The sequence below is a fragment of the Hippoglossus stenolepis genome, chromosome 11 (assembly GCF_022539355.2).
Source record: "Hippoglossus stenolepis isolate QCI-W04-F060 chromosome 11, HSTE1.2, whole genome shotgun sequence".
NCBI classification, from domain to species: domain Eukaryota; kingdom Metazoa; phylum Chordata; class Actinopteri; order Pleuronectiformes; family Pleuronectidae; genus Hippoglossus; species Hippoglossus stenolepis.
This window is the reverse complement of record NC_061493.1, coordinates 15960180-16099036: the sequence shown is the minus strand read 5'-3', so window position 1 is coordinate 16099036 and position 138857 is coordinate 15960180. Positions and strand designations below refer to the sequence as shown.

The 138857-nt window shown below is 41.1% G+C and overlaps 6 protein-coding genes and 1 long non-coding RNA gene across 23 annotated transcripts; 1 reads left to right on the top strand and 6 right to left on the bottom strand.

The window, feature by feature from the left end:
• Nucleotides 1-17785: 17785 nt before the first annotated feature.
• Nucleotides 17786-21402, bottom strand: LOC118118074. Its single transcript, XR_004697864.1, has 3 exons — nt 21293-21402; nt 19078-19259; nt 17786-18518 (listed from the first exon to the last, which is right to left on the bottom strand). It is a non-coding gene; the product is annotated as an uncharacterized LOC118118074 (long non-coding RNA).
• Nucleotides 21403-51880: 30478 nt separating this feature from the next.
• Nucleotides 51881-58339, bottom strand: ube2v2 (ubiquitin-conjugating enzyme E2 variant 2). The gene is made up of 4 exons (XM_035170791.2): nt 58183-58339; nt 53177-53325; nt 52950-53075; nt 51881-52768 (listed from the first exon to the last, which is right to left on the bottom strand). Exons 1-4 carry the CDS (start codon nt 58196-58198, stop codon nt 52622-52624), a joined length of 438 nt encoding a protein of 145 aa, XP_035026682.1. The 5' UTR covers nt 58199-58339; the 3' UTR covers nt 51881-52621.
• Nucleotides 58340-59301: 962 nt separating this feature from the next.
• Nucleotides 59302-66804, bottom strand: mcm4 (minichromosome maintenance complex component 4). Its single transcript, XM_035171554.2, has 17 exons — nt 66716-66804; nt 65740-65817; nt 65458-65616; nt 65199-65362; nt 65003-65104; nt 64805-64900; nt 64464-64559; nt 63943-64081; nt 63563-63783; nt 63302-63422; nt 62660-62919; nt 61984-62349; nt 61770-61897; nt 61295-61502; nt 60960-61188; nt 60245-60378; nt 59302-59888 (listed from the first exon to the last, which is right to left on the bottom strand). Exons 2-17 carry the CDS (start codon nt 65801-65803, stop codon nt 59793-59795), a joined length of 2583 nt encoding a protein of 860 aa, XP_035027445.1. The 5' UTR covers nt 65804-65817; nt 66716-66804; the 3' UTR covers nt 59302-59792.
• A 3333-nt stretch (nt 66805-70137) lies between these two features.
• Nucleotides 70138-71601, top strand: cebpd (CCAAT enhancer binding protein delta). Its single transcript, XM_035170132.2, has one exon. It carries the CDS (start codon nt 70389-70391, stop codon nt 71283-71285), a length of 897 nt encoding a protein of 298 aa, XP_035026023.1. The 5' UTR covers nt 70138-70388; the 3' UTR covers nt 71286-71601.
• Nucleotides 71602-71663: 62 nt separating this feature from the next.
• On the bottom strand, nt 71664-103500 carry spidr (scaffold protein involved in DNA repair). Of its 3 annotated transcripts, none has more exons than XM_035170127.2 (20): nt 103293-103500; nt 102804-102968; nt 102059-102125; nt 101544-101720; nt 100695-100837; nt 98012-98247; nt 96796-96899; nt 94757-94976; nt 90095-90302; nt 88958-89202; nt 83385-83543; nt 79849-79936; nt 78465-78605; nt 78281-78340; nt 77562-77760; nt 75859-76053; nt 74618-74711; nt 74413-74527; nt 73038-73094; nt 71664-72146 (listed from the first exon to the last, which is right to left on the bottom strand). In XM_035170127.2, the coding sequence occupies exons 1-20, from the start codon at nt 103305-103307 to the stop codon at nt 72027-72029; spliced, it is 2808 nt and encodes a 935-aa protein (XP_035026018.1). In that variant the 5' UTR covers nt 103308-103500; the 3' UTR covers nt 71664-72026. The 3 variants fall into 3 exon arrangements, with proteins under 3 accessions (XP_035026018.1, XP_035026020.1, XP_035026022.1); XM_035170129.2 differs by having other exon boundaries at nt 74419-74527; XM_035170131.2 differs by lacking the exon at nt 103293-103500 and having other exon boundaries at nt 101544-101715; nt 102804-102862.
• A 644-nt stretch (nt 103501-104144) lies between these two features.
• mapre2 (microtubule-associated protein, RP/EB family, member 2) lies at nt 104145-117599 on the bottom strand. 4 transcript variants are annotated; one of them, XM_035171213.2, is made up of 9 exons: nt 117467-117559; nt 116143-116189; nt 112482-112644; nt 109685-109812; nt 108811-108956; nt 108452-108668; nt 107981-108126; nt 105737-105895; nt 104145-105498 (listed from the first exon to the last, which is right to left on the bottom strand). In XM_035171213.2, the coding sequence occupies exons 3-9, from the start codon at nt 112601-112603 to the stop codon at nt 105400-105402; spliced, it is 1017 nt and encodes a 338-aa protein (XP_035027104.1). In that variant the 5' UTR covers nt 112604-112644; nt 116143-116189; nt 117467-117559; the 3' UTR covers nt 104145-105399. The 4 variants fall into 4 exon arrangements, with proteins under 4 accessions (XP_035027104.1, XP_035027107.1, XP_035027105.1 ...); XM_035171216.2 differs by lacking the exon at nt 112482-112644 and having other exon boundaries at nt 117467-117568; XM_035171214.2 differs by lacking the exon at nt 116143-116189 and having other exon boundaries at nt 117467-117484.
• A 1633-nt stretch (nt 117600-119232) lies between these two features.
• On the bottom strand, nt 119233-137294 carry dtna (dystrobrevin, alpha). Of its 12 annotated transcripts, XM_035171204.2 has the most exons (25): nt 135490-136072; nt 134958-135027; nt 133786-133853; nt 132317-132397; nt 132008-132221; nt 131596-131681; nt 130961-131115; nt 130766-130871; nt 130092-130258; nt 129763-129887; nt 128700-128708; nt 128241-128324; nt 127941-128009; nt 126013-126108; nt 124792-124873; nt 124340-124434; nt 123600-123713; nt 123287-123383; nt 122273-122296; nt 121547-121706; nt 121364-121453; nt 121179-121278; nt 120918-121035; nt 120760-120798; nt 119233-120525 (listed from the first exon to the last, which is right to left on the bottom strand). In XM_035171204.2, exons 3-24 carry the CDS (start codon nt 133850-133852, stop codon nt 120781-120783), a joined length of 2157 nt encoding a protein of 718 aa, XP_035027095.1. In that variant the 5' UTR covers nt 133853; nt 134958-135027; nt 135490-136072; the 3' UTR covers nt 119233-120525; nt 120760-120780. The 12 variants fall into 12 exon arrangements, with proteins under 12 accessions (XP_035027095.1, XP_035027094.1, XP_035027091.1 ...); XM_035171203.2 differs by lacking the exons at nt 134958-135027; nt 135490-136072 and adding an exon at nt 137005-137294; XM_035171200.2 differs by lacking the exon at nt 134958-135027 and having other exon boundaries at nt 135490-136071.
• Between the last annotated feature and the right edge of the window lie 1563 nt (nt 137295-138857).

Here is a 138857-nt window from a genome sequence, read left to right as displayed (position 1 = left end):
CAGCCGTTTCTAAGTGGTTTTACACTACACAGCAACAGCAGGAACAGCCCCAACATAACAGCAAAACACAACAGAGATGCTCGCAGCAGCACGGAGGGGTTTTAGGTAAGCCAATTAGCACTTATTCTTCGTCTTACAAACTCGTAATGGAACAAGAGAGTCGGTCGAAGCCTTTTAAAAATGCAACGCATAACATATGATGTCTTTCTTGTGGTTAAAGTAATAGTTTTATTCAGTATTTATTTGCCCTCCTGCCAAGAGTTAAATGATAAGATCAATACCACTCCTACATCTGGGAAATATATGGTTGGCAGCCAGTTAGGTTGGCTTAGCATGCGAACAAAATATATGACATGTTAAATAGTAAGGTTTAGAGAAGCTGGTGGAGTTTGTTCACTTTAGCCCGGAGCCGGGGGAACTGTTTCCCCTGTTTCCAGCTGTTATCATTGACTGTATAAAAAGATGTGACAACATGACAGCTTCTCAAAAGTGAAGCCAAACTATCCTAATCGCCCCCTGGTGGCTGGCGGCAGTATATGTCATAAACCCCTCCTACATTGTGATTGACAGCTGACACTGACTCACGATTGGTTGAGAATGTTAATGGACATGACCTGCGCTAATCTCAATAAACAGATTCAAAATGGGAATATGCAAAATCTGTGCGCATTTTGCGGTTTTGGGGCCCGTAGCTTCTGGTTTCTGTTCCTGGTTTGACCAATCACGTTTCAGCAGGCTTTGTTTGCCTGCAGGTAAACTATGTGGAGAGCACAAGAGGCAGAACACATTGACCGAAATGCATCAGCTATGAGCTTTTTGATATATCTGCAGGTAGCTGTTAATAGAGATAAGCCAAAATGCCACCTGGACCGATAAAACCTACAAAAAGTATTGTTGTTTGTGATTTGTGTTTAGAAAATGTTGCACCCCTGTGATAACAGAAACAAGTCACACTGTAAACATTATGTGCAGCGAGCAGGAGACTGAGTCTTAGCCTGGATATCGACTGTCTACGCTGGAAGCTGGGAAATATTGTCCGTTGCCCCCAGAGGCTTATTCAACGACAGCCAATGAGCTGAAATATTGCAACTGTACGGAATCTGGCTCCAAATAACAACAAAAGCGTAAGATGGCAGCAGCATCATTAAACACGGTCTATGCTAAGCTAATCATACGGTGGAAGTAGCTTTATCAGATCAAGAGTGGTATCGATCTTCTCATCCAAATACCAGCAACGATGTATTTCTTAAAATTTTAATGAGAAACTTTCAGGCAAAAGAACAACTTGATCCAATTTGTGTGAGCTTATATGTATTCCTGTGGAGTCCCAGGTAGTCACATCAAAGAGCAGCTGTTCAGGGACACACACATTACTGCGTGACCTCTCTTAACTTATGGGTAAATAGTGAAACTGAATACTCCGGGGGCTTGAGAAAAGGCCCGTCCTGTAGTTTGGCATGACATTGGGCCTCTGACTGGTATTAGGCTCCATCCACATCACATTTTAAGACTCGATTATGTTGCTTTGAGGGATTTTGGGGGGGATTTCTAAGATGGTGGCATGAGCCTCAGTCCATGACAAATCTACAATATCCCCTGTGACACATTCCACAGAGTCGGTGGCAGCGAGGGCATCTGTGGAGATGGCCTGGAATTTTGTCCCTCTCTCTGTCTTGTGGTTATCTGATCATCAGTGGAGGAAAGGGTGAGTGTGGAGCGCAAACAAAAGGTGCTTGAATAAACTAGCTCCCGGCCACATTATTCAGACTCAGGTATTGTACTCCACTGACAAGCCTCAACAGGACGGGAGCCTTCAGAGAAGCGTCTCCGGGGATGGGTAGGACTTGCTTGCTCAACAAGGATCTCAGCTGTTATTTATATATATATATATATATATATATATATATATATATATATATATATAAAAAGTTATGTAGATATTGTGTATATTTACCTGCTGCATTATTCATACCCGAGTCACAAATCGCAACAGCTGTACTACATGAAATACCACAACTAGAAAAAAAGAAACATCTTTAGGATGTTGTGTAATGTGATACAGCAGCGCTGCAGTGATATTAATGGATGTAAGATGCTCACTTTTGGTTGCTTGTTGAGTTTGATGGTACATTTCGGGTTGCACTTTCTGTTATCGTGGATAAGAGTCAATCAAACATTCGAAAAAGTCGACAATACAATTCAATTTCAGGTCTAGTCAATGTATTTGTAAAGCATGTTTAAACACAACAGTCGTTGACCAAAGCACACTGCTCCAAAAAATTGGGAGATACACAAAATAAATTAAATAAACAGCAAAGAACACAACAATGGGACATAATTGAACAAAATTATTAGTAACAAAACATAGTAAAATAAGATAAAACCACATAAATAAGAGTAAGAATGGATTTTGAGGTGAGTTTTAAAAGTTTCAAAGGAGGGACAGACTGCTCTACAGTTCAGGGGCAGCTACTGCATCGGCCTGCTCTCCTTTCTGCTTCAATACAATGTTATAAATACAACAACACCTCCAAATACAGCTCATAAATTCCCATAGAGTTGAATCAATACATTTGACTCAAAGTAAACAAAGATTAAAAACTCTAAGTCTCACAAGAGCAGTCATAAATAGGAGAATAAAGATGATACAGTATTTATCGATCTGTATTTAATGAGGTCGCAATTCTACTTTTTAAAGTATGTTTATGTATCAAGTGAAAAGTGCTAAACAAACTTTTTATATAACATGTATAGTATTATCTACCATACATTCTCATACATTCTCATGTATGGTAGATCACAATACGTTCTCTTTCTTTTTGGCTTGTGCACCTTTAACACAAACTTACATTTACTTACACATTTGTGTTGTATATCAAAAGGTTGTGAACAGGTCAACCGATAAGTGAGTCTTCCCTCTAGTCTTTCATCTCCTGAGCCTGAAGGAGAATAAATATATATCCCGGAATTTCTGTGAGAAATAAGAAAAAGAAAAAGAAAAATAGCTATTTTATTTTGTACACTAAGTAAAACTGTGGTAGATTCATGCTCCCAAGAGGATGAACACTAACATTTTATTAATATCCTGACCATTAATTCCTTATGGGCAAAATACCACTATATTAAAGCTGAGTGGGTTAACTTATATAATACACACATACATGCGCATATTCCTCCCTTATTTGGACACTGTGAACCTTCTATACGCCAACATGTCAACTTTGACAGCTGGATCCCCAGAGGATTTGGTGTGGTATCCATGCTCACTAAAGGATGAACCCCTGATTGTAGGAACCCCAGAGACGTTTCCTCTTGCCAACATGTACATTTACCAAAGAATCTAATGGGCATATAAGCAAGGGATTTTCTGACCTCTTTCCTTTTCAGTTTTCACTTCAGTTACTTGTTTGGTCTGATGAACCAAGAAGCTGAGAACCTGAATCAGGGCCAAAGTTTTAAGAAGTTTATCCCACAGTAAAAGAACACAGTGTTAAGTCTGTCCTTGACTTAATTGATCAAGAAAGATGATTACCTTCGTCAAGGAGGTGATGTTTTCATCAAAACTACTTGGAAAATGGGCCAAGAAAGGCATGGATCTGAAAAAGGGGCAGATCCAGACGTGTTTTCTGTTCACTGCCTTTAATACTGCAAGATAGGGTTTTTTATTTGTTTCTGTTTATTTTAACATGTATTTTGCTGCATTTTTGCCTTTATTGACAGGAGAGCGTAAGCATGAAATGGTGAGAGAGTACGGGGAAGACACGCAGCAAAGGCCGATGCACGGGCTCAAGACTCCATATATTGGCTCGTGGGAAGTGGAGGACGCCCGCTAGCTCACTTGTGTGGAGCAGGTACCCCAGATAGGGCTTTTAAAACAATTTTTCATAAATTTCCCAGAGAATAACATATTGGATTTTGAAATGAAAAATAATCAGATATTTAGGGGGCTGATATCTGTGAGTGTGAGCAATTTGGTGCAGCCTGATTGAATTAAAGGGGACTGTTGGGCCTTGAAGAAGGTATGCACTCTAATTTAAATTTTAAAGGGGAAATTTTAATAAAACAAACGATTTCATGTGTACTTGTAACACTGGAAGTAGCAGGGATGCAAAATAATGAATTCAGTGTGGGGGGACACATGTTGACAGGTTATGCTCCATGAAATACCATTAGCCTGGCAGAGTGTCATGAGTCCTTTCAAAAAACTGTTCAGTGTTTTGGCTCCAGATGTGTTCATCTCAATCACTGGAACAAAACAGATACAAGCATGTTTACAACAGTATTCCACAGAACAGTCCACAATGAAGTGAAAACACCTCTGGGACTGCCAGTTTTTTTATTTATGTCGAACACAACTCGCTCTTGATATTTCTGTGTTTTTCAAGCCGAGTTGGAAACGTCTCAGCGCTATAAGATTTCAAACATAACAAAGCAGGCAGCCAAAGACGCGTACACAGGAATATTCTGCAATTATGAGTCTTATAAACACTGCGTCAATATAACAAACCCCCTCCGAGCAGCAGATTGTTTGTGTTTCCGAGCTAGCAGTCACAGTCTTCCCTGTCATAAATATTGTCTGTCATTGGTGCATTCCTCCGCCTCCACCGCAGCCTTTGAGTATTTTCGGAGATTGCTTGGTCTGCACCGATGCTTTCATTCCAGTGGACTGATCACAGGAGACCCCAGTCCAGCTGTGTCGCGAGCCGCAGAGAGAAAAAACCCCGGCTGATAGGGAGAAGACACTGAGTGATGTGGGATAATAAGGGGACGACTTTAAAGGCAAACGAGCGGCATTCGGATTGTGTGAGGAGATAACGCTAACGACACTGGAATTAGCTGTAATTCAGGCCTCTGCGACTGGAGCTACACTGGAAAAACCACCGGCTTGAGATGACTGATGATGGCGTCTGTACGAGAAATGCCGCTGAGCGCAGCACTGGATATGAATCGAGGGCCTGTGGGGGCAGACGTGTCATCATCCCACAACAGTAGTGTTAGTTGCCACATACAGCTGGAATGTTCCACTGGGATGACAGAGGGCGTGTCCGATCCCACAACAACACCCCCCTCCCCTCCAACTCTCTCAACACAAACCCTTCCCCATCAACATGCCTCCTGGTTGACCCCCAGCCTCTATAATCCCACAGTTAACTGGTCAGTCGAGACAAATGGCGAGGAGCTGCCTGCGAGTGAAGACGCGGCAGGTGCTGTGCTGTCAAAAGCCACTTCACACCTCTCCTCTCCCGCTCTCTCTCACACCACTGCCGCCCCCCCCGCCACCCCCAGCAGCCACCCCCGAGCCCCGGCCACCCTCTCCGCGGGAGGGGAGAGGGAAAGGGGTTGGTGGGGCGCTCTCCAGGGTCTGCTTTGTTATCAGCGCGCTCCAGCTTTGAAGTGAGCTGGGCCAGAATCTGGACTGTGTTTACTTGAAGGCATCTCCCTTGTTGTGCGTGTCAGCCCGAGGTAATTACGGCTCAGCGAGTGGCCCTGACCATGATGACACGGTGGGGTAGGTGTGGAGAAGAAGGCAGGGCCCCGCAGTACATCAGCGTCTGGAGCGGCTCTTACTCACTAGGATGTGGTGTAGACAAGGGAGCTCCCAAAGGGGGGGTCTGCCTGCACTGGCATGATGTGTTAAAAGAAGCAGTGGCCATGGCCAATAATGTCCTATAATTGTATTGTTATCATGAAGCGCAGGCCTGTTGTGCTTTGTTCTCCGCGGGGTGTCACATCAAAGAGTCGTTAAGCGAAGCGGTGCAATTCTAAGTACAATTTGTTTTACATAATTCAAAGGGACAGTATGTTTAAGTTGTTATTTTGCCATAATAATGTATGGTAATGCATTTCTGGCGTTTGAAAAAGAACCACTGAGAACCACTTCGAGGTGAAGTTACGAGACGTCACAATACTTTTTAAAGCACAGTTGAGTATTTTTGGAGAAATGTGCTTTTATGCTTTCTCGCCAAGAGGTGGCTGCTACCGCTCTGTACGATCGATATGATGCTGCAGCAGGTTAGTTGGTCTTTGCTTAGCGAAAAGAAAAAAAAACAACTCAAGGTATAAGGTAATCTGCTTATAAGCATTTGAAAAGCTTATTGAAAAACGATGTTATATCTTGTTCGTTTAATCTGTGGAAAATCAAAGTGGGAGATCACGAGTTGTGGTTTTAAAGGGAGCATATGTGACGTGTGTATTTCTTGGCTGGAAGTTAGTTCTTCTCTAACTCTCAAGAGACAAAGCCAATCGAATTACTTCCCAAAACAATTTCTTTAAAGAATGAGTCTGACTATTCAATATATTCAAGAACTGTATATATTGTATTACTGTCTATAAATTACACGATAAGAACAAAGTCAACATTGCATTCATCTCTGTCTCTGAACTTTCAGATTTTCAACTTGTCCTTAAGCCTCCTGTTTTGTACTGCAGAGGTACATTTGGGTTATGAGTATATATTTATAGTTTAATTGAAAACAGTCTTAATTAATTTCCTAAACCTGCGAACCACTGAAAGGTTTTATTGACATAACTCATACTGGAGTGAAAAAGTCAATATGTAAGGGACTATTTTCAGCAATGGATGAATACACATTTGGTGCGTTATACCTCTTTTACACCTAAATCAGTGGGTATATGCAGGGTTTTTTTAAATGTGGGAAAACTTGCTAAAAAAAGGATATTGACTCTTTTCCCATTGCCCATTTTTTGAAAAGAAATCCAAAAAAGAAATTAGCGCGTTCATCAGGTGTCATATTTCCATCACTGCCGATCGGAGCCGGTAAAAATCGAAGTCTAGGAGAGTAATGCCGATTGTATCTGTTCCCATTGCAGACAAAAGCCAGATGTGAGTGGGTGTTTTAGTCTTTAATGGTGTTTGATGACAATAAAAAATAAATAGTTTTACCTGATAAAAACGTCCAACCTTTACCAAGTATAGTTTCGTAACAAGTCCTACAATTTTCAAACTAATAAATAAGAATGAATCGCTCGTTTTTCAAATTACGTTTCGGCAGCTGTGATTTTAATCGAGTGTTTCAAACCAAGCCAAACCTCTCAGTCATAAAAAAAAAAAACTGGTCACACAGCTCAAGCTCATTCCTTCCCTCCAGCCTGCTCAGTAGCCAAAACATGATTTTTGTAGCCCTAGATTAAATGCAGACGCTCTCAAACTATTTTATCTGATGTGTATCGGCGTGTCAGGTTTAAACAAGTGACTCTGCTTTAGTCACACACTGAGTCGTAACCTCATGGCTCCAAACATATCGATGATGTCAGCGTGAGCAGGTGGTCAAAGGTCAGATTCCCCCACGATGCAGCTGAAGTGCATGGACTCTGTAATCTGTAAACATGACGTTGGGAGCAGGCATGGCCTCCCCCCCACCCCCGCAGGCCCGGTGCAGCGGCTGTCAGAGAGGACGTGTAACCTCCCTGTCAGCGTCACACCACAAATAAACAAGTCTTGTGCATCATGTGCAATACCCCGTGAGGTGTGTGTTTATAATCACGTGCATCACTGGAGTGTATTAGGGAGCGACAAGTTATGAAAGTCTGGGTTCTTTGTGTTGACTGAAGACTTGTTTCATTATTTTGAAGAGTCACCTCTCCAAAATAAACAACAAGAGAGCGACATTTATCTTGTCGCTCTCTCTTTTAACCTCCTACAGTTAAACTTCAATGTTATCCAGATTTAACGGATATTCTCATTTGTGGAGGAATAATTGCTCGTCTGCTTTGAACCGAACTGGAGCACACAGCTCTTTTGAAAAAATGTAAATCAATAAAACAGATTAATTGATTAATCAACATATTTTTTCATCTGCAATAAAATGTATTCTATTTTTGTCCAAATTCTTTAAGAGATTAACATTATGAGCCTTATATAGACAACACAAGCTTGGATTTCATTCTCAGGTTTCTGTTATTTTGTCCACCACCTGTTCACGCTTCAGAGAACAGATTTTAGCTGATTTCTGATGATGAATTTAACTGGAGCACACAGCTCTTTTGAAAAAATGTAAATCAATAAAACGTTCACAAAAAAAAAACTATAAAAAACAATAGAGCGTGTATTCCCCCACAGGCCGAGGTGACGAATCACATATGGCAGAGTTAATGTGACAGTGAAAGCTTTTTCAAAGCAAGTACACACACAGATTAGGGAGGATCTACAAAGTCTATCGGGATCTGATAAGACTTGTGGTGTTTTCATTGGTGAGTGTCTCTGCTTTTATCTTCTACAACCGCTGAGCTGCTCTTATCATGTGCAGCACAGTCTGGAATTCCAGCCTCTGATAATTGACTCGTAATCTTTGGTTGCTCAAGCAAAGAGTTAAACCAACGTGGACTGTAGAATATTTCACAAACAGACGTCCCTTACCTCAAACGGTAGGTCGCTCAAAAAGCTACAACGCTTCTCAGCACTGCAATGTTTTGAATTTAAGTCTTTACTACACGGCCCAGCTAATGGAGCAATATCTTCTTTTTATGGTCAACTGGGAAATGGAAGGAAATGTGGTTTTACAGTAACAGGAGCTCTGAGAAGAGACTACACAGGAAACACATGGTTTAGTTTGTTTAGTTTATCAGTTTGTTGAACAGGGGCCGTGCACAATAAACTCCGGAGGATGTCCGCAGAATTGGGTCCGGACTTTCTCCGGAGTTTTCCTTTTCACACATGCACAACACAGAAACCTCTGGAGGATTCAGGTGAGGCAGCAGACAGAAGTTATTTATCCTGCTGCAGAGATCTTGTGTTTTTGTTTACAGCACATCGATGCTTCTTTTGTTTTTTTTGCATTTTTGCGTCTGTCGTGTGTTAGAAACGTCATCAACACGCCCACTCGCTGGCGGTGACTCCTGCTGATGACCTCCTGCTGATTTCTCACATCAGCTCGTCTGAACTCTCTGCAGTTATTTATTTACAAGGGGACTGGCTGGAGACAGACCTCTGAAATCCCGAGGGTCCCAGTCGGACATTCGCATTCTCACATGCAGCCCCTCAGGATAATGTTCGGACAGTATCCAGAGTTCAGTGCAAGTCTGAAAGCAGCTGGAGTTTGATATATAGCTATTTAAATTCCCAGTCACCCTCGGGAGAAAAATATAAAAGCCAGTAAAGTTCAATACAAAAATTAACAGCACACATAACTGAAATAATTAGCAAATGCAAGGTGCAGGTTTGAGAGGTGACTCAGACCAAAATCGAATGCGACCCAAACCGGTGGTGTCCGTCCGGATGGAGCTGAACCATGGTTCGGATCATTCACAGTGTTAAACTATTTATTTGGATAGTTTGGAATTTCAGACAACTTGCATGAAGTTGAGACAGAAGCCAGTCTTCTCCTGCGATAACATTTGAATGACAAGGCTGTTCATTTGGCTGCTAGCTAAACCATAATGATATTACACTGCCAACAAAACAAAGTGAACCAGCTCCCCAAAGTTTTCAGTCTGGCTTCTTTTTATACAGAGTGTTTTTGATCTTCTCATCTTAACGACTGCCCTTGCCTTTTTTCTTGCTGTCTTCATGTTATGTCTTCATGTTATTAAAAAAAACTGCCTTAATAAAAGCAGATTTGACTTAGTGCTGAAGTAAAAATGTGTCTTAAACGCTTCTTTTTCTCACGTCTCGCTGCAAAATAAACCCACTGACATGAAGCCGGGAGGAATACAGCTCGAAGGGTGAGGTAAAGCTCTTCTGCCTGGATGCCAGGAGAGAGCAGAGGCAATGGTCGACCTTGTCCTTCTTTGCTGTTGGTCTGTGGGTTTGGGCCAGGGACAGGAACTCCCTGTACAGACACTGTGTCTGCGATTGCTGAAACTACTCCACAGTAGAACACTTTGTTCACTGCCACCAAGGAAAGCCTAGACAACAAAAACACACACTTTCTGGAAAAATGAACACTTGAGAGGGGTCGTTTTCCTCCTCAAAACGTCTTGCTTGGGTTACGGTGGTAAATAATATTCCCCTCAGAAGGGAGAAAATCGCGCAGCTTAACAAAACTGCCTGGAGATAATACGAGACGTGTTGTTATCAGACCATTAATCTAAATTTACAAGTAGTGAAGGGCTGTGATGTCTCGTTTAAAAAAAAGAGAGCATATAACCACATGGTGACCCAAGAGTGAAGTTGTTTAACAGTGGGGGGGAGGGAGGGGGGGCTCATAACTCCCCAAAAAATTAAACAGTTTACAGGTCATGTTGTTATTTGTATCACTCAGAGAAATCTTAACATGAGGCAGCCAATGAAAATAACAATGACGCCTTGGTTATACCTGGTTGGAAATCAGAGTTATAATTAGATTTTGAGCGGTTTAATGACGGTATCTAAAGCTCAATAACTCTGTGTATTTAAGATGTTTTGCATCCACATCCTAATAAATGATTAATGCCGCGGCAACAGTTGGTCCCGAGCAGGCGGAGAGATTCTCATACTCATTTTTCATGCGCTTCCAATCCAGCTGACCAAATATCATCGGCAAATAGTGTCACTTCAATCACGGTGCCCCCAAAACTGATAGGTTATCCAATTATGTGCGTTGATGCATTTCCTGTGAAGCTGGAACATTGCTCATGACCTTTTCTTGATAGAAATGAAATTTTCTCCCCCTCAGGCTAAACAAAATCTCGCAGCACTCCACCCTGTGAGTGAGTCATGCTGGGAGAGTCAAACAAGCCTACACAATGATGAATCCATTGACATTACTCCCGGTGAGGAGCTGTTTAGAAATCATCCACCGTGCTCGACGCTGTGTCACTTCTCTCTCTCTCTGCACCGGCATGTCTCAGGGTTTAAGAGAGGTGTCGACCAGGGGTGGAGAGTCCTCCGCTGTTCCCCGCTCGCCGTCTGAGAGCAGGTTATCTCTCCCCGCAGCAAGCTGCCACGCGCCTGCTGCACCTGATTGTCTCACCGGCACATTCCAGGTACGAAGGCCCGACAAGCCAGGACAGAGCGCCCAGACAGTGATACACTTGTTCAGCAGCCACAGGTGTAGCTGCCCTCCTTTTCCACACTCTCTCGCTCTCTCTCCCTCAGAGGTAGGAGGAGAGGAGCAAGAGCAATCGTGAGGCAAGGCCGGGGGAATAAAATCAATGACAAATGACTTGGCTTTTTCCAGGAGCACAATAAGAACGGAGCAGCTATGTGCTCATCTTATTGACCTACATTCTTGTGCATCATTCAAAGTAGAGTCAGGAGTGAGAAATACAATAAAGTCCCAGAGTGAGGAGTGAAAACATGTGCTGCAAGCAATTATGTGAGGGAATTTTTCAATATATACATGACTTCAACCTCAACTCCTCAACTGGGCCAAGAAGCTCTGCTGTATTCAGCCTGGAAATTACTGCGATGACTGGATGTGGACAACATAATAGCAATAGGCTACCGTATAAGTTGGTTGGACCCAATTCAATACCAAATACTTTAATCTTTATCCTGCATATGTATATATGTATAAGCCAGATCCAAACTACTGCACATACATTTTAAACAATACTACAATCTGTCCAGGAAAACAACAACAAATTTAATTAATTTGTATTCATTTATTTTCTTATCTTTAATGTCTACAAAATAATTCATTGAAATCTAATGAAACACATATAACTATAATTTGGAGAAATCAGAACAAATACTAATAAAAAAGTAGTCTTGTGTAATTTTCCTGTTTTTGACAAGCCGTCAACATGTCACCATTAATTATTCCAGACAGACAGATGTTACTGAGGTGTTTATTGTAATTATAATAATATGACATCGTCTGAATAACAAGTCCTTACCATTGTAACTGCTGTGTACGTATGACAATATTAAATTGTAAAGCCCATTGAGGCAAATTTGTGACTTGGGGTCATCAACTATGACTGATGAGCAATCTGCCATTTATTTTCTCAATTAATCAATTAATTGTTTGGTCTCCTGCTGGAAAATGCAAATCCCCATTTCCGAAGGCCCAAGTTGATGTCATCAATTTCAGCCAGCAGCCCCATAATTAGTTTTCCAACAAACAGTCCAACACCAAATCATTTCAATGTTATCTAATGTACGTGTGAAAGCCAACAAATATTCATATTAGAGGGAGAATCCAACATTTGTTTCACTTTTCCTTCAAATATGAATTAATTGCTTATCGCTATAATTGATTAATCAACATATTTTTTCATCTGCAATAAAATGTATTCTATTTTTGTCCAAATTCGTCAAGAGATTAACATTATGAGCCTTATATAGACAACACAAGCTTGGATTTCATTCTCAGGTTTCTGTTATTTTGTCCACCACCTGTTCACGCTTCAGAGAACAGATTTTAGCTGATTTCTGATGATGAATTTAATTCCACCCCCCGGAGCAGAATAATTCAGACTTTTTCCTGATATCGTCTGTATCTCTCTGACACTAATAACTCCCCTTCATCTACTCACACAGCACACTAGTATGTGCACCTTCTAAATGTATGCCTTTGTGGGTCTGCTCGGCTGCCACTGAGGGGTGATCAGCCATTCAACGAGGGAGGAAACAGGAACTTGAGCATTACGATGATGTAATTGGCAGCAGATGCGGAGGAAGATGGAGATAAAGGAGGAGGAATTCAAAATAATATCTGTTTGGGCATGCATCATGGGGTTATCATGAGCACAGAGGGATCATGTTTTGACTTTTGTCTTACTGATGCACTGTTGCTCAAGTGCTTTCATTTTACAGTCTGAGCTGTGGAAATCTGACATTTCAGTGCAACACTGACAGTGATATTGTGGAGGGAGACTGCAGCAAGCCTGAAAAGGAGCCTTTAATAAAAACTTAGCAAACCCCCGTCTGATCACAGAGCACACAGGGCCGGTGCAGGAAACAAATTGGATATGCTAATGTACAAGACACACTGTGAGCTGCTTGCAAACAGCATTACCAGCGCTGCTCACTCTGTGAGCCATAATACCAGGAGGCTTTCAAATTCTCGGACAGACTCTAAACGTTGGACTCCATCCAGCGACTCTTCCAGGGTAAACGTGACCCTCGGATGTGAAACTCACAGCGGACAAAATGACCAAAGAAGGTCAAGTAGCCACTTTTTCTTGCCTTCCTTGTGGTCTGACAATGAGGCAGCAGAACAACAGGGCAGGGCTGAGTAAGAGGATGCAGGGGAGGTGCGGGGGGTGGATGCAGGCTGGGACCTGCTCCGGCATTAAGTTATGCCTTTGTGAGGCAGAAGCACTTGCCTGTGGCAGGTGCAGGTAGCAGACGTGAAGCTGCCGAGGTGTTTCTATTGAGAAGTGCCCAACCTGCTGAGTTGTCGGGACAAGTTGGAGGGCTCAGTCACCACCCAGCTCTGAAAGAACTAACCAGATCCCTGGGTTGGACGCAAGATGTAGGAGCTGGAAAATCCCGGCGCTCCAACATAAAATTATAGGATTGTTATGATGCATGTCGTGGAGGCATATGTGGAAGATAATACATCATAACAGCCATTACAATCCCAGGGATTGTCTCTTTTATGTTCCACCCCAAATGCATTTACAGACATTTAAATAAAGGCACACGTCTTTCAATAGAGCTCAACAGTTATATTTAAAATTCTGAATGTTGGTTTTTATGGGAGTGGACTGATCCTAAAGCTCGAGTTTAAGAGGGTACGTAATAGCCCGAGCACTTATGAGGCATTACAGCAGAGAGTTCTCATTTTTCCACTGATGAGTTATTCAGAAATGTGGCCGTATTTCTTAATATAACCAGTCATTCTCTCCATTAAGCCTCCTCTGTATTCATCACTCTGCCTCCTTGCGCAAAAAAAGAAACTGATTAAAAATCTGCTTTCCCTGTGTTTGCGCCACAGAGGCACCTGTAGCTGCCTATACACAGCAGCGAATCACAGACCAGCGTCAGCCTGCAAGTCTGGCCATGTCAGGTGGAATTCCTGTCATCACAGAGCAACAGTAATCATCCGCGCAGAAGAGTCTGAGCGGAGGGGAAAAGGCAAATGAAAAGATTTGGTGTGAAAAATGTGAATCTTCTGAAGGAGATGTGACTCACCGTGTGCTACACTTGTTGAAAACATTTTCTCTTTTTTATTAATAGGAGTGGCAATGCAAGGCCTAAGGCGAGTGGTTCAAAGATGTTCCATGCAAACTTATTTCTGACACACAGAGCGAGTTTCCTCACTTTGGCGGCGTTTAGCCAGAACTTATCAAAATTCCAGGATGTTTGCATTTTGATCTGAGCGATGAAATTTAAGATCCAGAAACCGTTTCAGCCTGTGTTGAAAAATAGAAGAAGAAGAGGCCCCTAAGTGAGATGATGTGAAAGATTTTTAACCCTCATGCTGGTTTTGGGTAATCAAAGATCACGTCAATGCCCAACAACTTGGATCCACAGGAATTTAAATATACCCCTTTAAGCCTCCGAGTCTGGAGCAGGTACTTTTCATGCTCCTGTTATTCTCAACATCCAGTGGAGCACACGTGGCGACGTGGGGATAAAGAAAACACAAAGTTTAGACGTAATTATCACCTGAAGGAGTGGAGCTTCTTAACAATGAGGGCAGAGTAAGCAAAAACGATCTTCCTTCCCTCCTTTGTTTGCTCTGCCTGGCTGAATAGCAGATCCACCAGCATGGCAGTGTCAGAATAGATTAGCGCCATGGTCCATCTCCCCAGCTTCACAAAATAAAATCCTCTTAAAAGCAGGGGATGTCACTCAATCTCCCGAGACACGTACGTGCACGGTGGACGTCTCACCGCTGGGAAATAAACCTGCACAAATAGAGGAAGAGGAAACTGACAACGAGCGGAGTTATATGAATTCTCCCTCACGATTCACCAGTTTTCACTCCTACACATTTAAGGTGCTATTGTTCAGTTTAGTTTTTGTCTGCAGAGCGATGCATTATGGAACTGCAGACAGTCATTATCCTAAACAATATAAGATCCACTTGGTTTTCCATTGAGACATGCTGGGTGTGCAGATGTGAAGAGGACAGGTTCAAGTAGCTCTTATCTCCATATTATCATCATACCGCCTTCAGCTAGCTGTTATTTTGTAATCACAGCCCAGGGCCAAGACTATAAGGAGGCTTTTCCAAACCCATTCAGAGTTTTCAATCCATGCAACTGAGAAAACAACAGGAAGTTCCTCCACGAAGAGCCCAAAGGCGAAGGTGAAGAGTTCATCGCTCGCAAAACCACTTCACAGCTTTCCTCACGAAACAAAAGCATTTAGCTGTTTATTCAAAATGAGAAATGTGATGACTTAAGAAAAAGAGGGCTGTTTGTGGACTGGAAGCTGTGTAGTACAATTTGATTTATTAAGCACATGATTAATGTATAGCACAAAAAAGACATAATTCATAATTAATTTAATTACTAAAATATACAAAAAAAGAGACAAAATAGCCTGGAAATAATTGCATCTGTTGTTTTTTTATTCACAGTAAAAAACGTTTAAGTATATAATTCATTCATGAAAAAAGTGCAGTTTGTGATTTTGAGGTCACTTTTATGGTATAGATAGTGAAAGGTATGTTTTAATTATTGTGTTTAGTGCTGTTGTTGATGTATTTTTGTTGAGTTAATTTAAATCTAGACTCATCTATGTGACAGGGATTGGGCCACACTGTACTTTTCTCTATAAACATATTTAACAAATATAAATTATAATGCCACATGATCCACAACCCACATATTCCTTCATAATTTAAAAAAAGAATGAATGAATGAAAAAAGAATGACCGATAAGTAATGACTTATCTAATGTCTACTGTTATATATGGTTAATACAAGAAAAAATATACTATTTCTATATTATAAATGTTATAATCTGACTGGGTTAGATATTTTTTTTAACATGTTATGAAAAGCAGCAAATGACACTATATTTGGAAATACGACGTAAAAGCTGGAATACGCCATCCAACACACTTTTGGATGTGCACGCTTCACCTTTTTGCATCTTCCACACTGTGCATGAATGCCAGGTTATATAATCTGCTGGTCCCCTCATATTGACAATGCACCAGGAGCTGGGGACAACACATAATGTGCCCTGAGATGTGCAGGGACGGTGACCTGTAAGGTGGATTACCTGACCAGGACGGAAGCACGGTGTTAGCCTGTCAGTTTAATGCCTCCAGCTGCAGTCAGGCTCTGTCACAATGATCACGTCAGCGTAAAACTCGCGTGCAGATCCACACAGGGGGCACACATTGGGATTATATAAGGAAAGATCACACATTTCTTTAGCCTCTTTCTGATAGGACACTATTTATAAAGGGGTTATAAACTGTAGTTAATGGCCTTATTGATGTTTGTGCTTTATAGATTAGTTATAAGCGATTATTAGGGAAAAACCTTTGGGTTGCCAGGTTGTGGAGAATCCTCTGTTAGCAAGACACCGCTTGTCCTTCCAGCCCTTCAACTCATTAGCGAAAGCTCTGCAGTGGACTGTTACTTATCCTCTGTAAAAGGGCTTCAGGACACCACTCGTTTATAACCTGCTTATTAACTTTTACAATGGCCATTTTCCAGAGGGGAGGCCATCAAACAGTCCATTGAAGAGGCCTCGTTAAAGAATAATAAAAGTTGTTCTCATTCATAGGTAGTAACTGATCTTTACAGTGTCAGTAAATGACCGAGCAGCAATTAATAAATTAATTAATTAATTACAGTTTATGCGACATTTCCGCATGGGGCCTTATCAGAGGGTGGTACGACTTGTCTTGCATCACTGTCCACACTTTTGTCGGATTTTTCACAGAGCGTTAAACTTTTCACAGGAGTTGCGGAGAAGTCGATTTTATTTCTTACCCGAGCTTCTGACAGAGATCAGATGTCATTTGAGGTGAGGATGTTCTCAACACTTTCAGTGGCTCAGCGTGCATCTCTCTTCAAATTGATTGGAATCACTTTCTGTCCCGCGAAAAAAAAGAATCCTCTCCTTTTCATCTTATAGTCTCATTGATCATCGGGAGCTTCTGAGAGTTCAGGTGTGATCATCATCCTAATGCGGCCCGGCTCCGTGGATGTGTGTAGGTGAACACGGGGCTGCTTTCTGTGCTAACGTTTCGATTGAACGCGCTCTGGTGTGGTCCAAGAGCACAATGCATCAACGCCGACACAACATTCGTACTCATCCATAATTTATATCGGCTCAAACACTCTCCAAAGCTTTTTGAATGTTGGATTTCATCATTCCATAATATCATGATGGGGTTTTTTTTCCCCCGTGCTGGGACTAAATCTTTCATGTGATACCTTGCAGTATTTGTGTGTTCTTGTGTGTGCACGCATCTTTGTGTAGCCTATGTTTGTGTCAACTCTGGTATAATGATAGACTGACGGTGGGAGCGACAGCACCACCCCAAGCGAGCAGAAAAGCCCGACATTCCTGGGCTGCGAGCTGTGACTCTGAGCACAGACAGCAAGTTAAAACATGCAGCCTGGAGCCACCACTGTTTTAGTAAATAGTTTCAGAGCTAATGTTTAGAGATCACAGCGCTGGGACAAGGGTGGGATTGATTTCCCAAACAGGGATCATGTGTTGTGATTTTCCGGTTCTCTTGAAGGTTTGAAAATGATAAATCAGCTTCACCTGCTGAAAAGGGTGCAGCTATTGTTCCAGGTTTATTGATGTTTTAAATGCACAACTCAACCTTTTAGGAAAATACATTTGCTTTTTTGGTGAAGATTGATAAAAATGACACATCTGTACAGTAAATACGAAACTAGCAGAATAACTTAGCACAAGCTTACAACAGGGAAACAGCTAACCAGGGAAAGGAAACACAATCCACCTGTCAGCACCTTTATTTCTCACCAGTTAGCACAGATTGTCATTACAAACGTAATATAAGAAAATATAACTGCAGGTAAAACCATTAAAAGTTTTTTACACTTTTGTTTTTGTAATGGATTTACTTACTTGGCCAAGGACAACGACTGGAAACAGGTGGAAACAGTAAACCCCTCATTGTTTTTACATTTCAGTTTCTGTATATAACCTGTGATTAGGTGAGCTTTAAGGGTTTTAGCGCTAGGCTAACTGTTTACCCCTGTTTACAGTCTCTCAGTATCGGCCTCATTGGCCAAGTATGTCTACACGTACAAAGAACCCACATAGCATAATTGCATTGGCCCAGATTTGGCCCACACTGTCACACTGCCACACTGACATGCAGCCCACATACTGTACAACGTGGAGTGATGGCACATGGGCGGCCCGCTCCTGTTTTACCAGATCTGGGCCACAAGAAAGCCATAGCAATACAACATGTCTACCAAAGGTGCCAAAGGTCGCCCAAATTAGTTTTGTGCTATTTGGGCCAAATTCACCATTTACCACATTGGTCACTTTAGGTTCACATCCAGATTACACCTTGCCTGGAGCACCGCATTTGTCATTTTGCCAGTGGGCAACATTAGGCTCACATCCATTTTGTTCAGTCCACATTAAGGCCAGAAGTGTCGCATCATTGCCTGAAGTGGCCCACATCCGTATGCTAGCTGGGAAATTGACCTGGTTTTGAACTGAAAGACTGAAAACAGAACAAATAAGTCAAAGAATGGTACAAAAATACTTCAATAACTTGTGAAAAGAAAGTATTGTTCTACTTTCTTATATATTTATATATGTATTGAAAACACTGATAAAAGTACACACAATTAGAATAGGTCAACTGGTTTCGTATGTTGTAAACATAGCATATGCTAAGCTAAGTTAACTGACTGCTGGTTGTAGCTTCACATTTACCATACAAATAAGAGAGTAGTAGAAATCTAATTTAATTCTTAGCAACAAAGGAAACCACTTTTCTATAATATGTGAGAAAACATTTGATCATGAGATGGTCTTGCATGTACCTCAACTTTTCGTTCTTTTATTTTAGTGTTTGAATGGATTATATATATATACGATATAGTAAGTTTACGAGGCTGATAAGAGCAGATTTTATTGTCTTTGAACACTCGGACTGTTTCCTCCTGTCTCCTGGCTCTATTTACCCACGAACACGGGAGCGGTATCAATAATCAAACTCTCCGATAAGCACATTTCACTTGTATAATACCATCAATGTGTGTATTTTGTATTCTTACTTGGTATAAAATGAAATCTCCAGTTTCTGCACTTGGCCTTTTGGATTCCCGGCTCGCTGTAATAAGAAGTTATGGATTTATCTGGCGGTTCACTCCGGCTGCATAGATCTGCATAGATCACCACCTGCCACTCAAATCTGGAACACCTGCTTCCTCCACAGCCTCCACCGCCAGCTGGCCCACTGCAGAAAGGAATAGCCATTAAAAAAAATACAAACTCAGCCCGGAACTAAAACGCTATTTAATCCGATGGATGTTCACAGGAATATTTCATAGCTCCTGTCCCACTTTTCTAATATTTATTCCCTCTCCTTTAACAATGCTTCTCCTCACTCCGTCTGTCCGGGAGTTGCTTGAGCAATGAGAGGAACTTTCCTGAACTCCCATCCAACATAATCAAATAGAAAATGTTCCCCATATTACCGGCTCCCTCCATCCACTCACTAACCTTTTCCCCTCGTCGTTCTTTAATTGAGACATTAATCAAACAAGCTCACTAGTGTGACCATGCAGTGCTGGGTACACCCGGGTGATAAAAGATGAGGACTGGTGATTACAGGCAGACGGACCGGTGTGTTTTAGATGGTGGACTGATGGTCGTGTGTCATGCTCTGAGGGAAACATACAGGGAGGATGATCCACTCCACCTACAGGATTCCACTGGATATAACAGAGTGCATCTCCACTCAGCTGTGTTAGCTCAGCATGCCCTGCTCAAATCCTTTCGACTTGACTTGATAACAAGCGCATTTGGCTGCTGTGTGTCTGCCTCACTGCTTTTCCTGTTGTAATACTCTGCCTTATTGCAGCATTTCTGACCTGCTCTGTTGCTCTGTTTCATTTGTCCACTTCTCACAGTTTCCATCACACGTGATTCTCATGCTCAAATCCCTTGTTTTTTAAAGCTTCTGTTTGATTATTTGTCTCATAGTATAGAATAGAGTGGAATCGAATAGAATGCCTTAATTATCTGTGGTGGACAAAGTATTGAAATCTTTTAGTAGTATAGTAGCAACACCCATAATACCTACAGTTTGACAACTGTGAAATCTAAATTTAAGTATAGACATTAAAAAGGAAATGTAATAATGTTTTGTAATCAAGTACAAGTTTGAGACACTTTTAGTTTTCGATGACAATACGCTTCTTTTCTTTTATTCATTATTGTAATTTTTGACTTTTAAAGTTAATAACATGTAACACAGCAAACAATTAACTCTTCAATTTGTTAATAATCGTAAGTTGTAGCCTGACAAGTTAAAATAAAATGATGCAATGCAACAGTAGTTATCTAGTAATATACTTTATGATAGGATAAGTCACATAGTTCTTATTTTTATGCTATAAGTACATTTCATGAATATTATTATAATAATATACTACTACTTATGAATTAAAGATCTTAATACCTCTACTAATCACTGATTACTGGATTACTATCAGTGAAGAATAACATGTTAGCAGCACTTCAATATTATAGCTATTAGTTTTACCTGCAATATATATTTTTGGGGAGTGTGGAGAAATTAGTGAAGTGCAACTATGAAGTAATTACAAGTTAGTAGCTAGTATATTACAATTTGTTCTGTACTGTACTTAAGTAAAGGCACCTCGGACTTTCCTCTTTGGTTCATTGAACAGTGTTTGGGTTCAAAATTACTGAATGTGATGATTTGTAATTAATATAGTTTAAGTTACATTTGAATTGAATGGATTGGAGGAAAGAACCCTCACTGTCTGAACATTCAGAATCCTGGATGCTGTGTGTCAAACAAAGCTGCGGCAGCTTGCCGATCTGAATGACGCAAACCTACGAGCTGAGGATTTCCAGGGGAATGTCAACGCTGCCTCACACTTGAACTGACTGCAGATATTTCAGCAATTATTTATGGACGTTAGTCAATTTGGTCAAACTGTCTGCTGAAACCTCTTCTGTTAAAAAAAAAAGCTGAATGTAACCGTGCAATCGTTAAATATCTTTGTTCAGACAGTACGTGCAGAATTACTGCAATGAGGCTCTTTGAACTCACACAACGACGGTTAAATACATTTAACTGATTGTGCAAACATTATTCTGAGGCTAATAAAACGCCTAATGCTCATGCACAGAGGGGTGTTTAACATCTGAATCTCTAATGGAGGACTTTTGGGGCATAGATATTCATCATGCTGCCTGTAACCAGTTCAATCGCATCATATCATGACTCAGACAGACCTGCAGTGCGTAGGAGTGTAAGGTGGTTTGTAGCATCTGATGAAATAAGGGCCCGTTTCCAGCAGCTGGAGCAGAGCGGCAGTGCATCATCACCTGCAGGGAACACCTGGACCCAACAGACAGGTATGTTTATTCATCCTAATGAGCATGGGTTGTTTAGACACACACACACACACACACACACACACACACACACACACACACACAGGTATTTGGTTACTCAGAGAGGCATGTTGTTAAGAAAAGATTAAATTAATTCACTTTTAATCTTTGTTTATACAGCACTTTTCATAACAGCATTTACAAAGTGATTCACAGTTATAATAATACAAATGCACAAACCAATTTAGGAAACAGAATTAATAGAACCAATGAAAATATGCAACAATCTTGTAAAAACTCCAGCATATAACCCAGCAGGTTTTTGAAAAGCAGTACATGGTGACGGTGAGGAGGAGGCAATTTCAATCCATGTTGAGGAAAAACACCAAAAGGATGATCTCCCTTTGTTTGGAGTCTAGACCCCACCGCAGGACGAAGAGCAATTGACCAGATGATCTGATTAATTATTAAGTTTCGAGATAAAACAGTATAAATAACAGGATGGAAGCCAATGCATTTGGGCCAGAATGGTTGTTTTATGCTTTCTCTTTGTTAAGTGTTTGTTAAATGAGTTTTAAACCAAATGTCATGATATCGGAGACTCACTTAAATTAGAACGGTTACCGTCGTACGAACTGCAGGATTTCTGTCTTGAATTTATAATTTAGCTGTTGGTGACAGTCCTCGGTAGCAGGGAAACACAATAATTCTTCAAATTAAGAGCAATCATCCCGCATTCCAAAGTCACGATGTGACTGTGTAGCTGCTTTCAGACATACGATGAACTCTGGACATTTTCCTGAAATTTTCCTGCCAGCCCCCTGGTCCAGAAAATGTCTGAGTGAGCCCATGTGAGCATATACAGCAGGAAAACGTCTGGAAAATTGTATCTTAGGATGAAAAAGAGCTGCCACACATGTAGAAGACACTGATGAACTTGGTAAGGACACCGACATTCAAGAGCTTTTGGCGCCAACGCCTGTGTCGATGTGCAATAAACAAAATCCCAGGATTTTTGCAGCAGTTCACAAGTCGGAACTCGGACTCTGAGTGGAGTTCCACTGCACTTTTTCAAATAGGAGTTTGGAAATTATCGACATCCGAGTTGTCTGGAACGCAGCATAACCCTGCTATCATAAGAGATGTGTGTGACATTTGGTTAGTAGTATTATTATTCCAAGGCCCCCCCCCCCACTTACACCAAGGCACTTTCAGTCTGAAAACACTGAGCAGCACTTCGCTTCGGTTTCCAGGTTAAATTACATGTTTCCTCAAACTGGTGTGAAATAGTGTGCGACGAGCTCTTACGTTCATCTTCTCTCATTTAGTGGGTGTGACAGAGGTGTTACCCAATCAGCAGTGACGTGTATAAAAAGCATTACTCATGTGCAACATAAGTGTTTAACGCACTTCCTGTACTGTTGAAATAAACATTTTTGAGGCTGAATGTGTCTCTTAATAGAAGTCTGATCAGCAGGAGCATCTGAAAACACCTATTTGAGTTTGTAGAGTGGTTTTTCGTAGCTATAAAACATATGTTTTCCTGGTGGAGAAGTATGAAGTATTAAGAAATGTATAAGTAAAACAGAGGTACCTCCACAACGCACTTGAGTACAGTACTGATTTAATGTCCTCAGTCACCGGAGGGCCGGGCTCTCGACTGGGGCAAATCACCAAAGATCAATGGCGAGTGAAACAATGGCGTTGGGAGTGGATGTAACAAGTGGCTCAGAATCAAATTCCAGTTTGTACAGGAAGCTGTAGAAAACCAGGAAGGACACTGCCCTCGCTCTTCCTCCGTCAAAAATACACCAGCTCCAGGCACCCGACACTGCCCGGTCCAGATCCTGTTTTCACCCTTTTGTTTTTTTTTCTCTTCCACATTTGACGTCTCCAAAAAACAAGGAGAAGGTTCAGCGATTAGTCAACACGAGTTCTTTTGTTGTACATGTGACCAAACGCTGTCCAAGAGGCAGTGATTTCCTAAGCAGTGGCATTGCGTCTAATTTTAGATGAGGCAGAAGGCCGAGCGGGAATAATTGATCGCTAATGACAATATGGGCTCTGTAGCTATTCAGGGGGCTGAAGGGTTTGAGGAAGTGGCTGTTGCAGCACTGTTGTGATTCACTGCGATACGGCCAACTGCTGAATCCATGTCACGTTACCAAGGTGACAGTGATTCACAAGTCACTTGACATTATTAACGCTTCTCGTCAAAACTCTAGCTGCTCTCTCTGACCTTTAAACTGGGATATGTCATGTGTGGTTATTGTTACAACTGCAGTGCAACAACGTTACTGCTGTATTTTGTTCATTATCATGTGCTTTCAGGTTTCAGGCCTGTACAGTGGAGGTTAGTAAGTAACATGCCAGTCGTAGTACTGTACTGCAGTACGGTACTTTTATGGTGTATTCTGTTTGGTTTCACTGCACCACAAATATATAGGGAAATATATTTTGTACTCCATTACGTTTGTTTGGCAGCAGCATTTTCTTTTCACACAAATTAATTGAATAAACTTAACACGTCACACGAACACAAGTGAAATTGAATGTGTGTGTTACCAGCTGAAGTATTTGAAATGACAAAATAAAAAAATATTGAAGTTGTTTTCCACTAATCATGAGAAAAGATTGACAACTGAAATAATAATGATGACGAGAGTTTCCTGTAGTTATGAAATCCTGATTTAGTAGTAATGAGAAAAGTTTAAGGCGATTATCCATCATCATTATTTCACATTCATTACAGTCACCTGTTTTATTTCACTTTGATTTCCCTCTTGGTTTGAGACCCATGAAATATTAATGTCCCTGAGTAATATGGCTGATATTATTATTTTAATTATTAGTTCTAGTTGAATGTCAGCGTTGGGCGTAATATCTCCACCACCTTGTAACAGCTATCAAAATAAAGTATGATGAAAACAGCTGAAATTACTTACAGGTTAAACCCTTTAAAGTAACACGCTCATAATTTAGAAAGAGTGAGTCCATATTATGAGAAATAAAGGTTTTAATTGTGAGAAAAGTAAATTTTTTAAATCTGTAGGTTTCTCTTTCTTTCTCGTCTCAAAACTGAAGCAGACTGAGTTTCCTCTGCCCCCGAGCTTTGGAACATTCTCCTGTTCCACATTAGGTTCTGTCCCACTGTGGATAATTTTAAATCTAATTCAAAGTCCAAACCTTTTTCATCTTCAGCCTGATTCTGTCTTATGATTCCGTTAATGTCTATTATTATCTTATTATTTCATCTCTGCATCTTTAACGGTGTTTTAGATTTTGATTCTATCATTTCCCTTCTGAACCTTTTTATCCATATCGTATTGTAACACTTTGGCTCAACTGCTGATGTTTTTTAATGTGCCACATAAATAAATCTGACTTGACTTGACTTCAAAACAATATAATGAGCTGGAAAGTGCAGAGCATTGTCCACTCCTGTTTGCCAACTGGCTTATGACTCCTTTGCTATATCAGATGTTGTTGTTGCTGTTGTTGTTGTTGGCAGTTTCACCAAAGAGACAAGGCTACGTAAAATTCCCCAAGTGCATTAATTCAAATAACTTGTAAAAGCCCGAACAGTCATAAAATGGAGAAAACTCAAAAAAGTTAAACAGAACTTTATAAAGCAGAACTTCTTTTTTCTTCCTTCCTTCCCCATAATCATCTTTATATTTATCCTGTTACCATTTGAGATGGAAACCACTGGACTGAAATAGGTAACTGTATGCATTATCTATCGCCTCAAACATAAAAGCTAGTTACGCCTTGAGTCTCATTCATTGGGCCTTTTTTCTGCAAAACCAGAACTTTTACTTTAAAATTCGAAATTAATTTAGCTGAAATGACTTTTTTATGACTCTGCTTACACTTGTATTTGAGTATTTTGACATAAATATGTTGGTACTTCCACATAATTTGAGAATCCGAGCACAGGAGCCGCTCGGCCAAAAACACAAGTACTGAAACAGGAATAGGAAAGTACCATGTGTAGTATCTGCATTCAATCTCCAGCTCCCTCCTTGTTAGACTCTAGCTGTTGAGCTGCTACTAAACACGCAGGCTGGACTTCCAGCTGGAAATGTTCTATTGGGCTTCGAGCCCATTTTTCTATAATCTTTGCTTATTAAAAGCAGCCCGTCCTCCTTTATTCACATCCTCTGTAGCACAGAATACCATAAATCCTGGTGAAAGATTGAAGGTGTGAGAGGGAGAGGAGAAGGGGACCGTGAGGGAGGGGAAGAGAAATTACTCTCCATCATAATTATCATCTTGATTCATCCTCCTCCTAATTATTGGATCTCCAAAAGCAAGAGAGCTAGAGTCCGTGCTCCACTTCCTCATGTGTGGGAGTTGTTTTCAAGACAAAATGTATGTTGGTAATAATTTGGGGATTTAATCACTGTCGGACAAACGCCATCAAAACAATGTGAATCATGTGACTTGATGTATAGCTTTGATATTTCCCTGTAACAAATGGGTGCTGTTGTTTTTTATATTCACATCCCTGCACTATCAGGCTTTTCTGTTGGTCTGAATACCGAGTGAGAAATGAATAAGACCTTTTCTAACGGGAAAAATATGCTCCGTTAATTAATCCATTGGGGTATTTTTTATTAATATTGACCCTGGACCACTGCGCAGACATTAGTTTACAAAATAACAAAGAGGAAATAGACTCTCAGGGTTTTGTTTGCTTATATATGCGTACATTAAATTGCAAATGCGAATAAATTGAATCCAGCTCATTAAAATTCAATCAATTGTTTGTATAAACTCAAGCGCTTGTTTGTTAATCATGAGTTACAATACTGCATGTGGAGACAAGCTTCGCTGCTGATTTAGTGACGGCTGGAGAGACGCACTCACGACAGATAATTCATCAATAACGCCATGATCTGAAGTGACCTCCGCGTCACCCCCTGCTCTTTCGCAAGGGAAACCCCTCATGAGCTGACGTGAGTTGCCTTTGATACCTGGGCTCTAAAGCATCTTGGTATTACACAGGCACAGTTCATCTGCGTGTACATAATGGACCTGAGGGTTTTAAAAGGTTATTTATAGCAGCCGAGAAAAGTTTGAACTTTATCGTAAAAAACATAAAAAAACATTATCTAAATGATTAATTTCCTTTAATTGTTTTCCTTTGTTTCTAAGCCATTTCTAAATTTAGACTTGTTGGCAGGTTTCATGAGCCTGAGCGAACATGTGGACAGAGGTGGAAGCCAGTTTCCTTACATAAAAGCGAGGTGCGAGTCATTTCTATGAACAATGCTGGAAGATCAATAAATTGTGTTTGTTTGTGCGTGTGGGTGGTTTTGTGTCTCCGTCCGTCTGTGAGAACGGAAAAAAAAACAGGTCGTAAATTCAAAAATAGAGACGCTAAGATGAAAAGCTACTTAATCCTGAAAGTGTAAGTGTGTCTGTGTGCGTGTGTGTGCGTGTGCGTGATAATGGTGTGAGGTTTTCTGTTTTTTTTTTGTAGTACTGAGTTCGCATTTTCTCTAACAAGGGTCTGGCGTCCCCGCAGCCGTCAGTGGGATCCACGCTGGGCCCTTTTGCAGTAATCAGCCAGACTGTCTTGCTCTAATTGTTTCCAGATTTGTGTGGGAGGTCAGAGCCCCGGAGTGCTGATCCTTGCCAAGTTTATAAACAGAGCAGTGTTTCCAGATGGCCACTGGCTCCAGACTGGCTAGCAGGTTGATTGGGACCAGAATAATAACAGGTGGAGAACAGACAATGAATTCCTTGACACTTTTTGCCTCACACACACACACACACACACACACAGACACACACACACACATGCACGTGCACACTCGCCAACACGCTCTCAGTAACACACTTTCAATATGGTGAACAGGAGAGACTCCTGACGCCATCTCTGCGGTCTGAGCTCAGTAACAACCAGATCTGAGGGTAATACAAGCAGGATGTTGAGCACATTTTGAGAACTGAACACACGTCTGTTTTAAGGTTTTATAGACAGAAGAATATAACATAACAATGACGTAGGAGATTTGGGATCTGTATTAGGAGATTTAATACATTTAACCTCAGGGAAGGGGGGTGAATAATTATCTGTAAAAAAAAAAAAAGAAGAAGTCAGTCGCAGACTTGACTTCTCCTTTGAGTTGAGTGATATTTTGACATTTGACTCTGTCCTGACTTGGCCTGGACCCAGCTTTATGAAACCTCTGCTCCTCGACAGGAACTACGTCGGCTGTAAATTGCAAAAGACGAGATTACAAAACATGAAGTTCCTACAGGAAGCCAACTGCGCTCTCGTGTTGTCTTTGGATGCCACATCAGTTTGTGAAATGAATCATTTAAAATCCGCAAGACATCTAATTATTCGTTTTTTTTTTCTTTCCGTACTCTTTTTAATATTTGTATTCTTACTCATGTCTACAAGCCGAATAAAATAAATGTGTCAGATACTGAATAATACATAATTCACTTTCATTTTTTTGACACGTTTGTGTTCCCATTCAGAACTTGTCAAAGCTGGTTCTCACACTCACACACACACACACACACACGTTCAAAGTGAAGGTTTCAGCAGCTCCAGTGAAGACATTCCCACCATGATCACATCATTAGCTCCAGCATGTCTCTTAATGCCTCTCTCAAGTTTTTGTTTACAGAATCCAGTCCTTCCAAGGTCTTTGTAATAGCTTGAGAGATCTGGGCTCTGGAGAGAGGGAGAGAGGGAGAGAGAGAGAGAGAGAGGGTTCTGAGGAAATGTGTGTGTGTGTAAAGAGAGAGGAGGTGGGGGGGGGGGCTGCCTTTCATCGGTTTTGCTCTGCTACACTTGTTTGGGCCAAGGTTGGCCCCTGTTTTTCAGTAAGCGTACTCCACTCCAGATGTGCGGCGGCTCCAGAGTGGCTGCCATGTACAGTAAATCGGCATCTGAGGGCTCGTCAATCTGTGGGGTAGAGCGCTGCGGTGTCGTCAGCCCCAGCCACTGGTATAAACGGAAATTTGTACTGCTGAGCTCCCATGAGGTCCTTGGGGGGGAGGTGGAGGTGGTGTGGAGGAGCAGGGGGGGTGTTGCAAGACAGAGAGACAGAGAGAGAGAAAGGGAGGGGAGGGGAGGTGGGGGATTTGGAAGTGAGAACTAAAAACTGAATCTGATGAGCAGCGAGGGACGGATACTGTTAATACACACACACAAAAGGTGCAGCTAACGTCTGAATATTACCGTCCAGGGGGATAACGAGCTCAGTTGGCTCGGCGTCGGAACGGCAAATGAGCAGAAGAGGAACGACGTCGACACGAGAATAACTGATGACTTTCGCAGAGAAATTTTATCTGCTGCCGAAAATGGAGACATGACTGTGGAAGCAGGTCACAGCCGGGGTATTTCAGCGAGCTCTAAATCAAATCATCATCCGGCTCCGAGAACGGATGAAACGATAGAAGTTCACGAAACGAGAAACAAATGATTCAAATAAAACAGGAGCCGGGACAGAGAAAAAAAAAACGATTTGACGGAGCTGCTACCGGTTAAGAGCAGTTAGAGCAGGTGATCGTGAGAAGACACACAAGTGCCAGAAGTAAAGTATAAATACAATGAGAGTTTAATCGCGATATCGCAGCATCACTCAGTTCATGTAAATAGACGAGGCCTGAGTCATATAAAGACGGAGCTCTTTTCGGAGAGAGGACACAGAGCAGACTCTGGAGTGTCATCAGGGCAGACGGCGTTTCCCCCGCACATTCCTCCCTTTACATTTTCCCATGCTCAGAGCTCAGGCCCTGACTCAGCGCCATTATCGCTCGGACCAAGTCATAGGAAAGCTGCTGATGACTTACAGACTGAAGCCCTCGTGTCCAGACTAATGTTTTAGCTCATGGCCTCAGTGTGGTTTCCTCCCATCTGACTTTATTGAAGGTCATCAATGTTTCTGTATCACAGAGGGAGCAGTCTGAGGCATGAGAACACCACAGATAACAAAGGAATTAAGGCTGCATTCATACTACTAAGGAGTTTTAGAGCTGCTAAAATGGAAAAGTTTATAAACGCTGCTGCGGCAGTTCCAGTTTGACATCTAAGGGGCGTTTTAGTCTGGACGGACCAAATCGGAGATGTTTGGAAATGATGACGTCGATCACAACCACTTGCTGATTGGGTTTTTCCGGTCACGACGTAGCCTTCGCTGATTCGTCAGGCTCCTATCACGTGACCCCTGTGCGGCATTAGCATTGGCAACCAGTGTGGAAGGCAAGATGAATAATTAATTACAAGCGTTGCTGACCCTGTTGTCTTTGCTAACAGCTGTTGTGCAGTTTAATTCTGCATTTTACAATGGTGCAATGTGGGAGGAGACGAGCTGTAATTTGAGCAACTGGCATGCGCGTGACAAAGTTTAAAGAGCGCAAGTGTAAACGGGGAATTCAATCTGATGTGGAGCCGAAACGCTCCTATGGACAGAGGTCATTTCAGTCTGAAAACAAGTATGGATGTAGCCTAAGTGAGTAATTTTGGGTTTAAACCGTCACATTGTTAAAAGATATTTTACAAACATAATGCACACACACACACACACACGGTGTCCATGGTTGGGATGTCTGAGAAGAGAAAACATCCTCAGCCAGATTTCTCCTGAAGAAATCAAGGTCTTGGCCACGTTTCTGAGTTTGTAGTTGTGCTTTAACATGTGTGCTTGTGTTGGATAAAGACTTGAGATAAGAGCAGTACTGCTGTTTGAAAAGACAGATCGTTACACACACTGATGAATCTTTGTATTCAAACTAATTCAATCACCATTCAGGCTAACACTGACACTCCTGCACTGTGTTTATGTTGTTATCCCTCTGCATGTGCGCCCATATCATGACCTTTTTTTCCTCTTTGAAACACAGACCCACCGCCCGACCCCCCACCCCCTCTCTCTCCATGGTTTCCTCTGGGATCCCCCACGCTCAACATTGGGCGGCCCCCTCCCTCTGCCCAGTAACAAGGCAAGGCGTCAGAGGCCTGATTATTTGCACTGACCCGGGTCTGTCTCCTCGGGGCGGCTGCCTCGGCCCAGTCGCACTGGATCCATTGACACGGCGTGAGGGAGAAGAAGGGGGGAAGAAAACAGGCCCTGGCTCCAGTCAGTCGGCCCTCCTCGGCAGGTTGATGAATGTCCAGGACTTCATGATCTTTGCCACCCAAGCCACTGGAGTCAGGCTACAATGAGTTACAGTCTCTAGGTTAGCAAACCCTCCTGCCCGCCGCCACCGCCACAGACCCCCACCCCACCCCCACGAGCCCCACAGTCCCCCAGAACCTGAGCTGGCCGGCCTCCCTCCCTCCACAAACACTGGAGGTCTATCCTTGACTGCTCCGCTACGCCACTCCTGCCGCCACCTTCCTCGCCCTTTCAACTCTCGGCCCTGACTGCGCCAATTCTATCCGGCGGCGCACACTCACGGGTCCAACCGCAAGCTGGCACAGGTCCCCTCAGCAGGCCGTTACAGTTGTAGCTGCTCAGGGCAGGTTGCTTCAGCCTTCATTCATGTATCTGACACCTGACTGCATTTGCAAAATACTCAGTTTGTTACATAGTTGTCACTGCAATGCAAAGTACAAATACAATATTTGGTTTTAAATATATTTTTCTTTCTTCTTTCCTCACAACACATGGTCCCTGCCAGCAATGTACCTAATAAAAGTGAAACATAGGTGAAAGCGTGCACTTAGCCTGGTTGTAAAACTGAACCACAACGGCAAAGAGGGAAACAACAGCATTGTTAAGATCGGCCCCCTGCCGCTGCAGCTAATTGTGCTCCAGTCGTGGGGCTGTTCACCGTCACAGCGAGCTGCGAGCAAATATCTGCTGACTGAGAAACTCTTGCTCAAGTGTCTCTCATCATTTCTACTTGAATAATGCAGAATGTGTGGATGCTAGCGGCTCTGCGGAGGGATGAACGTAATCACAGCCTCATGCAACTGCTGTAATGCTTCGTGTCAGTTGCTGTCTCCTGTTAAAAAAAAGGTCTCCTGACATGATGGTCTCAGTGAGAGGTTAGTGAAAGGGTGGAATCATCATCAGAAAGAAGAAAAACTGCGGGAGGTATATGCCGAGCTGAAGACAAATATGCCGTGCCATTAGAATTGCAATCATTCGCTATTACAGCAAAGCACACTCATTACGTTACCCTACAATTGAGACTGGCAACACTCTCGGTAATTTGATGACGCACAAGTCCTGGTGCTTTTGGCCGCAAAGAGCACGTCTGAGCATCTCGCGCCGTTTTTCCATCTTCAGCCAGAAATCTGACCCCTTTAATCCCCTCAGAATTCCCCTTCTTTTCACTCCTTAACATGTCTACTGTGAAAACACCAATCACTCCAGCAGGTAGTAATGAGGTGTCATCCTAATGTCTCTATGAGCACCATATTAATCTCACAATCGAAACATTATTAGACGTGAAACTTAATCTACAGTCCTCGTGGGAGCACCGAGTCACCACTTGACTGATCTAGGGTCAGGTTTAAGAGTATATTCAGTATATATAAATACATGTGGGAGTATATTATGTGTATATTTGTTACACAGTATTCACCACTTTAAATGACTGTTTAAATCTTTAATGATAAAGTCTAAAGTCTGTTTCTAGGGCGAACTTGTAACTGATTTGATTTAATGGAGAAATGACCTTGTTCTGTCAAAACCTGCAGCTTAAACACAGTCATAAAAAAGTCATCGAGCGAATGCAGGTAAAAATGGGGAAATAACGACATCAGATTTAATATATTTTATATGAAATCCCTCTTATTTCATAGAATCATGGCTCTGCTAAGTGCATGCATCATTAATTTAAACCATATTTTTATTTTTGTTTGGCCAGCGTTTAAGCTTGCAGAGCTTAGCAAGTTTGAAAAAAATATATTAGTAGGCAAGACTACAGCCTGCTGGTTTGGCATAACTTATAGTACTATCATAATATTTACAATTACTATTATTATCATTGTTATTATTATTGGCTTTCTATGACTGATACACTTGCTTTGCAGCATTTTGGTTGAGCATACTGGTCAAACTATTGCTTGCTTTATAAAATGTATTATAATTTAATCAGTAACAACTTATATTTTAGAGGCTGATTATATGTTTTGTGTCTACTTTCTAAATTTGAAAGTATTTTCTAACCACAGACGTCAAATAAATGCAGTAAAAAGTATAATTCTTCTTTCTGAAATGGAGTGGAGATATATACTAGCATGGAAGTGCCTCAAAACTACTTAAGTGTAGAACTTGACAAATATACAGTTCATATCTAGTTATGATTCATCACTGCAACAAAGCACTGACTAATGCAGACTACAGAGTAATATATATCAGAGCCAGAGGTTTTAGTGCTTCACCACATTAGAGACCAGAGAAAAGAGTCAAAAGACGTGTAATCAGCTGACATGGTGGCTGTCAAAGGATTCATTGAGTGGCCTTTCAAAGGAAACACTGTCCGCACACGGTTCATCCCTCTGTTCCCTTTAAACCACATCTAACTTCCGTTCGACCCCCCCGCTGCTGCAGGAGACATTCCTCACAAGATGGTTGAATGGCAGCCCTGTTGCGGGTCAGCCTCGGCGGCAGCAACAGGCAGTTTACAGGGTCCCTGCTGTGCTGAGCTGTGACCTGGCCTCAGAGCGGCGTTCCCAGGTGACAAATAAAACACTAGCCCTCACAGGAGCGCGACTTCAGGCTCCACAATGCTAATTCAATACAATGCGCCTATTTCAGAGAGGTTAGCGAGATCCTCTGCCAGCCATTCACAGGATTACTGCTAATTGGGAAATAAACGTGTGGTAAAAGAGTCTAGGATGAGGTAGTTAATGTGAAAACCTCTTAATGGACACTTAGAGCCCATTAGTTTCATTCTCACAAAGCATTGTTTGATCAGAAAGGCTCCTCTATGTTCTCTTCATGGTGTGCAGTTGAATTTGGTGTTTTCTTAAAAAAATAAATACACTTATTGTTTTATTTGGCGCCACCGAAAGTCAGCATCAAAGACGTTACGCAATCTTGCTGCTAAATATCGGCTCAATTATCTTGGCAATTTCATGTCATGGATTGAAGCATAATTCATACGAAAGCATATTAAAGCAATGACCATGGGCAGGGTTGTAGATATGGAGCCCTCACTACCAAACTCAACAACCAGATGGCTACGGTGCTTATCTGCGATGGCTTCGTTTGATATTTTTGTGGAGTGGCTCCACTCAGAGCAGACGTATGAACTCAGAAAGGGTTTGTTAAAGCCGGAAAACACAGATTTGACTTTATAGATTTACAGTGCTACCATCATTTATAAACCAGTATATGTCATTAATTTCAGAGATAAAGCTGTGAAAAAATAGCAATTATGCACGGCTGCTGCAGAGAGAACAGTTGGTGACTGTAAATAAGTCCGTTTATTCTCATTATTTACCTTTAAGCAAGTAGGTTTTGTCTGAAGTTCTGCTGCGTTGCCATGAAAATGACACAATGTGTTTCAAGAATCAAGAAATATGCTCACGAATTTTGTAAACACGCATTAAATAGGAAGCATTAATTGGAACATGGTTAGCTTAGCTTAGCCTTAGGACTGTAGAGACATGGGAAACAGCTTGTCTAGATTCTCCACAGTGAAAAAACTCAATGATTAAGACCTCGTACCAACTTATTCGATTCATACAATCTGTGTCTAACTGTTCTAACAACTAGCTTGTGAAATGATTGCACAGAGAAATTGAATTCTGGCTACAACACTGCTGATTTGGGAGTCTTATCAGGTTAAAGCTCAGTCTGTAACACTGAGTGCAAAGAACACCTTTGTTATTTAGAGAAAAACATCTTTCAGTAACTGAAACATTCACCATGATCTTAACGCTGCCCTGCAAAAAACATTTTCAGAACAAGAGGTTTCAAAGTCGTGTATTTTCTGAAGAAATGGTTTCCAGCCTGACCCAGAAAGGATTTTGACCTAGAAACAGCCGTCCCATATGTAACAATATATCCAATTGCTAACACTTTGCAGACGATATATCATGTTGAAATAACACCTATCTTTTGTGCCCTCGATTTGAAGTTTGTGACATCCAATTGAGAGCTGAGATATCAATGACAGATGGTGTATGAGGCAGGACTCAGTCAGAAGCACAGCTGCATAACGTCCCAGCAGTTTCATCCCAAAAGTACCACATGGGTTTCTATCTCAATTAAGGGCAAGAAAATGAACCAGAAAGAAAATTGATATTATCAGAACTGGCCTTTGACCAAAATTGTTGTTGTTGCAATAGATTCCCATTTACTTCGATTCATCCATCAAAAGAAAGTTATGCCATATTGCTGCACTCTGAGTTTATTCCGGGTTTTTGGCTGCCGAGATGACAAACGTCCTGTGTTACTAATCAGCTGTTGCGTCAGTGGCTTAAACAATTCTGGAGTCTGAAAACACAGATTACAGGTTGGTTATTATTTGTCACTGGGAAATCTTAAACCAAGATGAATGCGAGGAGCTTCTGTAAGAGCACTGGTTTCACAATCTTGTAATTTTTAAGGTCGGACTTGTATATAACATGTCTGACACACCCCACACACCGAGCTGTGTCATCCCCTCCTCTCCGCACTGCAGGAGATAGCTCATGTAACATGCAGCCCATGTAACTTCTACTGACCTTTCTACATCCTTGATAAGCTGCTTTTCAGTTTTACTCAAAAGGTCAGAGTGGTGGTTTTGCATAATTCCCCCAATTCTCAAGTCCATGTATTTTACGTCCTGCTGGCTATTTTCTGAAGCTTAACAAAGCTTAAAGATTATTGGACATATAAATGCTGTTGTTTTAAAAATAGTGAAAATCAACTTGCAGAGGTCTGAAACTTCAGGCTGCTTGTTTTTTCCTCTTGTTAGGGCTGTGTAATTGTTGCACGCTAATAAAGTTGTAGGCGTACTGATTTCTGTGCCAGTGGAGTGAGTGTGTTGTGAACCGTTGTTCGACGGCTCTGAGTCAACTGCGAAACTGCAAACTTTGTAATGAAAGTCGCTTCCACATTCATATGATCCTTTTCACAACATCCATATTTGCCTTTTGTTTTCCCAAAGAATTTAGACAAACAGAGCTTGTTTGGATTGGAGAGGTCTGCACCGCGTTACGACACAACAATAACACAACCCTGACAAGTCGATGCGACATGCTTCGCTGTGACATATTAGTTGATTTTCATTCCGAACAGAAATGAATGGGAACAAATGGCTGACTGGAGGTCAGCAGCAATGTCATGTACACACACTATATAATCAAGGAAAACACGCATAAACATTTGTATTAAACAGTCAAAGCCGTCGACTGCGTCTGAGAAAAGAAGAGTCAACTCCAGATACTTATGAAGACAATGACATGCGTTTAGGAGCCGACGGAGAAAGATTATGTACCAATAAGACACTTTTGATTTAGTATTTTAACTTGCAACGTGTAACAAATGGCTGAATTAATGGTTAATAGATACTTTTGTATATAAATCATTGAGACTTAATAAGAGCAAAGCTTGACTTGCCAGGTTGTGAAAAATCCCTTTGGTATTTACCATTTACCACTTTCTAATAAAAACCCTTTACAACATTTACAAATACAGACTGGATGAGAGTTTTTTTAAACTACTTTTTAACATTTCCATAACAGTAGACCTGAAGGTCTTATTGCAAATGAGAAACATGAGCAGTTATTAATGGATCACTTACATTTATTACTGTTTTAGTGAACAAACTGAACATCAATAGTTATTTAGCTGATGTTACAAAGTCCAAAAAGGAGTTTGTTGAAGTGGTTCAGAGGCTTTTCAAACTATTTCCAAGGTCGACATTGAATTTCGCACTCATTAATACAGTCCTTTAAAAAGCCATTTTTTTAAAGCGTGCATGAGAATTAAATAAAAATTGAGTAAAGCAACAAAATTATAGATTTTCAGAATCAACAGGATTATAAATGTATCAGGATGTTTAGTCATTACCCATATAATCACCTACATCGTGCCCACAGTGGGAGTCCTCACCGGTTTATCCATCAAGTCCCACAAAGACTCATACGAACACACCTCAGAGCAGAAACTGAGTCCAGCATTATACAAGAAACAGTCTTTGTCCCATAATTACTAGATGCTAGTATTTTATTAAACATGTTTATCTAGTTCAAGACTCTGCTTTTGCATCCCACTACATTCTTTTTTAGGCTGGATATCAACTGGCTTCTTGGAAATGAGTAAGAAATTATAAATGAACGTTTCTATGATCATCTACTGGATGACACTGGCTGTAAAACAGCTCAGAGCAAGCTGCTGTCTGCTGGATCAAATGGGCAGGTTCACAGCAGGCTATCAGCACTGTTAACTCCGGCTGTAAACCAAACCTCCCAGCGGGTCAGAGGTCAAAATGTTTGGGCTTCACAGAGACGCCATGAGCTGAGCATGGCCAGAAGTTGATATGAGGTCTGCCTGTGAATTAGTGACCTGAACATCTACCCTCATATACTAATACAGAGAGAGTTTGGATTTAGATCATCCAGAAACTCGCAGTTAATTGTGAAGGTAAAACCCACACAGTATAATTATTTAGCTTTTACTGTTTTTGTTTCTATGTTGTGCTAACGTGAACCATTGTTTTAAGCCATACTAGTGAGGCTCTATAGACTCCTATAGCGACGTCCTGTGTTCTGTTTTGTTGCTAAAAAAAATAAACTATGGCTAAAATCATGGCTGAGAAGGCGTTTACATTTTGCAGTGCGAGCTGGAGGTGAGTTGGAAACTTTTTGTTGTTTTTAGTCGCAACATCTGGTTGTTGACGCTTCCCAGTCGGCTCGCTTTCATTGACTATTGTGAGTTTCTGTCGGAGCCGATTATCGTAAATATCAACATGTTTGATCGGGGAGGCTCCAACTCAGTCTGTGGCATTAAGATTATTTTGTATTTGCATCAACAGTGTTGAAAGCTGTAGAAATATTCTGTCTGATTTGTGTCTCATTAAATCAGTTGTAAACACAGTGTTGACTTACTTCTATTTGTAGACATGTTGCTATACAATATACAATATACCACATAATGTTATAAATTGGTATCGCTAACAATGGCTAACCTAGCTATAGCAAACCCAACTTGGCCCATCCACTGAACTGAGCACATTTTTGTGAACGCAGGCGACTCAGATGTTGTGTAATTCCCAGCGTCAACTTCCGAGGTTCTTTCCATTTGGGTCTACACAAGAGGCGTGGTGTCACAGCATACTGAGATGTACACTCAATCAAAACCAGTTCCTATACAAAGGTGCGGATGGTCATTTTTCAAAACTGTCCAGACATCATTTCCTGAAGACGTTCATGGTGATGAGTTCACTTGTTTGAGCTGACACAGCAGATTGATTGGGTCATTTCTGTACCTCATAAAATTAGATGCTTCTGATGAGTAAAAAGCCAGTGAGAGGACGAATGAACTTTATATCACATTAGTAATGTGGAAATGTTTCCCAACTGTGAGATGAGTGTTAGGAGTCAACTTGTTCAGACAGGAAGCGGAAATGTTGTGTTGAAGATCTGTGCTCTGTTGTGTTGAGGTGATCTAAGGTGAAAAACTAATTTGGTTTGTAGCATGAATTGTTCTAAAAAAGAGTTTAAATGAGAATTATTAGATGTTGCTGATGTTATCTATAAAACCTTTGAAAGAACTGTTTCTTGTTACCCGAGGCAATCACCAATGTACAGTATATACAAATTAATGTTTTCTCATATTAACCCTTGACACAAGGTCACAATATTGCCTTTAACATATGCAGCACACAACAGGAGTTTGTACATTTATGACATGTTCGTACCTACAGGAAATATTCTGATTGATTTAGGTGAGAGGACAATCCTGGCATGACCATGCACAAGTCGGGACAAAACGCAAAAAGTAGCTATGTTTACATCATAAACCAGAAGGGCACTTGGAGACCGCACTCTCCGCCAAGGATTCTTCTTTGGCCCATAAACCACACTTCCCCCAAGTTTTAAGAAAAATAGTTCAGTAGCTTTTATATAATCCTGAAGACAACATGCAAACAGCAATGACATGATAACTTCCCTGGTAAAGGTAACAACAGTCTCTTCTAATCTGTCTGATGATTTTGGCGTTCGCGTTCTCAAATCTTGTCGTGTTTCTAATTCGACATTTTCAAAGGACCCTTCCTCCTGTCCCTTGGATATCTGTGTTCTTTCAGGTTTGCATCAGTTGAAGAACAGAAACATCATCAACACGCTCGCACTCGCTCGCTGGGAATTCTCCCGACATTGTTCCCGCTCTGTTCACACATGGGCCCAATCGGACGTTATACAGACTTTGTGCTGGGCTGCTGGCAGAGTAAAGCCTGTTTCATGTGTGGTCCAACTAATTCAGACAATTGCGCTCTCACATACAGCTCCTCCGGGTTTTGTCAGGATAAGTCCAGGGGTGTAGGGCATGTGTGAAAGCTACTTTAAACAATATGTCTGAGTTGTTTTATGAATACCAAAGAAAAAGCTCTTTGGGCAGCGACAACAATAGACAACAACAAGCTTATGATTCGCTTTTTCACGTTCTCTGACTTTTATGTGCTCCAAGTTAAACAGGTACTCCACCAGATACGACACAAATTGTTGAGTGAACAATGTTGAGCTAAAGCCCAATAGTTTTCTGTTTCAGATCCATACACGATAAAGCAATAATGAAAGTGCTTTAATACTGCGGTCAAAAGAGCACACTTTTATGCGCGCAGCCTAATTGAAGGTTGACTAAAATGAATGATTTCTTTAAAGAAAATTTCAATAACACCCAGATAAGAGACTTGGAGCACCCTCGCCTGCTTCCCCTTGCTCTTCATTTGGCTCGTATTTTGGCAGACACTTCAATGCTCAGCACTCCAGGGTAATACAGATAATACAGCGAGAGAGAGGCAGCGAGAGGGAGAAGGACACTCGTGGTTGGGGCGGAGGAAGAGAGTGAGAAGTGGTCCCCTTATCAGGAGCAGGGAGCAGCAGCCTTTTACCTGAGCCGTGCACCTGCTGGTTCAATGTGTTCTCGCTGAGGACAACGCCCCCCCCCCACACGGTACATCTGGATACACTTGGAACATGGAGGCTAATTATCGTAGAATTAAAGTGTTCTTGTCTGGTATTACAGTGATTTGTCCACACAGCACTCAGCGGAGGCACAAAACCAAATTTTTACACATTTGGAGGTGAATTAATCTACGACCGGATGCCTCCAACTGTTTGCATGAACGAGACGCAAACTGCAGAGAGATGGGTTCATACACGTGTGCATGAAAATAACTGATTTTAAGTTATTACAATATTTAAACATCTTGGGAAATACATGTATTCGGTATCAAAATTCTTATAAACATAAGAATTTTGATACCTCTCTCATGCCGATATGGTAAATATGTAGCTGGAGCCACAAACTGGTTAGCTTAGCTCAGCATAAAGACTGGAAACAGTGCTCGATTTCCAACAAAGACTGAACATAAACAAAAGAAAGACGCATCTCCACCTCCTCCCACGATGATATTGTCATTATTTAACAATTAAACGTAGTTCAGTGCACGTATTAACTCGAGGTTGAACTGACTTAATTTTTAGAAGTGACTAACCCTAACCCATTTTCGAAGTTGGTCCAACAATTTTCTCTTTTCAGTGTAAACCCACCAACTATTTACAAGTCAATTACATATGTCGTATTCTCTTTTTGTTTTTATTGCATTAATAAACTAATTAAAAGCAAACTTATAAGAAGAATGAACTCTTAGCTACCTAAGATGACAGAAACTATCTTTGTTGATGTTATTTGAAGTTTTCCTTGATTTTTTCGGTTAGGCACATGTCCCATCTGCTAACACGGAGGAAGCAAGCTTTAAGAATGATACTGCAGCCAGCCACCAGGGGGCAATCGGGATGTTTTCTCTTCGCTTTAGGGACATTGTCATGTCGTCAATCTTAATATACAATCTGTGGTTTCCAGTCTCTATGCCTGGACAAGTTATCAATCTGCTGACGGATTATTGTACAGACATGAAGGAGAGATCAATATTTTAATCCATCTCATGGCAACAAAAAAAAGTGAAAAAGAATCTTCCCAAAATGTCAATCAATTGCTCCATTTGATTTAATCTTAAAATCAAGTGTACTAATAGGAAGCCAAGTATGTCTACACATGTCTTGGTATCAAATAATGTTTCTGGAAGGACTGATTTCCGTCCTGTCCCTCTTGTGCGACTGAGCCCGAGATGAGAGCGATTGTACGGAGCTTTAATACAAACCAGATGTTAAACTTGTGTCCTCAAAATGAATGGGCCTATTGGGAAACCGAGGCAAGTCTCAGGGGACATTCCACTGGAGGCAAAGCTGATTGGTTCACATTGAAACAACATGGCCAAGATAAACTGGGATTTCAAGAAAGGGGGTCTCTGGACGCTGCAGTCTAAAATAAATCGTTAGGGCTAAAGGAGGAGCTTAGCTCATCCTCTAAGGAAAACAGTGAGTTTTGCAAGTGACTGACACACATGATGACTGTGGCGCCAGGCAACCTCGGTCTCCAGCCCAGTTGTGGGCTGCATGGGAAGTGGAGAGCATCAGGGGCCATGCTTCTTTTGTGCTGATGTCACAAAGCTGCGGGGTATTACTTTTTCCAAATTGTTGTATTTATTTTCCCCTCATGACTGTTTTTGGCAAGAGGGAAACTCGAGCTGAAATGGTCTTGTAAAGACAAAGATTTTCCCTTTTGATCTCGAATTCGAATGCAGCTCATTTGTTAAATCTGGCATGAAGGCATCAAAGATATTGTGTGTACATTAATAGAACTACATCTTGATCTGTTTACTTTCTAACACCGTTCAATGTTCATTTAGTTGAGAGGGAGGAGAGAAGGTCGTTTTTAGCAGCTTTCTTAACAACTGATTATTTACTTTCAATTGTTCAAGATATATTCATCACACACACATACATGGAGTGTAGTGAAAAGGTCACTATGCCCATAAACTAGACGGTCTAGTTAAATCAAGCAAAAATACATAGATGTTGAAAAAGGAAGATTTAAAAGGAGCAGATTTCGGGAGTAGAAAATGTAAAAGTGGAGGAACATAATTATGCACAATGGATTAAGTAGCAAAGTAAGAAAGTACTTATGGAGCATGCAGGGGGTATTATGAATTAAGCAATACCGGATGATGATAAACAGGTGTATGTAAAATGTGATGGGAACTTTCTGAATTTCTATTTCTTAAGCCTCTGAAAACTCACTTTTAAATGAAACAGCTTCCAACAGAAGAATTGGACTGCACATGTCTCCTCACATTCACACAGGCCACAACCAAGACTTTCAACATGTTGTCAAATATAGTTAAAGACTTTCGTACCAAGACTCTGTCGAATGGCAATACAAAGAAATCCACTCTAAAGCTCATCAATGAACATGCTGTATTTCGTTTGTTAAATCGGATAAAAGTGTAGAAACGACAGTTTGCTGTTTTGTTACCATTGAATGGAACCATTTGCTGATTCCACCTGTTTCCAGTTTTTATGCTTAACTGGAAACTTTCTTCAGCTTCATTTTGAACAAATAGATATAAGTATGGTATTAATCTTCTTATTTATCTATTTGGAAAAGCACACACAGGCTTATTTTCCAAAATATCCAACTATTCCCTGAGGGCAAAATAGGCTAGGAACAACTGAGCATTATGATTATTATATTGTGAATCCTTTTATTATAAATGGTTTATAGTTCTTTTGTTTGTATTGTTTTTTTGTTTTTTTTACAAATTATTACACTTTTATGTCCTTGCAGCTGTAACAGTGTACAAATCCCCACAGTGGGACTAACAAAGGACTATCTAATCTTATCTGTCTTATCTTATATGATAATAACAGTCATAATATACAAATACCAAATTCTTTATTTTACTAACTGAACCAAGATTAAACAACTCAAGGCCAAAAATAGGCAAAATAAAAAAATATATATTTAAACTGAAAGGGAAATATCTAAAAATGATAACAACAACCATAATAAAACAAACATGGTGTGTTGGTAATTCATTGAGGAGTGATTCAAACAGTGTCTGCTCATTCCTATGTCACATATACATGATTGAGTGTACGGGAGATGGTCTCAGCCCAGAGAGACGCTCTGTGGCCACATGTCTCTGGCTGTGGTGTCACAACAAGCTGGAGGTTCAGTTGTTTGAACCTCCTGCCTGCAGCCCACCAAGCCGGCAATAAAAAAAATAACAACAACTTAACTCTCAAGGTCACAATAGTGGCAGTTTAATTACCACCAGGCAGTCATGGAGGTAATAGCTGGAGCCGCCCGCGTCCTTCGCTACTCGGAGATGTCACACTTTTACAAAGACAGATCTAAATAGAGAAGCACGTTTCCACACAATAGCTGGAAAGCAGGAGTGCGGCGGTGCTTTCCTCTGTCAGTGGGCTGGCCGGCCTGTTTTGTAAGCACTTCCATCCTGTGAAAGCCCCTGGTAGACCTCCACCTGCTCGCTCGCTGCAGTCAGCCTGCTGCAACTTCTCAGAGTGGAGCGAGCCAGCCTCTCCCCCTCATTTCACTGGCGCCAGCGCTCAATGGGCCCTGCACTTTGATTATTTGTGTTAACAGTTAATTTAGCACCACAGACACATGTGCCAAAGCTGGCTTCACTTCCTCATGCATCACCAACAAATGTGACTTTTATGAGTTCCTTTTCACAGGGCCACCCCCCCACCCCCCTCTCTCAGCAAAGTTCTCGCCTTGCAACTCACTCTCCAAACCCTCTACGGACCGAGTCCCCCACCGCCCCACACACACACAACACACACTCACCCTCGCAGACAGCATCTCCTCACCTCCCCTTACCTCTCCACTTTCCCTCCCTCCCCCGGCTCATTTTCCAACCTCCCGCCTCCACTCACTTATTTCGTCGGTTTCAGCCTTAATCTCTTCCACATCTTGCCTGGGAGAGTTATTTCTGGCTCCTCTGTTCCCGATGTTTGCATTATCAGGAATACATTTCATGTCAATTTATTCATTGGTTAAATACCGCAAGAGAGTCGCTCTAAGGGAGATTTGAAGTGCCGTCGAAAATAATGCTTAGAGAGGGGGCCCTGTCGACGTTTTTGCGACGACTTCTTCCATTTGGATGTGAGCTTACGGAAATAACTACCGAGGAGGGAATTAAAGAAATGATTGTTTCGTGCAGTGAGCTCACTTATAAAGACGTTACACACCACAAAGAATGCCACCATTACTGCTGATGATAAACTGTTCCATCATCCAGTCTCCTGCAAAGTGTAAAGTCTGGGGTGAGAGCACGACCTGCAGCGTTTGTCAGTCATAGGTGGCACACAGATATAATCTGCCTTTATGAAAACCTCTGCCCTCAATACCAAGTGGAGCCACAGTTAGTGGGTAGTGGGAAAAGGGGGCTCAGAGGACTTTGTCAATGCCTAGTTAGCATTGACACTGATACTTACAGACTGGGAAAGAACAGTGCTGAGGGAGCACAAACTAGCCGCACACCGATGAGCTCATGCCAGGACTATGCAAGCAGAAGGCCACAGGAGCCATGGAAATATTTGGACATCTTTTCTGCTCTCCCGCTCGTCTGTAGTGAGACCCAGTGCATCATCTCTTGCGGTCGAGAGACATGTTTTCAAGTGGCCAGAGGCAGAACCTTAAAAGGTCGTTCTTGCAATTTTTCTTTTATTGTGCGACTGCATTTCAGCCACTCAGCAGGAGCAAATTGCGACCGCATCCCGCCGCCGCAGATTCTTCTTCATTAATTTCTCCATCCGTGCCGTGTAGTCCATCACTGCTTGAGCATTGATTCATGCGCAGCGGTCCATAATAATGCAGCCGCTGTAATGGCCTGTTTTCAGTCAGACAGAAACGGTCACTGCTTGTGTTCCTCACTGCAGCACTGTTGTATGTGGTGAAAGCGCTGGTGGAAACATGAGAGAAATCTTATGTAATTGCTTTTTGCTTTAACATGGGGTCTGGGCTCCTTTCAGCAGTCAGGCAGCTTTCAGAGTTCATGGAGGTGTCGTAAAATCTTTCATTCGGATTATATTTAATCCCTGAAGAGGTTAAGTCATGGCTAACAAGTGAATTCTTTTTTCACTCTCTACATACTATTCCTTCGAGGAAAACAATCATCCAAATGACTAAGGACAGGAAGGCTGTTTTACCTATGATGGATTCAAGTGTTGATTTTACGTCTAAGAAACGTTTAACTCACATAGTGATTGCTGTTTGACACTTTGATTACTATTACATAAAATAGTGTTTTGCTATCATGCTGTGAAATTGCCTTAATTTATACGTAACTAACGTTTGTTAGTTATAGACACCCCAAACCATCTTCATCAAAAATGAATACTTCCTAAACTGACCAACTGAAACCAGCTTTGATTTGGTGCATGTCCCATCTACCAACATAGAGGAGGCAGGGATTATGACCTATACTGTAGCCAGCCACCAGGGGGCAATCAAAGCGCTTTGGCTTCACTCTTGGGAAGCAGTCATGTCGTCCATCTTTACGTACAATCTATGGACACAACCCAACGAAGAACCGATTCAATTCTAGAGCAGGTTCGGATAAACACGCAGATCAAAGGTTATCTTTTCACAATCGAACAAAAAGCAGTTCTAGAAAAGAATTTGAAAACACTTTAGAATATCCTTACATATTAAAACATTACAATATTATAAATAAATAATTCCTTCTATCAGATATGTACATTATATACTGTTGACCACATGTAAGTGTGATGAACGTCATCAATCACTGACAAACGATGGTTTTCACAGTGGTGAGGACTTTTCTCTCTCGGGTCAATTAGCTTCAAAACTATTCGGCATTGTTCTGCTGCTGATTGGCCCACTCTGCCATGTCTCCACACTGCCCCTACTGTTCATGTGCATATTGCATTTTATGGATCTTAATTTCCGAGAACATGTTCAATCAGTGCTCCACAAAGAGACGCAGGATACTCGAAGCAGCAATCATGCACATGTGTAGTTAGAAGCAAGTATATTTACGGCCTTAGGACCTCATTTAAATGTGTTACAGAGTGATATGGGCCACTTCACAGTTGATATACAGCTTTTAAAAACTAAAAAACGGGAATTCTACTTAAACAAACCAGAAATGAAGACTAAGCACAACCTCCGGAGAAGCAAGACAAAATAAGTTATTGTTATTCCCGTCACATACAGGCTGGAGGTGAGAGGATGACAAAGTGTGTCCCCAGGAGAAGAGGAGGGGGTCACAGGGGAATGCTCTCAGAGACACTCGGCTGACCTGGCTTCTGCACACAGCTCCGGGATTCCCTCCTCTTCCTTCCCAGTATTGTCCCACATCCTGCAGGGCCCGGCGCTCCTCTCCTCCGCAGCCGCCGCTGCCACAATAGCATCAGCGGGCAGTGGGCACCGAGGGGTGACCAGAGGGACAGCAGCAGTCAGCCTGACAGGATGTGACACACTTCTCTCAACAATTAATGAGGACAAAAGGAGCGGCTGACGCGACATGGCGGCTCAGCAGTGCACTTCAGGCCCTAATGGCTCGCTGAGTGGCATCTTCACACCCGGCCGTCACACTCGGAAACAAAAACGGCCAATGATGGCAACAAGGAGACGACTTGCTAAAATGTTTTATTAAACAGGAAGTCGCCTCATTGAAAAAACGCACAACGCAACAGGATGAAAAAAAAATGATGAAAAAGCTCAAGGTTGAATGTAGCTTAGTGCTGTGCATTCAGATGAGCACTGTTTCTAAAAACATTTCTCAGGTCCCTATAGTTTACGTTGGTATTTCACATTTTAAACTCCTCTAGAGCTAAATAGTGTCTCTTTACTTCATTCGATTTATTTGACAGATATGGTCACTAGCTACTTTGCAGATAAGAATTTTACATATGAAATATACGAGCAGTTGATAAAATATGTTAATACCAACAGAGTAAGTTGTTCCTTTAGGTTCAGTGGTAGATTTAAGGCTTTTTAGGGCATTTTATTCATACCCTGGAGATAAGTACACATTTCAGGTTCTTATTAATATTTCCATTTTATGGTATTTCAGACTTTAAACTCCATTACATTTTAGAGGTTAATATTATAGTCTTTTAAACTACATCATATTTCTTTGACAGCTTTAGTCACAAGTTACTTTGCAGATTAGGATTTTACATACAAATGAAACGACCAGTTAGTAAAATATGAAGTGGTTTTCTTCAATAAAGCCTTTTACCAGTACATACAGTTGTTCATAGGAGTTTCACTTCCACCAGCCTTTAGAATACTGCAGTAATGCATCAGTAGTAATGATCCACCACTGTGACACTTTCAGAGGCCGTTCTGCCGCCTAATGAGTGCTTCAAGTGCGTTCTGCTGCTGACACTTCCCCCACCACTGATCAAGCCGAGCCAGAGCTACAGCGAATTAGCACAATTTCTCTGACACGACAGAGAAGTCTTACCAAAGAAAAACAACTTTTCCGTTAATAATTTTAAAGCAAATATAGTTATTTCTGTCCTATTTGTCAGCAAGGAGCCCGGAGAAAACCACAGAGATAAAACACTCAACCCACTGGTATTGATATCCTCTTTCCCCAGTGACTTCTCCTGGCCTCACTAAATGAGCTGAATTTCTGCCTCCTCTGGCATCCGCTGCCTGTGAACAGCAGCTTTCCCAATATTAATAATAATATTACCGATGGCACCAGTGAGAGAGAGAGGGATTAGTGCTCATACTGCTGGATGAGAAGTCACTGCTTGGCTGGTATACATGTGGGATTTGACTTGACTTTTCTTTAAACACAGCAAATGGGAAGCCAAAAATCTTTTTCATTTAAGAGCAATTAAGTGGATCCCAGAATCAGTGGCTCCAGCACGCCGCCGAGGGTTTTTTTTCTCTCGGTTTTATTACCCATTTCCTCTCCCTTGCGCCAGCAGAAGGAATGCTCACTTTTCTCTCACAAAGCCACATTTCCAACGCCAGAATCACACAGGGACCACCATGATTAAGTGCAAGCCAGTGCTTCCCTCAACATGTGAGACATTATGGACCCCCCCCCCCCCCCCCACCCCCTTTTCCTCCAAACACTGGAGAAGTGTTGTGCTCCAACATTTATGTGAAGTAATTAAAAACATCCACCAGTAATTTAATAGTTCTCACCAAGCAGAGACATGAAGTCTATACAGATTTTTTTTTTTTCCCTGTATAAATAACCTGGAATGCAGTGAGTACACACTCTGACGATTTGGACTCTTTTCCCCCAGCATTTTCCCTTTTTTACATTTAGTAAGAAGCCCTGCTCTGTGTCACTTTAACCCAGGATGAGGCTGCGCAGTTACAAGCGACACTCTTGACTTTTAAAATTCATGTTCCAGATAGTTCCATCCATACATCACACGCCGCCAGCAGATTCAAATCAAAGCATTCCTATAACTCCGGGCTGTCGCTCCACGAGTCTTACAGCATCAGTGAGCATAAAAATGAAGTCAGCAGCGGCAGCAGCATATCTGAATGTGGATGTGTCTGTGAAGAGCATGTCAATAGCCCAGAGAGGCAGCAGTGCATCAGACATGTGGTTCCAATCGGCCTCTTTTCTCACAGCGAGAGGGGAGGCCATTCATTTATCTCACTGTAAATACAGCACTTAAACTCTCAACAGGAACTATGTATTTCAAACCTCCCAACTAAACTGTATGTGGGGTAATCAACTTAACTAAACAATGTTATTATTGTAATACATAAAAAAAACAATCATGAAGCTGTATCTCACTCTCTGGGACTCTTTGGGGAATTGTTTAATCTAACAATTAAACATAAAGGAAATTTAAGATTGATGAAAAATTCTTTATTTTCGTTAATCAATCTGCTCGTACTTTGAAGCTCTGGCAAAAAAAAACATGTCGAGCTTGTTTTAATTAAAAACATAACTTTGTGGTTAACCTCAGCTTTACAAAACGTTTTAACTCCTTTGAGCTCGTTGTTTTGGTTTCATGGACCACAACCATTTTTTTAACCATTAAGTGGCTCATGATACACATTTCCCTGATGAGTTGGTGGAGACCAAAGCCGGGATTAAAGAGAATGAATATTGCACTTGGATGTGTAGATAAGCAACAATCATTTTGCCACATGAGCGTCATATAGGCTGATGATATGTCAGAGCTGTGTCCACAGATTGTTGTACTGCTGCCAAGTGAGCAAGGAAATCGGTTAAAGCAGGTTTAAAGACAAACAAGGGATCTCTCAGAAGGAGTTAGTGAGAGCACATGCTTAGAAACAGCTCAGATTGTTATCAATGAAGGATCGAGTGAACGACCACAGCTAATAATATTTATACCAAGAAAAAAACCATGAGAACATCCAAAGACCCCCTTCGTAGGGTCGGCAAAATGTCACATCAGCCAGACCAGAGAGCTAGTGGTTCTGAGGGTCGATACCATCAGGGGAAGTTGCTCCTTTAGGTGAGAGTCTACAGATATAAACAACTTTGATATAACACTTTTTAGGACCTTCTTTTTGTAAAATTTAAGACATTTTGAGACTTTTTAAAGGAGCCGTGATTATAGGAATAAATTCCTGGGATTATCAGATAAAAAGACACAGACACACACACACAATTCTGATAACCATCAATCTGACATTTCCTGTTCCTTTCAGGCCATCATATATGGATGCAGTTACATTTCTGGAATAAACTAATATCGGTACCGTCTAGTTCAGTAGTCTACTTCTCTGTGTTATAGTTAGAAGACTTTAATTATTTTATATTTAATTATAATATTTAAGCTTTTTTTGTCTTGTTTTTTATTAGATTATTATTGAAGATGTGATATAGGATATTGGCGTTTAATATTTCCATCCTTCAATCTGGGACCAGAGACCATGTGAGTTCTCTTCTTTTGTAAAACTCAAGAGTAAGTTATGACAAGGACGTGGAGAATGGAAACAAATAGAGTTTCTCAGGAAGACAGACACGCTCTGCCCTCGCTGACCATAAAGAAGACAAAGCTTTTTACAGTATCAACAGACGCAATACGTGACCTTTTGGCCCCTTGGGGCAAAAGGTGAGAGCTCTGGGAGCAGAGGCCTGGTTCCAGCAGTCTGCCGGCAGACGAGACGTATGTCCTCCTCACCACATTCCTTCCCATCTTAGATCACTGAGCAGCTCTCTCCAGCTTTCGGCTGTCAGTCCCTTCTGACCCAAAGCAATATAACTCTTTATTTTTGCCTTATATCAAAATAATAATAGAATAGAACGGGAGTTACAAGTGCAATAAGCTCCGTGTGGCTTCAGCTGGCGGCTTAATGCAGGTGCCTGAGTTTGAAATTCAGATTTGAGTGATGGGGCCAGAGGTTAGACAGTCAAGTAAGGATTTCCTACTTCCATTCAAATGAGATTCTCAAAATATAAGTGTAGTCACCAGGAGCCGAGGTTCGGAGCGGTCGAGGCAGGGAAGTACATGTGGTGAATAAAGGAATAAGCCAGGGTAACCTGGGGCTGAGTCTTTTATATTTGGGGATGACTCTGCTGTTGAATGAACCGTCTGCAGCACAAGCCAAATTTGATATTCATGACATCTCAGAGGAAAGAAAAAAAAAAATAAACACAACAAGAAAGAGAGTGCGTAGCAGATGGAAGCTGGGCCCATGTACTGTCACATCTACAAAGTCAAATCTCGTCTTGCAGACTGAAGAAGAGCGAGGTCATCCTCCGCAGCTAACACTGACTCATCTCACACCCACAAACACGCACACAGAAACTGAGCAGAAAATACTGCTCACTATTATACATTTAAAAACTTGTTATTGTAAACTACTTATCCATCAACATGCACGTCCTCTGTAGCCTCATAAGGACACACCAGGACACCAGCTCCAGTAAGAGCCTTTTACAGAGTAGCCTACAAAATGGATGGGCTGAATCTCCCTACAGCAGGCAGTGAAAACACGTCACTTTAGTAAAGAATAACGACAGCACGCACAGATCGAGCCTGGGAGCGTCACAGTGGCACTGCCTTTTCAGACAAGTCATGTCCTCTAAACAGAGGCCCCTTCACAGAGCAGCTTCAAGGACATACACGAGCATGGAGCGCCCTCTAGGGGACAGAGCTCTGAGCTGATTGGACGAGAGAGCGACCACAGACGCAAATCAAAGCTCAGACATTGCAATTGAAGAATAGAAATAAAAGCTGCGATTTGATACACAAGTGCTGCTACGCGTTGTCGTTTGGTTTAAAATATGTTACCGTGTGTTTATGTAGATATATGTGTATTTAATTCCATATAAAAGCAAACACATTGGGACCAGAAGACCCCAGCAGGACAAAAAAGAGAGAGAGAGGGGGGATTCATGGGAGATTGTTTGAATCATCACCACGCCGAGCTTGAGCCTCGCTGCTGTGACAGGACAGGTCACATTGTGGCCAGCAGCCACATTCACATCCCAGACCAGCAGCCTGCAGCCGGGCTCTGCTGCAGCGGGGGAGATATATGGCCACGAAAGGTCACAGAGGTCGAATGCAGAAGCCGCCACAGTTCATCACGTTAACATGTCACAAGCAGACATGACACACAGTCATGTGAGGAGACTGGTACGTTTCTGAGGACTTTGAGGGGCCAGTAGCTTTTCCAAACATCCACATCCATCACAGAGGTAGTCACAATATCAGATCGATGTCACGAGCTCGGGGCACAAGGACAAATGATGATGAACTGAAACATCAAGGGAGTGATGGACTGACGGCCCAATGCGACTCAGCCATCAAAGATTAATCCCTCCACATTAAATCGCTGAGTCTGTGGATTATGGGAATGGAAATTGCCAAAAATCCCCTCAACTCTCACTGGAACAAATAAAGACGCCCTCAATTCTACAAGATTTAAAAAGTTAAATTCAATGATGCTTTTGTCACATATCATTTAAGCAGACATACTGAGCGTGTACTGACGATGGAAGACGGCACCACCTGCAGTAGATGCTCTTAAAAATACCCATTTGGTTAATTAAATGTTACTAATGATCTAACAGCTAGGAAGCAACAAAAGGCCAGTTCCTCAGAGGAAACAGTAGCCTCTGCTCTCGCTGCCATATTAGATGTACTACAGAACACTGCAGCATCTGGAGACTGGAACGAGAAGAATTAGTGCACAGCACAGCGAGGTGTGTGTGTGCGTGGACTGTCAATCAGGAGAAGTGTTCTTCTAATGAATATGCCACTGAATGAGCTGTGGTGTGAAGTATAGTAAGTGTTTTGATTCTATTATTCTAATGAGAACAAGTCCTATGCTGTATCAGATATCTGCAGCGTGGTGTCATTTCATTAACATGGGTTCCATTACCGTGGCCGACACTCCACCTAACCCCAACCTGACTTGTCAGCAGAGGCCCCCTTGTGGTTAAACAGGCTTCTGTAGCCAAGGTGTGAAATAAACTTCGACCGCTGGATTTGATTCCATTTTTCTTTTTTTTTGGCAGACAGTGATTTTTTAATTTCAGAAAATCACAAGTTCATACACCTGTCACTTTGACTGGAAGTTAAATGCAAGGGTTTCAGAACGGAACAGGCTTCAACGTCTGTTACATGTCAAAGAGCTGCAGAACAGAAACATTGGTATTGTGTCAAGTACAGATATATATATTTATATATTTATTTAAAAAAAAAAAAAAACGTTCTTACCTTGTGACACTACTTTTAGACTACAGCCACAGTTCAATGATTCTGTCATCTTGTCATATTTCAATGAACCTGCTAAATTTGACTAACAACTCCCAAAAAAAAAATGTGGCTTCTCTTCGACTAGGTTATTAGTTACAGAACATGCCATCGTACACACATCTTGCCATTTTACTTCAGTGATCAGTTGTTTGAACATAAAACTTGGGACAGCCTCTGCGTGGCACCATGCTTCCTTCTTCAAGCCCACTCAAGCCGGAACAGGTGGAACATAGACGTCGTTGTCAAAGAAACTTTATTAAAGGCAGATAACTGTGGTCGTAAAGTCTTGTTACCATTATTCAGTGCTCAACTGCAGGGACATTTTTAATGAATGAGCTACATAATTACAAAGTCCAATCTTCCTCTTGCAGACGATATTGTAGATGTGTGAAGTGAGCCTCTTGATGATTTTACACAATATTTCTAAGAGAGTAAGGTTTAAGACAGAGGGTCGACACAATCCAGTACGATTAAGTGCTGTAGGTTTGTCCTTCTGGTGGTTGTGGAAGCTTTATATTTTCTTTGGACATCATTAGACGCCTTAACTCTTGAAGAATAATTTTAATGCTATAAGAATTCTGCCATTTTGCTAATACTGGTATGCTACGTGAATCCACCTGTGAGACAAAAACAAGAGAGAGAAGACAAATGCACCACATCAGTCATCGTGACAAGACTGCTGACAGTGAGTTATTGAACGCATCACGTCTGAGCGTCACAGAACTGCGACGCAACAAAAAACAATTTCTGAAATCGACACTTGTACATAACCATGTCAGACTGAGCGATGACACTTACCGACCCGTTGGAATTATTTATCCCATTCATGCTAATTTTTGTTACAAATTTAACAACCGGGGCTGTCTCTGGGTATTTAGGTCCACATTCCACTTTCAGACTGTATATCCTGTTCTCATAACTGGTCTGAAAAACAAACAGAGAAAAAGAAAAACACATTTGTAGCATCTGTTAGCTATGAGACAGTATTCTACGACTGTGGTGGGAGGAAAATCCTCTCTGCTTACTCTTGCTGGTCCGATGATCATGCCTGTCCACCGTGTGAGAGTCATGTCTTCGTCATCCTCCAGGCCCCAGCTGACTGTGCCGTCGCCATCGCCCTTTTGTCCCTCTTCAAGCTCCTCCAACAAGCGAAAATTGCGTGGAACTTTAACTCCTGAAATTACAGACAAAGACCATGAAATATACAGATTATAAAAGATGCAGTGGTATGAAAAGTTGGTTGCAGATGACACAATATTTTTTTTGATCTTTCAGTTTTAAAAATACAAAAAGGAAAAAGGCCCAAAACCAAGCAGTTTAGGCACCTTGCATCGTCAGTACTCTCACGAGCATCACAACTTGTAAACCCCTCATTGTAGCAGCTGAGTCTTTCAATTCTTGGCCCTGTTGAGACCTGACATTAACATCCATCCTGAGAGATCCAATCACAAGTAGACAGCTCCTCTCTTCAGTTAACACCAGGTATCAGAATGTGTCTCCTGTGACCACTTCGGTTCGATCTCACTTCTCCGCTCGTACATCATTCCACAAAGACTAAATTATGTTTTTATCCGATCATGCAGATGGTTTGATGTTGTGGCAGTGGCCACAAATTAACGAATGTATGAAAAAGACTTTGGACAATGTTACCACATGGGCCTAGACCACCTCTGGATGTGGTCTGAGTGATCCGATCTAAAAAGTGTCCTGGGTGAGTTCAGACCTTAGAGAGAGCCGTTCACTTGTGATTGCATCTCTCAGGACGAATGTTAATGCCAGGTCTGCACAGGGCCCTTGTTTGGGAGGATTTTCACCCATTCTCTCCAGCAAAAGATTCTTGGACCGTCTTGCATGCACTGTTCAGATCTACAGTATCTACAATGTTTCGGTGAGGGGAGTCAGGGGGCCACAGCAAAGTGTTTAGCGCTACACCTCTAAAGTCGGAGTAAAAAAGGTTCAGATTATTATTTCTAGCATCCTGTGAGCAGTTCTCTCTCTTCCAGACCACAACTTGACCTCCACCCTCTCCATTAACTGCCATTTCTTAATTACATTGTGAACTGAGGCATCGGCCACTGAAATTACTTTACTATCTTTTTATAGCCTTTTCCTGCTTTGTGGGCATCAGTTATTTTAATTTTCAGAGTGCTAGGCGGCTCCTTAGAAGAGCCCACGGCTGCAGATTGTTGAGACAATGTTTGAGGAGTCTGAGTATTTAAAAAGCTAGGAAATTTGCAGCAGTGGATCTTTTCTAATCATGACTTAACAAACCAAATAAGGTCTGAGACGTTGGTAAAAGTGATGAGAGCCCAACCTTTTCTATAGTGCTGATTTCCATTGTTTCCCTATAAAAAATGTAATAAACTAATATTGATTAAACCATTAGTGTATTCACAGCAACAGAAGTTTTGACCAGGTGAGGCCAGACTTCGGGCCTCTGTCAGGGGATATTCTGTATAATTCTTACTGGCAACACGTCATTGAAAACATAAAACAAACAATTCACTGGCTGGACTAACAAGTAAAGTTTCCATGTGAAACTAGGCTGCAACATGTTTATCCTGGGCCTTTGTCACCATCTGTAACCCCAATTCATGCTCTATTTATGGAAAACAATGCATCTAATGATTAGGATCAAGAAGTATGTACAAGACAGGACAGGTTATACAGGAATGACAACAGATTGATGCTCTGTACGCACAAGCTACAGAATTCAGCGACGTCACATCTCCCTGCTGTGAAACTGCATCTCATTTGAGAGACATTTCCTAAAGACATCTGATGCTGCTAAATACATTGCTGCACTCTTGACAGCACTTGGGAGACAGTCATGAGATTTGGAGCCCATGGGCCTGTGCTGCAGGTTTTTAAACAAACGATCCAGTCGTCTTATGACCAATGTCGTAACACCCGAGTTGATAATAACGTCATATCAAAACTAGTCAAAGTGTTCAGCTAATGGGAAAATGTTCTTGGAGGATGGTTCAAACATTGGTATAAAACACAGCCTGACAGGCACTCCTGGTGTAAATGATGAACCACTTACAGCTCATGACTGGAGGAGTGGTGGAGGTTGAGGCGGCAGCACTTACAGTAAAAATGCTGCTATTCATAATAATGATCCAGAGAAGGAAGGGAAAAGAGTTTTTAAAGACAGAACCGTGACTGAAGCTGTGAATACACAAAACATTTTCCCTGCCACTAAAGCATTAATTTCATACATTAAATCATACTCAGACATGACTTCTTTGTGTAAAAATGTATATTTCACATCTGTTGTGCAGTGTCCGGATGAAGGATTGGTACTGAAGTGGTGTACGAGCTTCACTGTTTGCAAAAAATGACATTTGCTTAGAACTTTTTCAAGATTCCAGTTCCTCATTGACATGCAAATGCTGCTCAATTTAGCTCACAACAGCTGCTAAGTATCACTAAACTGTAATGCAGACATGCTGACAATACTAGCGCTCTAAATACACGTAAGATTAATCACCTACAATATTGAATATGTTCTCATTCCATTGAGTAATCATTAAGCCTAAAAAAAATTGGGGAAAATGTCCTCGATCTTAGAATTTAAGAAATTGTCAACATTCCAAATAAAAAATTAAATATCAGTGATCAAATGTTTCGCATTTTTGTTTAATAAATGACTTAAAAAAACTAAAATAGCTGACAATCCAAATTGTAGGTTTTGTAACAAAGTTATGAGTTACATTGTTAACAGTCTGCTATATTACAGAGAAATAAAAAGGAAACAAGCCCTTAAGAATATGGATATTACAAGATTATTCACAAAGAGCACCACAAGTTAATGACACCAGCAACAGTGCTAATGATTTTGAACGTTTTGGAATCATGCATATTTGTCCAGGCCAGCTAGCATTAGAGTGAGCGGCCATGCTAAGTGGCTAATGTTCCGTGCATGTTTCAAATGATGAGCCACGATTGAGGTTGAAGAATATCACATTTACCGATCAAGATTGCATGTCACCTTCTTGTGGTTTCTTTACCCTCTCGAAATGATACAACGCTATGGATTTCCTGTCTGACACAGCTTATGTAGTCACCAATAACTAGCTGTGTAAACGCATCCCCACTTCCTGTGGAGTTTGACTTTTTTCCCCTGGCCGATGAAAATTTGGTCGACTAAGCCTCGATCCATCGACTTAACGTTGGGTCAACCGTTTGAATGCAGCCCAAAGAAACATTATGATTCATTTTCTGTGAAACTATGAATCATTCATTCGAGTTTCAGTCGTAACAGATACTATGCGGTCAGCATACAGGCCTGTGCTCACCACACCCTACGTCATTATAGTTTATTATAGCTCACATTTAACTATTTAATGTTGTTTTTAGTGTAAAGACTAGCTTTTTATATAATTCTCTCTATATTTGATAGATATCCATGGTAATTTGCTATTATATTTATCGTTGTTTTGTTTTTGACAAATTTAAGGTGAGTTTGAACCAAATCTAAAAGAACAACTACATAAATATCTATGTTTTGTATAAAATGCACAAATACTGACCAATAAATTCCTATTAGGCTTTTTAAACTTGCGGCTGGCCTCAGAAATCTTACATCCCTTGAGTTTTAACAAGGTAGTGAAGATAAGGGGCTGTACATCATGAGAAATGAGTAATTGATATATATATATACGGTATAATCACGATCAGCTTTAGTTTGTGCCCCTTATGTATCAAGTACATTTGCTTTGTCAGTTTTCTCCGTTGTTTGTTGCCTTGTCATGTCAGATTAAGGATCCATGGGGGGGCTGATATGTAGTAATATTACTTCTAAGGCATCAGGTGTAAAGTGAAATGAGGAATTCACTTCCTGATTTCGTAAAACAGACACTCAGCTGCCCTGTGGCCCCAGTAACCATATAAACACAAAAGACCTAAACCTCGTTACGTTAACAAGGAACCAGCAGCAGGTCGCCACGAACTCCTAAGTCAGTTTCTTTTATGATTAAACCACTTCCTCATTTTGACACGTTGTCTCCAACATCCCCGTGGACGCGTGGTTCCGCTCACACGACACAAAAACAACTTCTGATCGCGTGTAACTTGTGTAGATTGAGTTTTTTCCTCTGATCCAAAGAGTTTACGTAGCAAGTTTTGAGAACCAGGCTTCTTCCTGGGCGCTTACGCAGGCCCCGACTATTTGCTGCGCGAAGCGTGCCAACTACGGTGGCTGTAGCGTTGCAGCGAATAGGGGAGCGTTCCTCCAACAACGTCAAACATGTGGCGCACGATAAAAACGCAGAGTTGAACCCTGATGCGACATTTACCGTCACAAATGTAGAGATGCTGGTATTATGTGGAAAATAACGCGTTTAGCAGGACGAGAGCAGCAGGGAAGAGAGCCTGCGATGGAACAATTCCACCACCGTCATGTTGTGCATCACAGTGGCGCCCCCCAGAATTGGATATATTATATTTATCACAGCTAGATTGCTGCATTCTAGTTGTTATTATACTACACAACACAAGTGTGTGCTCACAGTTCCGTATTTAAACCAAACGGCTTGTGCGTAGCGTAATGGACACTGCGCCGCGCCGTGTAAGAATATTCTAGCAGCTAAGTGGGCTAAGCTAGCTAGCAGCGTCTGCGCTTGTTTACAATTCTCATAAAACTAAAACCTTTCCACCATCTTAAACTGTCACGTCGCATTGTTTAGATCGTGGGGTTTTCTCTGTGACCCGTTAAATCGGGATTTGCAACCCTGCCGCTTGTTTCTAACACCGTGGGCTAATTCAGCTAACTCACGGGACGAGCTATGCACAACGCCTCGCTTTAGCTCCGTTAGCCAACACGGTAGCTCCACGACATAGACGGCTCCCGTGAAGATCGCCGCCGTGCCCAGAGGAGACATTTACGGTTAAATCACAGCTCGGAGCGACGCTGCGAACACGTCAAGTCGGGGAAAGGGACGCGCTCGCCGGGTTCAGGGCGGAGGTGGCCCCGGGTCCGGCCGCACGGCGGGTCTGGGTAGATGTTTAGTTTTGAAGGCACACCAACCTGAAAGGCCCGCCATCTTCTTCTTCAGCCGAGTCCAGAAGAAGCACACACACTCACACACACACACACCAGTGTGACATCACAGCCGGTGACACCGGCAGCAGAGCGGCGGCCCGGTTCACCTCCGCCCCGGTGGAGACACGCTGTCCCGGGCAGTGTGCTGACCGGCCAACACCGGACACATTCACCACATGTTTGTTCATATTTCATTTTAAATTGTTTTAAATAAATAATAATAAAAAAACATTCGACTGTGAAAAAGGGTTTGGACTCGTTACACAGTTCATTTATTTATCAAGTGCAAAAACAATGAATCTACAATCAACAGTAATTGTGGCACAAAGACCAATATCTATCTATCTATTCATCCATCCATCGCTCTATCTATCTATCTATTCATCCATCCATCGCTCTATCTATCTATCTATTCATCCATCCATCTATCTATCTATCCCTCCTTTAAGTTCAGATCACTGATGTAAATATGAACATTATGTTTCAGATGAGATAAACACGATACATGATGAAAACAAAACAGTAAATATTGTACTTTCTACTCCTACAGCTGTAATTAAGATTTTGTTGACAAATATAAGGATCAGCTTATAGAACTCATTGCTAAAGAACGAACCACCTAATCACTTTGTTTTGTGACCTAAAAAGAATAAATGGTTGTATGGATTTAACCATTTATTGCTAAAATCATGTACAAAAACCATTTTATACATAACATTACAGTCAATGGAAAGAGCGAGGAAAGAGGGTTATGTTACAAGACTCAAAGGCCTTACAGACGCCCTGTGTGGTTTATTCATTACAAACTCTTGCTTTTCGTCCATATCTCTCATTTAGACTCAAAAGCTTCCAAAGACACTAAACATATTCGGCTAAATTCAAGGGAATGTGTTTAAAATGAGTCGTCTAGAATATTTATTTACATGCAATGAGAAGTTGCAGCCATAAAAATATAAAGTAATTCTTCAACAGAATAAAGTATATTCCACATAACGTTTTGTACAACACCACTACCTAAAAGAAAGTTGTTTATTTTAACAAGTTTTAAGCAAAAGGAAAATGGAATTTAAATCCACACACTGGAAAAAGAACTTCCCAAGCACCTTGAGTGAGCAACATTTTATTTTCTCTATTAACAAATGGTCAATGCAAGCTACAAGTCAAAGCTGGAAATAGTCAAGAACTGAACTTTAGTATTTAGAAATCTGATACAAACACAAAATAGCTTCAAGCTTTATCACATCACAAGAACAAAAGAGAAACTCAGTGATAATGTACAAGTTTGAAGAAAAGAGCTTTTTACCGTCAGAGCACAAAACATCAAGAGCATCACTTGAAAACAATAGAAATGAAAGCATGTTTAAATATGAGCTCTATTTATTGTGAGGCTGTTTTTATTTTGATCCCTTTTTTTTATTTGAATGACTCATGTGGTGAATCACGTCCCCAAAATCCAGGATATTTAAACATTAAACATGCCCAGAAAACACAGTGCTTCAATTATACAGACTTTTTTTTTTTTTACAGCACAAGAAAAGAGGTCGACACGGGACAGGATTTAAAATTAAGGACTGTACATAATTGCAGGTTGCGTCTCAGGCGAGGAGACGAACCGTCTTTCCAGTAACCGTCAAGTAATCCTCGTCAGCCAGCGCCCGGAGCGCCTCGTCGAACATCTCCTTCGTGATCGCCTGAAAACAAAGCCAAGGAGTCATGACAGGAAGTGGTGGCGTTGTTCATGGAAACGGAAAATGTCTAAAATATTCGCCTAAAGCTAAAATTACAAATGCTCTCATGGCTTTTTCTTTTCTTGGAGTGAATTTACTTTGACTACCAACATTGTCGAGTAATTATGGACAATTTTAAATATCTCTATTTAAAAATTGTTTTCATCTTTGCTTGAAATTACATTTTTATTTTCAGTGTACCTCTGTAAAACTGTTAGCGCATATCTAATGAATTATTAGTTTATTAATGTCACGTAAAACAAACTGTTATGGCTCCAGATTTCTCTCGGCAGTAACAAAAAAGCAGAATAAATATTTACCGTTTCCGACTGTCCTCTGAGGTCATCCAGCAGCTGCTGGTATTTTATGGCCGGCATCTTTCCCTTGGCCTGGATCACTTTCTTTAGAGCATGGGCAACTTCCTCCCTACGCTTGCGGGCGGTGGCGCTCATACCTGTGAACAGAAATCAACATTATGAAATATACCTCCTCAGATCGGTAGATCCAGACTAGAGCTGGAGAATGAGACGATCAATCTGGTAATACATTTGTTTTTTATCGTTAGAGTAACTTTTAAACAACTGTCAGACATTTAATGGTTTCAGCCTTTGCACTGTCAGAGGTTGTAGCTTTTTCCTTTTTATAATAAATACCATATTTTGGGGTTTTGAACTTTCTTTTGAACAAAGACATTTTAAAATGTCATTTAGGACTTTGGCTATTTCCTTTTTTTCTTCTCATTTTATTGTTTAACAGATTAAATGATTGAACACATTCAGTGTCAGCTTTAATTCCAACATAAGGAAACAGTCCTGAGCGATAAATTGATTTACAAGAAAACTACCCTTTTATGGTTGTGAGTCATCAGAGTATGAAAAACCATATAAATGATTTGATATTTATCATTTTGCATTTTATCCGAGCCCGAGTTCAGGTACCATATTACAAGCCTGCGTTTACAAATAGTTGCTACAATTCAAAGTGCATCACAGCAGTGAGTTAAAAACATTCTCCAGGCCTCTCCACCTTACGAACCTGTTGTGAGAATAGAGATGTCAACAAAGCCTGTCCTGGGGTCTGTGGCTGACTGTTTGAGGGCCTCGCGGTGGAGCCGCTTGGCCTCCTCCACGTCGATCGTCTCCACCTTCTCAGAGAGGCGCACCTTAGCGTGGGCCTCTGCCAGCCGGATCAGGGACTCCAGCTGTCGGGGGTAGGCGGACACCATTCCGCGACCGCTGCCTATCTTCCTCATGTCCACGTACGCCTGTGGACCAACACGCACAAGGTCATCACAGGTTCTCAAAACAAATCTGTCTGGAAATGTTCAACATCACGTTCAGAGATTGTAGAACTGGGTAGAATGAACAAACCTCAATGAGGGCCTGGCCGGCTTCTTCACTCAGTCTTGGATGGATGTTGGTTCGTGCATATGCGATGTAGTCCTTCAACACGGCCATGTCCAGGTACTCCTCCTCGATCTGCTCCTCGCTCTGGTAGTACAGCGACACCAGGTGGTGGGCCAGCCTGCGGTCGTACGCCTCGTCTTGAGGGTCCAGCATCAAGAAAATAAGATCGAATCTGGTGGAGCACGAGAACTTTACTTTAAAAACCAATAATGTGAGAATAAATCATGAAGATCTGATGAAAAAGAACTTTAGGCTGGATGTTGGACAGTCATATCTGAGAAACTATTTTCTCAAACAGTTTTTATTCAGCATCATATGCAGGTAACAAGTGTTTCTAAGTAAAACAGTTATAAAACCAAAGGATGCTCAAAATATCCTACAAAACATTCACTGGTTTGTAATTATAATTTACTGATTTGCCCTGACAGACAATATTCACCTGGACAGCAGCGTGTGCGGCAGCTGGATATTCTCGATGGTCGTCTTCTTCGGGTTCCACTGAGATTCAACCGGGTTGGCGGCGGCCAACACAGCGGTGCGGGCGTTCAGCTGGCAAATGATTCCAGCCTGAGGAGACATGGTTCACATGTTGGATCTTTCGGTCTCATATGTTCCTGGTTTTTCGGCACATGTATGAAATGAATCACATGTACCTTGGCAATGGAGAGGGTCTGCTGCTCCATGACCTCGTGCAGCACCGAGCGAGTGCTGTCACTCATCTTGTCGAACTCGTCGATGCAGCAGATGCCGTTGTCGCTCAGCACCAGAGCTCCTGTCTGCAGGACCAGCTGCCGGGTCTCCGGGTCCTTCATCACGTAGGCGGTGAGACCCACGGCGCTGGAGCCCTTTCCTGACGTGTACTGGCCGCGGGGCACCAGGTGGTGGACGTACTGCAGCAGCTGGGACTTGCTGGTGCCAGGGTCTCCGCAGAGCAGGATGTTCACATCCGCACGGAAGTGGCCGCGGCCGGTCTGACTGAAGTCCTTACAGGTGCCGCCGAAGAGCTGCAGCAAGATGCCCTGGAAGGAACGGAAGAGTTATCAATTTTTTGTGCACATTAGTTTCCGTCAAATTCTCGATAAAGTGCTGGATTAGATGCATATTAAAATTTGTCCAGAGCCCTGAAACTAACACACCCACATAAATAGAGCAGTTAAACTTCACCCATTGTTTCCTGCTGCAATATATCAAAAATAGTTTGTCTATAAAAATACATGTTGGCCATTGAATCCATTCACCAGGCATTGTCATGTGTGAGACAGTTTGTGTTACGTGGCCCTTGTAGAATTCCACGCTCATATTCTGTCCTGCATCCGTTTACACACAAACCTTTTTGATGTCCTCGTGCTCGTAGATACTCGGCGCGAGTGCAGAAGAGAGGCGCTCGTAGACGTCCGGCTTGGCCGCCAGCTCCTTCAGCGTCTGCACTCGGACTTCGGTGAAGAGCTTCTGGTCGGTCTCATCGTTCAAACCGTGGAGACGCTTCTCGTCCGTCTTGCGGAAGTGGATGGCGTCTATGTGGGTCTTGTACACGGACTTCACGTTGCTCTGGCGTGGGTGCACGCGCATGGGGACGGCTCTGTAGACACCTGCAGGGACATTTGAGAAACTGTTCAGTGATCGTTTAACAGCTGTACTCATGAGTTTAGTGCTGAAATGATTGACTATCAATAACTTGTGACAGATTATAGAGGGAGAGAATCTCAAATATGAGAATTGATATAATCATCTATAGGTCCGACAAATTAGAATATGATATTTAGTAGAAATAACTCAAATGACACGCAAATATTCTAATAATTATAAATCTATTGTTTTGTCATTTCTTTCAAAAAGGAAATATTCTATGCTAGAGGACTTTCTGATTTCGAATATTTAATGTTTTTGGGGGGTTTTAAAAGCAGGTTGACGAATAAAAAAACCAATCTGAAAACATCTATTAAAAATTCAGATAAATAGATGAGATCTTACCAGTGATGTTTATTCGGTCTCCTGGCTGCACTTTGTCCACCAGGTCGTTATGAGCATAGATAATAGTTGTGTGTGGAGTCTGACCGGCCGGCATGTCTTCAGGAGACTCCTGAATTTTGATCTGTTGCAACAGAAGATCAATAAATGAACAGATGTCGTCATCTCAGCGGCGACATGTCACCAATCACCACCTCACATATTGTGAGCTGAGGTGTTACTGACTGTTTAGCAATCTGCCCCTCAACCCCACCCAAGTCTCACCATCTGTTTGTCTGAAAAGGCGGAGCGGTTGTGAACGAGCGCCAGGCTGTGGGTGGTGTTGCAGTTCCGACACACAGCCGGCTCAGCGATGCGCCCGCGATCCACCTCCACGCGGGTGCTGAAGGCGCACACCTGGCACTGGAAGAAAGCCTCCTGCATCTCGGGGATGAGCTGCGAGGTGCGGATCACCATGCCGCTGATGGTGATTAGCTGATCGATGTCTGCGGAGGCAAAGCATACGGCGACACAGAAGCTTTAGTCGGAAGCCGATACCTCACATTTTATCAAAACAAGGGCGAATCTTCACAAATATCCCACACTAAATATGGGATGAATATCTTGCCCTCATACGTGTGATCCACATTAACGTATGCACACACCTTCTGGGTTCAGGCTCCGCATGTTCCTGGTTTTCAGAGCGTTGTAGGGGCGAACCTGGATCTGGTATTCCAAAATGGAGTCTGGGAAACGCTCAAAGAAAAGTTCGTTGACGGCCATGTCGAAGGTGGGAATGACTTCCTGCAGGGGAAACAAATTACTTGGTTATTAATGTCAATATGTCAAACTGCCACGTATGTAACAATAAATACAATTTTATAAAAGATCAGAAAACATCCTGTAGATTAAGTGTGACACCAATATTCTAGTCAATTCCCACTGCATTTGCAACTGAAAACTATAATTCATTTACCATAAGATATTGATCTATGGTCTATTTAAGAAATCGATAGGATGTCTGTTTCTATTCAGTTTAACTTACAGGTGGAAATACAGATGGATCCCTTTAGGAATGTACAAGAAATTCATATAGACTTTTTACAGCAAAATTGCATCGAAACTGTAAAACTTGAATCTTAATACACATGAGAATAACGTGTGGTTATAAAACAAGGGACTTTACCTGTGGGTAACAGATGAGCTGCCTGTAAAGTTCTGTATCAAAGGACTGCACATGTAGACTATTCACATTCAGCACCGGATCTCCAACAACACTGATCTGTGGGAGAGAAAAATATCAACTATTAAAATGAACTAAAATGAGATTTGTTGCAATATTACGATTTGAAAAAAGAACTAATGCAGCACAAACTCTATTTACCCTCATTTCCTTTGAGCTCATTCACTGTTCAAAAGTGACCAAAAAGTAGCTCAAATAAAATAAATGACCTGATTTAAACCAGTGTTTTGACTGGTGGTATCGTTACTACTCCATAATAACACCAACACGGAGTCTTACACTACCTCTTCCAGCTTCTGCATGTACAACGGCTCGTTCAGATCCAGGCCAGCGTTCTCGTCCTCAGTGGAAGTCTGGTCGATGAACCTCTGCAGGAACCTCTGGAAGCAAAACGGCACAAAAACATGCAAACGTCAGCTCCAATGGATTCGGAGCAGGAAAAGTGTTATAAAAAAAGATTTAATGTGCGATTATGTTCATACCTGAAACTTGTCCTTGCAGACTGCCACGTTGACGTCAGTCCCCCAGATCACCAGTCTCTGGCCGGCGTTTGGTTCGGTGGCGACTGCACCATCAGTACTCGGCTAGAAACAGTTTTCAAACATTATTTTTTTAATCATGGTTTATAAGAATATAATGATAATAATCAATGAACTAAATCTCGACTCCTCCACTGACCGGCTCAGACTGGAGATCAACCTGTGGAGCCTTCCTGACCGACCCCAGGTCAGGACGCTGCCGGGCCGGGGTGCCGCGCACTCCGCTGCGAGGGGTCCCTTCCACCCTGGAGCTGGGGGTCCCGTACATGAGGGGAGAGCTCATGTCCACTTCATTGGGTAAGACTGTTAGGAGAGAGACAGTTAAAACACCTCTGATCCTCTAGTGGATAATGATAACACGATGCACATTAAGCCACACTGGGCACGGTCTCACGTACCTGATGGTCGTGGGCTGGAGAACAGGGAAGTGTCCAGAGGTGCAGAGGGACTGAGCAGGTCAGTGGCCGGGGAGGTGGGCATCGGCATCAGGTCCCCGGTGGAGGAGTCCTGACCCCGGCGCCTCTGAGAGGGAGGCGAGATGGGGCCCTCGCTCGTGGCTGAGGATACACGGAACACGAGAAGAGAAATTAACAATAGTACAAGAGACCTCATTTAAATATTAAAACCATCTCAGAATCTTTCAGCAGGAGGTTTTAATTCATTTGAACCTATGAACTTACGTGTGGAGGGGTTGGTGCTCCTTCCACGCTTGCGGCCTCCAGGAGTCGACATTGGGGAAGACATTGTTGCTGCAGAATCTAAAGATCAAATGGATTCAAATTAAATGACCTGCAGGGGCAGATAAACTACATTTTCTCAACTACTGTTCTAAACCTATCATCTGGATTTCCTACACCTGTCGTCTGAGTTTAAACTACAGGCCTGTTGTGTTTATTTATTCTACTGGGTTGGCAGCGAGGACACCAGGCTCATATCTAATATCATTCAGTCATCAAGGGTTTGAATGTTCGAGCAAATCCACTGAAATTATGAACCATTGTTTGTTGACATACTGTTGAACTGACAATCCTACTCTTCCTGTTTTATTCACAGATTTAATGCACATGACGAGTAGATTGAAAGAGCTGGGCTGATATTTGATCATTTACCTGCTAAATGAAATGTACAAACATGTCTTTAAGTGGATATGAAATCTGTTAGGATTGATAATATTCACATGACACCAGACTGCAGTGTTTCTAATGATAGGAATCATTCACGGTTAATGAATAAATGTTAAAGTGCAAATCAAGGCCTTTGTCCATCTTCTATTATGACAAACTTTGCAGCTTCAATGTTTTGGTGATTGGCTTTAATAAATCAATATTCAGTTCTTCAAAATAAAAGTAAACTGCAATTATGAGACTCATGTGTCCTGCCTCCACTTCCACTTCGTTAAAACTGTGTCTTTGTGAGTTTCATAGAAAACCTTGGGTCGGTTCACGTCAGAACTTCTCCACCATTTGACATGAGGCCGCAGAAACAATGAGTTGAAATCTACTTCCACTGATTTGACGCTTTAAACCGAGCAGGCAAACAAATCTGAATGTTGATGTCAAATCCCTGAGACGAGTTCAAGCAGCGACGCTTTGATTCAACCACCATTGTTCCCAGTTTGATGATAAACCAGTTAAATTACACTCAGCCTTTTCTTACCTCTTCTTGTGTTCGCGTCCGTGTGCTGCAGATCTGGCGCGAAACTGCGAGTGACGTAATTTTCGCGGGGAACTTTGGACCAATGGGAGGCCGGGACGGTGCGTTTCCTGCCAGGCGACTCGTTCACTTCAGAGAGGGAGGGGGGGGGTCAGATGACTTTCTACTAATGCGACTTCAATTAAACATAATGAGGAGTCTCCATAAATATATAAAGTACTATAAATACAACTATATAACTATACATGTTTCTCCATTTGTTAATAAAAATACATTGTGTGTTTCCTGTGTGTGATCTTATACGCATTTACACCCTGAGCTCATTTGGTTTGGTCCAACAGGAAAACAGTCCACGTCTCTCTTTATTGAAACTTTTCACAATACAAAAAAAAAAAATCAATTCAAATAAATAAATAAAAATAAGTTACAAGTCCTGAAACGTGTGAGGACATATCAGAAAATCAGACTTACAAAAAAAAAGAATACGTGGGAAAATGAATTAATAAACAAGCTTCATATACATACAACTAAATTATTAAAACATTTAATTTGTGCAACTCTACTGCCTCAAAGTATAAATTAACAAATGCTATAATAATAAAGACAAATGTAATGATAAAAAACTAATAAATATAAAATTCACCACAGTTCACTATGTTCTGAACATTAAAAAAAAAATCCTAAATATAGAAGCATGTCATTGAATTTACATATTTCCATCAATGTAAAGGGAAATTGTAAAATCATGAAAACTTGGATTTATTGCCGAACTGCAAATGAAATGAATTGCAGCTGATTTTTTTCTTTGGGGAAACATTTTTAAACAACGTGCAGTCTAGAGTTTGTCTTGGAATAAACTGTTATTGATTTGTGAATATGGATTTTACAGAAGGCCCAAAATGCAGAATAGATTTTCATGTAATAACAAAATGCCAGTATTGAAATCCAAAATCTACACAGAGACAACAGAAGGAGGCAGTGTTGGGACATTTAATCAGGAAGTGGACACATTTTAACCTCTTTTATAAAATGTCTTTGATTTATCTAATGAGCACATGCAAAAAAATTACAAATGAGTGAAATATAATTGTATGAATTTATTCGGGAATTAAATCACAGCGTCACAAGAAATATCCTCTTTATTGATACAGCGTGTATGTGCGTGTCGTGTGACTTTACCTGTAGGTGCGTTCAACGATCACTATGTGGCGCAGTTTCCCTTTGAGACGGGACCGGGACAGAGGAAAAGTACTGCTCACCCTCCAAGAGGAAAACAGCGAGGCGTTTCTGAGAAGTGTCAGCACATGTGTCATTTAAGGCGGTTTTTTAAATAGATGAGATTTTCAGTTTAACATCATCAGAAACATTTTGTTTTTGACCCGAGGGAATTATTACCTCCTTAAATGTAACCCTGTCTGACTAACATTTTTACATTTTTTACATTTTTTACATATTATTCAGCTCATCTATCTACGTAGCAATCCATTCTCCCACCCCTCCAACTATCTATCTTTCTATCTATCATCTATCAATCCATCTACCTACCCCTCCACCTACCCCTCCACCTATCTATCTATCTATCTCTCGCTCCATCTATCTATCCACCCCTAACCTATCTTTTTCTCTCTCTCTCTCTCTCTCTACCCCTCTTCCCATCTATCTATCTATCCACCCCTCCACCTATCTTATCTATCTATCTGTAAATATGATAACTTGAGATCCAAAGACAAAATAATGTTTTCTTTATGATACATTATCTATGACTGTCTACAATTACAGTATTACATAAACTTCAATGTCTTATACATTAGAGTACATATCATAACTTGTTATAATACTGTTATAATAGAGTTTCACCTGTATGTATTTCCTCTGTTGCCCAGCTCTCACCTGTGTGAGTGATAGTGACTCTACTGTTTGTTTACGTTTGCTTTTATTTGTTCAGCTTTTAATATTTGTTTCTGGTCAGTTTTGTATCTCTTTGCAAATTTGTTCTCTGGGCTAAGGAAGTGGAATGTGACTATTACTACAAGTACAGCTCTTAAGTACATATTCCATGTACTTTCTTGAATATTCACATTTACATTTCTCCGCCATAAGGGGAAAACACTGCACCTTTTACTGGACTATCAACTCTTTATTTGACAGATATATTATCATTACTTCACAAGTATAACAGAAGAAATTGTAAGAATGAAATCATCCGTCTGCAGTTAATAAAATAAGATGCATTGTTAAACTACTAATGGTATTTAAAGTAGCTACAATGAGTTTTGCCTCCACTAGTAACAAGATTAAACTTCCATTGGAAATTTCTGATGGTTTTTCTGTGCGAATGATTAGAAGAAACTCGAGCTGGAACTTTTTCGTGAGGCAAATTTTATTAGAAAATCCTGGACAGAAGACAACTTCGCTGTAATGTAAGTGGTTAAGTTTACGTTTGACAAATGTTTCACCACCACAAAAGTATTTTTTGGTCTTATTATGCCAAAGGCCCCCCACCACTTTTATACAGGCCCCCAGAGTGAAAGAGAAGAAGAACAATTTGTAGTTTATTGTTATTTCATTTCTCCTTGTGAATCATTTTGTTTCTCTTTGGAGTCATTATACATCTTTTCTGGTTTTATGTCTCATTTGTGTCTCTTTATGGTCATTATGGGTCTTTGCGGCCATTTCTATTTTATCTCCATGTGGTCATCATGTGTCTTTGTCGTCATTCTGCGTCTCTTTGTGGTCTACATATCTCCTTGTGAATATGTTGTGTCTCTTTTTGTTAATTTTACAAGTCTTTGTCATCCTTTGCGGCCTTTGTAGACATTGTGGGTCTCTCTGCAAACATTACTGAATCGATTTGCGGTCATCTTACATTTCTTTGTGATCAGTGTTTGTTCTATTGACATTTGGTTGGTGTCACCCAGGTGTCCCTGACCCTTTGGGCCCCTGGACCTCTGCCCAGCAGGATCATTCAGGAACACGTCAATGTGTCTTATGAGTCCACGTGGTCTGCTCACTTGTATGAGCACGACAATAACTAACTATGATAATCTACTCGAACACAGGGAGGATCCACACTTTAATGACACCTGGCTGATTATATTTCTGTTCTTTTACTTTATACAACGTCTGAAATCAGAGGTTTGACTGGTGATGATTGATTTTTTTATCTCCCCACCAGTGTTTGAAGCTGACATTTATAGGCGGACAGATTAAAGTAAAGTCCAAACACCGGAGCGGAGCAGAGCCACAGCATGTCAACAAGTCTCAGCCATTCATACGATCATAGTAAAAAGTGGGTGGCAACGAGCAACACGCCCCTCTCTCCTCAAATGGGAAGTGAAGGGACACCACGTGATCCCCGTTTGCACTTGACTGGCTCCTGAGAGGGCGGCACGTGTGACGTCAGCGGCGGAAACGATACAAAACACTCTGCGGGAGAACAGGCGCCTCAGATGAGTGACAGGAAGTGTGAGAGCGTTGTTGACAGCAGCCTGACAGTCAGCACCCAGGGATACAAGCAGCCCGACTTTAAAGTTTAAAGGAGCAGAAGCTGCAGAGAGAGAGAGAGAGAGAAACAGCGCAGCGTCATCCAGCTGCAAACAGCTGTCACATCTGTGCGTCACTTCGAACAACACGTAAAGTTTCTTCCCTAAAGCACGTGGACGAGTCGTCAGAGTTCATGTGTGACATATACAGCCTGGACTCCCACTGCGTGTCTCCACAATGCAACACGAGTTGGGCGATGGAGCCTGCTAACTTCTACGAGTGCGCCAAGCTGGGCGGCCCGCAGCACGGGGCGTGCAAGCCGGGCAACAGGGGCGACGGGTCGGCCGAGGACGGCACCATGGTGGAGCTGAGCACCGCCGCGGCCATGTACGACGACGAGAGCGCCATCGACTTCAGCCAGTACATCGAGTCGATGACAGCCGTGCCCAACCTGGAGCTGTGCAACGACGAGCTCTTCCTCGACCTGTTCAACACTGTGAAGCAGGAGAAGGCGGATTTCTACAACCTGCAGAGCTCCGTGCTGCCCGGCGGCATGCAGCCGCAGCAGCCGCCGCTGTCAGCCGCGTACACGGCGGCGAGGAGGGCGGACAGCGAGCTGGAGAAGGGGGCGTTCAGCGCGCCCATCAAGCAGGAGTCCGACTGGAGCGACAGCGACATGTCCTCGTCCCTGCCCTCCCAGATCGAGACCTGCGCCCAGACCTCCGTCAGCCTCACCACGGGACAGCCCACCCCACCCACGACCCCGGAGCCCGCGTCCGCCGTCAGCTCGGCCAAGTCCTCCCCGCGGAAGATGGGCAGGGAGAAGGGCAAGAAGTCGGTGGACAGGTACAGCATGGAGTACCGACAGAGGCGAGAGAGGAATAACATTGCAGTGAGGAAAAGCAGGGACAAAGCCAAGAGGCGCAACTATGACATGCAGGAGAAGATGGTGGAACTGAGCGCTGACAACGACAGACTTCACAAAGCTGTGGAGCAGCTCACCAGGGAGCTCTCCGGCCTCAGAGACTTCTTCAAGCAGATGCCCAACTCCTCCTTCGCGGCTCTGTCCTCGAGCAGCGAGAGGCGGTGACACACTCACTCTATGAACTGCGCTTTCAGGAGACATACCTCAACAGACACTTTGTGTTTACCATCTGTACCAGATGTATTTTAAGCTTACCATAATGGCACTGGAAAATATATGATGTTGCTGCCATATTTTATGTGGGATTTTTCTGTATTAAATTATTTTACCACTGCATTTATGACATGATATACCTGACATGGTACCCTTTTTTATAATTCCAAACTTTGTATAAGAGCCAGAGCATGATCTTTTATATAGTTTGTATAAAACCTGGAGAATATTTTGTTTATGGAATCTACAATAAAATCATTGAAAAGTTGCAGAAGTTTCCTGGCGTGTGAGTGTTTTCAGAAAAGTACAACAGGAAGTGAGAAACCAGAGTCAGCAAAAATAAGTTTATTGACACAGTGTCAGTAATCTTCAATACAGAGGTAGATGACTTGGTCTAAAAAAGGGTTTTTGGACCAATTTAAAAAATGTGTTGGCTCTCAAACGCTGTCCTCTGAAAGTCCCATCCAAGTCGAGGCAGCACGTGGGCTGCTCTGACAGACTGCATGTCACTGGCCTGCCCTTGGGCCGTCAACTCCTGGTCCACAGGATCACATATCATTAACACAAACAAGACCTTGTCTTCTTGACTTCAGAGCAGCCTCAAGCTGTCAGGGAGGCCTTCAGCAGGGGGGAGTGGGCTCAGACCAAGGCCTGGTGTGCATGCAGATCCTTGGAACCCGAGGATTGATACCATTAGAGGCAGATTTCTTCCAGGCCGATCCAGGGGGCAGGTTTCTTGGTGACGACTCGGACGTAAGCGGTGAGGGGGCCCACCTCTTTTCCCAGGACATTCTCCACATCGTAACCTGGGAACTGAGACACACACTCCATCAGAAATAACTCATACCTGACACCCTGAAACATACACGTTCATTTACTATGTAACTACTACTACTTTAGACAGGAAACTTGTCTCCAAGAATTACAATTATTTCTTCTACTGCAGCTTTAGAAAAATAACTTAAATCGGATGATGTTGCTGCAGGAATACCTGAGTGCACTTCAGGCTCTGATCTTTGCACCCTTCATATCACTCAGCATCTTAGCACTCTGAGAAAGACCATTATAGCTGCAACAAATCTAATCAGAGTGATTGATAGATTATTTCAATCAATTCTTTTGTCTAAAAAATGCTAGAAAGTTGTAAGAAGAAAAAGCCCGTTATAATTTGTCAGACTAAAATGAGACCTTTAAAATTCCCACTGTGTCAAACCAACAGTCTAAAGACAAAAAAAAGCATCAGATCGTCTTATTTCAGTTATATACAGCAAATCTCGACAGTTATCCTTTAAAAAAAGCAACTGCAACAACTATTTGATTATCAAAACAGTTGAAGATTAACTTCATCAATGCAGATCTATTGTAAAAACACTGTATTTGCATGATTATACTAATCTTCAACCACTAGTAGGCTATATGTAAAGTAGATGATAATATTGAATGTGGCAAATCCACATGCAAACATAAAAAAAAACAAAAAACCAAATCATCAAACACAGGAAGATTAAATCTATGTTTTGGCAGCTAATTCCTTCAACTGCATCAAATCACAGCATGACTCAGGGATTTTTTTTGTTCAGCACAGAACAGAGCTTTATCAGCCTGACGTGTACAGATGAGTGCTCTAAGGCCATATTGACAGAAGATCAATGCACCGTGCAGTTCAACCCAGTGTTATGTCACCGTTTGTAAAAGCAAACCTACCTCGTTCCCCTCCAGTGCTGCCGTGTTAAGAATGGACATGATCGTCCTTTTCTGCAGCTGTGGAGCAAATCAAAGAAAGAGTGGAGCCATCAATGTCTTTTTGATAATTGTCCAAATGTTGTAAATACAGACTAACTATTGAACTAATCACACTGTGCCCTCTGTGAGTAACAGACTGATAGAGGGAGTTAAAATATATGACTGATAAGAACTGATAATTTTATCTATTACACTCACTTAGTTTGGTGATTGCAAAGTAATATATTCTGCTTTTCTGCAGATGCACACACACAGTGAAGGAATTGACTTCCTCATACTTTAAATGTGCAGAATCTGCTGTTTTATCTTTACAAGTCAATACAACTACAGAGGCCCTGAAGAAGAGCCAAGAGGGAGCAGGAGAGGAGAGACAGTTGTTGCACAGCAGGTTTCAACAAGGTTTCAACTAAGTTCTCTAATCACTGCACCGCCCTCCTTCCATGCATTTCCTTCTTTATCTGCTTAAAGCAACAGTTCAACATGGAGAAAAAAACTTTTCTCACAATCTTGCTGAGAGTTAGGTGAAAAGAGAGATACCATCTCCAGTATGTTCTGTAAATATAAAGCCAGGTTAGCCGAGGTTAGCGCTTAGCATAGCATATACAGTGGTAACAACTAACCTAGCTTGGGCTGAGCAATATGGCCTAATTAAATCGAGATAAAATTTTTCATATCAGTCAATACTTATATTGATATTGAAGAAAATAATTTGTTTATTATTTCTTTTGTCACCAAGCCCTAAGCCTAGCTCTGACATTTGACACAATCGCCTACAAGCACCTCTAAATCTCACAGTTCAACACATTATACATACAACTATGAAAATGTTTCACGGCTGGAAGCAGTTGACAAGAAACCAGCAAAGACTCAAGAAGGACACTTGTCCTGGTTAAGAGACAGTCCAGCACACAGCCCCCTGTAAAATGCCAAAGTGTTCTGTTTACACTTTGGTGTTATGTGGATTAAATAACTAGATATTCCAAGTTAAGACTGTTTCAGAATAGTGGGTGAGTGGATTTCGTTACCTTGGGACAGAGCAAGACTCGCTGTTAACTCAAGTTCACAATCTTTATGCTAAACTAAGGCTAAACATCTACTTGCTGTAGCTTTGCATTTAGCGTACAGACATGAGTGGTATCAATCTTCTAAACTCACTCGAAGCAAACAAATGGATTTCCCAAAAATACTGAACCACTGAACTAAACTCATCACTTATACAGAGTAAAATAATAACTGATTATCCCTGAAACATTTGGATTTTTGACATCAAACATAAAATAATAAAAATAAAAAGTGTTAGGATTCATACTTAAGACGCATTAAGCAGTGTTCTCACCTTCACCTTTAAAGTGCAATTACTTGCTGAAGAAGAAGTCAGAAACACATCCAGTTGAATCTTTGTTTCTGGCTTCTCCACCGCTGACTTACAGGACACACAGTAGAAGTTTTGACTGTGAAAAGGAAAAAAAACAACAAAATGAAAAGCAGGATTCCTCATGATGATTAATATTGAGCCGTTCTGATTAATTATGACAACTTACGGCCTTTCCGGTAAAATCTCTAAGTTGTCACTTCCGCAGTAATTACACGCAGGCCAGGAATAGGCTGTGTTCTCATCTACGCCAACTATCACCCCTGCAGACAAAAATAAAACTGTTAAAATCAACATAATCTTACATCCATACTAACTGTTCTTTATATTAAAGCTACTCGTGGGTGACAACCTGCTTATTTTTATCATTCATTCTATTCTTTCAACTGGTGTATGGGAAAGGAAACACTGATAACTGATCTACGAGTCAGTTTCAGTGTGTTTATGAGTGTGACAGGCTGTGAGAGATAAACACATCCATTTCATATATATCTGAGGTCGCAGTGATAAATGCGGCAGAGATGTTACTCTGCCTTAACACCATGTCACATGAAGGCCAGAGCTGTTGATCATCCACAAATATGGATCCTTTAATAAGATACAGACTCTGATATATGTTTCTCGTGCTTTCAGGTCTGAGGCTTTTTTCACTGTTCATTTCCAGAAGACACTACATGAGTGCAAAAGACAATATGTTTGTTTAATTTTTTTCTGCCACCTGACCAAACATTTACGGCCAGAGGGGCCAGAACCGAGAGGGTTCACAGTTTGATCTTTGCCCTCAACTGCGACACGAAGTCAACAGATGCAGATTATTATCTAATATAAGCCACTCGTGTTTTTTATCTGCACCACATTTGGAAAAGCTTTGAAGACATTTCAAGAAAGAAATCAATACATCATGACAAGGACTTTGAATGTTGCCTGAATCAAATTAATTAAAACCAGTTAATGAGTTAAAAGCAGAAAAGTATTGAATTGATATTTTGACTAATACATTTCTTCAAAACTTTGGCAAATCATATTTGACGTTGAGAGATACTGAAACAGGCCTCTACATTTGCTTATTTTCCCATGATGCCACCCTCAAATGAACTCTACAAGGGAGCAGGCATGAACATTTCACTGAAAAAACAATATAGGAACTGACATGAATTCAAGAATATTGCATGTGTTTTTATTCCTTAAAGTTCCACACAATGACACCCTGAGGACAGTGAATAAGAAACAGAAGAAAGCGATGCCTTCAAACCACATCAAGGCCTCTTGCTGAGCTGCAAACTTATATATGAAAAAAACAAAACAAAAAAACAAGTGGTTTTCTTTCTCTGAGAAAAGAAAACATAGGGAATGTTCTGCAGGAATCACGTCAGATTTAGACGAGCTACATGCAAACAGGGGGAAACTGACCTGTGAGAGAACAGAGGGAGTTGGGCGTGGTGTCCAGAGTCAGGGGATCCAGTCTCACAGGTTGGGGCAGGGTCTGCACCTGGGGCTCAGTCAACAACTGTGAAAGTAACGCCTGCCGTGTCGTAGACTGGAGGCTGCCTTCAGGCTTGTCGCAGCATACCTCAACAACTGACTGCTCCGCACACAGAAGGACACCTAGATGTTCAAATTAAAAACTGAATTAAGAATGAAATGTCTATAAACAATCTGCAGCATTTACTCTGCTCCTCCCCAAAGACGTTTAGTGAGTGTTGGTAGATTTTGTTGAAAATACGATGCAACAAAGTGAGTTAACATGTGATTCCCGAGTGCAAGATCGAGGTTATAGAATGTGAACATCACAGCCCCCTCAGGCTTTGTTCCACAAACACAGGTATTATTTTTAAACTTAGCCTTTTTATGGGTTTTGCATTGTAGATCTGTGAAAATGGATCTTTGGCAAAACTTTCCAAGGTGAAGATTGTTTCCAGTCTTGTTTCGTAAACAGCAAACAAACAGGAAAATATATATATATTTTTTAGCTTGTAACAACATTGATGTCAGTCTGGTAATAACTTTTTCAGGCTTCGGATGATCGTCAGCTTTACAGTAAGGGTCACATCTCCGCCTGTGGCTCTGGTGTGCTCTTGACAGTGCTGGGCAGCTGTTTTTATGGTTTAATATGGATTGAGATTCATTTAAAAAAGGACATAAGTGGAGAACCCCAGTTTTAATAGAACCTATAATACATGTGTATGTGTGTATGTTTGGATGGGGTTGTGCATAACTCAACAGGGCTCCACATGGTGAAGAATTTCCAAGTGAATAACAAGTAAGAAACTAGATTTACAGCCTTGAGGTTGCATGCCAACCAGTCAAGCTGCAGTTTGCATCCACATCTGTCATGAATGTTGCCGCAAACAATCTACAAATTCTGAAATGTTGATGCTTCACACACGTTTTCAACCCGGCAGCAGAGGGAATCTCTACAGTCACCATGGTTACAAGGTGGACAAACTAATATTAGTTTTACCAAATCAGTGTCGGGCAAATTATGTGGTTGAATAATGAACAGAAAGGTGTTTAAGAAGAACATGATGATGTCAACGTGTTAGGTCTTTATCATTAGACGTTTGTGGGACGTTTTGTGAAAATTTGAGTACAACTTCTTGTGTTATGGACAAAAACATGATTTGTGAGGTAACAGTGACCTTTGATCACCTAAATCTAAAGATGGGAGAGGACACAACCAAACATACACAGAAAGACAATTGCTGAATAAAAAGATGACTCCCAGTCTCACATCTGACGGGTTGTGATGATTAATGTGGTGTGACAGAGTAAAAACAAGTTCTGCTACACAAATGTGAAATCCATTAAATTTTGGGGGTTTTCTCTTGACTTTAGATTTTTTGGGTGGAATATTTGATAATTTTACCTCTCTGGCCCTTTAAATGCAACCATGTGAGAATTTTAGAAGAGAAATGTGCTTAAGACTTTTAGTGAAGGGCCACAAAACACTTTGAACCAAACGCTGTGAACCACTGATTTAATCACAGGTTCATCCAAAAAGATAAGAGAAGAAATGTGACCGGTGCACACAACCTTTTAACATATCATCTTTATGAGACATTGATCGAAAGGTATGTCCGGTCACAATAAACCACGTCATTTGTTCTATCTACCATGTTCTGTGATGGCATCTCTGAACGTCAGGCCACAGGCAGCGGGGGAGCGCAGTGCTTCAAGGACAGAGGAAGTGAGAACACAGGAAGTGCTCACACACAGGGCCACTGTTCGCCTGCATGGTCTCTCAGGCTGCTCTTCCTGAAGACTGGGGTCTGTCAGCACCAACCACACCTCACCCTGGCCTACATCGCTGCTCTGAAGACGAATCACAAAAGGGAAGACAAAAAAAACCCCACTCAAACTGAGAAATACTTAGAAACAGAGAATGACCTAGAAATGTACAATTTAAAGGAAACATAACATAAAAAAAAATTGCGATGCAGCAATTTCTGCAAACAGCTTTGACGAGATTAGTCACTCAACCCGCACACAATGCGGGTTTACTACAACAGCCTTAAAAAGTGTATCTGTGTGTTTCAGTGGTGTGAGCATGTGGCAAAGTCCACCAATTTGTTCTGAGCTGCTATCTCATCCCAGTTTAAAGTTTAAAGGTCGAATCAATCAATGGTAAGGTACACCCACGCCTGACACAGATTGTCTTACACACAGCGATATGAGCGCCGCTCTCAACGTCAGAGCTGAAATCTTATCAGTTTCTTGGTTTAAACGATCTGAAGAGGAGCTGCTTGAGACAGAGTGTTTATTCTGCTCTTTTGGTTGAAGTCAAATGAAATCTGTGTTTTTCTGATACAAACGAAAAGGGACAAAAACCCACCTGCTCTCTCTTGTGTAAAACTGTAGCAATGAAACTGCAGCGACAGGTTTTCATCTCACTCTGAAAAAGAGAAAGAAAAAAAATTGTTTAAGATGGAACTAGTAAGATAAGTTATCTCAAACCTGTTGCATGTTATTTAATTTGTCTGTGTGTGTGTGTGTGTGTGCTGTGGAAAACTGTTCACCTGCACTATGTCTCGTAAGGTTCGTCGTGTGGGGGGAACATATAGCGTGGACACAGTCTGCCCCTCGGTGGGTTCAACAGAGCTCTCCTGACCTGACAGCAGGTAGCAGAAGCTCAGAGCTGGACCTGCAGGTCTGCTCTCCTAAAGAAAACAAAGAAAACTTTTAAATACGTTCCATGTTAAAGAAAATATACAGAGTCCTACATTGATTTACCAACTGTTAGTGAGTAACTGTTCTCAAAGTGAGCCGTCATTTTAGTCAAACATTTTCTAAGGTGGCTCTGACAGCGCAATGTATCGCAAAGGCAGAAAACATGCAACCATGTTTACAATCATCTGTTTTAGTTTGACTTTACTCATAGTATTTTAATATAGTCAACAAACAACTTTTTGTTTTGCTGTGAAATATATCGGTAATATTGGCCTGTTCCAGACACCAAGTCAGACACGGTTTCAGACCCTGGGTCAGATACTGCACGCATCTTATATTTCCTCAATGATTGATAGCGGTCTTGTGTCGTGCACCCTGAAGAATGTCGTCCCTCAATGGATAAACAATCGACCAATCACAGCGTTGTAGTTAGGATTAAGAATAAGTATATCATCTTCCTTCAAAACCAGCCGGCTACATAAGGCTTGGATGAAATTGAAAGAGTTCTACAAGTTTGTTCTACAAGTTTACGTTAAAAAAGAACAACTCTCAACTAAAGGAATGATATAATCCTAAATGACCAAACAAAAAAATATTTAAATGAATGTAGTTGCATTCCCGTTAGAGCTGGAAAGCTTACGCGATTAATTCATTAGTTAATCGCGAGAAAAATAATCACTCAAGTAATTTTTACATTTAGTACCTGCGTAAATATTGTGAAGATTTGCTTTTCTTCCCTTCTTTGACAATATTGATGATAAACTAAATACATTTAGGTTCTGGGGTGTTGGTCAGACAAAACAAACGATTTACTTAGGGATGCAACTATTGTCTATTTCAGTGATTAATAATTTCAATAAATTTGAATAAAGTATCTTAAAATCATGAATACAGCATGTCAAAGTTTCATCAAGCTTGTTTCTGACCCAAAACCTAAAAATATTCAGTGTTCAACATCACAACAAATCCTCACATTAAGAGGCTGGAAACAATACAATGCTCTTTGCAAGTCAAAAAGACGACACAGAGCTTGAAGATTTATTTGTAAATGTGTCATTATCCTGTTGGACTTTCGAAACTCATCATGAGCACAGGATTTTCTGAAATTCTACAGACCAAATGATGTTTGATGTAACAGTTAGTCGGGAAAATAAATCAGCAGATCCATCAACAATAAAAACAAAGGCCTCACTTGGCCTTCATGCGTGATTTTCTCATGAGGTCAGAACTTACTTTGGACATGTTTGGTGTGTTTTCGTGATCTTTGGGAGGAATCACTGGGGGCCACAGACTGTCGATCAAGCTGAAAAGCCTGGTGCGCCTGAGAGTGAGATAAAAAAAGAAGAAGAAACGAGTGAGGAGGGAGGGGGAACTAAAACGTGTGGGATAAGGAGAAACTGGCGAATAAGCAACTTCAGAAACATTGAGAGCTTTCAAAACCAGTTTCACTTCCGCTGAAACACAAATCTGTTAAAAACAGAGGTTGTTCTAACGCCAACCAGAATTAACAGAGAGCATGCTCGGGCTGGCAGAGCAGATGCACACAAAAACTTTTTTCACAAGCAGGTTTCCAGATACTGAAGGCTGGGAAAACTGTTCACACCCTATGTAAATCGCATTATCATTGTGGTGCAAAAGCAACACGGTTTAGAAAACCAATTACAAGTGAATTTAAACGGTGGGATTCGTCGTCTTTAATCTTAGTAATGACACACTGAAATCAGATCGTACTAAATACAAGATGTTTTGTTTACTTAACACTGATTTAAACACTCAAGTGACACCTCCGCCAAGAGACGTCAAACTCATGATTCACTGTCTGTTTTCTGAGAAGTGCTGGTTGAGTTCATGGTGGCCGGTCAATGTTACTTATTCATCCATGTAGGCGCTGTCATATCAGCCAGTGGTTAACAACCTGTTAGTCAGCCTGTAATCACAGGGTTTTTGTGTGTGGGGAACTGGTTCTGCAGCCCATTCAAGTCCGGTGAGGCCTGCAGACGGATGAGTAACAACCAACTAACAGGACTCATTCAACACACTTAGATTTTGACACTGGGCTTATTAACCTTTAACATTCAACTGCATTAGCTTAACTTTAAACTGTAGAGATGAGCTGGTGAGTAATCTTCCATTCTCACCCTCAATCCTTCCAGACACATTTTTATCTCTTTTGTCCAAGAACACGCTACTTCCTGTGGAGAATCACTCCTCATAGCACACGCACACACACACACACACACACACGTACGTGACTGGGCAGTTTCAGCTCACTTCTTTGGAAACAGACTTATCTCATAGTTGTGTGGGACGAGGTGAAGTCGTAACACAAGTCGTTGTAAAGGTGGAAAGGTTTTGACATTTTAGTTTGACAGGTGGTTGGTCCTTCTTTACTGTGCAACATTCTTTGGTTTTCTTTTAGGGTTTGTGCATCAATTATAATTATCGTACATTTTAAATGTCTTTGTAACGTTGTGTTGACAGAAACTAAAAAGAAAAAAAAAAGAAAGAAAAATGCATGTCCAAGAATTTATGTTGTTAAGGCTTGGGTGCCGAACCTTTTCATAGTAATTAATGTCTGTTTCAGGCAAGTTTTTGCCAAACTAGTTCACACTATACTAAATAAGCACAGGGTAAATCTCTGTATTTCTCAGGATACAACATTTCTGCATTGTACACTGGTAGTGACGAGTTTTACGTCAACCAGCAAGTTTGTCAGAGCTGGAGTGCAGCTGTGTTCACACGTCGACTTCTCCTGGATTTCTAGGGACTTTATAGTAGGAGGTCAGGTGGACAAAGTCCGTAGAAACTATGGAGTGGCGTCTCACTCAAACATTTGCATTCACACATGCACCTCCTCCGGAGAACTGCAGAGTCCTGTGCATGTCTGAAAGCAGCTTTAGTGAGCAGGCGTTCCGTGTTTAAACAGCCTAAGGACTTAGACACTGGTGAAGCACTTAGTTGTTATCCAGGAAGTCCAGTTTGAGTTTAGAGGCTCATCAGACACACAATACTACACAGTGTTTGTTAGACTGAGTTATTCAACTCTGGATAGTTATCACAACCAGTTATTCTGTCATTGTGACAAAGGCAGAATAAACAGCAGAAAACTAACAGCACCTTGCTGGATCATGACCCAGTTTCTTTCTGTACAAGCCTAAGGAGTGGCCCCATTCAAATGAATGAGGAAGTTTTTTTTCATGCAGTGATTAAGTTGGTCTGAATAGGAGTCGTAGGAGGATACTTTTAAAAAAAACTTTTGAACAGAGACAGGTTAGTTTCCCTATGCAGCCAGTCTTTATGCTAGGCTAACTGACTGCCTGCTGTAACTTCATATTTAACAGACAGACATGACGGTGGTGTCATCTAACTGGCAGGAGAGCAAATAAAGGTCATTCCTTGCCAACTCCCAAAGGAACCATAGAAGGACTTTGCAAGGTTCAGTGAATTTAATTTAAGTTTTAAACTGTATTATATTGAGAAAATGCCTGATGTGAAACTACAAACTATTTCTTTAAGGTATGGGTTTTTAGGTAGGGTTGGGTGATGACTTTTAAATTGGCATTTGTACAGTGAAAAGTGATGACATGGGAATGTCACAGTATCAGAGATTTACTACTAATAATAGGGCCCAACTTTATTATTAGAATACTCCTAGAAGTCCAGGAGTTTCTAAGAAACTGGAGAAAAAATAAATTAAAGCCCGATTAATGTCCACCGACACCACGTGTTTTTCGTAAGACGGCCCGTGTGTCAGCCTTCAGGATAGCCCATGAATCACAGTCCGACCACAGACAACCTCCAGAGACATTATAGGCTGTGGTAGCGTTGAAAAATACCAAGGATGTAAACATACCCCCAGCCTGGCTCTAAATGTTCCAATGTCACTCCTTCTAATCTGGGATCCTGACTATGGAAACTCACAAGGGACACCGTGCACCCCGGTATCACTTTACATGTAAACACAGTGGTACTGCTGGCAGGAAAGCAAAGTAATCCTCAAACATTCAGTTCTCATGGTATTGTAAATGTGGATGTCAATGTTTACAAAAGGGCATTCAAGGATAAAAACCAGGGGATTTCTTGTGCTTATTCATAATTGAGATTTAAGGAGATTCAGGGACCAGGGGCAATGTGCCTGATAGTTTCAGGCTCCATCCACACAAACACATTTTATACTTGAAAACCCTGCTATACACAGACACACATCACTTTTGCTACACTACACAACTCCAGAGTTTTTGAGCCCCTAAACCTAAGACTTTTAGAAACACCCCTGGTCCGAGTGTCAAAGCAAATGAATCCCTGGTCTTACTTTTTACCACTGGTGTTACTTTTTGCAGTATTTTCTAACTAAGCAACCAACTGAAGAGTTGACAGTTCGCTTCCTGTTAACACGGACAAACACATGACCAGTGTATGTGAATGGTCATGTGATATGCAGTTTTCAGATGTGTTAGTGTCGACAGAAATTATTATACAGAAAAAAAACATTGTATTGTGAAAATAGTCTCAGAGCTTCCACTAACCCTGAGGCCACCTTTCCACTATGTCATATCAGGAAGTGTCTATCACAGGTATTTACCCCCGGCTGTTGTCCAAGATGGTAAAGCAGTGAGATAAGATAACTTCACATATAGCAGGAATCCATATCATAACTCTGTGTTGGTCGCAGGTTGAAGTTTATCGATGGTGGTTGAACTGAAATTCAGGTGAAAAGCTATCCTCATCTAGCTCGGAGGGATGAGTGCAGAGAAGTGTGAGGGTCTTACCTCTCTCGCGTGACCCGCTGCACCACTTTGATGCCTCTCAGGACACAGGTCTTCCCCTGCCACCTCTGGCAGTACTGGAGGACGTCGTCCTTGCAGGGCAGGAGGTGCAGCTGGACCATGCTGAACATGCCATAACTGTCCTGAACCAGAACACACAGCCTGGAAAACACAATAAAATGTAGAGACAATTGACGCTAGTTTAAATATAAAGGTATACAGAGAATAGATTCTGTCTGCATTCAGTGTTCCTCAGCAAACCCCATGTATGCATCCTCAACGCCAAACAAAAGTGTCGAACTTGCTTCCTCACAATGTTTTCAAATGCAAGGTTTTGACTATTTTAATTCTACATTCTACACTTTTATTTGGGGCATTTCATTATTGATAGGACAACAAAAGCGTGAAATGGGGAGAGAGCTTTCAGAAGACATGCAACAAAGGACCAGGTCAGAATCAAATTTACAACTGCTCTTTTCTGGTATATAAATATTTTAATGTCACCAAATGTTACACACTGGAATTAAACAATAATCCAAAATTTTATGAACCTACATTTTCAACAAGTTGTCACTCTTAAAGTTTGAGGCAGTTTGGACGAGAAAAGGAGAAAGTTTAAACATCTGTGCACGTTCAGCTAATCAGTTGATTGTTTTTGGATAATTTGTAATACTTGGTCTGCACTGAGCATTTATTTTCCTTTGTCCCAGCTGCACCTTCACCCCACTGAAGTTGGATTGACAAATTATCAATTATAATTTGCAGTAACATTATATTAATAAATCAAAAATCGTATTAAATAAATACATAAATGGTTCCACTGCAAGTACTTCTGTTGAAAATACTATTCTAATACATTTTTACGGATCTGTATTTGTTTTATTTTGGTTTTGCTGATACATTTTTTTATTTATTATTGTTGATAAAAATAATTAGCCAATTAAACAAGTAATTATTTACAGGACTTAAATACCACTGCTCCCAGTGACACACTAACAATACACCGTGGAGTCTCAGTCGTGACATTTGAAAGTGTTAATACTAGAGGCTGGTTTGACAGGCTGCTGCTGACAGAAAAGACCTTTGGCCTACAAAGTTGTAAGGCATTGAACCGCAGTGTATTCCTTCAGCCTGCTGCTCCCAGAGGACTACTACAGGCTCCAGTATCTCCTTCAGTCAAGCCCAGACACAGCCCAGTACCAGCCCTGAGAGTAAACAGTGGAGTTCATATCCCTGGTTTGACAAACAACGTCCAGGCTAAAAAAAAAAACAGCGTGAAGGAGGAGTGTCATCATGCCCATCGTGCATGTGCATGCATGCACGCACATACTCCAGACACTGGGAAGGTTTTGAGACATTTTCAACCGCCTGATTGGGCCTATAACTGTCCTCTGTTGGTAAACATGGGGTCTGTCTGTGTTTGTCTTGAGGGACCTGGAAATAGATATCTAAATAACATTCCTGCCATAACTTCTGGAGGCGCAGGCCAACATTTTAACCAAGATTATTCCCAGTTGTTTGTTTAATTCACAATCCAAAATCAGACCTACACAACGTCCTATTAAAACAACAAGGACTGTTTGAATTGTGTTTAATGTTTCTCTAACTTAAAAGCTTGTGGACCAGTTAACATGAGGGCAAAAGTTCAACGTGTAAACTCAATGGACCCCTGCCCCCTTCACATGGATGATAGTTATCACAGAAGAGAGCAGTCATTTCTTAACATGCTGGACACGAAGAAAGAAGAGGAAACACCACAAAACACGCATTCCTCACATTCTTTAAAAACACACATTTCACACTGACAATTGAAGTGAGTAAGGTTGTTGAACCATGTCATAAAAATCATGATCAACAATTACGTTCATTATTGATACATCTTTTGATTAGATTTCTGATTTGTTGTTAAGTCTAGAGAAGGTTAGAAAGGGAGGTGAAATGGCGATAACCAAAGTCAATTCTAAAACTGACATAAAATTCTGACTGGTAAAAAAGTGAAAAAAGCAGCACATCTTCACTCGTGAGCAGCAGTAAATTAGTAATTCTACATAATAAATGACTCGGTTGCAAATCTAAATTGTCGATTTCTGAAGATTGTGAGCTAAATGTTTCAACAGTAGCAGGCGAGATGTTTAGTCACAACAAACTTTAATAAAAATCTAAAGCGAAGGGAAATGGCTTCACTTGAGAGATACATTATATTTTTCTTACAACAATAAAACTACACTAGGATAAATCAGTGAATCAAAAGTTGAACCTAGAATAAAAAAAAAAAATCACAGTTGCTAAAAGAGTTTCGTAAGGATATAAATACACTTTCACTTTTGGTGGAGCTGGTTTGAACTTGTAGAAACCTATGTGTGAACGCTGATAACACACTTGATGTTGACAGATGGAACAGATAAATAGGTGATGAGACTCAAGGTGGTACCAGCTCGACATAAACAACCACAGCTCTGTGTACAGTCCCTCCTTTAGTCGGTCACAGCCCCACTTCCTCACACAGCGACCCCTCACTCCCAAAACCTCCTCTGCCATTGGCCGGTTTCAGTCTCAGGCCTTTTTTCAAGAATTTGTTATTGTGAGTGATCACAGAAATTTCTCAGCACCTCTCTTTTCCTTCCAGGAACTACGATCCACAGAGTCTGTGCAAACACACACGCGCTCCTTCTCTCACACACAGCGACACGGTGTAAGCATGCAAGCCCACACACATGAACATTACTTGGCAACATACTTAGTAAGCGACCCGCGGATGCAGAGGGGCCTCATTGGCGGGGGGGCGGACAGGCGGGATTCCTTTCTATGTGCACCAATCAGTGCAGGCAGCGCAATAAACACGCTTGTAATAGGATCCTTGCAGCACATTGTGTTCCTTCTCCACAGAGAGAGAGAGAAAAAACTAGCCTCTCCTCACTTCCTACAAACAGTTAATCTTCTTGTTTATTCAACTCTGAATTTACGGGAACTTAACATCTTCTTCAGGCATAAATATCTACTGGCCTCGCTCCCCTGTGTGTCCACACAGAGGCTAAACAACAAAAGGATCAAATAAGCATTCTGACCAGGGAAGTGAGTCATACAGGCTGGGGACACAACAAGAGAGGTACAAACTGTCCCTGTGTTAACACAACATGAGGCCAGCGGGCTGCGAAGTAAACTATTCTGCTTTCTTCGTGCATACTGGAAAAGTAGAAAAGCAATATATTGTACAAAGTGCTTTTATTTCTGTGCAGCAATTCAGTCCAAAACCTATCATGAAAGGGAAGAACTGGGATCTGGTTTTTGTTTTTTTGTTCCTTTAACAGCTTGTTATATTATTGAATAAACAAGACAATAAAACAAAATGTAGAAAAGAACAGACGTTAAAATTAAGGATTTTCCAGACAAATCTGTCAAAATATATATTTCACCCAGATATTTTGAACTCAAGCCCGCGTGATCCCCTCCTAACCTCAGCCCCACCTCCATCCTTTCACTACCAACCAAGCCTGTTGAATCTGGTTGAGTTAGAGAGAAACAGAGAGAAGGGCAGGAGAGTTTCCGGTCAGAGGGCGGCGTTTGTTTACCAGTCGAAGAAGCAGCGTGGCAGGAGCGAGTGTCAAATTACAACCGCAGCTCATTTAGTCAGTTCACTTGTCCGGGGCTCTCCTCCCTCCACCACAGAGTGCCCCCCTTGGGCCCCTGAACTCTGAGGAAACCAATACTTTTATTACTCAGCAAAGAACAAAAACAATGAGTTCGGGGGGGGCCAAGCAACTTACTGGACCTGCTTCAAATAGAACGTTCACGTACTCATTAACTATAATGAGACCACTCCAGTAAACCTCGAAGTCATTTCAATATCACAGGAAACTTTGAGTATAAAACATACACGTTTTATCCAGGACAAACTATTCAAAGAAAATAAAAAGATATTCCATATTACATTCAACATATTTACACCTTGACGAATCAATATTTCGAGTTGAATGGAAAAAAAGTAAAAAGTCAAATTTGTCACTCGCGGTGGAAAACTGGCATAATTATCAGCCAATTCTATAAATCTCAGCTCTGCCGAATGTTTTAGCATCTTTTCGGTCATTGTTTTGGTTTCCCAGTCCATAACTTTGTCTCAGTCTCGCCAGTCACGTCTTTGTCGTTTTTACACTTATAACACAACTACCACCAAAACATAGTAAAAAATTACGCTACAGAGATGCAGTGTTTCCCAAAGAGTTAGATTCAGCCTGTGCCAGATTGCTCAATGAACATCCACGCAGTTCGCGACCAGCCAAGTGACAGGAAGAAAGAAAAAGCAGGTGTTAAGCCGTGGTTTTCCTGCATGTAGAGAAGTGCAGACCTGTCACAGAATATACACACATGTAAAGTGGCAAGTACTTGTGTAAGTTCTACCTGCCTTCCAAGGGCAGTAAAAACAATATGGATGTTTTGACAGTCCACCAACCCACCATCCCAGCAGGATCTCTCGTGCTGCTGCCGATGGCCAGTCCAACTGTGACAAACAGGTCGGTCTCAAACACAGCTCTACGTGTCCAACATGGACCGCTTCAGTCTAGGTTATTAATGGGAAACACTGGAGATGTATATTTTCCTCAGAACTCAGTGGAGAGCAAAACTATGCTTAAAGGAAAGTAAATAACATTATCTCAGTGTTGCACTTGTTGTGCTGCCACCAATTGGCCCCCTAATTAGGAGGTTTAATAGAAAAGTACATTTCTAGAACTGCAAGTAACACTTATTGTCAACATGGATAAATCTTCCTTTTAATGTCTTGATTCCTTGTTTCAGCTATGAAAAATGCCCACTCTAGTTACAACATTTCAAAGAAAAGCATAAAGCCGTCACATTTAAGAAGTTGGAACCAGAAACCATTTAAGTTACTCTCTATTCGACTAAACAAATTATTCCCTCTGCTCTATAAATTTAATTTTGTCCAATGAAAATTAATACAATGTCAAGGCTCCACCTTCAGATAAAGTCAACAAAGCTAAAATATATCAGAGTCAATTTCATACAACTGTGACCTTTTTGTAAAGCGAGGGCAGAAACCAATGACATTTTTACATCAACCACAAAACATACTTGTGGGTTTCTTGAAAACATTAAGGTAAAAAACAAACAAACCAACAAACAAAGTGTTCCACCCAGTGGGGTATGATTAGGCATCAGTTCAACTCTGGCTTGCTGGTGCATGAGATTCTGAAAACATCATGCTGTCTTTCCTGAGAATTGGCTTGAATCACTCACAGAGGGGCTGGATTCAATTAGAAGTATTTGTGTCCTTTGTCAAGCAATGCCATATGGCTTGAGACAATATGAGCACTTTGTGGGGCCTGCCGCTCTGTGAACAATAGCTCAACCACTGAGACTCATTCTGCCACTAAGGAGGAGCATGCAAGGCCTGAGACCAAGCAAACTAGCATGCGATTTTAACAAAGAGAGCAATTTAGACTGTGGGAGGGAAGCATACACAGCAGATAAAAATGCATTCATTTTCCCCAGTCGTTCTCTGGCATTAAGCGAAAAACCAAAGGCTTCACAGGGCCGCCAATTATCAGCTCGTTCAACAATACCTGGTTTTCCCTTGCTCTGCAGGGGGAGGAGCTGAGGAGGGCCTGGAGGGGACTCTGGGTTTGAGGCTGGACACAGATGAGCAGTCAGGCAGAGGGATGGAGAAAACTCTCTGGACCACCACCCCCACATCCTGCCCCACGGAGCCAGCCTGGCCCAGTCGCTCAACAGCTTCCAGGAGAGAAAGGCACTGCCCCGGAAATTCCCCAGAACCTTCAAAACTGCACAGAGGATCGGGGACAGCGACCTGAAGAGGAGACAAACAGGAAAATTAAATTTTGAATTTTTATATGGCCTTTGAAAGTATTGGTTAAAAATCAAAACAAAAGCTGCAACAGCACAGCCCTGCCACTGAAACCACAGATATACTCTATTCAATTAGACTCATTAGCATATAATGTAAACATTGTAATATTAGCTTACACTTTCTCTCTGCGCAACATCATGTATAAGCACACATTCCTAATTTAAATAAACCATTCTTTGTTTTGCATTTGAAATCTGTTGTAAAATTAGGGCGTGGCAGGTTGTACCATGTGTTTCAGAAGTCTTTCTCCATCACAACCACAATTGCTTTGTTCATGTATTTGTATTTTACTGCAAACAGAGATTTAGATGTAGGAAATCAATCAACCACATATGTTATTGATACAGCAGAGACTGAAAGCACTGGTAACTGATGTCCCAGAGACTCTTCATTGTTCTTGTGTTGATTATCGGAAAGTGAAACTGATCAACTCTGCTCTGCTCAGCACAGAGTGTGATTTAATAGCTATGAATTTATAAGGAAAAGTGAAACAAGCCCCCCGAGTGTGCAAAGATTCAATATGTTTTTTATAGAAAGAAACAGCTAAACCAGAGTAGAGTCATTTCTTATGGCCAGAAGCCAAACTATCTAGCAAACAACACACTGAAGCTGTCATCACATCACTTGGTGTCTTGGTGTGTGCACGTGCTTATTTGTTGGAGTGATGTTATTTTTCTGTCTCAAGGTAGCTTATTATGCACAGCAGTGACTGACAGGCGTTAGGAGGGTGTGACAGATTTAAAAATGTTTGTTTAATGTCAAAATGCTGCAGGGAAATTTGGAATTTAAAATGTAGAAGAGCTTGATTCTAATGATTCTGAACCATACACACCTTGGCATTGGCATCATTCTCCTCGGTGGTCCTGTGCACCTCCAGCAGTCCGAATATTTTACCCAAATAGTACGGCATGCACCGCCCTGCTGAGAGCACTCCTCTGGAGACGGACATGTCGGCAGGTTTGCAATCAGAGACGACTTTCTGGCTGAAGTGTGTGTTCAGAATAATATCACAGCTGAAGCCCTCTGTGGAAAGACTTTGCCTAAAAGAGAGAAAGTTCATTAGATTTAGAGTATAGCCGTTGTTTAAGTGCTTTTTTCTTTACTTTCTTACTTTTTTTACATGCTACACCTCGACTCTGTAATTTCTCATTGATTGGCCCAAAAGAATTAAGTGTGGGAAGCTGAATTCACCATAAAATGAAACATCTTCAAGGTATTGGGCTGTGTTGAGATTACACTGATAACAGATGCAAAAACACAGACTTTACATGGAATGGAATAGGCTGTTGCACAAACTTGAGTGGGGGGAACAGCTCCAGACGTTTGAATGTCAAACTCTGATAAGGTACCAACCACCTCCGCAGGTCTGTTCTCTGTGTACCACCCAGCATCGAGTACAAGTTCAAATACGCTAACCTCCTCCAAGGCAACTTCAGATACACAACAGATGTATCCGTCCTCTTTAGCGGAGGTACATCTTTTTCCATGTAATCGAGGTTCTTAAAAGGTCTATACATTGCAGCACCGCACCGCTTGATTTTAAACAGTTTCCAAATGTGACATCATCCATGGAAATATACATCAACACCATACACAATTTAACATGTTGCAGGTTTGCTGATGAAAGAAAATCAAAAATCAAATGCACAGACTGCGCAATGACCTCGGGTGCTCTTTTGCTCCCGTTTCATTTTTACCGTTGCCAGCTTAGGTGTCACTCGTCTGTTTGTGCCAAAATGAAAACTTTGAACTTCTCCTGAAAAACCACAGGGAACGTTTCTGTCTGTTCAAGTGTTTTACAGTAGCTCATCCAAATGAATCACACACCTGAGTGGTACAGAGACCTGAGAATACAAGAACTTGAATGGGAGCCAGATAATTATATGGCATAGTGTTTTTCAGTTTAGTTTGAGTTACGACTTAATTTTTTCCACACGTTGAAGGATAATGGTGTGATGATGGCTTATCACTGAGTCATAGCCAAGTGCACTACGTGACTGGAACTGCTGTACGTGTCACATCTCGTCTCAGACATGTGGTGATATGTGAAACAGGGAAATAAAACAAACAAGATAAGTGGAAAAAAATAGTTTGGATGTACTACGATAACAAGAAAGGAAAATATTAAGAAACCAAATTATTATATAAATACAGCTACCATTTTTAAGTTTAAAGGAAATACACCTTTATAAAGGTTATAAAGTTCTGTTCTGTTTAAGACTGGTTTGGATTTAATTTGAAGACTTTTTGGAACCTGTGATTTGTCGTTTTGTTGAATTGTATCATGTTATACTAAGAGATGATTCTAGTTGTTAATTTAAGAGCAATTTCTATAAATGGGTAATTATAAATATTGTGTACTAACACTGTAAATAAGCAGTGTCATTATTAATAATAATTTGCAATTATTATCAAATTATATATTTGAAAGATACATTTAAATAGACGGAGGTGTTTGGACTCAATACGAAACAGAAACTGCAGCCTCAAAGAATAAAATCAATATCTCTTCAACACTATGTCAAGAAAAACTGAAAAAATGTTTGTGCTTGATTTTATTAGTCTGTATATACAGTTCCTAACATCCGTCCTCTGTACATGCAGTACATACTGTATACTTTCCACTACAGGTGCAGACACGAGCGTGACTCATCCATTAGTCAGTCAACAGGAAATTAATTCACTGTTGACTGACAGTCAATCATTTGTTTGTTTTCAAATGAGCACAGCTTTTATAAACTGGTTACTCTTTAAATACTACGTAAATAAATGTGCGAAATACGTCCACAATTTTACTATAATAACATGTATTATCTGTTCGTACCACAGCTTTCATCCAAAGGACTTATGAGACAAATACATCAGAGCTGGAGTGCAGGATTTTATATATAAATGAATGTCCTTAACAAGTTTACACAATTCTGATTAAGCACATTAGTGGCAGGTAAATCTCTCCGTATTTCACAGTAAACTGGAGTTTTAAAGCTATTGTCTGAGGGGACATTCCTGTGCTGATCCACAAGTTGCAAAACTTACTTTTAATATATTTATTTAGGGGGTATTTTTGCCTATATTGATAGGAAATCATGAGGGTGAAATAGGGAGAGTGGAGATGACATGCTGTGATGGGCCGGGTCAGAACCGAACCTGCGACCACTGCAGGAGGGCTCAAGCCTCCGTACTGTATATGGGTGTCTGATAGCAATGGAGATGGCGTAGACTATAGCAACTAGGAGCACGGTGGAAATATAGAAAAGGCACCCAGGCAAAATTTCAGAAACAACTACAGTCTAAACTACAGTAAGCATCTTGCATTTGTCCTCCTCTGCCAACCTATCAAGCTGCAGGAAATATGGTCACAGTCTGCCATGGCCAGGCGTAATATAACATTAAAGTAAAGGTTATGTTGATACGTCAATACTATAATATATCAAATAATATAATAATACAACAATGACAGAGGCAAGTCCACAGAATACTTTTGCTTTAAATGTCTTTTCATTGCGTTTTATTGCTGCTTTTCCTTAAGTAAATCATATGAATATGTCTTTCATACATCACCACACCTTACACTGACTCATCTCACCTACAAACCCCCCCCCAAACAAACCCTCCCGTTATCAGTCCAATATCTGAGCAGAGATCTTCAATCAGTCAAAGATATGTCATTGTTAGTGGAGCAGAACGTACTGTTCACTAGTTCAGGTGCAACATCCGTACAGGAAGTGTGGCCCCGCTGTGAGCAGGTGAGTGGGCAGCCTGTCATCATCACACAGGTAGCCAAGTCAAGGAGTGGCACCGGCTGCTGGCGTCACAGCTCGTAAGTGAATAATCCATGCAGGTATGTCCGTTCAGTCCGCAGCCCACGTACGACAAGGCGTGGGAGGTGGGAGGAGTCAACCTACTCACTGTAGGAATTACGGGGGAGGATAAAGCCTCGAGTGTCACACCGGAAAGTCAGAAAAGGAATTTTACCAGCTACACTGATGCTCTGAATTCTGGGTTTTTCCACTATGACCTGTCCTGTAGCAGTTAAAGTAGGATACTCTAATATCTCTTTAGATAATATTTGGCCTCTCATCAACTTTTCATGGTTGTGATTTTTGATTTGCTATGATTCAGAGTTTTTTTTTTTATCGAGTTAAAATATTGATTGATTTAAATTTGGACCAAATGCTGTAACTTCTGTAAGTAATTTGCACAAACAAAGAGGATGAAAGACAGCCTGTTCACATGAAAAAGAATAAAAGGGTTTTTAAGGGTGGAGTGAGTGGGAGTGGGGGGGCTCTACTATATCTTGTAATTTCAGGAATATAACATAACATGGAAGGAGAGGTGCTAAAGCAAGAGATACTCTCAAAACCAACACATGTTTTCAATCTCAGCCCTCTGGCTCCCTCCACTCTCTGCTCCCAAATGCTCCAGAAAATAATCCAACAGTGTTTTTTCCCCAGCTTGCTGGAAATGACCTAACTACTGCCAGGAAGAGGAATGTGAAGCATTCCCTGGAGCTGTTTGTGACGTCAGAGCGCAGAGGAGGCCCCTGTGCTTCCGCCAGCCTGGATATTCCAGAGCACACTCAACCCCAAACTCCCAACAGCTGGAGTCAACTGTTGCTGCCTCGCTCCAACTCCAAAACAATCCCCAAAAACACACACATGACCCCCCCTGTGAGCCCCTCCGCTCCTTGTGTGAGGGACTGCTCCTCACATCTGGGCTCTTGCTATTCTCTCTAGTGTGAGCTGAGAAACTTATGTTGATACTTAAACCCCCCCAAATAATTATAACTTTTGAATTATTTTTCAATATTCAATGAATATATTAATCTGCAGTCCTCCTGTAAGTCTACTAAGCATTCTTCTGTGTGATTTAGCATACAGTGACTCAGTCTTTTATTGTGTAACACGCCTTGTAACAGTGTATTTTTTGTGTAGTTTTTGATCAAGTGCCCATAGATGATTAAGCGTAAAATAGAAAAATCACCGACCAGAATAAAGTTAATAATTTACAGAGGTATGTAACTCTACCCATCAGCCAGTGCTACTTTAGATAGATATATATATATATAAATACATAAATAAATAAATATATAAATAAAACATTTTTTCGTTGAAGAAAAACAAAAAAAGACGTCATCTTGGGCTTGTGACATTTTTTGTTTATGCCGTTTAGTGTGGGTTCTTCTTTACATTTATTTCTTGTATTTTGGGTTAATTATTCTTCAAATAATTTCACGACATGGAAATATTCTGCTTTTAATAATGTGTGTTGATATGCACATTTGCATACACTCTTTCTAACGCTTTATGAATTTTGTATTTACAAGTCAAAACCTGACGGCTGAACACAAGATGTCTCCGACACTGAAAAGTAAATTCTTCATTTGTGCACTGCAGGTTTCAGCACATGCATCAAAGTGCACAATCAGGGTCAGTATCCAGGTGAAGTGAGCTGACTGGGACTTTACAGGGTGAAACTTGTTGCTAGCGCTCACCATGGTGGGTATATGTGGATGATATCTCCGGCTGCAGGAATCAGCTGGGCGGCAGTCTCTCGGTTGAATAACACCAGCACATGAGCTCTCTCCTCAGAGACAGGGTCGCTGTGATGGTGGCCCTCTCCAGGAGGCCGCTGGTGTGCACAGTGCACCAGTTGCATGCTGCAGTCCTCCTTAACCTCCAGCACATCCAGCACCAGCACACCAGGCCTGTCCACTGGAGAGCAGAGCAACAACAACACAGATGTTCAGTGTGTGCCTGTTAAAGTGCGTGCGTACCCGTGCTCTCAGAGTCTTGCTCTCTGTGGGGCTCATTATGCATTATGAGAGTAATTCACTTTTAGCATTAAAACAATTTGCACTGCATAACTGTGAAGCTGTTACTGACTCAGTCTGAGGTGGATATAAAATTTGAGTCCCACCGGGTGAATGTGCAAATGCTTGGAATTTTACCACAGCTCTGTGTACTTTTGGCCCGAACAATAAAGTTAACAGAGATAAATCAAGACAATGCCCTGAAGCTATATATCAAATTGAGATAGGAGAGTAACTTGGCTGAATGCAAATGATGCGTGTATACTTGATTGCATTGAATAGAGAAAACTGAAGCAAGAGAGCTCACAGTTGTTGCAGTTTAGTGTCTGTATGTTAATCTCAGAAAGTGGCCGGAGGGGGAATTTTAATATGATAAGAGTGAATCATATCAAAGGGATCGCTAGAGAACTATTCGGTTTTAACATGCATTTGTCCAAACACGATTGTTAAGTGCTTAATTTGTGCTCAGTGCATTTAGGTCCCAGATTACAAAATCATCAGAACAAGGTCGGGCAGCAGACCAGAACGAAACGATAGTGCACCAGTCCTCCATTTTACCTATAATGACCTGATAAATCAAAGTAAACAAATCCTGCTTCATGTGAATGTGCAAGTAGTATTACATCACACACCAAAATTACTACAGCAGAGATAAACAATTGTCCTATAACATTATTAACCAGTTTGGTAGCAGTGTTTATTAATAGGAATGTGCCAGAGAATCATCTGAAAAAGTCTGATTATGCACAAAACTACATTCACACATGTACAAAGAAATGATGAACTATTTGTTCACATTAAACGCAGGCAAAGTATTCATTCTCTGATCTAGCTGAAAGGAATATTTGTCATCATACTCTAACCGAATAAAGATCAACCCTGTTCCGAAACATGAACCGGATCAACACCAAATATCACCTGTTCATTAATATTAGCACTCTAAAGATGCCAGGTAAAAATCTCAGCTTTTTTTCATTAAAAAAGCCCACCATATCTAACAATGTTACATAAAGACCAACACCACATCATTCCACCAAGTTTTGTGGAAATCTGTCGCGCAGTTTTTGCGTACTTTTGCTTATAAATGGACAAACAGGGTGAAAACATTATCTCCTTGGTGGAGGTATTAATTTAATTAATTTCTTGGAGAACAGCATCTGATGTAAATTGATCCAAAACTCAATGTAAACAGAATCTGGAATCTTCAATACAAAAATAGAAACACCAAATATTTATCAGATTAAAAAGAATAAACCACATTAAACACAATAAACTTGTTCTTCACACTCATCAAACCATCGAGTGACCACAAACTCTTAAGCAGCATCATGTGGGTGTTTTCATTTTCCACAGTCAACTGTCACAATCAAGCTGCTGCTTGTGTCCTATTATAAACAGATAGGAAACATCAAGAGAGCACAAGTGGTTTGGTACACCACGGAAAGAAACAAAAAAAAGAACTAGGTAAGCAGTTTCCTGTCACCTACTGATGTAGTTCATGACCTACAGCCAGCACTTCCTCCTCAGTGCGGCCTCTCCATATAATGTTTTTTTTTTTTTTTAAATCACACCTGCTTCATCCCACTCACAAATCAATGTTCATTGTTAAACTTGAATGGGTAGTCAGGGTGTGTGTGTGTGTGTGTGTGTGTGTGTGTGTGTGTGTGTGTGTGTGTGTGTGTGTGTGTGTGTGTGTGTGTGTGTGTTCTAATGTGGATCACCTGATGTTGTTGTTGAGGTGTCAGAAATTGACTGGTGTCTCCAGAAGCTAATAGCTGACCTCTGTCTGCACTGGAGTCGATTCAGCCTCTCAGCAAGACCTCCGCTGTGCGACACACACACAGATGCACATGTGATTAACTTGCACAATGCAAAGCTGTTTATCTCAAAGAAAGTGACGATTTTGTGATGCAGACACAAAGCTGTCAAAGACTACTGATAGTCATCTGTCAGATTGAGAGGGCTTGGAGATGGAATGACATTTAGCACCCAAACCGTGACACCAGGTGTCCCTTTCATCAACAGCTCTGGTGGGGAAACTTTACAGCCTAAGTTTGGCTATCAGCTTTGGCAGCAAGCAATACATCTTTTCTACTATGTCGGCTTCTATTATGAAGCAATACACTACAGCACTTAATATACACCCCCCTCCGACCGCCTTATGCAACACAGGCCTGCCAGAAACTGTATATTTATGAAAATGATAATGTTTGATACAAAACTTTATTGAAACTTTTTGAGAGGCATTACTTCAAGTTTACGTTTACAACATCACAGGTCTAAGAGGTTAGAGTTTGTGGGGATGTTGTGCTGGAGTGTGTGTATCGAAAATGTGTTTCTAATATTCGTTCCCCCTCGTGTTTGTAAATGGGGAGAGCAAAACATTAGAAACACATTTCAGTATAAGCAGGTCAGTTCAACACCACTGCAACCTACACCCTGAATAATAAACACATAGTTTAATTAATTAAATCAAACCTGAATAATATTATCTTTGCAAATGTAAAGATTGTGGATGAGTTTTATTGGATTGCATGAGATTTTACATGTGTATCCAATAGTGGCAACAGAATGTGTATGTATTATAGCGCACTGAGAAGATGTAATTATGACTTTAACAAGCAGGTTGGACATTGGCCAGACGTGACTGATCCATTTTATTAGACACAGTGTCATATGTCATTAAACAGTTCTACTCCATCATCAATAAGCCTTATCAGGAAGTTGACTAAGAGGTTTTTTGTCCCACAACGATCCCTGACCTCATGTCACCTTATATTGAAATTATCCCAATGAGTTAATACATATTTCAAATTTGGGAAAAAGGGAATATTAATATTAGATCCAGAATTAAAACACCCTGAGCGGAGATATGAAAATTGGTGTCACAAGAGGAAAAAGTTGGATCTACGCATCTCTAATGTGCAGAAATCTAACCTTTGGAACTTTCTTCTCTTTTTAGCCGAGTCTTCTGGAGTCTTGGACTGCCGGTCAAGCTGTTTCTGAGGTGTCTGCAGCATTGCCTGAGCGGATCTGACCCAGTCACCGACTGACCTTCTGCTGCCCTCACCAGTTTGAAGAGAAAAGCTCTCGGAGTCCAGGCGGCTCTCGGTCATCGAGTCACCGATACTTTCTCCATCAGACACGTAGCCTGAGATCTCAAGCTCTGTCACCTAGGGATAAAAGGAGTAATTAGCGATTAATTAAGTGATAATAACGAAAGTAATAATTTGACCTAGTTTTGAAATGTCATTTTCAGTGTTGAATGACAAATACACTTTGAATCAGGGGGATAATAAAATGTTTTAAATGACCTCAGCACTCTAATGATGAGTTAATAAGATCAATAAACTGAGTGATGTGGGTGGTTGTGGTACACTGACACACTGACAGGCTGACTAATAAACAAGATATGGTAACAAAACAATCTTTTTGCTGTATCACCGCTCGCTGCACCTGAGGGAATCAGCTCTCATGGAAAAATCCATGAGAAACCTGAGTTCCTGTCATGTGCTGACAAGACCAGCATACCAGGCTCTGTCAGCCAACATGCTCTCTTATTTGAATCAACTTGACCCTGCTTGGCAGCGTGCCAGCAGACGTCACACTCCAACCCAGCCACAGAGAGAAAGGAACACTATGTCCCTGGCCAAGGCTCAAAAATGTTTTCACCCGGCACTGAAAGCATTGTAAGTGCTCTTCTCCTAGCAGCTTCATGCACTCGCATGTTTTCCTGAACAAACAGTAGTAAAACTACGCTTATAGTCTCCGTCGGTACAGCCCTGATCTAGCGAGAAGCTGATGTGGTGGTGGAGGCTTGTTCTTGAGGGACTCAAAAGGACGCAGCAACACGTTTCGTTTGGGAAGTGGGCCTCAGAGCTCCGCCTATCCACTCGCAGTGCTATCACAATAACACAGAAATCTGGCAGACATATGTCAAGTGAGTCAGCCATGCATTTATCTGGAGTAATAAACTCTGACTTGGATTGCGATCTTCCCCCTCTCCATCCTGCTAGATCCGGTTCGATTTACAGTTGGCTGTATAGAAGTAAAAGTCAAACTAGGTCTCTCCATCCTGATGTTCTAATGAAATCAATATAATAAAACACTGCAATATAATGATAAATATGCACATTATAAATCCACCTGCTACATAGCTAAATGCTTATTCAATTAAATATGCTCTAATCAACCTGCTGCACATGCATTCATTTCAGTATCTGAAAAACTTTAGTCTGTCTTTCTCGTGGGCCTCTGACCTCCAGCGTCCTGTTTGGTGATTTAAAATCGTATGTGACACTAGAGCTGATAGCAGCAAATAAACTGCGACAAAAGGAAGTAGCTGGGTCTGTGGGAGTGATGTTAATCTGTCAACAGGCTTCCTCTCCACAAACAGCCTGCAAACTCGAGTGCACTGTCAAAACATGGTCGTTACTTATATTCACCATTTGTTTGAAAGCGTGATTAATTGACTTTAATTAGTGGGTACAGTCTAATACACTGATGAGTCAGATGTTTTCTTAAACCCGAGCTATCCTTTTCAATGACACTTTGAAGGAAGCACAATCTCGACATCCATCCGACCACATCCGTCCGATCACTGCACTTCGTTATGTGTGCTGTGACAAGCCCTGTGTACCGTGTGGTCTCGGGCCTGAGCACCTTCACCACTCCTTGTACATTCTCTCCAAGCGAGAGCCCTGCCTTTCACAAACACTGCTCCTGAATAACTCCTGAGAAGAATAGTTAATCAAAGTCTTCAGATTGTGCAGCGAAGCCCACAAATGATTGACACCAAAGATAACACCATTAAATAATAAGTAATAATTTAGACATTTTTTGCTTGAGATAATCTTAAAAGTCACTAATGTAAAATGTTTTTTTTTTCTGTTAAACTGCATTGAAACTCTGCAATGTCCCTACTTCCTTCCCTAATTCTTAACACATCTGGATTTCAAAGGATCTTCCGTCTTCATTAGAATGAAAACATTTCTTCCCTTATGTGTAGATATCTGCATCTGAGGAAAAGAATGAGTGGCAACTTGCCCTCCACACTCAGTCAGCGTTTTATTGCAACCTCTGCTTGTGAACTTTGACAGTTTGGAACATGACTGAAGGAAGTGCTCAGTGCAGCTGCTGGTGTCAGGCCATTTGAGGACATTTAAAAATAAGAGAAATACTCCATCTAGTGGAGAAAGGGAAATTAAAACTAAACTGAAGTCACTAAAGAAACTGTTGCATGAAGTCTTAAAATAAACAATACCTTAAATATAATTTTACATTTTACAAGGAAAGAGCATGAATCTGTCTTTAATGCTGTGTAAGTTAAAGTTAAAAAATAAAAGTCATTAGGTTTAATGCACATAGTGAACAGAGTATGATGTGGTGTGTCACTGGACTCTGTGAAAAGTACTGACACACTTATACCCTGTAGATGACTACATGGACTTTTAATTTGAAATACCATAAATCAGTTAGAGAGAAAGAAAAGTAGCTACATACAGCTTAAGAAAGGGTATGGCCCCACCTAGTGTCCTTAAATACAAATGACAACATTGAGACAACAGAAAATGTCTTTGTTCTATCACTTCCACAATCTGAGTAAGTGCAGTTCACTCACGTTTGTTGGTTTGGGCAGTAAATCTGGTGGCTGTTGTTCGAGAGACTCTGATTCACAGTCAGAGATTTGTTGCCCGCTGTCCTTTTCAACATCCTCCTTAGACTCATCCAGATCACTGTCTGTGTCTATGGCAGGGAGGTCCTCTGAAGAGAAGAAAAAAGAAAAGAAAAGATGACAATCAATGATAATCAACAGCATAACAAGTGAGAAAACTCAGGAAAAAAGCTAATGTGAAGACTTTGAGTTTAACAAATTGTTCACATTTTCTGAACTATCCACTTACCCGCTTTCTTGCAAACACTTGAAACGATTTATTAGCACAACACAAAGTCCAGAAATGAGGAAACAGTTCACCTGGCTCTGTCCAAAGGCAACAAAATACACTACCAACACCAAGAGGTCTCAACTTAACATGTAGTATCTCATCTGTTAAATCACTCAAGAACCAAAGGGTAATAACAACAAGTTGTGGTTTTGGGGGGGGTGGAACTATTTCCTTGGCTACATTACCTGGAGACTCTGCTGGTTGCCAGACAACCTCACAGTGAAAAACAAAACTCACCATAGTTACAGTCAAGAAATATTCACATGAATTTATATTTAACTTACAGAGAAATGAGTGGCATCAATATTCTCATCTATCTGTTGATATGGAAACAAATAAACATATTTCCCTAAATATTGATCTTTTCCTTTACAAATATTTTGACAGCCTGCCTAATGTCAGGAATAAGTTTTCAAACTCAGATGGTTAAACGCGACCTGGTGTAGAGTTCAACTTAAAACAAGTTCACCCTCACAGTTCAAACAAGCCAGTATCTCCAGGACCTCGGGATTCAGTTCCATTACCTTTATCAGTGCTGAGCATGCACAGTTCTCTGGTGTAGGACTGAATGGGAGCCACAGATCTCCCTGGTCTAGGAGGACGTGGTTGCTTCTGGGTCTCATCGTCAGATTGTTCACCGTCACTGGAGCTCCACGCAATGTGCACCGGGTCCTCACTACAGTGACCGGCATTGGTCTGCACTAGGCAAACACATAAATAAGGGGGTAATATCATAGTCATAAAATATAAATGAAACTTGTGTCAATATAATATCAACTTTTCATTGCAGCTACCAAAATGTTATATTATTTGTTCCCTTATGGAGAAATGTACATATTCTTCAAATCCTACTTTTTTAATGACCAAAAGGAGCAAACCCTTTCAAATTTAAGTCTATTGTTGATAAACAGTGTCAGGCTGGCAAATTAAGTATTTAAATAAAAAACTATAAAAGAAATGATAATAAAAATGATGACACACTTTATTGTCCTAATCACTGCTGTGTTGAATGAATAAATTAGTGAGAACAACAAATTACCTAAAGCAGGGTTCTTCTGTGCCAACTTTCTTATAGTCGACAGTTTTCTTCCCGATGACTTGAGGTTCTGGAACAAAAAAATTAAATGTAACAACTATGTCAAATCAACAGGGAAATAAATACACAGCATTTATGTGAAGTTAACCAAATATATATATATATTATTATTAGAGGTACATAAGCTTGCTGACATTTGCACCATATGTTTGTCCATACTTCCTAGCTGTATGTAACAATAACTACTAATAATGTATTGAATCAATTAACATGACCTCATCTCTTTTATGGATTACGGAACAGATGCCAAGAGCCTCTGTATTAGGTAGATTAAGAGTCACAGATTTCACTTACACACCTTTAAAAAAGACAGGAAATACTCAAAAAGACACAAACTTCTACAAAAAGGACAGATAACATCATGTGTGGTTAAGAATAGAAGAGATTGAGGGCTTTGTATTCATCTCTACCCACAGACAAACCCATTGAACCCAGATAGACACCAGAAAAGTGATAAATAGGTGAATCAACCCAAAAAGCTCAATTCTAAAGATTTCCATTATGTCTCCCAGGTGTGAGTATAATGTTCTCATCCACAGCAGGCAAGAAGAAAAGTCTGTACCTATGAACATAAGAGGTAAGACTTTTTAATGTCTTCTAAAAACTTACAAAGAAACACCTAAAGACTGTACTTTACAATGCTTTTTAAAACCTGCAGATACATTAAAATGCACAAGACTGTATGAACCTTAATCCCCGGAGAGTCCAGGAAACTGTCTCCACACTTGTCCCAACTCTTGGCCGAGGACACGGATGAAAGGGACGGTGGCTCTCTCCTCTCTCCCTGGACACCGTGTCCAGACACATCGTCCGGGAAGGACACACGCTGCAGATCCCTGGAGAACCTGCTCCGCTACGTAGAAGAACAAGGACATGATGGAGATGGAGCAGGTGAAAACATGCATCCCCACTTAAAAGGAAGTTATTTTTAATAGCTGCTAATAAGTTAGCCTTCATGCTGTCTGAGACGGGTCATCTCACCGGGTTCACTAACAACAAATGAAATGCACACACCATCTGTGCCCTGGTTTATTTCAGTTATTAAAATATATATGAATCCATGTCTGACGAGTTAACTCCACTCAGCTGTGGGAAGACAGGGGCTAAAGCTAACTAGCCACTGAGGTTAGCAGGTTAAGTTGACGCTAAAGCTAACGCTAGCAAGCAGGTTACTCACCTTTCTGGAAGACATGGCGACTAAAAGTGAAGCAGAGTCCGCTGCTGCTGTTCACACGTCAGACAAACCACAGTTTCACCAACACATTGCTGCGTGGGGTCGCTCTGCCGGTGCTTTGCTTCTTCAACTAGTTCACAAATACAACAAACCGACGTGAAGAAAGAGACTGGCAGCGGTTGCTCAATCTGAGGAGGGGTGCGTTTGATTATTCAACAACGTGGACCGGAGGCGGGCGGCTCCGTTCGTCAGCTTCCCATTCAAAGTAAAGGCCTGTTTGATTTAAATTTTGACTCTTTATCCATCTTCTTCAATTGTCTTGCATTCAAAATTAAAGTGAAGAAGTGTTTACTTATAATGTAGGTTATATTATTAGTTATTGATGTAGTGACATGTAAGCAGGATATTACTGTAAATTACTTAAAGTAGAGCTAGAAGTAATAATCTTGAGTATGTTAATCTGTAACATGTTGTATTTTTAAACGATTTATAGTCAATGTTATCGTCAAAATGCTGCATGAGAATATATGCATTAATTTGACTTAAGTTAAGTTAGAGAGCAGGACTTTTATTTGAGTTTGGGGTAGTGCTACTTTTCTTAAGCTTCCCAGTTCTTTTAGAAACACCACCTGCTTGAATGAGCCTTTTGTAAACAAGTTTGTTAAATATTCACCTAATGAAATACTTGAACAACACAATTCTTCACTTTTCTTGACTGGAGTTATGTGCTGCCTCTACTCTAAATAGAGATAAAACACTATCAAACCTCTAGTAGAAAACATTGATTATTGGTAGTAAAATAATTTCGGTTCTAATAAACCCGACTCTGACTGGAGTGACATGACAACCCTCATGTGGACTCAAAACGCAATTTTATTACAGCAAATCCATCCGAATCTCAACATCTTTCAAATAGCAGGTAAACATACAAAAGCTCACTTAACGTTTTTTATTAAATATGTAAAAAGCAGGTCAAGTTATTCACAAATAAAATGCAAACATGCAACACGTTTTTTGGGGAATGCATAATGAGTGGGACATGAAAAAAAACATTTACCAGTCATTAATTATTGACAGTACAAGTTTACATTCCTTTTTCATTTACACAATAATATATGACTAAAGCATTATGGTGCACTGCCCAGTTCAATATTAGTAAATGCAATATTAAGAAAGGGTATACAATGTTCTTACTGGAATATAGTACGGCAAATAACTCAGTGAACTGACTCATCTCCCTAAGACCTGTGGTTAAAAACAAAAGTCTGAAACAAACAGCTGAAATCGTAACAGACCACAGGCTCCAACTGAAGCTTTAAAAATAAAAATGCTGAATTGTAGTAAGACTAGTCCTCAGTAACCTTTCTTCCTTGTGAGGTGTGAATTACACTGTGGAGCACACTGATTATCTGAAATGGAATTTGCAAGGATAGCTGTCAAACAGACATAAGTTGGCATTATACTACATTTTATTCACAATTCATCAACTGTATGGTCCTCCTTCACGAGGATGCAATTCTGAATCTTGCACTATGCCTAAGGCTTTACAATAATAAATATGGTGAGGGTCTATGGACAGATTGTCCAATACAGAGTCAAATGTCAGTGCAACATGTGGAAGGAGGTTAAATAAGAGCTACTATTAGCCCTTTCAGGGCCTGGCTTATTGCATTCTTGTGAATAATATTGTCGATATGCAAAATAAAAATAAAATAAAATGAAAAGGACAGAAGCTGGGAAGTTAACACTTGCACTGACAGGTAACTGGTACCTGTGTAAACTTCAGCATTTCATCACATCTACCGCACGATTAGAAATTAAATTTCCACCCACACAGTCCTCGGAAACTTCTGTGATGGTCTGAGTGTGTCTGCTGGCAGAGGTGGTCACCACAAACCTGCCACAGCAGTTCACCAAAAGTCACAAAAAACATTAAACAGTGAGCAGAGAGATACAAAAAAATGTGATGGTGCTTCTATTCAGGAGGTTGCTTCATGTGCTCAGTCTTGGAGAGAACAAAAAATAAACCATGAGGAAAAATAAAAAATCCTTATAACAGTTCTCACATATTTAAAAAGAAGGGTGTAACTGCAGTGAGGTGTGATGGAAGTCAGTATTCATCCTGTTCCTCCTGCTGATCATTTGGTGCCTCCTCGTGGGCTTGCTGTTCCGCTTCCTGTCCGTCACCCTCAGCCAGCTCCACTCTTTCCTAAATTAAAAAAGGGGGGGGAAACAGACACTGAGTACAGTTTGAGGCAAACACATGTGATCACACACAAAGAGTGTGTTCTTGTCTCTTTCAACCACACAATCACTTTCACATGATTTTCCCACCAGGGAGATTGGCCCTCACATTTCACTTGTGAGCAGTGGTGCAAAAACAAACTTAACTGGAGATAAAATAAATCCTAAATCCTGTTCAAATCAGTTTGAAGTCACAGACTGACCTGGTCGTCTGAGGCGTAAAGAACCTCCATTAGCCGATCAACAAACGGGCCGTTTTCTTCACCGTGTTCCTGGCACAGCAGCTCCACCTCTCGCAGCTTACTGAAGTAGTAGTCCCTCTCCTTCTCCACCCCTTCCAGTGCCGACTTTAATGTGTCCACCTACAATAAACAAAATTCACATGATTATTTTTAGCTTCAATATCGAAACACACAATACTGCATGGACTTTGGTAAGGAGACACGACATGTCACAGTCAACAGATAGCAGACAGTCACAAGACCAACTGGACGGCCGAGAGGAAACACACACCGCTTTGAATAAACTGATTCGTGATTCATTCTCACAAACTGATGCACGTTGAAGGACATAAATTAGATTTAAACATTGCGTAACTTATTGACACAATGGACATTGAATAACCAATACAAGTTGTCTAAATTATGCAAATCGTATTTAGCCAGAGCAGTCTTGAACCATGATGAACCAGCAAGTTTACTTACTGATTATTCTATGGGCGGCTACCCTGTCAATATTTTTAGTTAATCTATTGATCAGTTTAATACTTTGTCAAGTAAAAATGCTACGTATCCGCTCTTCATGTCAATATAAATTCAATACTTTATGGTTTGCCGCTGGCGACTGATTAGACTCAAAAGCTTCGGCTCAATTTCATCCTGGTTTTGTCCTTGGATCTGGCTATATCTGCACAAGCATGTTTTATCTCACAATGGTACAATTACATTAGATACATAAGGCCTTTATTTTACTGGACTGTGTGTGTGTATATCTCTACATTTTAAACATACTCAGCTATGTAAAGTGTCTATAAAAAGTTCTTGCATGTCTAATTATTTCTATCATACCGAATCAGTGGACAATGGACATACAGTATGTAAGACACTGATCAACACTAATAATATGTTATGGCAAAGCAGAAGCAAATCTCTACTGAAAAACCTACCTAAATGACAGATATAGAATACAGGGTTAATATACTATAAGTATTATTATATACCCCTTCAAGTTGATATTGTAGGAGGGTTGAACAGAACGTATTATATCCAGAGTGGATGCTGTGAGATGTCATTGTTATGTTGCTGTGGCAAGAAGCAATGGTTTTTAGTGTTTGGACTTGAGAACATTATATCTCATGTTGGAAATCTCTTGTGGATATTTTACACCTCTGCAGGCACCATGATACATTTTTAAACCCTATATAATTTGTTAGGTAGTCATGGACAGAGTCCTTCACACGGGTGGATTGAGCTTTCAAATAATTTGATGCCTAAAGTGTGTCTATAAGTGCTGTTTAATGTTGATGCAAAGTACTTTTCAAAGCAATTATATCCTATCTATATTCTGTCAGTGTTCTATATAGATTTTTAAAGAGCTACATCTTTCTCTCCCCTGTTCTTCTTTGCCAAACCACTCAAGCTGTTGAATTACAGCTCGCAGAAGAGCTGTGAGCGAGCGAGTAAGGGAGTGTCAGTGAATGTGACTTGAGATCACAGTCTTTTCTTTTCTTCTTTGTTGTTAATGTTTTTAAAGCCATTATCCTCTAACAAAGAAGACAGTGCCAATGCACTATTTTATTAAAAGTACACAATATATTTACTTTCAATTTCTTCTGCCGTTGAATTTTTCCAGGCCATCCAACAGACACAGAAACAGTTAAACAATTAGTTCATGGTTGTTACTTGTTGCTGCACCAACGGATCAAGTATGAAAAGACTGCATGCCTAATATAGCTTATAAAGTGGTTATACACTCATTTAGATCGAGGTCAGACAACACATTATTGAGCCCATAACACAAGTTATGCATTCTAAACTATTATTATCATATGTGGGGAAGAAGCTAGAAATACTAGTGAAAGAATAGATTGGAAAAGAAGAGGCCAAACTGATGTGAGACATAAATAAGCACCAAAAAATGTAGAATGTATTTACAGATTGAAGCCTTTCCTGTTTGTGTTGAACATCTGCTTTGTGAGCATATTTCAAAAGCAGACAGTGGAGGTGTCGCAATTTTATCCATAATTCAGTCCCAGTCAGTCACGTCTATGAAAGTATGAAACCACACCACCCCTCTAATCACTCCTGACAGAGACCATCATTGTGGTTCAATCACAGCCACAGACGGTGCTGAAAAAAGACATGTGAGCAACGTGGAGAAAAGACTTTCACAAAGATAATCAAATTAGACCACTTCCTGTCTATCAGAATTTATAAACATAAACAAACCTGCTCTGTAAGATGTGTGACCTGCGCTTCCAGTTCTTTCTCCCCTTTGGCAGGAATTGCAGTTGTTACAGGGATCTTTTTCGCTGAAGAGGGTCGGGATGTCGGTGTTGAGGACTTGGGGGTTGTGGAGGTTGACCTTGATGCTCCTACAAGCAAATGACATGTTTATTACTCAGGGACAGACAAGCAGTTGCTATAATTTCTGAATTAATTCTTGACCAACACCCTAAATTTAAAACACAAAGAAATGATGTCATTTCCTGTCAAGGAATCTGGAAACTATTAGAGTTTAGACCTAGTCATAAAGAGTTTTTGACATAAAAACAAAATGTTCCCATCTCAAGCCAGGCACAAAAAACAACAACATGTGAGGGTGTTGTTTCAGAACATAATTTCAACTGTATCCAAATAAATATTTGCAAATGAAAAACCGACAAAATAAACGTGACCCTTTGTAAACTAGAAGCTCACCTGCAGTGGGGGAGCTGGCTGCATGGAGGGACTTCTTTGGCAGGTTAAAGATCTGCTCACCGGGGTCAGGGGGGGGAATGGCATCCTGACCCTGTCGGGCTGCCACGGGGTCGTACTCTTTACCGTCGTAATTGGCATCAAAGAACTTCTTAAACCACTGGATGAAATCAAGATTGTCCTGAAATCTGCCTTTGACCAGTTTCTCCACAGGAATAATCTGAATCGAGGACGAGGACAGGAAAAGAAGGTCAGGCGAAGTTGAAATATAAATATAACTACATATGTTGTGGAACAGTAAGTTATATAGATAATTTGGCACACAACTGGAACAGGATTAATGTAAAGTTCATGAAACCCACCTTGTCCACATTCATCCTTTTGAAGGATGCCTGCAGCAGTTTGAAATTGTGAATGTACTCGTGCTCCAATTTAGCTTGGAACTTCACTTTCTTAAGACTGATGCAGCCAGGGAAGAGCAGGTCCATGAACTGGCAATAGGCAGCTCCTAAAGATGTAATAAAATGTTAGTTGAGTGTATGAGCCACAGGAAACTCCAGCTACAGGCTAGGATTGATCAAATCTGTCTGACAAAAATCTCCTGGAATAACAAAGAGCCTGGGAGCGTTTTCTGGGTGTAGACTGTTGACCTTGTTTCCTTAAAAAGAAAACTATTAATGCATGTTCTTGGTAGCACAGCTAATATTAACTGAGGCCTATTTAGACTTTTATCCATTTGAAAAAGAACAGGGAACCAGCTCAACCTGATTTTAGGCAAACTGAAATCTATAAAATAAATCTGGAGAGCACAGAGGAAGACATCTATATTAATAAAAGGATCCTGCACCTAAAGCAGTGTTACTGTGTAAGTCTCTGTTTACAGAGAGGGACTCAAAGTGGATTACATGGTCACAGCAGGAGAACACGGAAGGGCTACAAGTTTATTTATAGGAGACGCTCTGCCAGGGAGAGGTGAGCGTGTTGCCACAAGTTGCTTTAACTGCCAGCTTACACAGACTATTTGAACCCGGAAGATGTAATCTCCCAAACATGTTCCCCATCCCAAACAGCCTCTTTGAAAACATGCAACGCCAGGAGAGGGAGAAGAAGATTAGATTGAGAGAGAGAGAGAGAGAGAGAGAGAGAGAGAGAGAGAGAGAGAGAGAGAGAGAGAGAGAGAGAGAGAGAGAGAGAGAGAGAGAGAGAGAGAGAGAAGGTTTTTCATTCTGTTCTCACCTGAGGAGAGCTGCTCCACTTTCGTATAGTTTAGGCAGAGAATATCGTTAACCCAGGCAGTGATGTCATGCCTGCTCATAGTCTCCTGGGTTATTGAGGTAGAATATACGTTGACCGCCATCCCCCAACTGCAAACAGAAAAACAATAACACTAAGAAAGAAATGCAATGCAATAACATGGAGGACCTTAACATATACAAACATACAGGAGAATGTAGAAACAGTAACGACTTTACAATTTGTATACAAAACAACTTACGAATCAGAACAAATCACATTCAGTGATAATTTAATTCAAATTCTAAGTTTACCCTTGGACACTGGAAGCCACACAGTAAAACTGCATCATCATATGATCGATAGCATTTATCAACATGGCCAGACTGACCCACAAAGAAGCCCAGGGTCCAAACTGAAGTAAGGGCTCCTATAACAGTGGGCCCCTCACTCCTGCATGTCAGAGAACCAGTATCCACTCTTTGAATGTATCCCCATCGTCTCCAAGTCCCTTCACTGAGCACAGTATCAGTATTATTATTATAAGGCCAACAATTATGTAGTCAAGGCAACAGTAAAAACAACGTTTTATTTTAAAACCGTAATATTGGACTTGTAGACTGAGTAAGCCATGTAATGTGAAAATGCTAAAAATGATATCATTATAATATATATATATATATATATATATGTACATAAGTTTAAGATATATATATCTGGGCTCTAGCTGTCCCTGTGCGTTGTGTTCATATTTGCTTCTGTATCCTTTGATTTGATTTTACCAACATATTAAATAAAAAGCTGTTGCAAAGTCTGGTTGGATGGTGTGATTTTGTCAACTGGCAAAGCTGTGGCTTTTGGGGTCCTCTGGCAAACTTTAATCCTTAAGCTACAGATTAAGCACTTAAACAAACTGGCAACAAAACACTAAAACAACCTTCTTAGTACCAGAATTTCCCGCGAGTCACACACTTTAGGGTAAATCTTAGCAACCAGCCCAAGTATACTGTAGATCTCCCAGGCAGATGTTCACCATTTTTTAACAAATTTTCACAATTTTCTTGATCATGCTGAGAAAAATACTTCGTTAACAGGTTGTGTGTCTTTAGTTTTTTAACTGCAAAGCAAAATGACTTTAAAGCCCAGTCAGTAATTGTTTGAACATATTAACAACAGGTTCCATCCCAGTTTATTAGTTACACCTAGTTAAAGGTTATTCAGTCAAATACAGAAGTCCTGCAAAAAAGCCTCCTCCTGATTCTGTAGTTTGGAGCTGTTCAACTATATTGTGTTACACAAACGTGTTTTGATATTATCTTGTCAATTTATCAATGAGGGTATTCTCGATCCCCTCTGGGGAATTTAGAGATGCAATGGTTATACAATCGACAGAACATTAATAGACATTTATTTTGATAACTGACAATTTGTTGGAGTTTTTTTGGGCTGTTTTTCTTTCTCACACATGACAGTAAATTAAATCTCTGGGTTGCTGGGACTGTTGTCTCAGACAAAACAAGCATTCAGAGCAAATTGCCATCGGCTTTCAGAAATAGTGAATGTAATGTATTTAATTTTACTTTTCATAAACAAAACAATTTGGCAGATTAATCAATCATGAAAATAAATGTTAGATGTAACCCTAGTATGAAGCAGTGTTCAAATATGTTCAACCAAAGCTGCATTAACACCTCTTTGAAACAGTTGCAACAAAAAATGGACATTATAACCTTAACGAAGTGAGGATTTCTTAAGACTTCAATAGTGTTAACTGTGGGAACCTAATAACTGAGTGTAAGTAGAAATCAGCAACATCCAGCATACAAATGAAAACAGAGTGCAGTCCTCCTCAGATCCTCTCTAAAAATGAAGACTAAGCTCGGACTGATTTCGGCGTACTTCTCTGAAAGGCAGCAGAAGGACAGCTGCATTAAAAACACCCTTCTTATTGGATTATGGCAGCCACTAATATGGCATTAAATCTTGCTAAATCATCGTGCCCCACTAGCAGACACCAGGGTATGTGCAGGATGATAATAATAACCCTCCCATCATTAAAAAAAGGGCTCTGGCAGCAGTGCAGGAGCTGAGGCCCGGCTCACTGATTCCCTGAGAGGGAAGGAAGGAAACTGGGCCAGAGGATCCCATGTCAACAAAGCGGATATACTGTATGTGCTGCTGCTGCTTCTGCTGCTGCTAGCATGCTTTGTTAGCTGGGGCAGGGATAGCCACCAGGGCAGGGCTGCTGTCTGGATTCAAACAGGGAGGAGGGTGGATCCAGGCTTGAGTGGCAGGTAAAGAGGGGTTTACCCTTGACATCATCACCTTAAACACACACCAGCGTAATGAAGGTGGTTTAATGTGGCTGTGGGGTGTCATGTCACGATGGGAATATTCCAGCAGCAGCAGCAGCAGAAGGGGCGTCTGTCGGTGTCCTGTCATCTGACAAGCGACACCGTTTCAATCCAGTCCAGCAGAAATCTGCCTGTGCAAAGACACACACACACCGTTACACCGGGCAACGGCTACACGAGCCACACACACACACACCCGCAGAGAGAGGCTTTAACCGGAGAGCGATTTGCGCCATGGTGTCAGGGCTAACATGAGAGGAGACAACGGGGGGAAGAGGAGCGGATGAGTGCGAGGCTAAAACCGACACACGTCGAAGAGGAGGAGGAGGAAGAGGCCAGCATGCAGGCTACTGTCTGCACCAGTGTCTTGTCCTTTTTTTTTTTATTACCTTACATATCTTTGTCTTCTAACATTACAAATCGAATGCGGCATTACACTGATTTACCTGTAGGCGCGCTCTCCCCGCACCGTATTTTTCCTGTAAGGAATGATGTTGGTTCCGTTGTCCGGGACGATGTCGTTGTTATTCTCTCCATTTGGGGAAAGGGCTTGGGTGGGACCGGGCATTTGGGTCTCTAACGTGTGGAACAGATAACTCTGTTCTCTGTCTGGCCGGAGGGAAAAATAAATAAAAACAACAGGAACGATGCAAATGCTAAAGAAAGTGCCGCACCTCCGGGTCTCTCTCTCTTTCTCTCTCTCTCTCTCGCTCTCTCTCTCTGTGTCTCTGCTTATTCTTCACAAATCTCTGCCCGTGTGACGTCGCTGCACCGTGCACCACGTGACCGCTGGGCCTGGCTGCCTCTTCCTTATGGGGGGCTATTTCACTGCTCCAAATCACATTGATCGCTTGTGAGTGTGTGTGTGTGCTAAAATAGCATCATCAGATTAGATCAATGCCGGATGCTTTTTGCTTTTGATTCTGCGTTTGAGTCGCTCAGCAGAGGCTCGAGAGACAATGGGAATGTGGGAGGAGGGATTTGATCAAAAAGGAAAATGCAGCCCACCCAGTTTCACCCACAGATGCTGAGATGATAATCAAACATCTAGTTTACATATACTACATATAAAAAACAAGCCGGCAGGTCCTGAGAGGATAAAGTGGTGCTGATGAAAACGATGACACACACACACATGGTATGTGATATAAAGCTGTTTTGATTACTAACCATATGAATCAATGATACCACTTCCCTTTAAAAAGCCCCTACTTGGCATTTAGAAGGATATAAACATTTAATAAACGTGTGGATGACACTATAATCTAATATGGGCAGCAACTATTAGTTTCATTATTGATTCATCTGCTGTTCATTTCTTTGATTAATGGTTGAATTACATGTCAAAGAAATAGTGATAATATGACCCAAAATATAATTTGTACTAGTATATACAACAAAAGATAGGAACTTTAATAGTGCGTTTTTCACCTTTTGTCTAAAAAATATTAAAACAACTAATTGAAAACATTATCTTTTATTTCAGCTGTAGATATGAGTGGATTGCAAAGACTTAATCAATTATTAAGTGTTCATATGCTGCTTATGAATGCTACATTAAGGGAGTTCAAGTAAAGTGTTAATCAATCGGTAAAAAAAGGGTTATCACCATAAAAACACATTAATTCAACACTAAGTTTATATTATATTAAAAGGCTGAAAGTGCAAGTGCTACAGTAATAGTCAGTCAATTCTGACGACTAATTAACAGCTTGTGATTTTATAAGCACAAATGACTTGGTTCCAGCTTCTCAAATTAAAGGATGTACTGCTTTTCACTGTGATAGTACTCTGATTAAATTTTGGCTTCGGACTAACGGTCGGTCAAAACAAGCTTTTTAAATGGACGTAACCCAGGGCTCTATGTAATTATGAGGGTTTTTTCAATTACGTTTTGCAGACTCAACGATTTATCAAGGAAATATCAGCAGATTGAACATGAAAAGTCCGGCAAAGATCAATGATGACCGCCCCCTTGTTACTTTAAGCTTTTCCCAGTTTTTGTTGTCACATCTGTGGTTTTTGAACTGCTTTTTGTTTTTCAGCGTGTGTGACACTGCTGAGAAACTATTCTCAATAGGACACAGAACATTTCCGTGTTTCACGCACAACTTGGATTGTATATAAACATACATTTTCAGCAGAATTACATTTTTACTGCATTTAAATGACATATGATGTGACACGTGATATGCACATGGTTAGTAATCAAGGATAAGAAGCAGCTATTAGAAAACCAGCAGGTCACAGTATTTAACAGCCATGATGGACAATGGATTGATGTCACAGCTCTGTTAACAGCACTGGACTATAACACCAACTAATACAGCACAGCTATCATGTTTATACAGGAATTTTATGCAAGTATGTCCAGCCATTCATATGGCCTAATACAATATGCTTTAGCAGAAGTATTCATGCAGAAGTAAAACATTTCTCCTATTCTGTTACTGCCTTGATTTGTTTCCTGCCATTACTTATTTTCCATTGGATTGTTTCTTTAACTGAAAGGTGTCCTGAATTTTTTAGAGAATTCCTACCATCCTATATCAGTGTTTGTTCAAATGTTAACATAGATAGAGAGGGGGGCGTACATTTTAAGATCAATACAAATATCCATAGAGCATCTGTCAGTCCAAAGGTCAACTCAGATTTTGCCCAGTATTGCTCTAAGTTTTTCCTGAGTCAGAAGTGTTTCTTTTTGGGGGGTTTTGTGTTAAGACGAGTCCAACCGAGGACAAACACTTTTTTTTTTTCATCTTTTGCTACAAGCTGAATTAAACCCTTCCATACTGTAAATTGCAATACCACATATTATTATTTTGTTCTGTCAATACAATGAATAATGTTTCAATTTCTGTTAATTTCTGCTTTTAAAACGAGCTAAAATATGTCAAATACTCACAACTCTTGATCAGAAAGCTGGGTACTCTGCTAAAACTCTAGTGCCACCCTCAGGCCTAAGCTGACATCACATTTTTACCAAGAATTTACAAACTTACACAGAGACACAAGCTGACTTTAATTTACACTGATCTATAAAAAAATATTATGAAGATAAATCAAACAATTTACAAAACAATGTAATCTTTGTTATTGTCGTTATTTATCATGATTTTCTTTATCCACAACACACAAGCTTAAAAAGTGATCTTCACATCTTCTGGGATCAACTATGTCAGCATAGCGGGTGTACAATAAACCCCTGTGGATTGCCCCTTTAACTGTGACAGCACAAAATTCACCTTTACACTGAAAAGTGCATTAAAATATGTGAAAACATTAGAAATAAATCAAGGCAGTGGACAAAGTGCGAAATAGTCCTCTATAGTTTGCTGGAGGAAAATTAGCAACCACCTCTTCTGGGTCAAAAGTATTCTTTAGTCCTTCCTTACACAAATTCCTGCAGAGCCAAACACAAGACACAGCCAAGTACTAATCTCATTAAATGGCCATACTGTGGACACTAGGCACATTTCCACTAATAAGTAAGCATGCATGCAGAACTACATTTCCACTACAGAGGTGCTAGAGGCCCAATCAGACTGGAAAGTGACAACTGCAGCATTTTGGTCTCATCACACTCGACACAAGTGAAAGTAGAGTCGTCCCTTTTTGTAGGCGGCAAGCAGCACAAGTGTGTCATGGTCAAAGATCAGTGGCATCTATATGCTTGTTAGCATTAGTGTGCTGCAGCCAGGTTGGGTGGAAAAGTTTCTACCAGGTTGTCACTGAAATGAACTTGCCACTTGCCAATCTGAAGGGCCTTAAATTGTCACCACAGAGGTGCCGCGTTCACGGCCGGTTTCAAATGCATGTTCAGATTGTCGTCTGGGCCAACAGCTTCACCTGTAGAGAGGGATTCTCCTCTGTGGTGCTCTTGACCAAAATCTAGAATTGTATCACCACCACAAATTTATAGCCACAGACATATCTGCAGTTACAATACAAGAAAAGGACACGAAGTATGAGCATCTTCTTTTTATGAAGGAATGACTGGTTTGCAGCAGCTGTCTGTTAGTGTGTCGGTGTGTGTCGTGCTTTGTGATCTGGTGACAGTGAGTGGGGTAACAGATGGATTCATGACGGTGACTATTGTCTCCTCACCTGAACAGTGACTTCTCTCACAGTTTGCTTTCTGCTGATGTTAATACCTTAAAGTGGAAAAGGATTAATTACTTGATGCTGAGACACTTTCTTAAGCCTCCTTAAAGTAGAGCAATCTCCAATACTTAGTATACAGCCAATTAAGACGTTATAAAACCACTAGCGTGCTCACCGGTTGCATGTACGATACACCAGTCTAACTTTGACATCATTTAAAGTATTTTATTGTATGTTTTTTTCTGAACCTGTTCTAAACTGGAATTCTTCATGCCCGTACATGCACCGGCTCACTCAGGGGAACGGGGCCTGGAAGCACAGCAGACAAGATGGACCTCTAGCAAGCAGCTGCTTGTTAATGTAGTGCTGTGAGGGTTGGGGGGGTGGGGAGTGGGGGGTAACATGCTGGTAATGCACAGCCTAAGTGATGATTTATGTTTTACAGTGTGTGAATGCTGAGCTCAGTCCATTAGAGGAAAGGCCAGAGCTGTGCTGTCTCCATTCATATCTCACCAGTGGCTCTCTTGAGGTGGCTTATCAAGAAGAGGGGCGGCAGCTTCACTCAGCACATCCACATCCACCCCCCCCCACCCCCCCAGCATTCAAATAATAGCAAAGAGGTCCGTGTTACCCTGAGGTTGGACATGTTTAAATATCATTTTACTACTCATGGTGTTCAAATATTATCGATAGAAAGGAGGATTCAAAAGGAAAGTCATAAACAGTGAAAACTGGGAGAACTGGTTTAGCTAATCGTATACAGTGGTTTATTTTAAGCCTTTATGGAAAGTTGACTTTAGCATTTGAAAGAGGGGGGGTTGATAAAAGATAAAACGACAAGGTGAGGTATAGTCACTACTTCCTGTCCTCTGTCCTCACTGACATCGCTGCTAACGGGAGACGCGAAACAAGCGCTGCTAATTACTGTTATTTTTTTTTTTTTAAACCAAGCTAGCTGCTGCTGAAGCTAACTCCGCTCCGTGCTGGACATGACAGCTGAGGGAGTGAGCTACGACTGGCGCACACGCTAGCACGCAGCCCGTCAATGCTAAAGCTACAGAGTGAAGTGGGTTTGAAGGAGCCTGACGGTGTTTGCACGGGCGCTGGAACATCTCGTCCGAGCTAACCGCCGCAACTTCCAGAGAAGCTAATTCCGCTCCTGCCCTCCCGGCGCTGACGCGGAGGAGCGGTGACAGCTCGCAGATGCCCTGACCCCGGGGAACATTCCCCCCCCCACACACACACCGGCGGCTTTGTTTTGAGACACGTACACATGGAGCTACAGGTTTAAACTGGCACTACAGACTGGGACTGAAGCGGGACTCACCAGTGATGATCCTCAGGTTGAACAACGAGGTGTTTTAAACACAAGAGAAAGCTGTTTTCCGGCTGAGTCACCACACCCTCTCTACCGCCCAGAATCACTACGCGATGAGGAGAGAGCGGGTACCTGATTGGGCGGCGTTTCATCGGTGTCGCGGCTGATTGGTTGGCGTGTGACATCTGTCCGGGGGTTGACCAATCATGTGTTGATGCGCTGATCACTCACACTGCCACACAGCTTTCATTCTCGCCAGGTATCTTTTGATTTTGTCCCCAATAATTCTTCCAGGATTTAAAACTTTTATTTAATGAATAAAAGGTAAAGTTGTCCACGATACATTGTTCTGTCAGGGTTTTTATATATTATTATATATTATTTCACATTGTTACACCAATACTACTACACCAATTGATAGTTATTACTGATCAAGTAGACAGTATTTTAATGTTGTAATCATATATTACTGATTGTATTCACTTTATAACAGTGCATCATATTTTGTATTTTATGTGTTTTTAAATTCTGAATTGGCAAAGTTAGCAGTGGCCTAACTGAAGCTATGAAATACATTTATAATAGAATATAATATTTTATTTATGTAAGTTTGTGGTCCATCTGTCTGTTGTTTGTTCTCTGTCTCCTTGTTTGTAATGTGCATTTCCCCTTTTGAATAAATAAAAGTAATATAATATAGTATAATGAATAAATATCTGAAGCAGAAAATGGAAATACTCAAGGAAAGTACACCTCAGAATTGTTGAGCACAATATTTGAGGGTTAATTTTCAATACAGGCTAATCAAGATTTATAAAAGAAAAATACAAATGTACTCAACAAGCCACTATCGGCAAATGATTTAAAACAATTATTTAAAATAAGATAAATTAAACTAAAAAAGGGATATCACTGTCATGCGTATTAGTAAATGAAAATCAAAATGATCAAAGAACACTTTTATGTTGCAATGTTAAAGTGATGCTGAAAAATCAATAGGTGCTTGACTGATTAACAAGAAAACCTTTACAATTACAATGTTTGATTCACTGTTATGGTGGTTACATTTGTCTTTTGGAGGTCACCTTCTTAGGTACTGCTACAAATTCTTACATCCCTGAAAGAACAGCAACAGCAATATTTATTGTGAAAGAATGCTTTTACTTTTTGTTCTATGTTCAGCTGCTCACACAGCTGCACTCCTCCTGTGTTAACACCAGGGTGCAGTCATGCACTTGATAAAAGACAGAGGGCATCTCGATGAGGCTTTGTATGAAATTCAGGACCGTTAGAGCAGCTCGCTAACTGAGCTGAGAGGAGACACAAGCCGATAAAGAACATATTGTCGGAGGGTTCTTGGAGGCTAGATTGTGATCATAATGTAAAGCTCTGGTGATGGAGGTTGTGGGTCAACGTTATAAATATTGTCTTTGAATGTTAAAATTGATGGATGTGTGTTGATGTTTTTAAAAGGCACTGATGATAATTATTATAAAACCTCTTCTCAGTTAATTCATATGCTGATAATACCGCCTTGAGCCTGAGAGAGAAATTCTCCTTCCTAATACCCACATGAAAGTGAGATTCAGAGCTGGATGGCTGCTTTTATGTTACCTCAGATGGTGGCTCTGTGTGATGAATTATAGACAATAGGTTGAGGGCAGCCAACAGTGCATTTATGACAGATAATAAATGTGCACTGCCAAACCAAGCCAATTGAAGTGTGCCGTTCTGGAATGGAAAAAGAAAGAGAAAACGGAGTTCATAGGCAAAAATTGTGATATTGTGTCAACACTTTATTATGCATCACCACCATGCAAAAATCACTGCTATGAACTTGCTCAAAAATCAAACTAGATATATTTCACACATTTATGATTTTAGATTGGCTTGCCACTTTTCTCGCCCTCCAAAGTGACTGAGTAAAGTTTTCACGCACACTCAGAAAGTACATCAAGAGTGTGTAGGTTGCTGTGCAAGTCATGCACAGGTCTGCGTGAGAGCACTGACGCTAACAAAGGAAGCAATGGCCAATGATCTATGATCGAACCCTTAATTCATTAACCATTGATAGTAAACACAGTTTGTTCAATGCCCTTACCAGTGTAAACCTTTGAATTTTAGCTGTTTGGAAGCGTCTGTGTACCTGTCTTTTAACACACCTTCAATCCATCTAAAACTTATTTTTAATCAGCCATTTATATGTAGACATTGTACATATAGTCAGTTCAAATCTCTCTTAACCAAAATGCCTTTCCAAGCGTCAGATTAAATGAGTTTAACCTCATTTTTCCCCAGTGGACACACGTCGCATCGCTGCAGAACGAGTCGTGTTGTTAGCTACATGCTGCATCAACAGTTTGAACGAACTCCTCTGTGAGATCATCCAATCAGCTAAGGCAGTGTGCATTATTATCACCAATGTGTCAAATAAAACAAAACTATCTGATCAGTAGCAGTCGGCCTGCTTCAAAACACAAACAAAAAAAAAAATACAAAAAGCCACTTGACAGCAACAGTAAGAATGGAATAGTGATAAAATCTCTTCAGGGTAACCAGGTCAGAGTTATACATTTACAAAAGATTGCAAATTGTATCGTCAATAACTTCAACTCCAAACGTAATCTCAAGTTTCAAACATAAAGCAGATGACGAACGAAACCTTTAATCCTGGTTCGTTTCATTTAAAACTCAGAAACATGAGAATTCGAAGCTTTGCCGCCGTGTATGAACACTGTTGTCGTACACTGGCGACACAACTCATATAAAAAGGATAAAAATTAAGAAGAAGAAAGTCATGAGTTTCCTTTTATGGCACCTGTGGTATCATAGACAGCTTAGTAATTAATCTCTTTACATCAGCTCACAGTATTACTTTAAATATGTGGTTGGTTAAAAATATATATCTTCACATAAATGTAGTCTGTGGTTGGACTGAGCAATTTTTTTCTTTTTCAACTTAAAATTGTCTTCATTTCTTCAGTGCTCGGTACCGTCGGCCCAGTGTCGGCCCAGTGTTGGCCCAGTGTCCAGTGTCTTCTACTATTGTTGCGTTTCATATTGCTCACCTGTAAAGAATAAAACATTATAGCATCCATTGTAAAGCAAAGAAAGGAAAAGTAAACATCATATATTTGGTTCCTGCTTTTAAAAAAGGTGAGGATGTGTTGCTTTTCTTTGTCATCTATAATAGGAAACTGAGTTTTTGGATTTAGAGACATGGTTATTTGAAGATATTTGAAGCATTTTTCACTATTTTCTGGCCTTTTCCAGACTTCACAGAATTAAAAATTGAAACTTACCAGTAACATGGACTAACACAGTCACTGCTGCAGAGTCACCTGTATGAACGCCACCACAGCAGATACATCAGGTTAGAATCATAACGGAGAAGGAGAAATTAAACCATTCAAAATATGTCATAACGCAGCTTTCTGCTCTGATTTGTTTCCAGTCTCACCATGCACGTTTTGTCTGGTTCCTGCCTGTGCTTCATCAGCTCCTCCAAGCTGAGCTCGTCCTCCAGCTGCTGCTCCAGATCGTTGTCAAAGCTCTCATCCTCTGCAGCGCTGACCCTCCTGCAGCACAACACAGGCAGGTTAAAACAAGACAGAAGATTCAAAAACATTTATCTCTTCACAACTTTTTTGTCTCATATTCATTTCAGCATTCTTGCATATCAGCACATCTGTTATTTCTTGTGTACTGAATGTCGATGAACCTTTGTTTAAAGGTGATGAAGGGATCAGAAGAGGTTGTGGCCGACAGGTCACTGCGGCCAAAGTCTGAATCCACAGTGCTCTCAGTCTCACTTCCACCCTCTGTGGGAAAAAGAGATATGAAATCAGCTGTTGTGTAAAAAAAATTCAGGAGGACAAACATGAGCTTTTTCTGATTCATTTTGACCTGAATTGAGTTCCTTGACCAGCGATGACATTGTGCTGGTGATGGAGTCAGCAGCAATGAGCAGGTCGTTCCTCAAATTCCTCCTTGGACCTTTTAAACAAAACACAAAAAGAGAAATTTGGATATATTATTACGTCCAATTTCTAACCAGACCTAATAAATGCATGTGTTTGAGTAGGTCACCCTGAGCGAAGGCCTCCTGGACATCCCCTCCCACTCCCATGAGTGAGTCCTGAGGTGTGTGAGTCGGGGTCGTGCCGGCAGAGTCCGAGTGGATGGGTGTGGGGATTGGCCGGCTGATGGTGTGGCTGGGGGAAGAGCGTGGCGAGCCGGGACCCTGAGTCTGAAACACAAACAGACAAAATGAGTGCTGTGCCCCTGAGTTTGTTTACAGAGAAAATCATGCTTTAATACCAAGAAGACTATAAAATTATATATATAATTAAAGCAAATTGCATGAGCACATGACTATTTCACTACCAGGGGTTAAAACACTGCAACAAATCTTAATTTAATCACCAAAAAAATGCTTAATAACTCAATCTAATAGCTGTTGAAGTACTGAGAGGCTAATTTGTCCTGAAAGTCAACCACAATAGCAACACACATGTTAGAAATGCACAATATGTTGAGTCGCTAAACAGTTTTTGCTTTCAACACGGAATTATTCATATTTAACATGCTATTAGAACAGATTTCCTCCATGAAATATTCCAACCATGCCCACAAACCAAACCACGAGCTTTTATCTTGTCTGGTAAACACAATGAATTTCTAAATTGTGTTGGAAAAAGTTTTTAGTTTTTAGGGTGCTTGTTTTTTGGATAAAATTTTCAGCCGACGTAAGTATTTGCTTCAAACATGCTTCCAAGTTTCAGTCTCTTTAAGCCTTCGATTTTTCAAACTTACGCCTCGTCTCCGCTCCTCCTCCAGCTGAAAAAAACAATATTTTAAGGCTCATAAAACCATAAGTATTTCTGGGGGGGGGGGAAATCCAGTGGGTGCATGATGAGAATGTGGCTTCCTCATTCAAGTTTAATGGATTAACATGGATCTTTTTGGGTTAATAAAAAGATTATCATATCTTTCTCAGAGAGAAGATGACATGCTGTCTTGTAGGGTGCCATGGAGGATAATTCCAAACTCGGTATCATGTTCTCAAACGGTCTGTCTGGACTCTTGTCTGGCACTTTGAGACACATTAACATATTAATTACATTAGCATATTTAATCAATGCCATATTTCAATTTGACTAACTGACATTGACGTCAGAGGACACGTTCATAACAATCAATAACTTATTTAATTCTTACAAGATTAGAGTCTGGTACCGCTTTACCACTAAATAATGATTTTACTTTATATTATTACTATATCTTGCCTATATTCAAAATAATAATAATAATAATAATATAAAATAAAGAAATTAAATGCTTTTTTCTCATCTATAGATAAGACTCTTTAATTAAATATGCTAATATATTGTACCTTTACGTTTTTAAGTTTAGAAAAGAAAAGATTACAACGCTAGAATCTTAAGGGCGCCCTCCAATGGACATTTTGGGTAATTTCTGACGTGTCCTTGTGTAAAGTGCAGTGTTTGCTTTCCATCAGCCACAGCTGGAAGGAAATGTAAAACAAGGCCCATTCATCATCAGGCCATGTTGCTCACCACCTGCATCAATATCAGAAAGAACACATACAAGCTGCAGCACATGTCCGTGTAGTTTTATATAAACATGTAAAGACAATCTTCAGCATAATTGATTCTGGCTAAGACGGACATGTAAAAAAAACAACACATCTGTATTGTTCCCCACAGGAAATAGAGTGTGTGTGTCCTCCTTCAGTAATCATGGAGGAGACTTCATCTGTATGTGACTACTGTGCAGTGAGAGAGATGAGAGACACGTCGCCGGTACCTTGAGAAGCATCATTAGCTGCTCCAGCTGCACCATGAGTTCCCTGCGACTCTCCTGCAGACTCGACATTCTTTGTTCCAGCTCATCTTTGCGTTGCCTGACAGAGGAAACAAGTTGTACAGTGCGAAGACACCTTAACGTCACGTCAGTGGAAAAACAAGGAGGAAGACATCACGAGCATCTGCGGTTTGCAACATATGTTGTTTGTTTGCTTTGTAAAACGACAGGTAATCACAGAAGGTAGGTTCTACCGCAGCCTGAGCTAAACTGGGACCACACACTGCAGTGGGACGGGTGGAGTTAGCAGAGTTACCTGAGAAGACGGAGCTCCGCCAGCAGAGTGGGGTTCTGCTGACCCTTGTCAGGGGGCGGCTGGGAGGCCTCCTCGTGCTGGACCCGCAGCCGCTGGATTTCCTGCAGGATTTCTCTGGTGACGAGCACAAACATATGCAAATACATATTTCTGACATACTTTGTCTAAATGACCCTCGGTCAACACAAAACTTGGGGAGGCAGCATTTTGCTACAATGCTACACATATTTAGAACAACCTGCCTGGTTATCATACACATATACACACAATCTATATCTAACTATGTTTAAATCTGAACAGAAAACTGACATAACTGAGGTTTTTTGGTCACTTGGTTCACATAAAAGCTGTTAATACAACATAACCTTGTTTATACATTTGTTAATTTTTTTCCAATGCACAAGATGACAGACATTTGCTGTTCCATTCAATGTTAAGTCGTCTTACCCGTAATTTTTTTTCTTCGACTTTTATTGTTTTACGCTATTTGAATTTGGTACAAAATGTTCTTAACAAAAATGACCTTATCTTGCTTGTCCACTATTAATTGATCTAAATTTCAAATATAAACAGTTCCTAATCTTCTTGAAAATGTTGATATGTAATGAGGAAATTCAGCTAATAACTAATTGTTTTTTTCAGTAATGGATGTTTTCGGGTCAGAATTTATTTTTGTGGTGGAATTTGTGTAGAGACAGAGAGAAGAAGTGAACAGCATCACAGCGGCAGTCATCCCTCACCTGTTTTTGCTCTCCAGCTCGGCAATGAGCTGCCTCTGCTGTTTGTTGGCATCCAGAGAGTAGGGGAGGTCTGTGGGGATCCGCTGCTGTTGAGCCTGTCGGTGAAACCAAGCAGGAGATGTCACGTGACCTGGCAGTTACCTCTGGATGATGTCACCCCCGCTACCTTATCTCACGTCTCACAGGGGGAACAAAACGGTTAAGTCACCAGACATCCATCAAGAGCCGATCCGAGGATACGTCTGCTTAGAAAAGATCACCACCTGTAAATCCCCTTTTTCATCTCAGCAATAAAACAGACCGAAACCCCCAAAGGTGGAGTAGCAGCGTACGTTAAACCCTTTTCTCATCAAGGACAGATTTTTGGCTCTGAACAGTGATAAAAGATGCCACGATATGATGTGTGCAATAAATGTCATATATATATATATATATATATATATATATCTCACCGCAGCATCAGCAGCCAGTCTAGCAGCATAGCGGGCGATGAGACTGTGCTCTTCATCTTGATGGTTACTGGTCTCGAGCAAACTGATCAAGAGGAAAATAGAGATGGGAGTCACAACGCGACACAGTTAATAACACACAGCGAGATCAAATATGCAGGAAATTATACAAAAAAAAGAAATCCAAGAAAGTTTATTTTTGTTGAAGAGTCTGATTAATCAGAAGAAGCTTCAGAAGTCGTTCTGTGGCGGCCGAGGCCTCAGTCATCATGCTGAGCTTCTTATGTAAAACCACAAGAGCAGGAATGAAGATGATCTGTTATATGAAAGTGGAGGTGGAGTAATCACTCGCTTTGTATTTAAATGACAGACAGACACACAGACACACACACACAGACAGACAAGTAGTAACTATGGTTGAGGTTAGAGTAAGTCTCCAGGAAGTATAAGTCAAAGTAATGCTCTCTGAAGTCATGGAGATACCACTGTGTGTGCGTGTTTGTGCTGGTGGTGATGTTGGGTTTAGTGGTTAACTATAACACACGTAGACAAAAATGATAGATGGCATTTAATCATCACTGACACACACACACACACACACACACACACACACACACACACACACACACACACACACACACACACACACACACACACACACACACACACACACACACACACACACACACACACACACACACACACACACTTTTCATGTTGCTGAGGAAATTAGCATTGATGCCTCAAAGGGGAGAGAAGATACAATGCTCTCATTAATATGCAGCATCTACAGATCAAACAAACCAGACACGTTTCAGAAATGATTTTGTATGGAGGAAAATTGCAGCTAAAAGGTGCCAATTAACAAACTAATCTGCCCTGAGGATTGGAGTGATATAACCTAATGGGACAAATAAGACAACAACGCTTACATTACATGCTAAACTGTGGCCATATATACCTGTATTTAATATTGGAATCAAATCTACATTTTCCTCTTGATACCATTTTGGACACAAACAGTTATGAAAAAGAGGCTGAATGGAAATAATGTGCTGACAGAAGTGTCAGAGGTCGAGGTCCCTACTCTGACAACATGCAGCGTTAGGCCTGTAACATCCAGAGTGAAGTTAGATCAGGGGGAAGGAGTGGCGAGGTGGCGGTTCAGCAGAGCACATAGTTTCCACTGGCGTCTGGCAAACACAGCAGAACACACCAACTAACCATGATCTGGGGTTGTTTTGGAGCAGATTCACATAGAGGCCAATCAGAACATGTTCGTCAGCAAGTCTATCGGCAACATCGAGGTTGTAGTTCAACCTGGAACAGTGGCAGGGTTTCACAGAACATAAAACAGAACGTTACACAGGTGACAACAGAGGTACGGGGGACGAGGGGAAAGCTGAGAGAGAGGACAACAAAAGAGAGGAGGAGGAGGAGAGTGGCTGGCAAAGCAGCCTTTCATGGGTGACTAGAGAGGAACAAGGCCATATTATGTTTGGGAGAGACCCTGCCGATGAAGGCCGGGAGCACGATTAAGGACATGCCCATGAACTCTACGAGCTGCATGCACTGTTTACCTTCTACAAGCATCAATCACTCAGTGCTCTGTTATTAAAACTATTATATTTAAGTCAAACAATAAAGAGTCTTTCCACCTTCTCCACCTGCATCACACACAGCTGTAATGTAGCAGCCATGCCAACCAGCATCTCTATAAACAGATTCTACATCTGAATATGATGAGATTTGGGGGCCGGACGCCTTCTGGTTTCCTTCTGGATTTATAGTTTGACCAATCACGTTTAAAACAGGCACAACACATTGACTGAAATACATTGGCTATATGCAGATAGCGGTTAATGGAGAATAGCCAAAATGTCGTCTATAGCGACGACACCTACAAAGAGTATCGCCGTTTGCGTTTCGTCTACACCGGAGGCCCCAAAATATTGTCTGTTGCCCCCAGAGGCCAATTCCTCATCAGATGAGAGTTGATTTACTCCAAGATGCCCATCATGGAGGAGCACAAAATAATTAGTCAGAATTAGAAATAGAAAGGTCAAGGTCTGTCTGTCCAATATAAAAAAAGAAAATCCCGACTGGTCAGACAAGAGAAAGAGGTTGTGTCCGAAATCACTCACTCATTCACTCCTCCCTACTCATTGTATATCTTACAGAGTGTATTTTCCAAAATAATCTGTAAAGTTAAGGAATGATCTACTTTACATGTTTGTCAGAATGAGCAACACTTTTTAAGCTACACAGTCATAGTGCAGCTTTAACAAAAGCCTGCATTAAAGTTTGGGGCACTGGGGAAAATGACAGACAGAAGCTAAAAGTCAGGTTGGCATCACTCGGTTTTGATTTTGACGAAATCTTTTTCAAATGTCAACATCACAAGTCCTCCACCTTTATAACGCCACCGTATTAAATTGGTGGACTGTCCCTTTAACTGTATATTTCAGGGCTCTTTAATAAACTTGATTTGTATGTTACGGAATCTTATCAGGTTTTATTCAGTCACTGCTATAAAATACTAACCAGTGGACTTCCAGAGGGCACATCACCTGAGAGCTTTGTAGTATATCAGCTCGCAGGCTTTGCAAACAGGAGCCTCAGTGTACGATGCTCTGACATGCACATCAAGAACAACCTGCAGAACAGCGATCACTCATCACATCATCCGTATGTTTTTATATACGTTATGAAAGGATGTAGTGTTCCGCTCTCTTCATCAAAAGCAGGTGCAGGGCAACTCAAAGATTTCTTTAAAACTTCCAAAATACATAAACCGCAACTGAAAAAAGGGTGAAATCCCGTTTCATGTGAACAGGTCAAATCTATTCACATGAGTTTGGGAATTTATACATTTTAGGTGCTTTAACTTAGAAAACTGGCAGTTAGACTTCCCCATTTGTGTGTGATTGAAAAGAAAGATAATAGACCCGCTAAACTAATGGCCAGCGATCTTTATGATGCATGCTTCATCTAGCGTCTTCGAAACAGCCCCTCGAGTACAACTTTATAAGCCCCTGGTTTCCTTAGGATGATAAGCACTCTAGTTTATGCCCTATGATTATTATCTATATTAGTTCACGCATGCATTTCGACTACAAAAGCATTCTGGTGTGCACACCTGTGTCACTTACCCTCTCCCTTTGAACAGATACGGAGCAGTCCCAGTCAAGGGCTTTCTTTGCTCAACATCATTATTCTTGCTGTAAGGCAAGCCATTTACATTCAGGGCCAGGAAACCACAAAATAAAAGCGAACGCACACACACACGCACATTCTCTCTTTCTCTCTCTCTCTTACACACACACTACGAGAAAATAAAGACAGTGTGGGTCACAGAGTCTACAGGACATGTGGCCTTCAGGGAGCACGGCAAACTGAAAAGAGCTGTTGTAAAAATCCAGGACATCCATTGTTCCTGCTGTCTTACTCACTTTTTGGTGGAGTAAGGGTTCCCTGATGTCGGCATGGAGTGGGACAGCGAGTGGTCGTTGGTGATGTTCACTGGTCTTGGTGGCCTAGAGAGGGAAATAAAATATTACTTATACTTAAATAAAATTGTAAAAATGCTGTAAGGAAAAGCTTTTGTCTTTTTGTGAATTACTAGGGATCTCCGAAAGAATATTTCATTAGATAACTTTCTGTACATGTAACAGAAGGTGGCAACAAAGTGGGGATATAATTAGTCAACAATGAAAACGTGCAATGAACTGAGGAACGGACGAGCGGATCAACAAACACAGCAAGTGCTCGGATAGGAACTAATGATGGACAGTGTGGGGACACTAGGAGGGATGGCACTGTGATTAGCACAATGAGCACAAAGGATGTAAATTGAACAAAATGTACAAAAATACATTTTGCGGTGCGTCAAATAATCAAAACAAACTCACCACGTGTCTCTATTTTGAGGAAAGTAAAAAAAACAAGGAAGGAAATGAACGTAATTTATTACAATCAGCTCATTTTTTGAATTTACCAAAATATGAGGAAAATAAATTCAAGGAAATTAACCTTTTTTTTAATGAATTTACCAAAAACACTAAAAGGAAACTTACTGGAGTCAGACTGGCAAAATAAAAACATCTCATCACAGATATGTGATTGTGCGTCTATTGAAAACTACAGTAAAGAAATGCCAAATATGTGTGTGCAGTGAAGTTGACAACGCAGAGTTTGCCCACTAGAGTGTATTTTTCAACTGTAAAATATATTTATCTAATAAGTATTGAGCTTGAGCCTGTACAGCAACTGGCTGCTGTATCATTTGGAATATTCAAAGTTCAACATTAAATTTAATTATTGAAAATTTGGATGTATATGATGTTTTTATTCCCTCTGGTGTGTTATAGTTTCTTTTTTTTTTGTAGGTCAGCAAATTTAAAAAGCCCAAAGTCTGCAGTAAATGGAAATCCTCTCCCCCACAGAGATCACAGTTACTCCTGAAACGCCTCGTCGGTACTACGGCCGATACCTCTGCATCATCGTGATGTCATGTGACCTGCATTTTCTGAACATTAGAGCACGTAAACCTTTTCAAGTGCTCAACTAAATTAAAACTATGAACCTGAATATGCAAAATGTCTCCTTTAAATTTTACAGAATAAACATTGAAAAAGTAGCTGTAGCAGCAGCAGAAGGGACTTTGTGTTCTAATACCTATTTTAGCCTTTAACAGACAGTGAACTATAAAGTGTGTGTTGTTTCATCATTTATAAAGGAAACAGAAAACATCAGTCAAGTGAATGAAAAGGTAGCAGCAGCATTGCAGATTACAATCATTCCCAAGGCTATAATTAAGCCTCATTGATCAGTGGAACCAATACTTGACACTCAGGGGGAGCTACAGGATAAATCTCAGCTGGGGGTTGAAATCAGGGGCCCTGAAAATAACACACCTCTCTGATTCCTCTCTTTCTGTGCTATGGAGAATTAAAAGAGAGGAGGTGAACTTACACAATGTGAGCTAGGTTGAGAGGTTTCTCTGGCGTTTCGAGGAACATGGCGTGAAGAGGCTCTCTGCTGGAGGCACAGCTCAGTGACTTACTGAGGGCGCGGGACAACTTCTTAGCAGGGGATTTCTGGGGAGAAACACAGGAGTCAGGCACAGATTCTGAGGACGTGCAGAAGCTAATGTCTTCTTAGACGACGCAGCGGCGTCATGGCAGCAGCGCCGTCACCTGCGTCGCAGCATTTGCCGTCGCTCACGTTGCGGTGAAGCGGAGCGAAAATAGCCACAATGACTGGTCCAGTGCAGACACACCCCCTCCCCTCCTCCTCCTTACCCATGACGTATACTCCTTCATTTGGTGCTGGTTGCTATGGGAACCGCTGGCATGCCCCCTCCAGAAGCAGTCCTGACAGAGCTGGTAATTATGACATTGCTGGCAGCGGTAGCGGAAGCCCATCATACTCTCAGTATGGCAGTAGGAGCACTCGACCGGGTGAAAGACTGCAGGGAGGAGAGGAGGGGTCAGATACACAAACGCACGCATCAACACGCACACACACACGCACATAAACAGATGTGACGGCAACCCAGATATTTTGCACGTAGCAGCGAGTGAGTAGAGGATTAATTTCGATTAATTTAAGGACAGATGTGCAGGGATATGGAGCCTGTTCTGATGATACAACATCCGTTGACTTTTAACAAACACGCACGAATCAACACAAGAAAACTGAAGATGTGTAAAGATGTCACAGTGTTTTATCTGCTCACAGGGAGGTGGCCTGTAATGATGAGTGCATCACAAACACGCCCAAGCACTCACGCACAGTGTGTGAGGTCCCTATGGAGTGTCTTCACTGGGTGTGTGTGTGTGTGTGTGTGTGTGTGTGTGTGTGTGTGTGTGTGTGTTTTGTGCATGTGGTTACTCAAGATTATGATGCAAAGCTGAACTTCTCGGCCGTGCTAGCTTTCCCTCCCAGTTTATAAATATTCCGTGTGCCGTCTTACCGTTCTCCACGTTGGCCAGCCGATGCATGAGTGGAAACCACACCAGACACTGAGGGGGCGGGTCTGACATCAACGTATCGAGGAATGTGTTGAGGGAGACCTTTTTCTGTTGGTAAGAGATTCACCCACAACGTCAATGCTAAAACAATCACACATCCACCAAAGCATCGCACTCTGTGGTTAGACGGTCCTCACCTGCTGTGCAAAGCAGGTTCTTGCAGCTTGTTCTGTGTAACCGAACGAAGGTCCCTCAAAAACCGCCATGGGTAACTTGAGAACCTCCCTCAGGAACTGGTCAAACTGTGCGTACACCATTATTCCAGCGGAATCCGATATCTGTGAAAAAATATCTGGGAACAGCGCGGGGAGACATTACACAAACGAATCAAACTAATTGCCACCACAGTCGGCTAATTATAACATTACACAATGCAATTATCCCACTTATTTGTGAAAACAAATCAAAGTAAAGCAGTTATTCAAATCAGACGTTATAAGACACCAGCAACACGGACCTCCTCTTTTTCTTTCATAAACTATTGGTAGTGCACCCACAGATTTAGGAGATTATGTAATAAACCAAATCTTTCGGAAAATTAATAATGACTTCTCCCCTGATAACCCAGCACTTCCTCTCCTCTGCAGAAAGAGAGGCAGAAAATACAGCTACAAGAAGTTTGTATTATAAATTCCAATGCAATACATTACTTAGACTAGAAGAGTGTGAACTTTACAGAGACAATTGGCTGATTTATTGCAGGTAAGAGTGTTGATTTTAATTTTAATTGTTCACAATTAAAAGCAAAATAAGGATTTGTTGTGTTGCTTACATCTTAATTTATCCAGAATCTTCCCACCACAGACAGTTGCTATGGCCATCTTCACGACAAAGACAGGTACTTGGCCGTGGCCCTCCCTATAAAAAGAGGAAAAACATTTAACATTATGGTCAGAGTCTTTTAAATTAAACCGTTAATGTTTATGATGTGGTGAATTCAGCAGTTTTTGACACAACCTTTAAAAAAAAAAAAATTGAATTACAGCCATCAACGTCTTAAAAAATGTTTCCCCCTCCACTCTTCACCAGTATGGTGTTACAATATTTAAAATTTTAAGGTAAATAGTCTGTATTTTCACTGAAGACACATGAGAATCCCTCTGCACACTCCACTAGCTCACATCAAATCCCCAGACGTGAAAGTACACAACCAGCCGCCGACCGTCATGTGACGGGTTACTCACGGGTCGTAGGCTGCCAGGAGGAAGTTGAACAGCAGGCTGATGGACTGCTCCACGTTGATCTGGTGCGTGGTGGGCATGCGTTTGTTCAGCTGGTACAAAATGGTGGACAGTACCATCTCCAGGCGAGCCACGGAGAGCTCAGCGGTGAGGTCCATGGTGTTGAGCCCGTTCTCTCGGAAAGCCTCGATCACATTCCAGATATCAACCAGGTGCACTGGAGAGCAAAGAGAGAAACAGCAAATCAACATTTTCATTGGGGGGGGGGAAGAAATTAACAGAGTCGTGTAGTTAGAAATGCTTCATACTCACGGTTACATTTCTTCTGCACAAATCTGAGTTTGCAAGCTGTTCTGTATGTTGACAATCGGATGGAATCCAAGTCGTGGGCCCCTGAGGAAGAAGTTATCATTACAAATGGTGAATCTATCCAACAAGCAAAATATTAACTTTGTAGTGGGACTGCATGGAGGCCCGGAGTGTTCAAGACAATATGAAATAAAAGTATCATTAACTTCAATCATTTAATATAACAATTTAATTGCAAAACAGTAATTTTTTAAAGTCCATCAAATGTTTCTTTATCATGTTTCTGTCTTAAGATATCAGTTTATTGTATTTCGCTTTTCTTATAATAATAATAATTATAATAATAATAACAATATTTTTCATAGCCCCTTTCAAAAGGACCCAAGGTCGTAAACATATTTAAGGGAGAAGGACATTTTCTTATGATGCTATTTTACCCAAAACCCTTTCATTTCATTATGTCAGTTTTCATCACTAAGTCTGTGTCTTTGATTGGCTTTGATTAGGTTTGAATGAGCAGGCAGCTAATTTAATAACTGCCTTTCCTTTAGTTTTGACTGGCAGACTAACTGTTTGTAAATTTGTTATCCATTCAGTTCATTTTATTCTGACAGGAAATGTTGCAACGTGTTCCAAAGCTTTGGAGTGTCACTGTCAATTTGACTTCACAAACACAGCAAACAGATTTGTTTTCTGTTTTCACAAAGGTGTTCTAGGGCCAGTGTTTTTATTTTCCCGCTGTGAGCAGCTCCTCCATTTCCTTTGCCCGTTGCTCTGTGATGTGTCCATCAACAGCACATCCAGAAGATTAAACGTTTTTTGGTGTTAGTTAACTTTATACTTCATTTTTACCACTTAAAAATTATCCAAAAATTTGAGTCAATATGAAACTTACAGCTTAGAATTGATTTGACTGTGTAGAACTGGAGCAGATTTGAAAAAAATAATTGTAAGACATGGCAATTTGAGATAAAAACACTTCTTACAAAATGAATAAAGTATAAAATGACCTTTAGACTTGTTTTGGAGATGAAATAGTACATAAACACAATAACAAAGTTACTATGATCTAATTTACTAAGGCTCTGTGTATAAATAGAACTGAGTCTTCATTAATGTTACTAACACCCGTGTTTACATATGATTACAGGCTGAAATAGCTGCAGAGAAAAAGGTCAATTAACTCTGTTATTGTAAAAAGAACAATACGAGTAAAAAACCTAATAGTAAAACTTTGAAAAAATAGAAGAAGACATAACAGTCTGATTTCACATTGTGTGAATAGTGGGAGAGCGTGAGGTCAAACTGGAGGCCTGTCTGTCAGTGTTAAAGATCCATCTGCTTGGCTCTGGTGGAGACGCTCGTCTTTGCTCGACATGAAAGTTACAGAGAGGAATTTGCCATTTTTATGTTCAGTGCGTAAAACAGCCGGGGATAGATCACACTGAGCTGCAGTGGCTCAGAGCACTTACTCATCTCAACAAACAGTTGCCTTCGATCTGCCATGTTGTCACCTCTCCGCCCGCTGTCTTCAATCATTCTGCTCAGGAAGAGAGGAAAGTAAAGTCAGAGCATGTGGGACCCTGTTATTTACAGAAAAAGATCCAACTGAAGACATTGCTCAATCACTGAATGTGCACCTCGACTTAATTCCTGCTTCATTCACAACATCTTAGTAAGATTTGTTACCACATAGGTAGTTAGCTAGTTAGATGTACATGCTAACATTTGCGGCTTACATTAAAGCAGTTAAACCCTTCTCCTCTTTTTTCATTGGTTTTGATAACCTGTGAAAAAGGACATCACAATTCAAGAATCTTTATGTGAAGAAAGTAGAAAAGCTCTGACAATAACACCAAGCACAACGTTTCAACATTTGGAGGAATCTAAATCTAACAGGCCTTGCTGTGTCAAGTCATGTTTGCTAAACTATGGTTGGACTGTTTGAGGTAAGAGGTAAAAGCACCTGAGTGACTGATATGCACAACAACAGGGTGGTGGTGGTGGGGGGCTTACTGTGCCACACATTGGGCCGTGTGGGTCCACATAACTAGTTAATTCGGCCCTGGGGAGGACTTAAGTAAGCAAAGGACAAGACTTTCAAAAGGGGCAAAGCAGCAGAGAGAATGCTCACACCATGCCTCGCTGCACAATGTCTGAGGCAATCTAATACACCTAGTCATGTGGTTTGTTGCCATGGCAGCAAAGATCCCAGCCACTCCGTTCGTAAAAACATAGCCCTGGTTCCCCCCCACAACACACACAACACACACACACACCTCCCACTGCAGACAAGTTAAGTTTGCAGAGGAAAGTTTTGAGCGCTAGGAAGTATCTTGTATGAGATAGCGCTCGGTGGGTTGATAGTTGAGAGCCCAGTGGCACATATGGCTCGAAAACACTTTTTCTGCAAGACAATCATTCAGGCATGCGATTTCAAATTACTGACAGTAATTGGTGGGATGTAAATATTATGCTGCAGAGACTAGTGGTGCAGAAATCTGAATAAGCCTGGAAACAACAGTGCACTTTATTCTTTTGCTATCCTCCCTCTGATTTGAGTCAGTACAGGCACTCAGTTACTGAGCTCTATGAATCTTTGAAATCCACTTTAAGAGGGAAAAGATTAGGCTAATACGTTAACCTGGATTTTCAGGATCAAGTCCAGCATTTCAGGAGATCACCTCACAACACAGGATTAATGGCACGTTATCCTGACAAGACAGAACGTCCACATATGAGAATGCCTGCAGGTTTATATCATAATGTGATGTAGCAAATGACAGGTTTGGAATAAAGCAAATATTAAAGTGGTGATTCATCATTTAAGGAAACATGAATGCACCTACAACAGTAAACAGCAGTTTCAGATGTATACACAGCAGTGACAGGCCACTGCCCATTGTAGTCCAGTATCATCTTGAAAGTAATGTCTACGCGAGCCCATTCATCACCTGCAGAGTGAATGAACGGACAAATGTATGATATTTTAAAGATTAACACTGATATCCTTCTCCACGTCATAAACAAACACCTCCCGAGTGCCAGCTCCGTGACCTTCTGCGGTCGGAGTCTCAGAAATAACTGAGATTGATACAATCTGTTGCAGATATATTAAACCAGCGGAGCCAATAGGAACTGTGGCGATAGCGAAGGGAATGAAATGATCAACATACCTTTCATAAAGCACCATGGTAGCAGCCCTCCCTTTTCTGAGCCGAGGTTAGTTCACCTTCTAGAAACAATTGTCCACAACCACTTCCTGACACCAAAAAGTGGCCCAAACGGACGGGCCCGAGCAAGATATCTGAAATTAGAAACTGTCAGCGAGGATACAGCCTGTGCCGCCTCTATCTTTAACTACGAATGAGAAGGCTCGACATTCTTGTACAGCTTTACTGACTCTCTAGTTGCAGACCCCAAACCTCATTCCTGGCATGTGCCCAGCAAACATTACTCTCTCTCTCTCTCTCTGTGTGGCACTGTCACAACTGGCAACATTGGATAAAATAACTGCCCTTAAAAGAGCAAATCCTCATTTACCATTGGCACAGCAGAGAAACTGGTGGAGCTAAACGCTGCCAAAACCGAACCAAGACTCTCACAGGCACGACTCGCTCCAGCTTTGGTCTTCTGTTGGGCCAAAATATACAACGAGGTTTCAGGCCAGCAACAAAAATGTGCCTTATTAGTCAGTTATTTATATTATGAATCTATTTCTGTAGCGGCTCAATAAAACACGGAGGACAGTGCTGCTAATGTATGTTCTCCCTGGTGAACTCGGAGCGGATTGTCATGCAACATATCCAAACACAAGCACTTACTTGAGTTACACGGCAATCTGTGTTTGGCCGGCTCGGTACAGTACATCGCAGCTGTTGCCACTGATTGGGCCAGAGTTATTTTTACATCATAAGACCGTAAACTGCTGTGGCCTCTGAATCCCATTCCCCGACAGGAGGAATAATAATAAAAACACCACTGACTTATTAGGGTAAACCAGCTGCCGTTGCTGGAGTAGATGCTGTGTAGGTAGTGAAACTATCTGGTACCAGACAGGGATGTCTGCTGGAGGGCCCTCTGCTCTCTGTCGCCTGCTGCTGATCACCATGGTTTCGGCTGCAAAAAGGCCAAAACTTTGGGAGCCCTGTGTGCAGCTACTAATTTGTAGTTGCAGGTGCCATTGAGTTTGTTGCACAAACTAAAACAATCTGAGAAAATATTAGAAACACAAGACTGTGTAGAAAATACTGTATATCTGACTGTGCAAAATGTGTGATGTGTTACCCAGCACTGATAAACTCTGGAAGAGATGTAGTCCTGAGAATAGTAGTGTCAAGTTGCACCGTGAACAATGAGGAAACATGTACAAACCACCACATTAACACTGACCAAACAGAACAGGGCAGCCAGACAGGCAACAGGCACCTTGTGGTACAATGTTCGGCTCAGGCGTCACCTGTCACGCTGTAGAGAAACACCTGTATGGACGAGAGACAAAGCTCCCACCGTCACACACACACACACACACACATCTGCCCGCAAACTGCGACTCCGGTCACTGCGTTTGAAATCCTTGAAACTTGAAACTCATTTTCACCCGCAGGGACAAAGTAGGTGAAGGTCGCTGCTGTGCCGCCGGTGCCAGATCCTCCGGCAGCTGCAGCAGCAGCACTTGCAACAAGACTTACCACAATGAATTTCGAGGCATGTCATTCAACATCCCTGTGTTTGTTTCACTCCGAGGTGGGGTGGGGGAAGAAATCCCGTCAGCGGCTCGCGTCGTGTCCACGCACTGCGGGGCGATCAGGGCTTCTTCTTCTTTGGTGTGTTTCGCTGCTGCATCGCTGCACGAAGCGGCCGCTCCGCCGCCGCTCGATCCACGCACAGCTCGTGTTGTGGAAATTTGCTGGCAGCGCGCAGACGGACTGATCTGAGAACAGGCTGCGTTCACCTCCACTGTGTGGCCTGCACCATGACGTAATGCGGGACCTCTTCACTTGCGTCAGTGTTGTGGTCCGGCTGCAAAATGTTGGATGCAAAAAAAAAAAAAACTGTAACCACTAACACACATGCAACCTTGCTTCTATACCTTTATTTTATTTATTTATTTATTATTTTATTTTATTCTATTTTGTTTGATTTTATTTTATTTTCGTGTGTATGTATATATAGCTATACGTATCTATACACTTACTTTGCTTTACATGTGTTGACAACGTTATGCTTGATTTATTTTTTAATAAAAAAATGATGCAATACAGAAAAAATGATTAATATATATCATGGATGATTATTTAAAGGTTCAGTGTGTAGAAATTAGTGACATCTAGTGGTGAAGTTGCATGTTGCAGCTGAATACCCCCTCACCTCACCCTCCCCTTCCAAACATGACAGAGAACCTGTGGTAGACTTCAGTTGTCATAAAAACTCCAAAGGTGTTTAGTTTACCTGTAAAAAGAAACATGGCGGCCTCCATACAGAGGACCGGCTCCTGATGTAAATATAAAGTATTTAAATATAAAGGGCCCATTCTAGGGTAAAGAAAACAACAATTGGTACAATTTAGATAATTACACACAAGTGAAAATATTACTTGGATTATTTTACATTCAGTTTTTGCCAAAAGATCCCTTCCACCTAAATCTGACACACTGGACCTTTAAAGATGTCGTTATTTGCAAGTCTAAGCATTTCTTTCTGTATTTATGTGATTTCGGGGGATGACGTCATGCAGTTAAACAAGTGTTATTTATTGGATGCTTAAAATTTCTGCTACTTCCTCATTTCATAGGGAAATATATTGTTACAGTGATTGATGAAGTGTTCCTTTACTAGTGGAGAAAATCCTCCTTCTTCTTTCTTCGTTTTGAATTAGCCACAACACACAGTGTTACAAAGCTGAGGAAATGACTGTGTTTCTTATTCAGGAAGTGGTTTTGACAGGATAATGATGCTAAAAAAACACAACATTTAGTAGAAAAAAAGCCCAGCTGTACACAATGAAATGGATGATGGCTGAATCCCATTGAGCTGCTTCAGGTTCAGGTTGCTGGTATTGTGCATGCTGACTCCCTGTCACGCTGCCATGTCTTACTGGGGACACTTGAACTGCAGAGCCATTGTTAATGTTATCAGCAACATCTGTCCTCTTCCTACTGTGACAGGTCAACATGCCTGCAGGGAAACAAGGCCTGTAGAACGTGATGCAGTACTGTAGATCAAGTGACCCAATAGAACATAAAGTAGCCTGATGAAGGTCAGCCCAACCTTCAGCAGTAATATGGAACATACACCTGAATACACCAGTAACAATAAAAATTCAAAAGAATACAACATATAATGGCAGAGCAATGACAGTACTTTACTGTACTATACTCTAATACTACTCCTCCTCCTCCGGACTACTACTACTACTACTACTACTACCAATACTATCTACTAATAATAATAATAATAAATATTATGATAGAAAATACATGCAGTGCAATTACAAATTTAAACAAGTAAATAATAAAGATCTGCTTCAATATTTTATACAAAC

Coding starts and splice junctions, on each gene's coding strand:
- ube2v2 (XM_035170791.2), bottom strand. Junction 53,076..53,176: donor TGATCATCGGACCAGCAAGA/GTAAGCAGAGAG, acceptor TTTGTTTTTCAG/ACCAGTTATGAGAACAGGAT. Junction 52,769..52,949: donor TAAATAATTCCAACGGGTCG/GTAAGTGTCATC, acceptor TTTGTCTCACAG/GTGGATTCACGTAGCATACC.
- mcm4 (XM_035171554.2), bottom strand. CDS start 65,803: ATGTCTTCCCCAATGTCGACTCCTGGAGGCCGCAAGCGTGGAAGGAGC. Junction 63,784..63,942: donor GCGGAGCCTGAACCCAGAAG/GTGTGTGCATAC, acceptor TTGCCTCCGCAG/ACATCGATCAGCTAATCACC. Junction 61,898..61,983: donor AGACCCTCTCCATTGCCAAG/GTACATGTGATT, acceptor ATGTCTCCTCAG/GCTGGAATCATTTGCCAGCT.
- cebpd (XM_035170132.2), top strand. CDS start 70,389: ATGTGTGACATATACAGCCTGGACTCCCACTGCGTGTCTCCACAATGC.
- spidr (XM_035170127.2), bottom strand. Junction 79,937..83,384: donor CAGCGGGTCACGCGAGAGAG/GTAAGACCCTCA, acceptor TCTCACTCTCAG/GCGCACCAGGCTTTTCAGCT. Junction 78,606..79,848: donor ACACACCAAACATGTCCAAA/GTAAGTTCTGAC, acceptor TGTTTTCTTTAG/GAGAGCAGACCTGCAGGTCC.
- mapre2 (XM_035171213.2), bottom strand. CDS start 112,603: ATGCCCGGTCCCACCCAAGCCCTTTCCCCAAATGGAGAGAATAACAAC. Junction 108,957..109,684: donor AGTGGAGCAGCTCTCCTCAG/GTGAGAACAGAA, acceptor TTACATCTTTAG/GAGCTGCCTATTGCCAGTTC. Junction 105,896..107,980: donor TCACACATCTTACAGAGCAG/GTTTGTTTATGT, acceptor TGTTTATTGTAG/GTGGACACATTAAAGTCGGC.
- dtna (XM_035171200.2), bottom strand. Junction 131,682..132,007: donor CTCCTGGCAGCCTACGACCC/GTGAGTAACCCG, acceptor CTCTTTTTATAG/GGAGGGCCACGGCCAAGTAC. Junction 122,297..123,286: donor AGCTAATGATGCTTCTCAAG/GTACCGGCGACG, acceptor TGTTTTTTTCAG/CTGGAGGAGGAGCGGAGACG.